The 144,179-nt window shown below is 46.4% G+C and overlaps 3 protein-coding genes and 1 pseudogene across 4 annotated transcripts; all 4 read left to right on the forward strand.

Moving 5' to 3' along the window:
• The first annotated feature begins 6,881 nt into the window (after positions 1-6,881).
• On the forward strand, positions 6,882-9,194 carry LOC125122516 (protein SDA1 homolog; annotated as a pseudogene).
• Positions 9,195-10,248: 1,054 nt separating this feature from the next.
• On the forward strand, positions 10,249-85,698 carry SLC13A3 (solute carrier family 13 member 3). 2 transcript variants are annotated; one of them, XM_047770953.1, is made up of 13 exons: positions 10,249-10,411; positions 41,604-41,869; positions 44,941-45,104; positions 56,006-56,072; positions 59,561-59,746; positions 62,658-62,783; positions 63,949-64,044; positions 64,734-64,838; positions 69,571-69,668; positions 72,728-72,840; positions 79,718-79,879; positions 82,356-82,493; positions 83,995-85,698. In XM_047770953.1, the coding sequence occupies exons 1-13, from the start codon at positions 10,301-10,303 to the stop codon at positions 84,169-84,171; spliced, it is 1,809 nt and encodes a 602-aa protein (XP_047626909.1). In that variant the 5' UTR covers positions 10,249-10,300; the 3' UTR covers positions 84,172-85,698. The 2 variants fall into 2 exon arrangements, with proteins under 2 accessions (XP_047626909.1, XP_047626910.1); XM_047770954.1 differs by lacking the exons at positions 41,604-41,869; positions 56,006-56,072.
• Positions 85,699-90,562: 4,864 nt separating this feature from the next.
• Positions 90,563-98,773, forward strand: OCSTAMP (osteoclast stimulatory transmembrane protein). Its single transcript, XM_047770169.1, is given in 5 exon segments — positions 90,563-90,693; positions 93,412-94,414; positions 98,098-98,449; positions 98,452-98,507; positions 98,509-98,773. Coding segments are annotated over 5 exon segments (1,713 nt in total). The 3' UTR covers positions 98,680-98,773.
• Positions 98,774-112,889: 14,116 nt separating this feature from the next.
• On the forward strand, positions 112,890-117,660 carry LOC125122038 (thyrotropin-releasing hormone receptor-like). Its single transcript, XM_047770293.1, has 2 exons — positions 112,890-113,893; positions 116,685-117,660. The coding sequence occupies exons 1-2, from the start codon at positions 113,102-113,104 to the stop codon at positions 117,078-117,080; spliced, it is 1,188 nt and encodes a 395-aa protein (XP_047626249.1). The 5' UTR covers positions 112,890-113,101; the 3' UTR covers positions 117,081-117,660.
• The last annotated feature ends 26,519 nt before the right edge of the window (positions 117,661-144,179 follow it).

The raw sequence follows: 144,179 nt of genomic DNA on the forward strand, positions 1-144,179 counted from the left end.
TGCGGCAAGATGTCATCAAAATCTCCCTGGCTGTTACAGAGGGCGTTACTAAGTGTTGGGGCAGGGGGTTTTAAAGAGATACTGCCACCTAGCCAAGGCTCTCTCCATGGGGCAATGAAGAGTTAAAGAAAACTGACACAGGGAATAATGTTCCCCCATGAGATAAAATGCTATTTAAATACTGTCTAGTGGAACATAAAATGATCGTATTTACTCACGTGTTGAGAAATATTCCACCATCTAATTTGACCTCAACAACAGCTCCTTCCTCTCCTTTCCTCAGAGATTTGAAAACACATCCACACCAAAAACTTGTACACAAACATTTATAGCAGCATTATTCATAATAACCAAAAAGTGGAGACAACTCAAATGTCCATTAAGTGATGAATGGATAAATAAAATGTGGTATATTCATACAACAGAATATGATTTGGCCATAAAAAGGGAGAAGTAACCGATACATGCTACAACATGGATGAACCTTGTCAAAATCACACTAAGTGACACAGAAGCCAGACATAAAGGACCACATATTGTATGACTCCATTTATACAAAATGTCAAAAACAGGCAACTCTATAGAGACAGAAAGCAGAATAGTGGTTATGTATGGCTTTGGACGTTAGAGGGAAATTGGGAGTGACTGTCATTGGGTGTGGGGTTTCTTTTTAGGATGATGAAAAATTTCTAAAATCAGCTATAGAAATGATTGCACTGTTGACCTGTTCACATTCACTGGATGAATTGTATGCTATGTGAATTATATCCAAGTGAATTTGTTATTAAAATAATGAAAGCAGAATTGTCATGCCGCTTAACCCCCAGCAACAACTGCCTTGTCATTCAGTGTAGAATACTAAGTCCCTGCCCAGCCTTTCAAGACCCTGTGTCCTCTAGTCGCTGGCTGTCCTTCTGATCTCACCTCTGCACCCCAGTTCCTCAATGACTCTAAGCCACATGTTGCTTGCTCATGCCTATGAGCCTTTGCACTTGGCTTTTCCCTCCTCTTAGAATGCTTCCTTCATATACCCAGAGGATCCACTCTCTCACTGTCCTTGGGTCTCTGCTTAATGTAGGGTATTTGGTCACCTGATCATCCAGGGCTTCCCTGACCACCTTATCTGAAATGGGACTCCCACCCCATCACTCTCCATCTCCCTCTCCTGCTTCATTTTCCTCCTAGCACCTGTCATCTTCTCATCTTTATACTATAATACATTTTATCCATTTGCTTATTATTTGTCTCTTCCAACTCCACCACCCGCCCCCAGCACCCATCCAACCAAACGTTAAGTTCCAGTAGGCAGAGATTTTAATTTTTTGGTCTTATTCATTATTGTATTCATAGCCTGGTATATAGCCACCATGCAGTCAATATTTATTGACTAAATGGAATGATGAAGGGTGTACACGGTTAACCCCAAGTTTACTGACGAGGAAAACCAAATCTAGTATTCAGATATTAATTGACTGAACCTTGACAGAGCATCTACCACATACCATGCCCAGGCCCTGGAGATGTTAAGTAGCAAAGTTTGGTAGAACTCAAGAGGGCTATGAGAAACTGGATTGAAGTCTCTAGACGTGAAGTGAGAGAAGCCAACTCAGATTTTACGTCAGGGAAATGATTCCACCAGAATCTAATAAAAGATGGATTTGATTTTAGGATTGTGAGAAGTTGGGAAGCAGTTATTCCAGAAGTGGCTCTCAACCCCTGCTGCATATCAGAATCTGCTACGAACTCTTAAAAATCCTGATGGTCAGGCCATATCCCAGACAATTAAAACAGCCTTTCTAGGGGCAGGGCCTGGGCATAAGCATTTTAAAGTTTCCCAGGTGATTGCAAGTGAAACTAGGGTTGAGAACCACTGCGTTGCAATGGTTAGAGGTGTGTAGGTGGCCCTTGTTATCTGATGGTACTAAGTGCTGGGAAACAGCTTCTTAAGTGAATACACTCAAATTGTTGACAACTCTCATAGTCTTTGAGGGGATTGGGTGCTATTTTACTTTGTTTAATGTTTAGTATAAAAAGTCAAATTTCTCGTGTTTAATAAACATGTAATGAAACATATCTAATAAAACATCCACTGTGAGTCGTTACTATGTAGTGATTAGGCATGGGGACTCTGGAGCTAGACTGCAGGTATCTGAATCCCCCCTTAATAACTGTGTGTCCTTGGATGAGTAATTAAGCTTTCTGTACCTCAGTTTCCTTCTTTGCAAAATGGGAATATATTAGGATCTACTTCATAAGGTCATTTTTGTATTCAATGAGATAGATCATATAAAGCTCTTAGAACAGGCTCTGGCACAGAGTAAGCGCCCAGTGAATGTTGGCTGTTATTATCCATTAATAAATAAGATAGAAAGCCAACATTCCTTGAGCATTTGACATAGATCACCAATTTGATTAAATTCTCTTGTACAATATAAACTGCAATTATAATTTTTGGTAAAGCTGATCCTTTTGAATGGTTCAAGCACATTAAGCAGTAGACCAAAAGTATACAAATTCATCGTGGATGAAGCTTGAGCCCAGGTACAAAGGTGCTGACTCCTTGGAATTTACTTTATTTCTTGTTCATATTTTTTTAAAATTATAGTTTAAAAATTCAGAGAGAACAATAAAAATTATATAATCTGGACACCAGAGAGAAAATATACTGAAAAAATGAACAGAGCCTCAAGAATCCGTGGGATTGTAACAAATGGCCTAACATTTGTGTCATTGGAGTTCTGAAAAGAGAAGAAAAAGAGGAAGGAGCATCAGAGTATTCAAAGAAATAATGGCTGAAAACTTCTCAAATTTGGCAAAAGACTATACCTGCAGACTCGAGAAGCTGAGTTAATTTCAAACAAGATAATTAAACAAAATATACACCAAGGCATATTATAGTCAAACTTCTGAAAACTGAAGACAAAGAAAAACAACATGAAAGCGGTGACAGAGAAATGACATCTTACCTGTAGAGGAAAAACAATTCAAATGATGATGGTGGATTTCTCACCAAAATTCATGAAGCCCAGAAAAAAGTGGTGTAACATTTTTCAAGTGTGGAAAGAAAAGAACTGTCAACTCAGACTCCTATATCCTGTGAATATAGGATATTAGGAATAAAAGGAAAATCATAGGAAATAAAAGGAATAAATAAAAGGAATAAAATAAAAAATAAAAGGAAAAGACTGTCTCAAATGAAGAAAAGCTAAGAGAATTTATTGTCATTGTCAAAAAAAAAAAAAAAAAGCTAGACAGGGAATCAGCAAGGATATAAAAGAACTCAACAATACCAACAACAGAATCTAGTTGACATTTATAGACCAGTCCACCCAGCAACAGCAGAATGCATATTCTTTCAGATGACTAATAAAAAGATAGTTATGCTGGGTCATAATACAAACCTCAACAAAGATAAAAGAATTGAAATCATACAGGGTTATGGTTATGTAATCATAGTAAAATCAAATTAGAAATCAATAAGAGATAGATAATAGGAAAATCTCCAAATACTTAGAAAGTAAACAGCTGATTTCTAACAATCTATGAATCAAAGAAGTCTCAAGGGAAAATAAAAAATACATTAAACTGAATGATAATTAAAATACACCATTTAAAATTTGTAGGACACAGCTAAGCTACTGTGGGGGGGATTTTATCATTAAATGTATGCATTAGAAAAGAGGGAGGGAAAAAAATCTCAAATCAATAATCTAAGCTCTCACCTTGATGTCCTAGAATAAGAAGAGTTAGAAGAAGGATAGAAAAAAGAAAGACCAGGAATCAATGAAATTGAAAAAAAAAAAAATCTTCCGCAAATTGGTTTTTTTAATTCAATGAATTTTATTATATTTATAATTGTACAACCATCATCACAATCTAATTTTAGGACATTTCCTACCCAAACCCCTAGTCCATTCCTCCCCCGAACCTGTGCCCTTTGGTAACTATAAGTTTTTCAAAGTCTGTGAGTCTGTTTCTGTTTTGCAAATAAGTTCAAGAATTGGTTCTTTGAAAAGAGGATTAAATTTTAAAATCTCTAGTAAGACCTCAAAGAAAAATAGAGAAAAGATGTTAAGTTACCAAATGAATGAATCAGGAATGGATGATTGAATTAGGGATATCAGTATAGAAATTGCAGGCATCAAAAGGGAATGCTGTAAATTTCACAGCAGAAATTTGATAATTTAGATGAAGTAGAACAACTCCTCAAAAATACAAGCTACCACAATGAACTCAATGTGAAGTAGACAATTCAAATAGCCCTCTTAACTATTAAGAAAACTGAATTTAAAACCTTCCAAAAAAGAAATCTCCAGTCCTTATGGATTTACCCGGAACACTGCCAAATACTTGAAACAGGAATTAACACCAATTCCAGGCAATCTCTTGTAGAAAATGGAAGAGAAGGGAACAATTTCCAATTCACTTATGAGGCTAGTGTTATCCAGAAATGAAAACCAGGCAAAGGTAATTTAAAAAAGAAAATACTACAGACAACATCCCTCATGATTATAGATATAAATGTTCTTAATAAAATATTGGCAAATAGAATTTAACAAAATACAAAAATAATTATGCATCATGACCAAGTGGCATATTCCCCAGAGATACAAGGCTGGCTCATTATTTGAACACCAGTCAATATAATCCATTATATTAATAGGCTAAAGAAGAAAAATCACTTAATCATTTCAATTGATGCCCCTTAAAAAACGCTTAACAAAATTCAGTACCCATCCACGATAAAAACTCTCAGAAAAATAGAAATAGATGGGAACTTTCTTAATTTGATAAGGTACATTTACAAAACATCTCCAATAAACATTAAAGTTAATGGTGAAAGACTGAATGCTTTCTTCCTGAGACCGTGACCCATTAAGAATGTTCGTTCTCAAAACTCTTATTCGAGCATAATGTTTGAAGTTCTAGCCAGTACAGTAAGGTAGGAAAAGTAAATAAAAGACACATTGATCAGAAAGGAAGAAATAAACCAGTCCTTATTTGTAGATGACATGATTGTCTATGGAGAGATTTTGTCAAGATTTGATAAAATCCTCCTAGAACTAATAAATGAATTGAGCAAGATTGCAAGATATAAGATAAACATACAAAATTCAGCTTTATTTCTATATATTAGCAGTGAACATGTATGCATATTGAAAAAATAGAATTCCATTTCATTGCTCAAAAATGCAATTCTTATATATAAATCTAACAAAACATGTACAGGACTTTTAGGTTGAAAACTATAAAATGTAGGAAGTTCACTGGTGACTTAATTGTTAAGGATCTGGCATTGTCACTGCTGTGGCTCAGGTCACTGCTCTGGGGCTAGTTCAATCCCTGGCTTGGGAACTTCTGAATGCCACAGGAGGCATGGCCAAAAAACAAACAAACAAAACTATGAAATGCTGATGAAAAAGAAAATCTAAACAAATGGAGAGACGAGTTCTTGTTGTGGCGCAGGGGAAATGAATCTGACTAGGAATCATGAGGTTGCGGGCTGGATCCCTGGCCTCGCTCAGTGGGTTAAGGATCCGGCATTGCTGTGAGCTCTTGTATAGGTTACAGACGCGGCTCGGATCAGGTGTTGCTGTGGCTCTGATTAGACCCCTAGCCTGGGAACCTCCATATGCCGCGGGAGCAGCCCTAAAAAGACAAAAAAAAAAAAAAAGGAGAGACACATCATATTCATGGATTAGAAAAGCCAACAGAGTAAAGATATGTTACCTCCAAACTGACACACGGGTTTAATGCAATTCCTACCAAAATCCCAGCAAGAATTTTTGTAAGTATAGACAAGATTATTCTACAAAATTACATAGAATAGCTGAAACAGTTTTAAAAAAGAAGAATAAAGTGGGAGGAATCAGTCTCCCTAGTTTCAAAACGTATATGTACAGTCATCAAGACATGTGGTATTGGAGTTCCCATCATGGCTCAGTGGTTAACAAATCTGACTAGGAACCATGAGGTTGCAGGTTTGATCCCTGGCCTTGCTCAGTGGGTTAAGGATCCAGTGTTGCCATGACCTGTGGTGTAGGTCGCAGACGCAGCTTGGATCCCGCGTTGCTGTGGCTCTGGTGTAGGGCGGAGGCTACAGCTCCAATTAGACCCCTAGCCTGGGAACCTCCATATGCCGCGGGAGCAGCCCTAGAAAAGGCAAAAAGACAAAAAAAAAAAAGACATATGGTATTGGTAGAGGTATAGACAATTTGATCATTGGAAAAGAATAGAGAACCCAGAAATATACCAAATTGATTTTTTACAAAAGTGCAAAAACAATTCAATGGAGTAAAGATTACTTTTTTTTTAAATGGCAACACCTGACATGGAAGTTCCTGGGCCAGGAATTAAATACAAGCTGCGGCTGGTACAACACCAGATCTTTTAACCCACTGTGCTGGTCAGGGGATCCAACCCTTACCTCCGCAGCGACCCTAACTGCTGCAGTCAGCTTCTTAACCCATTGTGCCTCAGAGGGAATGCCAGGGATTACTTTTTTAAAAAATTAATTAATTTATTTATTTTTGGTCTTTTTGGGGCCACACCGGGCATGTGGAGGTTCCCAGGCTAAGAGTCAAATCCAAGCTGTAGCTGCCAGCCTACACCACAGCTTAGGCAACACCAGATCTTTAACCCACCAAGCAAGGTCAGGGATTGAATCCACATCCTCATGGATACTAGTCGGGTTCTCACCACTGAGCTATGATGGGAACGCCAAAGATTACTTTTATAACAAATGATACTGCAACAATTGGTCAATGATGGGGGAATAAAAGGAGAAAGAAAAAAATCTCAATCTAAGCCTTGTACCTTATATAAAAATTAACTCAATGTGCTGTTTCTGATCAGCAGTAGCTGAGGCGGTAGGTGGTTGCCAGCCATTTTGGTTTTCTTAAAATTGCTCACCACGTAGCCAGCAGCAGCGAACACATCTAGCTGAAACAATAACAAGCTACCCAGCAACCTGCCGCAGTTACAGTATCTGATCAAGCTGGACCAGCCGGCCTACATCAAGGAGTTTCTGCAGCATGTAATCCCTGCAGATCCAATGTGGAGGTTTTCAAGTCACAACCAAATAAACCCAGCAAAGAACTGGCAGAGCTGGTGATGTTTATGGCACAGATTGGTCACTGTTATCCAGAACATCGATGTAACTTTCCTCAAGAACTGAAAGATCTTCTCTCCTACAGCCACACTGCCCTGAATCCAGATCCCCAAATGATATTTTGCAAAGCTCTGATCTTGTTGAGAAATAAGAATCTCATCAATCCATCAAGTTTGCTAGAACTCTTCTTTGAACTTCTGTGTTGCCATGATAAGCTCCTGCAAAACACTTTATTACTCACATTGTGACATAGCAAAAATACAAATGCAAAACACAAGAACAATAAGGTGAATGTAGTATTACAGAATTTCACGTATACCATATTACGAAACAGCAATGCAACTGCAGCCACGATATCTTTAGATGTGATGATTGAACTCTACAGAAGAAACATCTGGAATGATGCCAAAACTGTCAATGTGCTCACAACAGCATATTTCTCTAAGGTCATTGGTTGTTGCTTTAACATTTTTCTTGGGAAAGATGAAGAGGAGAAACAGGGCAGTGACTCAGAATCTGAGGATGACACACCAACAGCAAGAGACCTGCTAGTGCAGTATGCCATAGGGAAGGAAAGCTCCAAAAACAGGACAAAGTTGGAAAAGGCTGTGAAAGTGCTCTAGAAACAAAAGAAGAAGTTAAAAAACAGAAGTGTTCAACTTTTCAGCCATTCATTTGATTCATGATCCCCAAGATTTTGCAGAAAAGCTACTGAAGCAGCTAGAGAGCTCTAAGGAGAGGTTCTAAGTGAAGATGATGCTCTTGAACCTCACCTCCAGATTGGTAGGAATTCGCAAGCTTTTTCTCTTCAACTTCTACCCTTTTGTGTAGAGGCTTCTGCAGGCCCACCAAAGAGAAGTAACGAAGATCCTTCTGTTTGCTTCACAAGCACCTCATCACTTAGTACCCCCAGAGATCATCCAGTCATTGCTCATGACTCTGGCCAACAATGTCGTTACCGACACGAACTCTGAGGAAGTCATGACAGTAGGAATCAATGCTATAAAAGAGATGACAGCTGGATGTCCTCTGGCTATGACTGAAGAACTTCTCCAAGACCTGGCTCAATATAAAACACATAAAGATAAGACTGTGATGATGTCTGCTAGAACTTTGATTCAGCTCTTCCCAACACTGAATCCTCAGATGTTGCAGAAGAAATTCCAGGGTAAGCCTACAGAGGCATCCTTAGAAGCAAGACTGCAAGAATATGGAGAACTAGAGGCTAAAGATTACATTCAAGGAGCAAATATCCTGGGAGTTGAAAAAGAAGAAAATGCTGAAGAGGATGAAAATGGGTGGGAGAGTACCAGTCTCAGTAATGAAGCTGACTCCAACAGTGAGTGGGTTGACGGTGAGTGGCTTGACACACACCATTCTTCCAGTGAAGAACAGAAATTTCCAAGAAGCTGAACAGCGTGCCTTTGGAGGAGTGGAAAGCCAAAGCTGCAACTGTCAGCACCAGCTGAGTTTTAAGTGAGGAAGGCTTCTTTGAGAAAAGAACTCGACGCTGCCCCTGGGAAAGCCCAAAAGAGGAAGTACGTCCAAATAGACAGTGATGAGGAGCCCAGGGGTGAATTACTTTCTCTTTGGGCCATTGAACGCCTTCATAGAAAGCCAAAGTCTGACAAGGAGACAAGACTAGCGACTGCAATGGCTGGAAAGACAGACCGAAAAGAATTTGTGAGGAAGAAGACCAAAATGAATCCATTTTCCAATTCCACAAATAAAAAGAAAAAACTGAAGAACTTTATGATGATGCGGCAGTCATTGTGTCCGGTCCAGAAATAAGCGTTCTTTCCAAGAAAAGCAGCTGACACTACGAGGTGCACTTTTGAATAAGAGAAAAAGAATGAAGTAACTTCCAAGGAAGTTTTCCATTCCAAGGAGAATGCTGAACTTGAGTCATTACTCTGAAAATTAGTAAATTAAGTGTTTATTGTAAATAATTAACTCATGGACTTAAATATAAAACATAAAACTATAAACTGTCAAACTTCTAAAAAAAAGTGTGAGAAAATCTTCAGGATCTAGGGCTATGCAAAAACTTGGACACCAAAAGCATGATCTAGAAAAAAGAAATTTTGATAAATTTGACTCCACCCAAATTACAAATATTTACTGTGTGAAAGGACTGTCAAGAGGATGAAAAGCCAACCTATAGACTGGAAGAAAATTTTTGCAAACAACATATCTGACAAAGGACTGGCATCTAGAATATATAAAGTACTCTCAAAACTCAACATCAGAAAACAAACCGTCCAATTAGAAAATAGGCCAACAACAGGAAGAGGTAATTTCCCCCAATGAGAATATACTGATGGCAAATAAGCACATGAAAGGGTGTTAAATATTGTTAGCTATTAAGAAAATGCAAATTAAAGGCCCCAATGAGATATTTCTGTACACCTATCAGAATGGCTAAAATAAAAAATAGTGACAACCCCAGTGGTGACAAGGATGTGGAGAAACTGGATCATTTATACATTGCTAACAGAAATGTAAAGTAGTGCAAACACTTTGGAAAATCACTTGGTGGTGTCGTTAAAAACCAAGGAAGCAAATACTACACAACGCAGGGTTGTGCTCCTGTGCATTCCCCCAGGCTCCCACCTTCAGATAACTCAACCATCACAGAAGAAAAGAAGAAAAACAGTTATCAACAGCAGTAACTCCCAACAGAACTTTTGTCTAGTAGAGACCATTATTATCATCTCCCCACTTTGTGGATGAGAAAACTGAGGCTCAGAAGCCTTTGTCAAGGCCACACAGCTAGTATGTGGCAAGCCAGTATCTGAACCTAGTAACCTACTCGTAAGTGATTGTCAGCACGGCCCTTTTCACAGGTGAAGAAGGAAAAGCTAAGCCATTTGCTCCAGACCACAGAGCTGGAAAGTCAGGTTTAAACCCCAGGCCACTCTGCCTCGGGGCTGGAGTGCAGCTCTCTGCCTTCAGGGCGAGAGTCCAATTCTTTAGTTCTTGTGTGTCTAACTTTTCCCAACGTTCCCGCACTTCTTTCGCCCTGTCCCAGGGGAGCGGGCGCACCACCCTTTTCTTCCCGGACGCATAGGGAGAGGGCGGGACCCCAAGCGCAGTCCCCTCCCTAGGCCCTCCCCCAGGCTATAAGCCGGAGCCGGGTCCAGGCGCGGACAGTCCCAGGCTGGCCCGCTCCGCGGGGCGATCGCACAGATGGCGGCGCTGGCGACAATAGCCAAGAAGGTGTGGAGCGCGCGGCGGCTGCTGGTGCTGCTGTTCACGCCGCTCGCGCTGCTGCCGGTGGTCTTCGCCCTCCCGCCCAAGGTAACGCCTCCTCTGCCTGTGCGCCCCCACATTCCGCCCTCTGGGCGGGTCGCGCCACAGGCAGGACCCTCTCCGCCTCCGAGGTCCCAGTCTAGAGAGACTTCACCAGACCTCCCTCGACCCTCTCTCCTCGGACTGCTGTGAATACCCCTAACCTAACCTCAATCCCCCTTTCTCAGCTGCTCCTTGGAGCCTGGGTCCCACCTAGCCTTCTGCATCCTCTCACTTTTACAGCAATGATTTCTCCTTATTGAGCTACAACTATGTGCTTGGCTCTGTGTTGCACATTTCGTTTGAAAAATCACAAGGAACGCTTGATGAATGCCAAGCAGTGTGACCTGGGGCAAGTCACTTAACCTCTCTGAACTTCAGTTTACTAGTTTGTAAACATGGAGGAAATGATAATGCCAACCCACTGGGTTGTAGCGAATATTAAAGGAGGAAATATATGCAGATCTCTTAAAACTGAGCCTGGTACACAGTTAGTGCTTGAGAATACACTGGCTGGTCTTATTCTAGGCACCTTACATGATAGGGACAGCCAACATTTCATAAACGCTTCCTGGGGCTTACAAGGAGCAGTGCTAAACTTTGCCTTAGGTGCATCATTTTATTTAATCCAGATTGAAAGTACCCTTCAAATGGGGAGGATTATTTACCCCCTCTTCCAGAGCAGAAAAGTGAGGCTCAGGGAGAAGGGACTTGCTGGAAACACAGCTGAGTGGGGAGTCAATCCGTGGTTTATCAGGATCCAGAATCTGAGCTGTTTCTAGACTCAAAGAAAGTAATCCCTAGATGATCAAAGGCTGCAGGCTGAGGTCAGGAGTGTCATGACAAAAATCACCACCAATGGGAGCGGGAAGGAGATGGTACTGCCGGTCCCTATTGGGGTCCCTCACCTGTGCTCAGCCCAGCCGAGGCATCGTGGAAGGGCAACTCGTTAGACAAAGCTTCAGGAGTGGCTTCACTATCCCTAAATGAGATCTTAAATGTTCGTAAAAATAAAAGCGAAGAGGGTATAATTTAGTGGCAGATTACCCAGCACCACCAGCAGAGAGCAAGGGAGCTGGAAGAAGTGTGCTAAAGGGCTGCCTGAAGGAAGGAGCCTTCCTTGGGCCCCAGGAGGGAAGAAGTAATACTGAGAAGATGGTGTCAAGGAGATCCAGGGCAAGTTCTTTGGTGTGGAGTTATCCGAGCAATTAGACTTTCTTGACATGCAAGAGAAAAACAGCAAATGCTGATAAAAGGATTATGTTGCTTAGTCAAAAACTAGCCCACCCTGGGCCACTTGCTGACTTGAGGACCTTGGACTGATCTTTCTTCTTTGGGTCTCACTTTCCTTGTCCATAAGATGAGGCAATTGCCATACTAGCTTCTGAGACGTGCTGTCAGGGGGTGAGTGAGGAAGTTGCCTCACTTTGTGAAGCATCACTGGTGGAAGGCTGGATGGGTCTGTGAGGTCCCAGGCGGAGCTCTGGGGAAGAAGTGATGAAACACAGAGGATCTCTCTCCTCAGCAAGGGTTTCTGGAAGCTTCTCTCCACTCTGCCTTTTAGAAAGATCTGTGAATCCAGGGGCAAGTCCAAGTGCTTTGGGGCCTAAAGCATGTCCTATCCAAGAGGCTCTCTGTAAGAAAAAGCACAGAGATTTACAAATACAAAATTCAGTACAGGTCACTGTGCTGTATAGGAGAAATTGATACAATGCTGAAAATCAACTGTACCCTAATTTTTTAAAAATTCAGTACAGGGCTTGGGAGTGGCTCTGAAGCTTAAATTACATTAGCTTCACAGCAAATCTGTTTCCATATGAACCCCAATGTGCACAGGTAACAGTGAAAGCCTGTGACCTCCTCTGATGGTGGTAAGCCTGATAAGGTGTTTTATTGATTGCTTAACTCTTATTATGTGCCGGGCACCACGCTAAGAGTTTCTCAGGCGTTGTCTTATAAAATGTCCACAGAGGAGTTCCCATCATGGCCCAGCGGAAATGAATCCAACTAGGAACCACGAGGTTGCAGATTTGATTCCTGGCCTCGTTCAGTGGGTTAAGGATCTGGCATTGCCATGAGCTGCGGTGTAAGTCGCAGACGCGGCTTGGATCTGGCGTTACTGTGGCTGTGGTGTAGGCTGGCGGCTACAGCTCCGATTCGACCCCTAGCCTGGGAACCTCCATACACCACAAGTGTGTCCCAAAACAAAACAAAACAAAACTCATTTAGAAGTAAAATAAAATAAAATGTCCACATAACCAGGGAGGTTGTTGCTGTTAGCATCCTTATAGAACAGGTGAGGAAATGGATGCTCAGCAAGGTTAGATGACTTGCCTAAGGTCACACAGCCTGTACAAAGCCAGAATGCAGCTTCTGTACTTCTAATACTGCATTCTCTTTCTTTCCTTAGTTATAATTAAGAACCTCTTTTGTTTCCCCTGGTGGGGACTCTTTGTGTGGCCCTAGATGTCACGGCCTTTTAAAGTGGCTGATAAGCCAGGGCCTCCTCCTAGGAGGCAGGTCTGGCTTCCTGGAGGATCTTAACCTCCTTCAAAATCTCTAGCTTCACACTCAAAACCCTCTCCCCCATGTAATATTTATGTATAATTATCATTTCATATTTATTATATCATAGTTCTTATTAATAATTGACTTGTTTCTTAATGTGCAGTGTGAATAAAAGCATCCCTAGAGAATATTAAGCAGAGAAAGTAGCTGTTTTTATTGATCTGTGGCATACATTTAAAGCAAACAGAGTGAATGTGCTGTGTGTGCAAATGTATTTTCAAGACAATTCTTGTCATCTTAACCAATTTTAATTCTATAATAACCTCTCCAAACTAAAGCTGGTCCTCTAGAAAACACTGTGTTTTCTGTGCAAATGTAGCTTCAAGGCAAGTGTCCTCAGTGTTCAGCCCCACCCCCAACATCAGATTGCTGCTTCTAAGCCTCTTCTCACCTAGTGATTCTGGACCCGCCCATGCAGGTCATAGTGTACAAATGGGTTTCCCAAAACTTTTGCAAAGTTGCAGGTATCAGATCAGGAAAGAAGTGCGAGATGCTCGGGCGTTTGTCCTTTGCCTCCTATTGGGTCCTGGTTTTCCAGCTTGATAATGTCTCCAGGCCATTGCTACTCGGATGTTCTAGAAGTCTGTGTGAAAGAAAGGGTTGGTTCTCATGCACCTGTCCCCTGGCCACTGGTGAGCTGGTCTGCAGGGAGGCTGGAGTTAATCTGAAGGGTAGGGGTGGGGGGAGGAACAATTCTTACATTATGTCTTCCTGGCTTAGAAGGCTGTCAGCAGGGGTGAAAAGGAGTGGGATGCCCTTCTGGAATGCAGTAGCTGCAATTTCCAGGGCCACTGGGGATCACAGCCACACAGAGTGCTGGAGACTGAAGAAGTCAGGACACTGCTGGAGGGACCACCTCAAAGTGTTCCAAGAATGGCCATCCTGGAAGTTGGATGTTAGAGGACTGGCCTGGGCCAGCTAGTGGGGACAGGATGAGACTGTTAACTCTGACTTGCAAATGAGCATCAGCCCTGGGCGTTTGCAGAGAAATCTTTCTCCTTGCCCGCCTTACACCCAACTGAAACCACCTGGCCAAGATGCGTTCTGAGAGTGGATGCTCACAGGTGACTCTAAGGATGCTCTGAGGAGGGGGAGTTCGGGGGAGGGGGTGCTCTGGGCAGGACTGCCATGGAGTGTTGTGCAGGAGACTTGGAGAGGCAAAATGAGACTAAACTAGTCTGCATGCCACGTGCCCAACCAGACAGCCTGGTGCAGTGCCAGATCCACCTGAGGAAGCGCCCCTTTCCCAGTTTGCACAAAGGTGTCAAGGCTGGCCATCAGCAGACTTGTTCTGGGGTGGTACATCTCTAAGATCAGAGGCCCACGTTTTTTGTATTGGCCTATTTCTTGAGTGGTGGAAGTTTAGGTGGGTGACCAGGAAAATGGTCATTTCATTCCCAGTTTCAAGTCTTTGGAATTAAAACACTAGATTCTCATTCCACACACTTGCTTTGTGACCTTGGGCAAGTCATTTGACTCCTCTGGGCCTCGGCTTCTTCATTTATAACATACTCATAATATCACCTTCGTCCCTGGTTGTTATTGGAGCCCAATGAAATCGTATATTGTATACACCATAACTTCTTTTTGTTCGGTGCTCAGGGTATATTTTAACTCCCCCAGTTTGCAGATGAGGAACCTGAGACTCAGAAGTTAGACCGTGGAAAGAGCATGGGCCTGAGAGTTGGGAAGACCTGGGTTTGGGTCTTGGCTCTGAAACTATGAGATGGGGAGCTCAGTTTCCTCACATGTGAAGTGGGGAGGACTCAGGTGCTCCCGGAGGGCGACTCTGAGACTCTGTGAGGAGAAGAACCAGAAACTGTCATGATCCGTGTCAAACGTGCTGGGCTTTTATAATAATGATGCCCGCTCAGAATGGTTCCCCTTTGCCCGACTCTCTTTTACAGGCCTTTCGCATTTTAGTTCATTTACCCCTCAAATCAGCCTTCAGAAGTAGGAATAAGAATTATCCCCATTTTTATGGACAAGGAAGGTGAGGCCCAGAGAAGGAAGTGAGTTGCCCGAGGCTTCACAGTGAGCTGTGAGTGACAGGAAACTGAGCACCGCCGTCTCCCTCTTCTTGTCCAGTGATTCCCCTGTCTCAGGCTCCCAGTCATCAATGTTTTATTCCTTTTTTTTTTTTATGTCTTTTGTCCTCTTAGGGCTGCACCCTTGGCATATGGAGGGTTCCAGGCTAGGGGTCTAATTGAAGCTGTTGCTGCTGGCCTACACCACAGCCACAGCAACGCCAGATCCTTAACCCACTGAGCGAGGCCAGGGATCAAACCCGCAACCTCGTGGTTCCTAGTTGGATTGGTTTCTGCTCCGCCACGATGGGAGCTCCTCAATGTTTTATTCTTAATTTAGTCTCTGAAGCCGAACTTCTAGAGAAGGGGTAAAGGGAATCAGAGGTCAGGCTCCCTTATTTCTGCTCAGATTATGATAAGCCCTCAAGAAAGCATAAGAACAGCTAATATTTATTGATTACTTACTAGAGGTTCTGGCCCCCTCTCCCTCTGCACCAGCCACACTGGTGCTTCTTGGTGTTCTTTAAATATCCCAAGATTGCTCTCACCCCAGGGCCTTTGCACTTCTTGTTTTCTCTGTCCGAACTGCTTTTCCCCCAGATGTCTGCAAGCCTTGTTCCCTCACTTCATCCATCTGAGTTCAGAGGTGAACCTCCTCAAAGGCCTCCCCTGACCACCGTGTCCAACCTAGAAAAGGAAAGAGCCTTTACCCTCTCTCCCCTGCCTTGTCTTGCTTCATGGTTTTCATCACTGTTTGGCAATCTCTTATGTATTTAAGGAAAGGGCAAGTCAGGGTGAGCAGGCTTAGGATTGGCTAGTTCAAATAATTTCAGCGGGCTCTGGGGCCTAGAGACTGTCCCTAGTGTCTGTTACCGGGCCCTGGGGTGACTGAGGCAGGTAGATAGCGGCCTGGAGTGAGAGAGCTCAGTAAAGGAGGTGGTCGGGGTATGGGCTCTGGATTGGCTGGTTTTGAAAAGCACATGCAAGGGCGAGTTGTTTCCTATCTCCAGGAATTAGCTAGCTCTGGGAGGGGCTAAGCCTGCAGGGTTAGCAAAGTCCTAAGATGCCAGAGCATCAGATTCAGAATCTAGAAAACAGGGTTGTTACAATCCCCACACCCTTCTCTTCTTTCACTGTGGTCGAGCCACACAGGTCTTCTTTTGGTGCCTCGAACCTGCCAAGCTTGTTCCTGCCCCCAGGGCCTTTGCACTTACTATTCTCTCTGCCTGAGATGCTCTTGCCCCTGATCTTCCGCAGCCGGATCCTTCCGGTCTTTCAGGTCTTAGCTTCAAAGCACCGCCTCTGAGGCGTCCTCCTCGATTACCCCTTCTCAAGAACACTTGGCCTCCTTATCCCACAAAACACTCTTGAAAACAGCCTCCTCTTTTATTGCTTTGGGGCATTCATCCCAGTCTGGAATGATGTGTTCACCGTCTGCCTCCCCCACTAGGCTGTGAGTGATGTCAAGGCAAGGCCCACGTCTGTCTTACTCCTTGCGGCATCCCCAGTGCCTGCGACAGTGTCTGACACATAGTAGGTACTCAGTCAGTGTAAGTGAATGAGTGAATTTGCATTTGAACTCAGGGATCTGTGCTTTCTAAAACCGCAGACTGCTGCTAATCAGTGTTTCCAGCCCACTGATTTTTTTCAGCTGGGAAGACTGAGGCCCAGAGGGGCCATGGAGGGACTCTCCAAGCCCCTCCCAGCCAGGTGGTCCCAGCACCCTCATTTGTGCCCCCTCCATGCTCTCCCGCCAGGTTTGACCTGTGGCCCACATAGACCCTTGGCCTCGGAACCACTCCTCTGAGGCCCAGCCAACTTTCCACTTTCCCGGAGATCCTGCCAGGTGTATAAACAGGCTGATGCGATTCTTGTGATGCGGTGGGGAGCAAGATCATGTTTCCTGACCCAACTTGGTAGGACAATGCCCTCTGGACTGATGAGCAGGATTTTCAGACACCCCCAGACCTCGAAGACACAAAGTCAGCACCTTAGCTGGGCTGGACCTGGCCAGGGCCTGGAACCAGTGACACAAGTGCTTGCTAGGTTGGACCTGGCCAGGCCTGGAACAAGTGACACAGGTGTGCCCCAGCCACTGTCTTCAGCTGTGATGCATCAGGGGAGATCGAGATGCACAAGGCCACACCATCTCTGGCAAGTCATTTCCCTCCCCCAAGCCTCGATTTCCTTATCTGAAAACTGAGCGTAATGAAACCTGCCTTCTGGGAAAACTTGAAAGTGCCTGACACATAGTAGGAAATTGATAAAGAATTTCATCTGTTACTATTATCTGCAAAATAGTAGTACCAGGTTCTCAGCTCTGTCTACTTGTCTCTGAAATTCACAGGGGAAGGAGCCATCAGTGAGAAGTAGCCTGTGCTGGGGGGACAGGGGAACCGATACACAGGACAGAAGAGTGACCCCCAGCTAAACAAAGACATTAGGAAAGGACAGCGGAGGCCAGCAGGCCCCTGCCGGCCAGCCCAGTGGTGCCTGTACCAGTCCCTTTGGCTCTGCTCTCCTGCGGGGGTCCTCTCTCCATCTGAGCTGAGCGAGGGATTTGATTTCAGCCATATTAAGCTCTCCTTCAGGAGTGTGCTGATCCCTGGGCTCCTGCAGGAAGTGAATTCAAGTTTGTTGATGTCCTGGGTCACATGCCTCATTCGTGCCCTCTCCCTTATCCCCCCAAGAGGCCTCCTAAAGAGCCATAGCCAACACCTCTCTAGCATTTAGGAAGTGCTAGGCACGGCTCAAAGCACTCAAGATATGCTTTCTGGCTCATTTGTGCTCGCCCCGGCTCTGTGGCGCAGGGGTTGTTATTATCCACACTCACAGATGAGGCAACAGGCACAGGGTGAGCTCCCGCAGCTTGGAAATAGCAGAGCTGGGATTCAGACTCTGGCATTCTAGCTCCAGAGCCTGTGCTCTTAGCCGCTGCATGACGAAAGGTGATAGATCCATTTTACAGATGAGAAGGCTGGCTCAGAGAGGTAAGGACACCTGCCCAGTACCTCACAGCCTTTGAATGAGTAGTGAGGCTGGCATTCCAGCCTATGTCTGCCACTTGACAGCCCACACCCCTTCATGGTTCAGAGGAGGCAAGGGGGAAGGGAGTGGTCGTGCTGGGTGGTGTGGGGGACATTAAGAACAACTTCCCAAAGGAGAGACGGGTCATTCTGACACTGGAGTAGGAATTTGGAGGTCTCAGGGGATTCTGAAGATAGGAACTGTCATGGCTGGTCAAACATCGTGGGTAGGAACATGAGTTTGGGTGCTTGAGTACAAATTCTGGCTTTTTACTATGCTGTGTGACCTTGGGCCAGTTAGTCAACTTCTCTGGGCTCTGTTTCCTCATCTGTGAATGGGTGTGATAATAATCACTGATGCTTGTAAAGGGCTCAACAAATGTTGGCTGCCTTCATGGACAAATCGCTTCTTGTGTTCTAGGCTCTGGGAAATCCTTTGAATCAGAGGTCTCAAGTGTTTTGCTCCCCAGGAGACATTTGGCAATGCCTGGAGACATTTCTGATTGTCACAACTCAAGGGAGGTGCTACTGGCATATGGGGATGATGCTAACCATTCTGCAATGCACAGGGTGGCCCCCACAGCAAAGAATTCACAGGCCCCAAATGTCAGTGGTACTGAGGTTGGGAAGCCCTGCTCTAAAAGCATTCGTTTGATCCCCCAGCAGGTGTGTGAGGCAGGCGTGGTCAAGTCACATTTTCTGTCAGGGACCCTGAGGCCCAGAGAGGGGAAGCGCTTGCCTGTGGCCTCACAGCCTGGCCACAGAAGCCTGGTGCAGGGGGTTTGGAAATGGAGGGCATTCCAGGCAAGATACCCCCCCACCGCACCCCATCGCCTGCGGCCCCCGTCCCAACCCTGGGCTCTGCTGAGCTGACGCATCCCCTCTGTCCTCTGGGCTCTCAGCAGGCATGGACAGCCTTCCTTCCCTTGGTTGGAAGAAACAACAAGAGAGGCCCTTGTTTGCTGCCACCCACAGCCCTGATTGTCCCTCCCCATTTCACATGCCGCTCGCACCTTTCTCTCATGACAAGCCATTTTGCCGGCTGGCTCGGGAGGCCTGGAGGAGGGGGGAGAAGGAAGGAAGAGTCGTCCTGCTCCTTTTAGCGTCCCCTGCCCATGACTGGCCCCCTTGGATTTCTCTGGAAAGGGCTGGGACTCAGCAAAACACGTGATGCCCCGGCAGGGCATTTTACAACAGAGCCCCCAAAACCTGAAATGTAGGACAGTGTCATTTTGAGCCCTGGGGATGTGGTCTGCTGTGCCTACATGTGGGACAAGAACATGGGGTGTCAGGCCTGGGGGAGCCCAGCAGGGCCTGATGCAGTGCCCTGCCCATGGCCCAGCTCCCAGCTCTTGGTGGGGAAACCGAGGCTGTACCGAGAGGCCCTTCTCTACCCGCACCAAACTGGCCATCAGTCCAGGAGACTGGCTCCCTTTCCTGTTCCTGATCTGGTTCTTCTGTGGGATATTAACTTCTTCCAGACCTCAGCTTTCCTCCTCTGGATAGGGGTCCGCCTGGAACCACTGGGCTGCTTTGTCCCCAAGGATCACTTTCTGAGAAGAGGGGGCAACATCATGAGAGTATGAGCTCTAGCGCAAGATTTCCTGGACTCCAGGCTGTGTGACCTTGGGCAAGTTCCTTGGCCTCTTTGTGCCTTAGTTTCCTTCTCTGTAAAATGAGGACCCTAAGAGGACCTACTTCAGAGGGGTGTTATGGAGATTGGTTCTCTTACCTAAATACTCTGGGCTCCATGTAGTCATAAGAGGTTCTGGGTAGGTGTCTGCTGTTACTGTGGTTATTAGCATTGGTAGTATTGTTATGTGCATTACGAATGAGCCTGTGGAGCCAGGTGTCTGGAAGGGCTTTCCAGGGGATGAGACTTGCTTCTGCATCCTCCTGGCCTCTTCCCTTTACTCTCTGTGTAGGTTCTTGGGTTCTCTAAGCCTCCATTTCCTCTTCTGTAAAATGGACTCAATCTCATCTCCTAGGAGCTGCTGGGAAGATTAAATGAGATAGCGCTTATTCAGAGAAAAATCCCAGCGAAAGTTCCCTTGCCATTCTTATTCTCGGCCTGAAGCCTAGACTCCCAGAGGCCTGGAAAGTGAGGGATTGTAGGTAGTAGAGGGTCACTGTCTAGAGGGGCTTGGCCTGACTCCTCAGCAGCAGAGGTCAGCTTTCCCATCACCCATTTCATCAGCACCCAGGATGCCTGGGGCAGGGCCAGCTGGACCAGAGTAGTGGTGAGATGGTGCTAAACGGTAGGGAATTGAAAATGTCAGGGGCAGGGACGACCTCTGTGCCAGAGAGAAGTTAGGCTCAGCAGTGGGCACACAGGACGTGGCCTCAGATGATCTAGGATGTATCCCAGCCAAGAACTTGCTCTGTGGGTGGGACAGGCACTTCCTCTGCCAGCCTCAGTTTCCTCATCTTCTCATGCACATGCTTGCCTCATGGGGCTGGGGGAGGAGTCAGGGAAACCCAGCACTTTACAAACAGTGAAGTACCCTGCCAGCAGTAAAGCACAATAGAGATCCTGCCTGCCTTGATCACCAGTGTACCCCCAGCCCTTGGCAAACAGGGTGCTTAATAGATATGTCCAAAATAAATATGATATTAAAAAAGCAAACAGATATGTAGGTAAGATCTATAGTATGTCAGATGATGATAAGAGCTGCGGAAAATAAAATCAGAGAAGGCAGAGAGCTGGGAATGGGAGTTAGGGCAATTTTAGAGTCAAGAAGATGGTGAGAAAGGAACATTTGAACAAATACCTGAAGGAGATGCCACTGGAATAAAGACTTGAAGGAAGTGAAGGAACCGCCCCTGAGCAAATATATAGGGAACAGCAAGTGCAAAGGTCCTGAGGTGGGAGCATGGCAAGTGTTCCAGAAATATCAAATGGTCCTCCTGGGTCCTCATGACAGCCCTTCCAGGAGACTGGTCTCTGACCCCCTGATCACAGAGAAGTGAAGTCGAAGAGCTTAGATGGGATTTAAAGAGAGATCCCACCCCAGTGCCTTCAGACTGGATTTCACTTTGAGCAGAGAAAAGCCTCCTGTTAATACAGGCCTCCAAAGTGTAGGACAGGCTGTCCGGAGCAACTAGAGAGCCCTTTGGACACGTGGGGACACTGAGGCCCAGAGAGAGGAAGAAGCTGCCCAAGGTCACACAGTCAGCTGGTCTGTTTCGGGGAAGAACTTGTTCTCTCCTCCTTGAGCTGAGCTGCCTCCCTGCCCCTGCCTGCCTGTCTGACTCATGAATGATTAATGAGGCCTGGGCAGCAGTGGGGTGCGAGCTGCTCCAGGAACGATTTTTTTGTTTGTTTGTTTTTTGTTTTTTGTCTTTTTGCCATTTCTAGGGCCACTCCTGCGGCATATGGAAGTTCCCAGGCTAGGGGTCCAATCAGAGCTGTAGCCACTGACCTACGCCAAAGCCACGGCAACACGGGATCTGAGCCGTGTCTGCGACCTACATCACAGCTCATGGCAATGCCAGATCCTTAACCCACTGAGCAAGGCCAGGGATCGAACCTGCAACCTCATGGTTCCTAGTCGGATTCATTAACCACTGTGCCGCGACAGGAACTCCTCCAGAACACTTTTAACGCCTGGCTCCAAGATCTTAAACTTGTGACAACATCTGCTAATAAGTTTCAGGCTCTAACACAGTCCATTCCAGAAGAAGGGGTAGGATAGGGTGGCTGGCCTCAGAGGTCCCCGGGTAAGTCACCCCTCCACTTTCTCCTCTTTCCCCCATTGCATCTTGGGCCCAATGAACACAAGTGGCTCCTGACTGCTTTCTCAGATTGGGTTCAGGTTTAGGACGGGGCAGGAGGGAGCCCTGGCTGGACATCAGAGACCAGACCTCTGTTGCAGCTGTTTCCCTTTGGGTCCCCGGGCTAGTTTCGGGCTTAACCCTCCATGCCTGAGTCTCCTCCTCCGGAGGGTGGGCACTCTGAGATCAGCTGGACTTATCTTGGAGACTGAACAGACCCAGAGGGGATGTGAAAGGGCCTGTAAAGTGCTTTCTGTTGAATATTTGCCCTTCCATTTCCTTTAAAAGAAACTACCAGACAGGAGCAAAAGTCACACCAAGTGTAAAGGGCTTAGCCCAGCACCTGCACGTAGTGAGTCTGAGTAAATGCTGGCAGTTACCATCACTGTTACTCTCCTCACTGAGCCCAGGACCAGGGCCCAGGGGATCGGGACCAGGGTCCTGGGCTCAGACCACATGGTGAAATATGGCTTCATCCCTTACTAGAGATGCGCATGTGGATGAAGAAGTTGCTACACCTCTCTGTGCCCCACTTTTCTCATTTCCAAACAGGGTTGTGTGATGAGCAGTTGAGCTAATGCCTGTCAAGGGCAAGACTTGGTGCCTGGCCAGAGTAAGCCCTCAATGAACAGTGGCTTTATTATTCTCATCTGCCATTCACACTGAGGCAGTGCGAACCTGGGCCAGTCACACGTAACCTGGGGGCAGCAGTCATAGCTGCCTCTTGGGCCCTGCGAAGAGTTGAATGAGGGAATGCGTAGGCTCCTGGCACATGCTCAGTGCAGGCCACCGTCTCCAGTAGCAGTGCTGCTGCTGGAAAGCCACAAGGGACAGTTGCTCAGGAGACGGTGGAGAGAGATGCTGGTGGCATTGCAGGGCTTCCAGAGAACGGCCACTTCCACCCGTGTTCCCTTTGATCTCCCTCCCCGCTCTCTCAGGATGACATAAAACACACCCCGATTTATGGATGAAGACGGGAAGGCTCAAAAAGACCACCGGTCAGCCCAGAGTTGTAGGTAGGAGACCAGGATGTGCACTCAGGACTCTGACTCCTGGTGTCCTTGTCACCTCAGGCCTCAGCGGGTCTTACTTAACTCCCTCTTTTCAAGAGGAAGCTCGTGCCTTGGTGCCCCTTGGCCTCAGTAGAGAGGAATTCTCCCAGGTTGTCTTTCCTTGCTGGCTCCTTTGCCTGGGCTGCTGCGTGTGCTCCAGACTTCTTTCCCTTCAGGGTCGATATCTGTGTACGACCAGCATCATTGCCTTCATCCTCACGCGGCCAACTCAAAGAGCCTCAGGGATCATTGAGGTGCTACTTCTAACACAAGGAGGACAAGAAGCACGAAAGTAACAGACTCTGGGGCCTTCCTGTTGTGGCACAGCAGAAACAAATCCAACTAGTATCATGAGGATGCAGATTCAATCCCTGGCCTCACTCAGTGGGTCAGGGATCCAGTATTGCTGTGAGCTGTGGTGTAGGTCGAAGATGCGGCTCAGATCCCGCGTTGCTGTGACTGTGGTGTAGGCCGGCAGCTGTAGCTCTGACTCAGCCCCTAGCCTGGAAAATTCCATATGCTATGGGTGAGGCCCTAAAAAGCAAAAAAAAAAAAAAAAAAAGTGCGGGTGGGGGGAGTAACAGACTCTGTCAGTAGGAGGTACCATTCTATATATTACTTACTCTGCCATGCATTACTCCCAACCCTCAACCTACATTAACTTTATTTAATCTTCATAGAGCAATAACTCTATGAGATTGAAATTCTTAATATCATTATCATCATCCCCATTTTACAGATGAGGAAACTGAGGCACGGAGTTAAGTCACTTGTTCTAGCAAGCAATAGAGGTAGGATTCGAACCCAGGCACTCTGACTCATAGGCTGCTCAGTTTCTTAGCATCAGGTCCTGATTTCAGCCCTCGTCTCCTAGCTCTCTGTCCACTGCCCTCTCTACTGATCCCAATGACTCCTGCTTCTCAGGGACTGGCCATTTTCCAGGTGAGCAAACTGAGATCTGATCCTGCCCAAGGCCACTTGTAACAGTTCTGGATGCCTGAGTTGCCGTGTTTCAAGCCCTGAGAGGCTCCATGGGTTTTGACATTGTGTGGACCCAGCCTGGGGGTGATGAGGGGACACTGAGAGGTTTACAGCATGGCTTCGGGCTTTCTAAAGTTCAATGCTCAGGGCTTCCCACAGCCCTGGCCCTGGACCCTCCTGAGGAATGGGCCTCTAGTGGGTAGCAGGAGGACACCCCTGTGGGCAGCTGGCCCTGGTCCTGCTCCCCAAAGGGCCTGGCATGGAGCCTCTGGTGCCTGTTGAGAGCCTGGTCATAGCCCAGTGCTTTCACAGAAATGCCCACTGCAAGGGAGTATGGGGCACAGGAGGGAGGGGCAATGGACGTGGTCCCTGGACAGTTCCTGCCCCGGGATCAAACACACCACATTTTTCTTTTCCTAAGAAAGGGGGGCTGGTTTGAGGGAAATGGGGGAAGGCTGCCTGGAAATCATTCCCCAGCTCAAAAATTAACCACCTGACATAGCATTTTCTTCTTTCTCCACTGTCACCTCTGTGTGTTCTGCCTGCAGGCTTTAATCCCTGTGGTTATGGATTGGCTGAGCCCAAGAAGCTGAGATTTCTTTGGCAAGGGGATTATAAGGCTTCCTGTAAGAAATGTCTGGGTTGGGTTGGCATGAATCAGGCTGGTCAAGGGACTGTGGGGGGCCCCCTGCCCAATTCTTGCTCCCAGCCAGGGCCAGGTCGAGGGTGAACCAGGCAAAGCACCCAGGGAGCAAAGTTTAAGGAGGCACCCACTGTCAGGGTCATGCGCCTGCCTCACCCTGATCCCAGCCCAGCTCTCAGCTCTTGCTGCCTGATGGACCTCAGGGAGCAATGGCCTTTCCATGAAAGAAGATGAAACACTTTCTTGCCTCTGACTCGCTGTATGACCTCAGGCAAGCTGCTTTCCTTTTCTGGGCAACCATTGTATCAGGGATTAAATTGGACCAAAGTTTCTCAATTGATCCTATTGGGAACAAATAATTTTCTGTTGCAGGGCTGTTCTGGGCACTGCAGGATGTTTAGCAGCATCTCTGGCCTCTATCCACTAAATGCCACTAGCATCATCCCCTCTGATCACCCAGAAATGTCCCCATTGTCCCCTGGAGGTCAAAATCATCCCCTGTTGAGAACCATTAGATTAAGTAATCTCAGGTTCATTCTGGCTCTGATCTTTTAAGATTTACTTAAAGATTTAAGACAGTATATTTGAAGCTCAGCTTTAAGAAATTAAACCTATATTTTTAAGAATAAAGTAACAATATGTAATTATGAATAATTAATACAAGACAACAATAGCTCACATTTATTGAACATTCCCCATGTATCCATCACTGGGTCAGAGGTTATTTTACGTGAGGGAAATCGCTCTCCAAGGTAGTACGTTTACTGTGAACCCACAACATACAAGGAAACCGAAAGTGAGGGCAGTTAAATAACTGGCTCACACAGCTAGAGTGTGAAAGGACTGCATTTAGGATTCAGGCTCATCTGATTCCAAAGCCCATACTGTTCCTACTGTGCATGTTTATCGTAGGAAGGTTAGAAAATACAGATGAGCCAAAGGAAATACGATACTTTCTGATGACCAGGTTCTTAGGTGGAGGTCACTTCTGGTTTAAGTGGATGGAATCCAGATGTTTCTATTCCATTCACCCTTCTGAAGCAGACTTTCTGAAAAGTCTGGAAACAGTAACAAAAAGCAACAAAGAGAGAAGAGGAAAAAATGCCATTGCTGATGAGAGAAGGGCAGAACACAGTCCTACCTCTGGTTTGTAAATAAGAGCTGAATTGCAGCGGGGAACCCAGAGTGGCACATGCTTCTTTCTGCACCTCCTTGGCAAGAGGCAGACTTCTCCTGAGGTATTCTTCAACTCTCTGAGCCCTTCCTCACTCAAGCAAAGCCTGAAGTACGCACAGCAGAAGGGAGAGTCACTGAGATGTGTGTGACAGTTCAGAGGTCAGATGAACTGGATAAGGAGGCTCGAAGACCCTTGGCAAGAAGCAGGATGTTAAAGTGGCAGGTGGAAGGGAAATGATGGTTAACGATCAGCCATGTGGTTCTAAGGGTTCCAGTTTTCTCTCTCAGTGAGTCAGAGAGAATTACTCAAGGAGATGCTGGGGAATGGTGACATTCTTGGGTCTTCACATTTTATCTCCACACTAAGTCTGTTGCTTAGAGTAGAGATATATTTTAGGTGCTGGGGAGGGAGGGTTCTGAGATAATTCACAGGGCACTGCCTAGACACCTGCTGCCCCAGCTTCCTCCCAGCCCCTCTCCCCACCCTTTCCTTTAACGAAGAACTGTGGTAAGTCGCCAGCATGGGACCAGCAAAAAGATGGTGAGAAATAAGAAGAAAGGGAAAGAAAACAAAAGAAGACAAGTGAAAAGTAAACAAAGCATAAGTACCAGAAGAGTTCTGTTACAAAGTAGGAGAAACTACTGAACAGACATTTCTCTGTGAAATACACACAAAAAAATTTAAAGAAATGATGGTCTTCCTAAAAAAAATCTCAAGAAATAAAAGGGTCAAAGAAGAGATGATAAAAAGTAGACAGAGATGAAAAAAAGCAGTGTTCTGGAAGTGGGTGGAAAAGAAAAGTAAAGCTGCTCTATTATAAAAAGCTCTGTAGAAACAACAAACTGGAAGACATTAAAAACATAAGCTGCGTAAGAGACATGTTATACAGGCTAAAGAAGATGCAACAAAATGAATCGGGAAAGAAAGAGTAAGAAAGGATGAAAGAGGAGTTCCTGTCGTGGCGCAGTGGTTAACAAATCTGACGAGGAACCATGGGGTTGCGGGTTCGATCCCTGGCCTCTCTCAGTGAGTTAAGGATCTGGTGTTGCTGTGAGCTGTGGTGTAGGTGGCAGACGCGGCTCAGATCCCGAGTTACTGTGCCTGTGGCATAGGCCAGCAGCTACAGCTCTGATTAGAACCCTAGCCTGGGAACCTCCATATGCTGTGGGTGCAGCCCTAGAAAAGACAAAAAAAAAAAGACAAAAAAAAAGGATGAAAGAAAAATGACCAATAAGGAAAACAAAGGAAATCCAGTTTCTGCATAATGGTGTGTCTAAAGAAGAGAGGAAGAAAGAAATCAAGACAGAAAACAGCATTGGAATCTTTCATAGTAGAAAACATCTCTGAAACCAAACTAACTTAAAACATATGCAAATTATCTGTCTCCTAGAAAAAAAACTTAATAGGAGTTCCTATCGTGGCACAGCAGAAACAAATCCAACCAGGATGAGGATGAGGGTTTGATTCCTGGCCTAGCTCAATGGATCAGAGATCCGACATTGCCATGAGCTGTGGTGTAGGTCGCAGACGCTGCTCAGATCCCACGTTGCTGTGGCTGTAGTGTAGGCCGGCACCTATAGCTCTGATTCGACCCCTAGCTTGAGAACTTGCATAAGCCAAAAGTGTGGCCCTAAACAAACAAACTAACTAACTAACTAACTAACTTATGGAGATTCATCAAAACTGGGCTATATCATGGTAACATTAATGAACTTGAGGATTAAACAAAAAAATCTTATGGATATCCAGGCAAAAAATTCAGTGAGCTCTAAGGAGGAAGTAATCAGGCTGGCCTCAAATTTCTCTTCAATGAAATATCTACTAATTCTCAGAAAACAAAAGTGTAACCCCAAAATTTTATGTATACATTACATGACTAATCAGGAAATGTCTACTTTTTTTAAAAAAAAAAGTACATATTTATTAAAATCGGGAAAAACAGAGCACATAATGAAGAAATGTATTCATAATCTCACTCCCAAAATATTCTGCCTGTCAAGTTCATATTTCAAATTGCTTTTACAAACATTCATTCTAATGGGATCCTCTGTGATGCAGACATTGCAAAATTCTTACTCCCAGCTTGCAGATGAATGAACTCAGGCACAGAGGGTGCAGTGACTTGACACAAGAATTCAGTGGCAAAACCGCTACGCCCAGGCTTCCTGGCTCTCAGGCCTGAATGCTCTAGAGTGGCCTGTAACAGAACTTTGCGCGGCGAAGGGAATGTTCTATATCTGCTCCATCCACAGTGGTCGACCCTCATCTCCTGTAGCTGTGGAGCACTTGAAATGTGGCTCATGCGACTGAGAAACTGGAATTCTAAATCTCCTTTAATTTTAATGAATTCAAATGTACATAACCAAAGGTGGCCTGAAGGTACTATATTTGGCCAGTGCAGTTCTAGAGATTTTTCTTGACATTCTTTTCCCTTCTGAAAAAGAAAGCTGACTCCTTTCCATTTCGGCCATCCTCTAACCACATCCACAACAAATTCTTCCAAAATCTGGCCTCTAGGGCCAGCCTTCCTACTTAGGACCAGCCCTCTGGCTTCTGGCCCCTGTTGGACCATGACTCCTTCAGGCTCATCTCTACCTAGAGGTTTCAGCTGAGTCATGCTAGCTTCTGCTGGCAGAGGGAAAAGCCTGGGGGTTTGAGATCCGATTACCCTTGGCCACCTCAGCAAGATTCCCCTTCCAGAAACAGAGTCTCGGGACAGAACAAAGTGGCAAAGGGGCAAACTGCTGACTCTTGAGATGACCCAGAAAGTGAGCCAGCAAGTTCAGATACCTCCTGCCACCTGTGGACTCCAGAAGTTAAAATTCAAAGGAAAAGGGTATTGGGGTCATGTGACTGTAGCCTCCTACCCTAAGCTGCTCTTGAGGGATCAAGGGAAGATTCCATTCTGCAGACAAGAGACTGAATTTCCATGTGGCCAAGTGGCTGGTCTGAGATCACCAAATAGGGGCCCTGGAGGTAGAGGTGGGCCAGGTATCCAGAGGAAAATCATGGGTTCACCTGGACCCCACTCCTTGCTCCACTCTTTGGACCGGGAACCATGAGATATGCTCTTGGGCTCTGTGTGGTGGTCCTGAAGAGATCACTGCTCCCAGGACCTCAGTTTCTTTAGCTGTAAAATGGGGATATTAAAATGGAGCAGGGGTTTTTCATAGAGCATGCTGTGATTCCTAGTAGCCTGTGAATAACTTGACATTAGATTCAGAATTGTGTATGTGTGAGCACCTTTCTTGGATTTTCCATCAATTAAAGCTATTTAAACGAGAAGTCATTAATTGGTGACCATGGGTCTGATCCCTTTTGCAGATGTGTTTTTTGGCCCACACTTTCTTCTTAATGAGCAAATCATCTGCAACTGAGATTTCATATAAAAGCACAATTTCAAGCTTCTCTTTAAAAAAAAAATCAGTATATCTGGCATCACGGGCTCCATGTTCCCCCGTAGCAACAAGCAGGAGCTGAGCAGCAGTTTTCTAAGGGCCTATATTCCCTACTTTGCCACAGTCCCCACTCCTCCCTATTATACCTCTGACACTACAGCCCAGTGCCAGCTGTAATTTATCATCAAACTTGGGCATTTTTTCCCCTGCTAAAAACAGTGCCTACAGCACTGTCAGAAGCACAAATCAGACGTAATAAAACGATGTGGGAGTTCCCATTGTGGCTCAGTGGTTAACGAATCCAACTAGGACCATGAGGTTGAAGGTTCGATCCCTGGCCTCACTCAGTGGGTTAAGGATCCGGTGTTGCCGTGAGCTGTGGTGTAGGTTGCAGACACAGCTCAGACCTCGCATTGCTGTGGCTCTGGCACAGGCCAGTGGCTACAGCTCCGATTAGACCCCTAACCTGGGAACTTCCACGTGCCATGGGTGCAGCCCTAGTAAAGACAGAAAGACCAAAAAAAAAAAAAAGTGATTTTTCTCATGCCAGCCCACTTCACTCATTAAATTGTCCTTTGCCTTTGGGTTTGTGATGCCTGATTTAGATCACTTAATCGTTCATTTAACAAATGTCCACCGAGGCCCTGAGGATAGAGGTGAACAAATACAAACAAGGGCCCTGTTTGCATGGAGCTTACGGTTTGATGGGGAGAGAGCTAGTGATAAGTGAACAAACAAAAAATACTTTAGCCATTGGTAAGTGCTTGACAAGAATAAGGCTGGACAGTAGAGATCAGACCACAGACAATAGTGTGGTCTGTGAGGAGGTGACCTTTGAGATGAGGCTGAACAAGGAATGAGCTGGGCAGAGATCAAGGTTGAGGGCCAGGCAGAGGAGAGAGCAGGTGCAAAACCTGGAGGTGGGAATGGGCTTGGCTGCTGGATCTCTGAGAGCCCCCTGTTCAGTGTCCACAGGCAAGTCTTCTAGTCCCTGCCTCTATGCCTCCTGGGGCCGTTTTGCTCTCTGGAAGTCAGTTCTGTCCTCAGGGCCCAGCAGGGGAGGCGGGGTGAGGGGCAGCAGTACTTATTAATTCCTCACCAGCCCTCTGGCATCCAGCTGGCAATCCTGAATCTGATTGCCCACAGGATGCTCATCTGGGGCAGGGGTCACCTCGGCGCTGCTCCAATCCCTAACCAGCAAGGTAATGAAACACTCTTGACCCACTCGCTGCCAAAGCCCCGTGAGGGCCAAGGATTGACTTCTCAGCTCCTGCTGTTTCCCTCCAGTCACCTCCCTGGCTGACCTGCACTGTGTGCAGAGTCGTTTCTCCATGAAGGATTGATGCTGACATCCTGGCGAGGGCACCCAGAGAGGGAGGAGACAGCAGGAGTGAGCAAGAGAAACAGAGAGAGAAGAGGGGAGTCCAGGCCTGAGACTTTGAAAGGCAACCCTTGCAGCCAAAATTTAACGACGTATCTACCCCCGCTTTATATAACATGCAGAATTAACACAGTGCACAAAAGGACCAGCAGGATGTCACCCCTGAAGCAGATGTATTCAAATATTTACAGCATCTTCATTCGTAATAATGCCAAACTGGAAACACTCCAGTTTCCACCAGCAAGAAGATGTATGTATAAACAGTGGTGTATTTACAGAATGGAATCCTACTCAACAATAAGAAAGAATGACCTGCTGACACGTGCAACCTCATGGGTGAACTTTACAGGCATTACACTGAGCAGAAAATACAAAAGCCTCTCCTGTATGAGTTCATTTAAGTCGAGTCCAAGAACAGGAGAAAGCAGCCTATAGCAAGGGAAATTGCAGCAGTGTTTGGAGGGGAGTGAGAATTGACCTGAAAGGAGCCAAAAGGAGGTTCCTGGGGGATGGAAATGTTCTCTGTCTTTTGTTGTTGTTGACGTAGAGGTGGTTTACAATGTTGTGCTAGTTTCTGGTATTCAGCAAATATATTCGGTTGTATACTATATATATACATATTCTTTTTCAGATCCTTTTCCATTATAGTTTATTGTGAGATATTGAATATAGTTCCCTGTGCTATACAGGAGGACCTTGTGGTTTACCTGTTTAACATTCAGTAGCGTGTATATGTTAACCCCAGACTCCCAATCCCCTGCCCCCCCTTTCCTCTTTGGTAATCATAAGTTTGTTTTCTAAGTCTGTGAGCCTCCTCCTGTTTTGTAAATAAGTTCATGGATACCGTTTCTTAGATCCCACATACAAGTGATGTCGTATGATGTTTGTCAAGACAGAGAAAGTTTGTCTTCCTTCAGCTGATACGACAGCCTCTAGGTCCATCCATGTTGCCACGAATGGCATTATTTCATTCTTTTTTTATGGCTCATATTCCACTGTATTTTTATGCCACATCTTCTTTGTTGGAAATGTTCTATATCTTGATTGGGATAGTGCTTGTATGGGTACATACATTTGTTGAAATGCAAACTGTGCACTTACAATGGATGCATTTTATTGCATATAAATTATAACTCCTAAAGTTAGTTTTTTAAAAAGTCATGTTTATTTTTCTCTCCAGCTGTTGCTCTAAAATGTATTTAGTAGGGGATGTTCTACTTCTACAACTTGGACTAAACTCCTGCCCCATGACTTTCCCCATCACTCTTGAGAAGCAATTAAAATCCTCCAGTTGCTTGAGTACACAAATGTGGTCTCTATCCAGAAATTAGGATGGGCAGTTCCAGGCAAGGATGGGCATGTGGAACCTGGTTGGAAGTGAAGTCTTTCCCCCTCCTCCAGCTGGGTGCTCCAGGGGCTGGGAGCCAGTGAGGAGACCCTTCTCTCCCCGGCTCCTCCTTAGGTTTCTCCTCTTCCTCATGTTCTAGAGCCAGGTTTCCAACATCCACCGTGAGAGAAGCCAGGGTGGGCAAGAAGGGGCCAGGGAGCAAGTGAGGACTTTCTGACTCCTCTGCTCAGCGGGCTTCCCCTCTGGGGGCCTGGCACATCTTCAGATATGTTCTCTGTGAGCAACATAGGACGTGGGGATTAGAGGGTCCCCACTTCTCGTGAGCATCGTAGGGGGTGGGAGGAACACTTGCCCTACAGGTTACATTTCTCTGGTGGGCTGTGCCCCTCCAGTGCCTGGTTTTTCATTGGTCTGCTGTGAATGGACTTTTGAGGGGCATGCCTATAAAGCAGCAGACCTCTTAGGCAAGACTTAAAGTGGCCCTGGTGACCCACATCCTGGTCTTAAAGGAACACTTGGGATTTTCCTCCTCACATCTTTGGAGTCTTGGTCCAGCTAGGGTTTGCCAGATGAAATAGAGGGTGCCCAGCTCCTTGTGAATTTCAGATGAACAGTGAATAAAAGCTTTTAGTATATATCCCAAATGCTACATGGGATGGGTATACTTATGCTAAAGATTTATTCATTGCTATCCTGATTGGACATTTGGGAGGAGCGTGCTTATCTTCTCCCCATTTCCCGCTTCTATAATGACATACCCTAAGCAGAAGCCCTGGAACCAAGGTACCTGTTTTATCCAGCAGGCTGCTCTTATGACCTTGGTCAGGTTACGTAACCACTCTGTGCTTCAGTTTCCTTATCTGTAAAATGGATATAATCATGGAACCTACTTCCTGAGGATGTTATGACAATCACAGCCAATCTGAGATAAAGCAGGGACAGTAGCTGGAAAGGTGTCTGGCACATAGTACATTGTCAGTGAGCGTTGGTTCTGGGTAGTCTTACTGTGGTGATGGTGGTAGTTGCTACCATATGAAGAGAGGGGGGACTATAGCTTCCAGTTAGATTGTTTTCTGAAGAAAAAGAGCCAACATGGAAGGATGAGGCTCCTGGGATGGGGGAATTAGGAAGGGACATGGTGGTTATTAGATTGAGCCCTTTGGGAATAGTGGGGCACAGATGAGAAATGATGGTGGGACAGAGATGGCAAGGGCAGGCCAGTGAACTTGAGAGGGGTCTTTTTGGCCCAGGAATGGAAGAGATTCCAGGGATGCTAGAGAATTAGAGGATGCAGGAATTTGATAAGGGCAGCCATGGATCATGCAGAGATGTGGAGTGGTACAGAGTGCACATGCTGGAGTCAGACGACCTGCGATCAAATTCTGGCTCTGCCTCAGCAACGCTGGGCAAGTTACCTGACTTACCCTCTTTGCCTCAGTTGTTCCATGAGTAAAATGAAGATAATAGTCCCTGCTTCCAAGCATGGCTGTAGAATCGAATGCATTAATGCATGTAGATTATTAGGGAAAGTACCTGGCCACTTGTAAGCACTTGTTCATTGTTAGCTCTCATCATACTTAGAGTCTTTTAAATGTTTAAGGGAAAAGAGTTTAAAAACTAGAATTTCTGTTTAGATATGCAGTTCATGAACTGCCACACTACACTGGGACCGAATTACCTGAGTCACAGCTTTCTATGCATGATTAAACAATATATTTTATAATCCCTTCTGAAAAATAATAGGACCCCTCATTAAATGAATTAATACATGTAAAATGCCTGGAACTCAATAAATACTCAAAACATGTTGGTGGCTGTGGTTGTCCTTATTACCATAATTATTCTCCTGCATTGTGATGTGAGGCAGAAGAGAAAAGGCAATTCTGAACCGAGCTTCTCGGAGTTCAGATTTTCCAGGAGACTTTTCATGCCACTGACCTCAATCATTATGATATTCTCTTTGCTTGTCATGCCCTTGTCAAGATAACCCAGGTGACAGCGTTACCCTGGCCTCACAACATGAATTGGGAAGTGCTCCTTTATTCTCTGGTAGTGTTTGTACAAGATGGGTATTATTTAGTCCTTAAGTGTTTTGTAGAATTACCATTGAAGCCAGCAAGGCTTTGAGGTTGTTTTTGTTTGTTTGTTTCTTTGTTTGCAGGGAGGTTTTTTTTTTTTTTATTTTTTTTGTCTTTTGTCTCTTTTTTTGTTGTTGTTGTTGTTGTTGTTGCTATTTCTTGGGCCGCTCCCGCGGCATATGGAGGTTCCCAGGCTAGGGGTTGAATCGGAGCTGTAGCCACCGGCCTACGCCAGAGCCACAGCAACGCGGGATCCGAGCCGCATCTGCAACCTACACCACAGCTCACGGCAACGCCGGATCGTTAACCCACTGAGCAAGGGCAGGGACCGAACCCGCAACCTCATGGTTCCTAGTTGGATTCATTAACCACTGCGCCACGACGGGAACTCCCTGCAGGGAGGTTTTAAATGATTGATTCAGTTTTTCTAATAGACTGTGAAATATTCAGCTTTTGTATTTCTTTTTCTGATAGTTGAATAAGTTATGTTTTTCAAGAATTTCTTGTTTCCTTTAAGTTATCAAATTCATTGGTATAAAGTGGTTCATACTGTCCATTTAATATCCTCTTGAAGCTGGAAGGTTAGATAGTTCATGAAGGCAGGGACCCCATGATGGAGTTAGAGCCCTTATGAGAAGAGTGCTTTTCTCTGCATGCCTGACACCAAGGAAGGACCAAGTGAGGACATAGGGAGAAAAGAGCGCTCTGCCAGCCAGGAACAGAGCCCTCCCCAGAACCCATATCTGCTGGCACTTGGATCTTGGCTCTTCCAGCCTCCAGAACTGTGAGAAACGTCTGTTGTTTAAGCCACCCATGCTATGGTCTTTGCTTGCAGCAGCCTGAGCTGATTAAGACAGACGTATATCTTCCAGAGTGAGATACCTATTGGTCTGTCAGATGGCATATAAAACAGGATAGATGGTAGCATGTCTTTCCAAGCCAGCAGCAATATTTGACAGAAAATAACTGTACATTTTTTTTTTAAATGGATGCATTATGGAGCATGATAGCACACACAGGTTGAAGAGTGACAAAGTTGCGCCAGAAAGTGACCCAGGTTCCTTGGGGGGTTTGCATGGATGTTCTGCCTAGAGGCCCACAGCAGTGTCCTGGAGCACATGCACTGGCTCGCAAGATCTGATGGTTAAATTTTCATCCATTTTGCTAGCTAGTTGTTAAACATAGGCAGCAATTGAAATGAAATATGAATTGTGATAATAATTATATTTTTTATAATTTAAAAAATTATATTGAAACAAAGGTAATAGACATTCAAAGCTCATCAATGCGTAGTTATTTTACTATTATCTACAATCTTAAGGTATTTACATCTACGTGTGCGGTGGAAATACTCTACAGTGTCGTAATGCTGTCCGTCTCGTTCCAACTCTGTGCTCATGGGTGTAACTTGGTGGCTTGAAATCAGCCACGTGGGGGTTATTTACACCATAGAAATCGGTAAACACTACAATTTAGGGCTTAGCTTATTGGTTGGTTGCTTGTCTAGACTTAAGAAGGTGATGGAAAAAGTCAGTAATGTAGATCCAACTTAAAATGCGTTGTATCTATAGCTGTCACGTTGTGAGTAGCACAGAAAATGAGGAACGATTCTTCCAGTATTTGAAAATCATCATTCAATTCAATAAAGAAGACACTCACACCATTGGTAAATGAGTGATGTTCTTACATATTTCTTCATTGTTTCTATGTTGTCTTAATAATTAGTGTAAATGAAAATATAACCAATATTCATGGTGGAACTAAACTCATTGTCAATGACCCGAGTTTTGCTTCGCTGAATTGAATAATAATCAAGAACTTTTATACACAAACACACCCAAAGACACAGTTTTTCAGAGAGCAATATATTAAACATTTACCAGTATACTGCTTGAGGGATATTTGGTGGGTAGAGTCTGATAAGGTCTGATAAGGTCTGAGAACTGTCCTATGTTTGGTATAGTCAGATTTGTTGGGAAAAGTGCATTGACCATGTTTCAGTCATTTTCCTAGTTTCAGCTCTCAGTCTAGTGCCTAGCGTATGGTCAGGAATAGTATTTGCTGAATGGATGATAGTTAGCATGTTGGAAGCAATGGCTCTGAGTTGCAGAAGCATGTGTTAGTCATTCAACAAATATTTTGGGAGTTCCCTGGTGGCTCAGTGGCTTAAGGATCTGGCATCACTGCTGTGGCTCTGGTAACAGCTATGGTGCGGGTTTGATCCCTGGCCCAAGAATTTCTACATGCCCTGGGCACAGCCAAAAAAAACAAAAACAAAAAACAAAAAACCCAATTATTTGGGGCCCCTACTATGTGCCAAGCACTGTTCTTGGCTTCAGGGACACAGTCACTGCTCCCCTAGAGCTTACATTCTAGTGGAGGAAAAAATCAATAGGGTATAATAAAATCTATCTTCAGGTTCGTTTTACACGTCAGCTTGACTAGGCTAGAGATGCCTGGTTAGTTGGTGAAACATTATTTGAGTGTGTCTGTGGAAGAGATTGCGTTTGAGGCAGTAGACTGGGATCTGCCCTCACCGACGCAGGTGGCTATCATCCAGTCAGCTGAGGGCTTGAATAGAACAAAAGGGTGGAGGGAGAGCACGTTCCCTCTGCTTGATCTGAACCATCCATTTTCTCCTGCCCTCGGACATCGGTGCTCATGGCTCTTGGGCTTTGGGGCTCAGATTGGGGCTTATGCCACCAGGCTCACATCATCAGCTTTCCTGATTCTCCTGGTCACAGATGGCAGATAGGACTTCTTGGCCTCCATATCTGCATGAGCCAAGTCCTGTCATAAATCTCTCGTATGTATCTAGATATGTCCTATTTGTTCTTTTTCTCTGGAGAACACTGATATAGGTGGCAGCAACTGATTATATGAAGAGAAATGAAGCAGGATAAGGAGATGGAGACAAGGGGTATCAAGCCTCTGCCACCTGAGGTGCCAAGACATGGGCTTCTGCTTCAAACCTGGCTCCAACTCTAGGAAGCTGTGTCTTCAGAAAAGTCACTTGACCTCTCAGAGCTATGGAAACTGTCTCTACCTGTTATTCAGGTTCATTTGTGGACTCTCAGGTTCCCAACCCTATGAAAATCTTAGTGGCCAAATTTGCTTTTTTGTGGTCTGAACTTTTGGATACATCAGCTTCCCAGGTAATCCTTGAAGCTCCCCTGGCAGAACGTGGGCATTCCAGGAGCTCCTGTGGACAGGATGCTGTTTGTTGGGCTGCCACTTTTCTGCATCTTTGTTTGCTGCACTGGGAGTGCCTGGAATGGGCCTGCCCATCCCTCTCTTTCCCTCTGTAGAACGCTGAGATAAGAGCCTTTGGCTCTCAGCACCCATTGAGGCAAAGAAGGCTTTTTCTATAGCTAACCTGGCGCAGGGTCTCAGCTGCCTGGGAACCCCAGTTTGGGGTTCTAGAACCATCTCTGACACCTATCTGCCATCTGAGATTTACCCTCTCTGGTCTCAGTGTTCACATCTTAAAAGCTGGGAAATGCTAGGGGGGTTGGTGATGGTCATGAATTGGGTTCCTGAATCAGGGAGGTATTAGGGTTTTCCCAGGGTGGGTAGAAGGGAGGAAGGGAAGAAGGGAATGGAGGGGCCCAGTAGAGAGCTCCTCATCCCCTTTCACCCAGAAAAACTCCTTTTAAATGGAATTTTACTTTCAGGGCTTGTCTGTTTTATATTGTGGTTTGATGTACAATTTTCCTTAGACAAGGGGCTGAAAGTTAGGAATACTTAAAAATCTGTGATTATCTAAGTTATCTCATCCCTGACATGTAGGGATCCACCTGGTAATTGGACCAAAAGGATGTTAGGAAATCAGAACTGAGGCAAGTTTTCATCATGGGATTTGATTTCATATTATTGCTTTTGCTTTTGCTCTTTAAAGTGTGTGTCCAATAACTTGACTTCTTGGAATATTCATTTCAAGTGGTGTCCTTTTGTTTCATAATTATTCTTCCCTGATCCAACAACTCCAAACTGTTAGAACTGAAAAAAGAATTCAGGAATACAGGATACAAAGTCAACACATAAAAATTGGTTGCATTTCTATACATTAATAATGAACCATCTAAAAAGGAAATTAAGAAAATAATTCATTTATAATAGCATCAAAAAGGATAAAATACAGAGTTCCTGTTGTGGCTCAGCAGTTAATGAACCTGATTGGCATCCAAGAGGATGTGGGGTTCAATCCCTGGCCCTGCTCAGTGGGTTAAGGATCCGGTGTTGCTGTGAGCTGTGGTGTAGGTCATAGATGCCACTCGGATTCTGTGTTGCTGTGGCTGTGGTGTAGGCCAGCAACTGTAGCTCCAATTTGACCCCTAGCCTTGGAACCTCCATATGCCATGGGTGTGGCCCCAAAAAGACAAAAAAAAAAAAGGAAAAAATACTTAGGAATTAACCGAGGAAGCGAAACACATGTACAATGAAAACCACAAAACATTGCCAAAATAAATTAAATAAATAAGTACAGATCTTTCCCATCTTATGTTGGGGTTATGTCTCAATAAACCCATTGTAAGTTGAAAACATCTAAAGTCCAAAATGCTTTTGTAGTTCCCATCATGGCTCGGGGGGTTATGAACCCAACTAGTATCCAAGAGGCCACGGGTTCAATCCCTGGCCTCACTCAGTAGGTTAAGGATATGGTGTTGCTGTGAGCTGTGGTGTAGGTCGCAGATGTGGCTCAGATCCTGAATTGCTGTGCCTGTGACTTAGGCCAGCAGCTGCAGCTCCGATTCAACCCCTAGCCTGGAAACTTCCATATGCTGCAGGTGCAGCTCCCCCCCCCCCCAAAAAAAATGCTTTTAATACACCTAACCTACTCAATATCATAGCTTAGCCTAGCCTACCTTAAATGTGCTCACTCATATTAGCCTACATTTGGGCAAAAGTGTCTAACACAAAGCCTATTTTATAATAAAATGTTGACTATTTCATGTGACTTATTTAATACTGTACTGAAGGTGAAGAATGGAATGGTTGTCCGGGTACAGAATGGTTGTAAGTCTATTGGTTGTTTACCCTCATGATGGTGTGGTTGACTGGGCTGAGCCTTGCTGCCACTGCCCCGCATCAGGAGAGAGGATGGGATGGCGTATCACTAGTCCAGAAAAAGATCAAAATTCAAAATTGTTCTGAAGGTATATCGTAAAGTTAAAAAAATGGTAAGTTTAGCCATCATACATAGGGGACTGACTGTAAATAGAAACATAGCTTGTGTTCATAGATTGGAAACTTAATATTGTTAAGGTACAATCTATCTAAAGTGGTCTAAAGAGTCAGTGCAATCCATTTCAAAATCCCAATTTTTTTTTTTTTTTGCAGAAATAGAAAAACTCATCCTAAAATTCGTGCAGAATCTCAGGGAAGTCCAAATAACCAAAACAATCTTAAAAAAGAACAAATTTGGAGGACTCACACTTCCTGATTTCAGAACTCACTACAAACCTACAGTAATCAAAATAGTGTGGTACTAGCAAAACAAACAAACAAAATAACCCAGATATAGACCAATGGAACAGAATAGAAAGCCCCGAAAGAGACCTTCACATGTATGATCAGATGACTTTTGACAAGCCCTAAGACCACTCAATGGGGAAAGGACAACCTTTTCATCAAGTTGTGCTGGGAAAACTAGATATTCATATGAAAATAATGAGTTTTTTAAGAACCTTATCTAACATCACATACAGCAATTAACTCAAAATGAATCCATGATCTAAATATTAAGACCTAAAAAACTATGAAAATCTAGGAAGAAAACATACGACAGAAACTTCAGGACATTGGATTTGGCAATGATTTCTTGGATATGACCCCAAAAAACAGACAAATGGGAAAAGAGGATTTGTTATGCAAAAAATCCCTCTGCAGAAGACTTTTTGTAGGTCTCTTAAGTTAATGGTACAAAAGCTAAGGCATTTGGGAAATGGAAATTCTCCAACATCAGGTGTGTTAAGCAGAGGCTCAGGATGTGTTTTCAAGGTTTGGAGATGGGTGTGGTGTGTCTCACAGTCTCCTCTCCCAGAAAATGATAGCCTCCTGCTTCCTACTGCTGAGGCCAACAACTGCACTTACTCTTGGCTTCTCTCTTTGCCTTATGCATCATAACAAATCCTTGGCAAAGCCGTCAGGTTGTACCTTAGAAATAGATGCAGAACTTGACCACTTCTCATGACCTACACTGCTCCCATCAGACCCTACCAGTCAGTATTTTTTGTCTGGATTATTGCCAAAGCCATTTCATTGATCTGCCTGGACCATTGATCTACCTTTGTCCCTTTAGATGGATTAACTAATCATAGTGTCTGCACATAGCTTGACGTCCACCCTGTGTAACTAAAGATATGTTCTGTTGGGATGGAATTCATTTCATCAGTTCAGTTGTCCTGTGAATAAAGTTACTGAAAAAAAGTCAATAAAACCTACAATGAGTAAGGAGTAAGAAGAACGAAATGGCACCAGAGAGCACCAAATCCAAGAAATTGGTAGGAAGGTGCAAGATCCCCACAGTGGATTCAAACGGTGACTGTGTGAGTAATAAGACACTAATTATTATGAATCCTGTGGGACACCGATGTATCCCGCACTCTAATTTTTGCCCACTTATTTCACGAGCAGGTGAATCGTTTAACAAGCTTTGGCAGATGTATATACCCATGTAATCACCACCCCAGTTGAGTTCCAGAACATTTCCATCACCTCTAAGTTTTCCCTTGCCCTCCTTTGCAGCGCCCCGCCCCCAAAACACAAACATCCTAACCCCAGCCTCAGCAACCACTGACCAGTTTTGTTTTGAATCTTTGAAATTGCGTTGTCAGCCTGTCATAGGCTCTAGTACTCAATTGAAAACAGCCATAGAGTACTTGGTGAAGAGAATTGCCTTGTTTGCACAACTATTGCCTTGCTAGTGACCTCATTGCATCTCAGTTTCCTCACCCATCAGATGGTCACAATAATTGTATCTACTTCATTAGAATTTTGTGAGGAATAAACGATACATGGTATTTAATGACCCAGTAAATATCAGTCATTATTAGTATTGTGTATAGAGTGTGTTCCAGGTGTTGGATATTGTGCTGTGGATGTGGCAGTTGCTACTGGTGCTCCATCTACATCCCCATTGGCACTTACCATTCTGCACGTGCCAAGAGCTTCTTACTGAACCCAGGATGCTCTGCATGTTCTCTGGCTGCTGCAAGTGCAGGCTGGAAGTGCAGGGGAGTTAATGCTCCCAGGAGCAGCCCTCAACCAGCCATGACCAGCTTCCTTGCCTCCCAGGGGGACTATGCTGAGGCATGATCTACACTTCCTTCTGGGGTCCCCATCAGGATTGAGTCACAGCTGCCCACAGTGGTAGCCTTCTCCTTAACACACTGTCTTGGCTTCCTTCTCTGTATCACTTACTCACTGCTCTTCCAGAGCTTTCTGGGATTCCCTGTCAAGCAAACTACTTTCACTCCCATGCTCATGTCCATTCTAAGACAATGGGTATTCCATTTGATCCTCAAACAGACCTATAAAATGAACAGATACAACTTCCTTATTTTGTGGTTGAGTAAAATGAGGCTCAGGTAGGTGGCACCACCTGCTCAAGGTCTGAGCCTTGGACGCTTATCCTCTCCACTGCCTCCCCAAGGAACGTGCCCTGATGGGCTCTGGTCCAGGACCTCTGCTCCCTCTGACACCCTGAGCTCTGCTGACCCTCCTGAGCCTGCATCTCCCTCCTGCAGGAAGGCCGCTGCCTATTCGTCATCCTGCTCATGGCAGTGTACTGGTGCACAGAGGCCCTGCCCCTCTCAGTGACAGCCCTGCTGCCCATCATCCTCTTCCCCTTCTTGGGCATCCTGCCTTCCAACAAGGTCTGCTCCCAGTACTTCCTGGACACCAACTTCCTCTTCCTCAGCGGTCTGATCATGGCCAGTGCCATCGAGGAATGGAACCTGCACCGGAGAATTGCCCTCAAGGTCCTGATGTTCATTGGGGTCCAGCCGGCCAGGTAAGGCCAGGTAATGGGTCCAGCCTGGTAGCGGGACGGCAGAGGGGGCCACATCTCTTGGAGCCCAAACTCATTCTTCCCAGTCTTGTCATCCTGGGCAACAAACTCATAGCCCACCATCCACTTACTTATTCATTTCTCAAATATTTAGTTTCCAGATACAGTGCAAGGCTCTTGGGCGGTTCTCAAAAGTGCTTAAGAATCACATGGGAAGCGAGTTGAAATGCTCATTCCCAGACCTCATCTCCACCGGATTCCTGTCCAGTAGTTTGTTTGTTTGTTTGTTTTTGGCTTTTTAGAGCTACACCCACAGCATATGGAAGTTCCCAGGCTAGGGGTCCAATGGAAGCTACAGCTGTTGGCCTACACCACAGCTACAGCAATACTGGATCTGAGCCACGTCTGCGACCTACACCACAGCTCACAGTCACACTGCATCCTTAACCCACTGAGCAAGGACAGGGATCGAACCCACATCCTCATGCATACTTGTCAGATTCATTACTGCTGAGCTATGACAGGAACTCCTTGTGTTCAGTAGTTTTAGAGGGGGCCATATTAGCAGTATGACTCAGACCACTTGGGCAAAATCTCGCCTCTCTTGCCCTGGGTAGTGACTCACCCTGTTCTCTGCCTGTAAAATGACAATGCAGTAGCTGCACAGTAAATGCCAGCTGTTATCATCCTGGTTTGCTATTTACCAACCAAGGTGGCAGGGTGGGTGGGGAGTGGATGAAAAGATGGCTTTTGAGAGATGGAGAGACAGGGCCCATTCCTGTGGGGCCTCAGGATCCCTGGCTCGGATTTAAACTCTTAAGAGAATTGAATGGCCTTTAAAATAGGGTTATCATTGTTCCTTTAGTTTGTTTCAATTTGTTGAATCTTAAGGATTCCTTTCTAGTAATGTTTTTATTTTTTTGTCTTTTTTTTTTTTTTTTTTTTTTTTTGCTATTTCTTTGGGCCACTCCCGCGGCATATGGAGGTTCCCAGGCTAGGGGTCGAATCGGAGCTGTAGCCCCCCCACCACGCCAGAGCCACAGCAATGCAGGATCCGAGCCGCGTCTGCAACCTACACCACAGCCCACGGCAACGCCGGATTGTTAACCCACTGAGCAAGGGCAGGGACCGAACCCGCAACCTCATGGTTCCTAGTCGGATTCATTAACTACTGCACCACCACGGGAACTCCTCTAGTAATGTTTTTAAATGCATAGAGCACAATACGTAGGATTTTAAAAAACAACCACAACAATATTACAGCAAAACGCAATTATCTAAATGATTTTTTTGTGTGTGTCTTTTTAGGGTTGCACCGTGGCATATGAATGTTCCCAGTCTAAGGGTTGAATTAGAGCTACAGCTGCCAGCCTACACCACAACCACAGCAAGGCAGGATCTGAGCCGCATCTGTGTCCTACACCACAGCTCACAGCAACACCAGATCCTTAACCCACTGAGTGAGGCCAGAAATCGAACCCACATTCTCATGGATCCTAGTCGAGTTCATTAACCACTGAGCCACAACAGGAACTCCAAAACAATTTTTTAAAAACACACAAATCTGTGATAAAATACTATATGTACTGCTTTATGAACACAATAAATGATGAGATCTAGTGACAAACCTAATAACTATAATTTCGAGGCAGTTTTGAGTGTCTCTGGTATTTTAAGATGTTATGAAAGTTTTTGTGATCTTAGTTGATGACCAACTCCTTTGCTAATACTAATGAATGCTGTTGCCTATGTTTATCACTGAAGGCAATATTTAATTTCTATTAGATGTTAATAAAATAAAGATGCACTTCCCCCAATCATTTCCATTCTGAATTATATCCATGGCCTCCATAGTTATGAATCTCTGCTTTAAAACATTCTAAGCTGGGGAGTGACACGACCAGATTTAGATTTTTAAAAAATTCCTCTTGGCTGCCATCTGGGGGAGCAGATGAGGGTGAGAAGCTGGATGCAGCCTAGATGAGATAGAGTGACACCTTGGAGTAGGGTGGTGGCAGTGGAGATGGACAGGATGGACAGGTTTGAGAACTCTTTCTGTGATGGGAATGGGAGTAGTAATGAGGGAGAAGAAAGCTCTGGATAACTCAGAGTTTTCTAGCACTTTCTCTGGTCCAAGCACTCTGCTGGGCTTTGTAGCTGTTTCCTCAGGAGGGGGCTGTCAATCCCGCGGGAGAGGGTCCTTCCATAGAACTGATCCCAATGCAAAGCAGAATGTGATACCCAAGGGCACTGGATGCTCTAGGAGCCCACACGACTTCTTTCTGGAGGAGATTACATTTGACCTTGAAGAACTGGTGAGGCTGCTATCAAACATTTTTTAAAATTTCAACAATGAGAACAACATGACACTAGTTCAGAAATAGGTTTTTAAAACACAGGATAAATAATCCAGAAGAAACCTAAGTCCATGGGGAGGGGAAGGAGTCAATAAATGGTGGGTATTAGAATCATTGGTTTATTCTTCAGAAAAAAAAAATCTGCTTAGATGTGAATTTGTTCTGCACATCTAAACACATTCCAGGTGGATTAAGAGTGCAATGTAAAGGAAAAAAAATCATTTAGATTTAGAAACTTAGATTCCTTTTGGTGGGAGGGAACAAGCAATGTCAGGCATCAAGGCATGTTTGGAAGCTGTCGAGAAATTCAGCAGCGGCTGAGCAGGGGTGCCTGGGAGAAGAGGGAAGGGAACTGGGAGAGGAGGCTGAGAAGGTCATTTAGAGTGAAATAGTGGAGAGTCTTGATGCCAAACCAAGGCAACTTTCTTCTGCAATGGGAGCTGTCAAGGATTTGGGGGCAAAGGAGGGTACATTTCAGGGTTGGTTTGTCACTGGAACTATTTTACCTTGGGCATCCGAGGTCAGTTCCCTGACATACACTGAGTCAGTAGTTTCCTTAGATATAGAATAGCATGGTGAGTGGATCTGGTTTCCACTTGGTCACTAGTTTGTCCTCTCTGGCCCTTAACTTTCCATCCGTAAGAAGTTGGGGGGGGGGGTGCAGCTGGGACCAGAGGCCTCAGTTCTGGATCTGCTTCTGGCTCCCTCTGTTCCCAGACTCATCCTGGGGATGATGGTGACCACCTCCTTTCTGTCCATGTGGCTGAGCAACACCGCCTCCACCGCCATGATGCTGCCCATCGCCAACGCCATCCTGAAGAGCCTCTTTGGCCAGAAGGAGGCTCGGAAGGACCTCAGCTGGGACAGCGAAGAGAATGCAGGTGAGGCTGTGGAAGGGGTCCAGAAGCAACTCTGCAAGGTAGCAGAATGGGGGAGCGGATGTCCAAAGGATGCCTGGGAAGGCAAAAAGAGGCACTGATTAGCACCTACTGTATGCCGAGTGTTTTCATAATATTAATACCTGAGAATTAACTAAGTCAAACCATGGTACCTTTAAAATGTTTTGTATTTATTGAGCATTTACTATGTACTTACCAATGAGTCAAACACTTTACGTACATTATCTCCTTGGCCTCTCAAAACAGCCTTAGAAAGTAGGTACTGTGCAAGTTGAGACAACAATGGGATTAACCTCACAGAGATTGGCAGAAATAAGGAAGCTGGAGAGTGCCCAGTGTTGGCAGCAAGACAGCCATTGGAACCCTGTGCACTGCTAGACATTGCGGACCATCAGCTCCTCTTGAGGGCTTCCTGCCAATACTTAATCAAATTAAGTGTGCATGTAGCCTGGAACCCAGCAGTTTGGATCCTGAATGCAAGTGCTGAAGGCATCTGACAAAGATCCACAGGGAGACACATATGACTATGTCTAGAGCAGCTTGCCCTGTGGTGTGACGTTGGGAGCTATGGGAACATCCTCGCCGGTAAAGAAAATAGAGCAAGGTGGGTACACACCACTGAGCACTGTGTTGCTTTTAGGAGCAAAGAATTAGAGGAACATGTAGTTTTATAAATAAATTTCATGAAACACCACAGTGTTTGGGAAAAAAAGCCAGGATGAGACCTAGAACACAATACCATTATGAAAAGTAAAAGCACAAATGACAAAACATTTTGCAAGAACATAAACAAAGGAAAAGCTACACATTAAATACAGTGGTTGCTCTGGGAAGGTAAATGGAGATAAAGGGAGCTAAATAAATTTAAATAAATAAGGCAAAAGAGGGCCTTTAAGCAACAGATAGGGAGAATGTGCCATGAACTAAGGGACTGGATTCATTCAAACCTCCGAAATTGTGTTCTAAATAAAACAAAACACAAGTAGCTGCCATGTTTTAAGATCACTGAATGAGCGCTCAGAGAAAGGAAGCGACTTCCCCAAGCCACACAGCGTCCAAATGGCTGAGCCTGACTTTGCACCCAAGCAGTCTGGCTGCAGAGCCCACTCTTTTACCCATGAAATCAGCTGCACCAGTGAGAATTCTTTTGGCTGCAAGTAAAAGGATACCTGTCTGCAAATGACATAAAGAACAAGAGTTTATTTTCCTCAAATGTCAAGAAGTCAGAGAAGGGCAGTTCCAGGAGCATTTCAGGGGCACAAGGATCAGGACTGTTCACAGGCATCTCTATGACTCCCTTGGGCTTTCCCTCATGGTTGCAAAAGGGCTGCCACATCCCGTCTACTATAAAACATCTTTCTTTTTATTTAGATACATGTATTTCCAAAGGCAGTTTTAAACTGGTATATATATGGATGGAGATTGTGGCATTGATTCTTCCTTTTTTCTTTCAGTAATAGAACCCTCACTTGGGCACATGGCTGTGCAGAGAAGTGTCTGAATGTCTCAGCTTCCTTTGCAGTTAGACTTGGTCATGTGGCCAAGATTAGCTAATGGGATGTGAGTGGGAACAATGTGTGAAACTTCAGGGTCCTGGCCTTCCTGCTTCCTACTCCTGCTCGTTGGGATGTGAATAGGAGGATGGGGATGAGAGATGCTACTTAGGACCCAAAGATGGAAGATGTAGCATGAGAAACGGGTGATAGATCTGCCCCAGGAGCTTTAAGTCATTTACCCCAACCAACACAACAAACCTTCTCCATGAAACCATGGGCTTTGTGTGCTGGTTATGTATTTTTTTGAATACGCAGTGAAACAAATATATACCTTTAAAAAAATCTAAATATCGACCCATGTACCATCTAAGTTCATCTCAATTACTGAGTATGGGCATTTCCCCATCATGCAATAAGGGGTCTTGCTTATTTTATTTCCATGAACAACCTTGAAAGCTAGAAATGATTATAGATATTTTATAGGTGAGGTTCGGAGAGGTGAAGTGATATGTCCAGGATCAATCATGTTGTTGGTAAAGTAGGAGAGCCAGGATCTATACAAAACCGAAGTCTTTCAGGTGGAAGGGAGAGGTGTTCTATAGTAGGGGATGAAAAACTTTTTCTGTGATGACCTCACAGTAAAGATTTTAGGCTTTTCTGGCCCCTCTGTCACAACCACTCAAATTCTGCCCTTGCCAGGAGAAAGCATTCCCCCAGAGACAATGTGTAAATTAGTGGGCATGGCTGTGTTCCGATGAAATTTTACTTGTGGGTGCTGAAATTCAAATTTTATTTTTTTTAATTTGGTTTTTTGTTTGTTTGTTTGTCTAGGGCCATACCCATGGCATATGGAAGTTCCCAGGCTAGGGGTCGAATCGGAGCTACAGCTGCCAGCCTACACCACAGCCACAGCAACATGGGATCCAAGCTTCATCTGAGACCTGCACCACAGCTCATGGCAATGCCGGATCCTAAACCTATTGAGCGAGACCAGGGATCAAACCCACGTCCTCATGGATACTAGTTGGATACTAGTTGGGTTTGTCACCTCTGAGCCACATGGGAACTATTAAATTTTACATAATTTTTACATCACAAAATATTATTCTTCTACTGATTTTTTCCACCATTTAAAAATGTTAAAACTTTAGCTGGCAGGCAGTGGACCAGATTCAGCCCAAGGGCCATAGTCTGCAGATCTCTAGTATTCCCTAGTAGAAGCCTAGTATTGGCCTTGTTGGTTTTCAGACTGTTTCCCCTGAGTCTTGGGACTCCAAGAGAATGCCTCTGGTCACCTTGAGGTGACAGCAAGCAGTTAACTCTGCCTCTGCTTCCATTTCAACTCACCTGCCCCCATTTTATCTACTTTATACCCTGAGCTTCAGAGTAATAATTACTGGTGTTTATTGAGCACTTACTTTATGCAAAGTCTTGTCTTAGGGCCTGACATTTAGAGGAATGGAAATGAAGGAAGAAATTTTTTTTTGTCTTTTTTTTTTTTTTTTTTTGCTATTTCTTGGGCCACTCCCGTGGCATATGGAGGTTCCCAGGCTAGGGGTTGAATCGGAGCTGTAGCCACCGGCCTACGCCAGAGCCACAGCAACGAGGGATCCGAGCCGCATCTGCAACCTACACCACAGCTCAGGGCAACGCTGGATCGTTAACCCACTGAGCAAGGGCAGGGACTGAACCCGCACCCTCATGGTTCCTAGTCGGATTCGTTAACCACTGCGCCACGACAGGAACTCCGGAAGAAATTTTAAAAGAGATTAAAGGAGTTCCCATTGTCACTCAGCAGATTAAGAACTCAACATTGTATCCATAAGGATTCAGGTTTCATCCCTGGCCTCTCAACTCAGTAGGTTAAGGATCTGGTGTTGCCACAAACTGAAGCATAGGCAGCAGGTGTGTCTCAGATCTGGCATTGCTGTGGCATAGACCACAGCTGCTGCTCAGATTTGAGCCCTAGCCTGGGAACTTCCACTGCCACAGGTGCAGCCTTAAAAAGAAAAAAAAAAGAAAGAAAAAAAGGAAAAAAAAGAGGTTAAAGTAACCCCAAGCTCACAGTTTCAAAACAGCTCTGGTATTTCAAACCCAGGTTGGTTGACTTTAAAGCTTCTACTCTTAACCTCTATTGTTCTACCTCCCGCACAAGATTTTTTTTTCTAAGAGTTTAGTGGCTAAGATGAAAAAAAAAATGTTTGAAAGCCAATTCCTTCATTATATGAAAGAAATGAAAGAAGATGGAAAAACCTGAGATGCGGGAAGGGAAAGGACCTTGCCCGAGGTCACACGCAGCGCCGGGTGCATAGGCAAAGTCTGGAGCCTTTCCACCTGCGCTGCAGGCTGTTAGGAGGCAGGAGCCCCAGGGGGGCTGGGGCAGACACCTGATTTCATAGTGGTGGGATCAGAGAACAAGGCTTGGTTAATGATCAGCCCAAGACCTAAATTGGGTAAATCCAGTGCAAAGAGACATGTTCCCTTTCATCCAGTTTCTGTGCTCTGTCCTAGAGGCAGGAGATGAGGACAGGGGGTGGAGGCAGTGGAGACTATTCATGAGGCTGGACCCGGGTGAAGAGGCTCCTGGAGGCTTTAAGTCCCTGAGGGACACCCGGAGCAACAACAGTAATGCTGACGTGAGCCGTCGTTTTCTGAAGACCCACCCTATGCCAGACACTGTGCTAAATTTTTCATGACCATTAGCTCACTTGATCTTCATAGCAGTACTGAGTAGATGACCCTCATTTGACTGATGAAGAAACTGAGGGTCAGAGAAGCAAACCGATTTGCCCAAAGCACTGTGGAGAGTTAGTTGTTGGAATGTGTGCTGACAAGCATGTACCGGAGTGAGATAGAACGTGGGGCAGCCCTGGCCTCTCTGGACAAGACCCCGGGGGTGGGGGGGCGGTCCTTGGCCTTGGAGGGCAGCCCTGCTGCTTCTTTTCCATTCTTTTATACACTCTTCTCCTTGCACTGCCTGGGCGGCCAAAGCCAGGTGAGCTGTGACTTCTCTAGCATCCTTCTCTCATGAGATCCTCCACTTCGGCCCTGCAGAGGTGGCCTTATCATCATGCCCATTTCTCAGAGGAGGATACTGATGGGCACAATGAAGTATTTGCCCCAAACACCTCAGCCCTAAGGGGTCAACCTGGCTTCTGTATCTAAACTCTACCACTCTTTCCCCTCCTTTTCTCTGCCCAAAGAAGGCTGGCTTGGCACCAGCCTTGGTACCAGCCTTGGCACCATGTCTTTCCTTTAGGAATGCCCAAGATGCGTCCTTCCACAAGCAGTCTTCTAGGCTTGGTTGAGCATTGCCCTCCTCTTCCCTCATGAGGCTGGGAGGGGGCGTCCTCCTGAGGGTCTTCTCTCATCTCTAAAATGAGGGCAAAACCTCCCATTTCATATATATGATTGTGAAGCTTGCATGAGAAATGAGAGACAGCACATAGAAGTGGTTAATGTGTGGCAGTTATACAACTGCTATCATATAAAAACTTCTAGGGTATGAAACCATTATAAGAATTCCAGGAATTGGAAAGAATGAGTAATAAGACCCTACCCCTTGATTCAGTTTTCAAAGACTCCTGGTTGCGAGGGCTTTATTTGTTTACTAACCATCTCTTCCACAAGCTCCACGTTCCATGGACGCTTATGTCAATCCTCCTCACTGCGTGAACCATAGTGTTGTTCCCCCCGAACAGTTTGGCGTGGTGTTCAATAACTGTGTGGAATCAATAGACAGACAGGTCAATGAACCAGTTTCTGAGCAGTTGTAAGCCTCCACCTCCTCATACATAAAGTGGGGATATTAATACATACTGCCTAGGTGGTCATGAGTGCTAAACGAATTAAGGATGTAAACCTGCCTCATGTGGGGAACTTTGACTTTCCCTGGGTGCTTTCTACCTGATTTTGCCCAATAGCTCTTTCCCAAGAGCCTTCTATGTGCCAAACATCAAGAACATTTCAGTCATATCAGGGGGCGGGGCGGGGGCTTAGACGAGAGTTAGAAGTTCCAGGTCAGACCTTCTAAGAGCCAGGTGGGTGCCTTTGGAGATGGGCTGAGATTCAAGGGGTGGGGAGTCAAAGAGCTCCCTGGTGGCTCAGTGGGTTAAGGATCTGATGTTATCACTGCTATGGCTCAGGTTGCTGCTGAGTTCGATCCCTCGCCTGAGAAGTTCTGCATGCCATGGGCTCTGCCAAAAAAAAGAGGGGTGAGATGGGGAATCAGTAGTCCTGGAACATGCCCGACTCTGCCACTAACCCACTGGGTCATCTTGATCCCAACCTTAACCCATCTCTCCAGGCCTTAGTGTCCCCAGGTATAAAGAGGAAGGTAGGAGTTCCCTTTGTGGTTCAGTGTGGCTTACAAACCTGACTAGTATCCATGAGGATGCAGGTTTGATCCCTGACCTCTCTCAGCGGGTTAAGGATCCGGCATTGCCATGAGCTGTGGTATATAAGTTGCAGATGCGGCTCAAATCTGGCGTTGCTGTGACTGTGGTGTAGGCTGGCAGCTACAACTCCGATTTGACCCCTAGCCTGGGACCCTCCATATGCCACAAGTGCAGGCCTAAAAAGCAAAAAATGAAAATAAATAATTTTTTTTTTTTTTAAAAAGGAGGAAAGTAATAACCCTTGCCAGCTCTCCCGGGCTGTTCTGAGGCTGCCAGAAGATTACAACTATGAAAGTCCTCAGTTTCCCGACCTGGTACAAACTCAGAGATTGTTATTATTTAAATAAGACCTTACATAAGCACCAAGTTCCTAACCAGCCAGTGATTTCTGGACCCAGGGAAGTCAGAACCTTTGGAGACTTTGGTCTGTTTTCATGTGGTCACTTGGGTCACCGCAGTCATAGGAAACAGTGATGAACTGAGTGATTGGTTAAGAGTAGCTGAGTTGCTCGGAGCTAATTAGCTCCTTGGTTTTCCTTTTTTTTTTTCTTTTTTCCCAACTTCATCTTCACTGGTTTTATTACCATCATTATTAGGACAAAATATTGCTTGGTATATAGTTCTTTCACATTACTAACCCGCATAAAGAAAAGGTGAAACTCCCTCCCTCCTAATCTTACGTGTTCCAGAAATTGCTGTTTACAGTCGCGTGTGTGTGTGAATGGCACACAGTTTTACACCAGAGCTCTCCTATGGATGCTGGCAGCAACCAGGTTCCATGGATAAGAAAAGGGGCCAGGTGGGGGCTGTGGCAACCGGTAAGCACAACCCCCCCCCCCCACGCCAAGGTCAGGGCCAGCCACTGGAAGCTTCAGTTCCCCCTTCGTAACTTCAGGGGAGCCTTCTCAACCCTGGCTGCACAAAGGGATCACCTGCAGAGCTTTTAAAAATACTGAGGCCCCAGCCCTGTACTAGAGTCACTAAACCAGAACCTCCAGGCATCCCCAGGAAATGCTAACATTTATCCAGGCCTGAGGAGGACAGCCTGTTATACCCGAGATGCTGGTGCGCTCTGTGGACATCTGATGCCACGTGGCAGCCATGGTCTTGACCCAGCTGGGAAAGGTACAGAGTTAGCTAGAGATGGACGGGGGCTAGGGAGTCACTGGGTCAGAGTTCTTTCTGTTTGGCCATCCCCTGGGGAGCGACTTTGCCCACTGGCATCGGTGTCCTATTAACAGCCCTTCACTTCCTGCTTCAGTGCCCTGGCCTCTGGCCTCGTGAGTTGCATACGGACATGTGTTCCCAACACGGGAGCCCTGAGGCCCTCATGTCCATGGCCCAGGGTGAGATGATCTGAATTTAGTCTTCACACCCCTGCTGGTGGTCAGCAGGGCCAGCCAGCCTCAGGTGCAATAAAAATGACACAATCAGCCACCGTGGAAACCTTGCTCTTTCATGGTACCAGCAGGGAAAGAACAGCCCAGGATGGAGAAGGGAAGAGACTTCCCCAAGCCCCCCGTGAGACAGGGAAAGAGCAGAGGCTGGACTCTAGACCTTTCCTCCCAGTCCCTGTGGCCAAAGACCCCTAGGATTGCATCTGTAGTTAAACAGGTTGAATCTGTGATTGCTGCAGTGAGGGGACAGGTACAGCGCGGGCAGCCAGCATCAGCTCAGTAAGAGGGTGTCAGAAAGCACCTCTCATGGGATTCAGGCTTTGGTTGGAGCATGTGGGGTAGGGTCAGGGGTAAGGAAGCAGGGTTTGCTCTAGATGGGGTGCTGTCAGAAACTGGGGACAATTCTGTGATTAGGTACGAAGTATTTTTTGGAATTAGGTAAGAAGACATTTATCAAGAAATAGGGATGCTTGGTATTTTGTGGGTGGCATGTGGCTTTGCACTTAAATAAGATTATGAAGAGTCCTTGCTCTGGCTTATTTTATCAGTCTCAGAGTGACTTTGTCTGAAGTCGGTGATGTGTAAGATTACTTAGGTCCAACAAGAGAACGAGCTATCGTATCTGGGTCAGACCAGTTCCAGACGTCAGGGGCCACTTTTTTATTCTTTCTTAACAGTAACCCACTTTTACTAAATCCAAACTTACTGCTCAGATTCCTATTAAATTTTTTTAAATCAGGGTCTTGCAAACTTGGGCCCACCAAATCTAGACTGCCACCTGTTGTTGTCGTCATTGCTGTTTTACACAGCCTGTGAGCTAAGCACAGTCCTAATGTTTTCAAATGGTTGGATACATCAAAAGAAAAATATTTTATAATATGTAAAGACTATACGAAATTCAAATTTCATTGTCCCAAAAATAAAGGTTTAAGAGTTCCCTGGTGGCTCAGCAGGTTAAGGATTCAGTATTGTCACTGCTATGGTGTGGGTTTGATCCCTGGCCTGGGAACTTCCACATGCCATGGGCCTGTGCCCCTCCCCGCCCCCCCCCCCCCCCAAAAAAGAAAGAAAACTTTTCAGACAATTGGTGATTGCTGATCTTAGTACATACATACATATATAAAGGTTTAGCCATACTTACTCATTTCTATATTGTCTATAGCTGCTTTAATTACCATGGCAGATTTGAGTGCTTACAACACAAATTATATGGCTTCCAAAGCCTAAAATATTTACTGTCTGGCCTTTTATAGAAGTTTGCTATCTCTGCTTTAAATGATGGGTTTTTTTTTGTTTTGTTTTGTTTTTGTCTTTTGCCTTTTTACAGCTATACCCGCGGCATATGGAGGTTCCCAGGCTAGGGGTCAAATTGGAGCTGTATCCACTGGCCTACACCACAGCCACAGCAACACAGGATCCAAGCCACATCTGCCACCTACACCACAGCTCATGGTGAAGCTGGATCCTTAACCAACTGAGGGAGGCCAAGGATCCAACTGGCATCCTCATGGATGCTAATTGGGTTCATTAACTGCTGAGCCAAGATGGGAACTCCTAAATTATGTTTTAGTTGTTCAGGCTACTTGACAAAACTACTGACTGAAGACTGGGTTTGGAGCTTTTTTGTTTTTGTTTTTTCTTTTGTCTTTTTAGGGCCGCAACCACGGCACATGGAGGTTCCCGGGCTAGGGGTCCAACGCAGGATTTGAGCCGCATCTGCGACCTACACCACAGCTCGTGGCAACACCCGGATCCTTAACCCACTGAGCGAGGCCAGGGATCAATCCCGAGTCCTCAAGCTTGCTAGTCGGGTTCGTTAACCACTGAGCCATGACAGGAACTTTAAGACTGGGTATTTATTTCTCCCATTTCTGGAGGCTGCAAAGTCCAAGGTCAAGGCGCCTGCAGATTCAGCGTCTGTTGAGGGCCTGTTTCGTGGCTCATAGACAGCCATCTTCTCACTGCGTCCTCACGTGGTGGAAGGGGCAGAGCAGCTCTGCGGGGTCTCTTTTATAAGGGTGCTAATCCCATTCATGAGGGCTCCCCCCATGACCTAATCACCTCCCCCAAACTCCACCGCTTAATACCATCACATTGGGAATTAGGTTTCAGGGTACGAATCTGGAGGAGATGAAAACATTCCATCTATAGCAAATGAATCAGCTCTAATCCCCTTGATAACCTTAAGGGAATTATTACTTCCATTTTATGAATTAAAGAGGTTCAAGGAGATCAAGGGATTTATTTAAGCCAGAGCTTCTCAACGTCAAGACATCATTGACATTTTGGGTGGGCTAATTCTTGTGGGAGCTGACTTATATACTGTAAGATGTTTAGCAGCACCCTTGACCTCTGACCACTAGATACCAATACACCCCTACCACCCCCATCCCAGTTGGGACAACCAAAAATGCTTGTCCTCCAGACATTATCCAGTGTCCCTTGGAGGCAGAATCAGCCCCAGCTGAGAACCGTACTGATCTGAGGAGCTAGGATTTGAACCCAGAACCCCTGTGATCAGTGCCCTGGGATGGATTCTTTTGCCCGGGGTGATGGCTTCAGCTGCAGGAACTTTTAATCCCTTTAATTGTCTCCAAGACGCATCTAAGGCTCCTGCGGGGGGAGACCGACCTATCAAGCAAGGGATACTTGTAAAACAAAGTCGGGTCCTGTCCTGACTCTCCTCGGCTCAAACATCCCCTGGCTCCACTCCCATCTGACTCCGAGGAGAAGCTAAAGTCCTTACTGTGAGCCCTAAGATCTCTGTGTGCCCGGCTCACTTCCCCAACCCCACCCGTACCACTTCCCCCACCTCACCTCTGTGTCTCCCTCTTCCTCACGCCCCTCTCCTGCCCACTTATCTCCCTTCTGCTCCCCAGCACACCAGAGACACTCTCACCTCAGGGCCTTTGCACTTGCTGTTCCTATTGCCCTCTTCCCACAGCTCTGCATGTGATTGGTTCCTTTCTACCCTGGAGGTCTCGGCTTAAATGCCATCAGCACATATATCTTCTCTGTTGACCTGATCACACTCTGCCATCACTTTCCATCACATGGCCCAGTTTTATTCCCTCTATCACCTTTGTCATAGTCTGAATTTTCTTTTATTTGGTAATTGTCTGGCTCCCTTTCAAAAATGTAACTTTCAGTGGGAGCAAGGACATTGTCTTATATTATTCACTTTGTACTCCAAGCTCATAGTCAGTAGTACATAGTAGGTGCTCAATAAATGCTTTTTGAATGAATGAATCATTCATTGGGATCACCTGTCCCATTGTTGATCCATTACCACTCACAGATAGTCTTTCCCAAACATCCCTTTGACAATGACAGGTTAGCCCACGCTTGAGTTATGGGTTGTCAAGCAGCCTTGCAGGTAACTTCTTTCTGCCCACAGGCCTGAAGCCATCTCCAAATAGGGATGGGTGGAAGAGGAGGATGGAATTTTGAGTGCCTTTTTTTTTTTTTTTTTAAATGCAATGACTAGTATAGGCCGGGACTTGAAGAAGCATTCTTGATTGACTGCACAAGAATGGGACACTCCTGTCCCATTTACTACATCACACTAAAGACATCCCACTCTTTCCTCCTAGCTGCTGTGCGAAAAAACGGCCTGCACACTGTGCCCACGGAGATGCAATTTATTGCCGGCACAGAAGAGTGAGTTCCTGGTGAAATTCATAGAGGAGCCAGTGCTTGATCCAAGGAGATGATGAACCCGAATTCAATGCTGCAAGCAATCCCCTGCCCCTGCCCCACCCCCACCCTCTCTTGTCCTCTAAGTGGCCTAATGCCCAGGTTTTCCCCACTTATCCATGGCTTCGGCGTGGACCTCCACAGCCTCCTAGGAAACAGTGAAAGTGGAAAGGGCAGGGGAGCGCAGTAAATCCCCAGAGGTCTGCTGAGGCGGAGGGTCTGGAAAGAGGGGCCAGCAGAGCAGGAGGCAAGACCAGATGACAATCAGTGAGGAGGGGGTGTACAGGTCAGGTGGTTCTAAAGACAAAAATATCCCAAGACAATAACCACCCTTCATGCTGTGTGACTTAGGAAGTATCTTGGCACTGACGGCACATTCGGTCTTTGGTGCCTTTTGTACCTGGCAGCATGGTTAAGATGCAGGGGTTTGGGCCACACAGACCTGACTTTGAAACCTGGCTTTGCCTCATACTGGCTCTGTGATTTGGACAAGTCACTAAACCTCTCCGAGCCTCAGTTAGTTTCATGTACCAACTGGACACGGTATCAGAGCGGACCTTACAGGACTGTTTTGAGACTAAATGAGATCATGTAGATAAAGCAGGTTGCTGGGCCTTCCATGCAGGATGGTAACGCTTATTATTAATGATATTTTTATTTTCATTTGATGGTGATGAAATAAGGAACTTGCTCAAGGCACTGCTGGGCATCAGTTGGCTCTGTCCCATTCATTCAACAAATATTTATAGAGAGCTTACAGCGAGCCAGGTACTGTCGGGGATACAGCAACAAATAGACAAAAACCCTGCCCTGTGGAGCTAACATCCCAGTGATAAGAAACAAATACACAAGTCAAATCCACAGTGTGTCAGAAGGTTAGTGAGTGCTGTGCAGGAGAGCACAGCAGGAAAGAGGACTAGGGAGGGGGCCAGGGGTGCAATTCTAAAATGGGCAGTCAGGGAAGGTCTCACAAAAAGATCATCCTTGAGTAAACATCTGTAGAAGGTGAAATGTCATGTGGGATCTGGGAAAAGAGTGTTCTCAGCAGGGAGACCAGCAGGTACAAAGGTCCTGAGACCTCAGAGCCAGCCAGGAAGCCATTGTGGCTGGAGCTGGGTCAGTAGAAGTAGGAGGTGGGTCAGAAAGATTGCTTGTGTGGCCAGAGGACAATGGTAGAGGGACAAAGAGGACCTCAGAGACCACTGATGTGGCTTTGACTTTGAGTGAGCTGGGAGCTGATGGAGGGTTCTAGCAGAGAAGGGATATGATTTTATGTCAGTTTGTTTTATACCACAGCCCATGTGCCTTCCTGGCACCATATCTGGGGGCTTTGAATCCAGCTTTTGAGATATGGGTTCTGCGATTGGCCCAGCCACTCTCTACTCTGCAGCCTGGGAATTCATTGTAAGCATCTACCCATACAGAGCTTGTGCTGAGTCTGCTGCCAAAGACTGATGCCCACTCTCTGGAACCCCATACCCATTGGCTCCCCACTCTGGGCCTCAGTTTCCCGTCCAAAGAAGGAAAGCATTGCAAAGATGCGCCTTAGGGCTTTTTCTGCTCCCGTTCTCCTGTGAGGCTCATTCTGGTTGGGGCCCGGGTCTGTGGGGGTCCACAGGTTCCTGACCAGGCCTTCCACCCTGAAAAGTCAGGCTCTGGCATCTGTCTCAGCTGCTTCCAGTCCTTGTCTTCCTTTAAGACCCCAGATCCATCCCCACTGCCCTCTGGAGAAGGGCCCTCTCATGAGAAGATAATTGAAGGCCAGAAGATAATTGAAGTATCTTTCATTCTTTAAAGAAAATGTGATTTGTTACACAAGACAATTCTTGATTTCATTCACTTATAAATACATTATAATTGCATATTACATATGACTATATATAGGTTTTTAAAAACCTCTTAAACAAAAAGAAAAATGTACTCAATGTCTTGCTCCCAAAGATAGATGAAAACAGCTGGGTGAATACCATTCTAGAACATTTCTTGATATCTCTCTATATCCACAAGTGCATATCGTTAATAAAAAATTAATCATGCTACATATATCATTTTATAACTTACCATCTCACTTAATGGAGTATAGTGGACATCTTTTCGCTTCAATAAATTTGTGTCAACATGGTTATCTTTTAATTATAAAAATCAACAATTCTTAATTTTATTTTTTCCCCAAATTCCTCAACTGTACCAAGAAAATAACCCAGAAAATACAAATCAAAAGTGAAAGAGGAGTTCCCATTGTGGCTCAGTGGAAACAAACCTGACTAGTATCCTTGAGGATGCAGGTTCAATCCCTGGCCTCACTCATTGAGTTAAGGATACAGGGTTGCTGTGAGTTGTGGTATAGGTCACCGACATAGTTCAGATCTGGCATTGATGTGGTTGTGGTGTAGCCCGGCAGCTGCAGCTCCAGTTCAAGCCCTAGTCTGGGAACTTGCATATACTGCACCTGCAGCCCTTAAAAAAAAAAAAGAAAAAAAAAACCTAATTCCATCCCCAAGAAAGACACCAAAACAACTTTGTGTATACCATTCTAGACTTTTCTTAATACTCATATATTCATGAATTATGTGAATATTTTTAAAATGAACAAAGTAGTTCTGTCACCTACCTTTTCACATTATATAGTGGACAGCTTTCATCTTAACAAACACCCATCTAAATCATCATTTTTAGTAGTTGCGTTGGTGTTCCATCCAGAAAGATCATCTTTATTTGGTCAATCCCTTTTTGATGGATATTTAGGTTGTTTTCAATTTATTTCTTTTTTTTTTGTCTTTTGTCTTTTTTTTGTTGTTGTTGTTGTTGTTGCTATTTCTTGGGCCGCTCCCGCGGCATATGGAGGTTCCCAGGCTAGGGGTTGAATCGGAGCTGTAGCCACCGGCCTACTCCAGAGCCACAGCAACACGGGATCCGAGCCGCATCTGCAACCTACACCACAGCTCACGGCAACGCCGGATCATTAACCCACTGAGCAAGGGCAGGGACTGAACCCGCAACCTCATGGTTCCTAGTCGGATTCGTTAACCACTGCGCCACGACGGGAACTCCTCAATTTATTTCTTATGAATCTTTTTATTACCATGTTAATATGTGCAGGATATATAACATTCACTTTTTTTGGCCATGCCCGCAGCATGCAAAATTCCCTGGCCAGGGATGGAACCTGTGTCACAGCTGTGACGATGCCAGATCTTTAATCGGCTGAGCCACCAGGGAACTCCAGGTTGTTTACAATTTAAATTATATTTAATACAAATTATTTCTTTATGACAAATTCTTAGTGTAGATCACCTGAGCCGAAGGGTTGCTCATTTTTGGAGATGTTTGGTGCCTATGCCACTTTCCTTCTAGAAAGGTCACTTAGCTCTTCTGACCTGAGCAGTGCAATTCCGCACAAGGTCTGGAATTCCGATGTGTTCTGAATGGCTTCTCTTTGGGTTTGTTTAAAGCAAAGACTGTCCTGAGGAGGCGGAGGCTCCAATGGATCTTCAGGCCAACTCCAGGAAGGAGGAGGAATATCGCAGGAATATCTGGAAGGGGTTCCTCATCTCCATTCCTTACTCGGCCAGCATCGGGGGCACTGCCACCCTCACGGGCACAGCCCCCAACCTCATCCTGCTTGGCCAGCTCAAGAGGTAAAAGCAGGGGTTTTACTCCCTGGCTGGGGTTTCTGCTCCTCCTACTCCTCTCCTTCCTCATTCAAAACTCAGGGCTGTGGATTGAGTGTCTCCTATCGGCAGGGCTCTGGGGACCCAACGATGCGCAAATCCCAGAGAAGTCCCTGCTCTGAGGAACTTCCATTCTGGTGGAAGAGATGAGCGATATGGGGAAAAGTTAGAGAATATATAATATGTTGGTGTGATAAGTTAGGAAATAAAGCAGGATCAGGGGTAGAGGTGACACGAGTGGGTGCTGTTTCATGTAGGTTGGTCAGGGCTGTGCCATCCTCTGGTATGGTGACATTTCGGCAGAGACCTAGAAGTGAGGGGTGAACTTTGTGGACACAGAAGGGACGAGCATCCCAGAAAGAAGAAATAGCCTGTGCGAATGTGGGAACCATCCCGGGGACAGCACAAAGAAGGGGACAACATAAGAAGAAGCCAGATGCAGGCAACCGCTTTAAGGGCCGGCTCTTCTTTCATGTGAGCTGGGGAGTCAGTGGAGGGCTGAGAGCAGAGGGCTGACATGATGTGACAGCTGTTCCTAAAACTAACCCCAGTGGGAGGCGTTGGTCTGAGGCTGTGATGTCCCATGAGAAGCTTTGCAGCCAGGCACCCGGGCCAGCAGTGGAGTGGACTCTGCCAACAGATAAAATCTCCCCGTCACTGAAACTGTTCAAACAGTCATTGGGTGGTTGTCTGTCCGGGTGTGAGAATCAAAGAGATTCTCATGCATGACATCAACTCCATTATTCCAAACCTCTAAGTTTGAAGATTAATGAAATTCTTGTATTTCAAGATTCAGAGATTTTCATATTCTAGGATTCTGAGAGGTAGAGTTTCTAAGACTTCACTGCAGTGGAGGTGTATCATATATTCATTTAATCTATGTCAATCCAAATGGAAGCATTTGGCAAACAGACAGCAACAAAAGTACTTGATATTCAGCATGGCCCCCGTGCTGGCCAACTTTTTTTTTTTTAATCTTTTTTTTTTTTTTTTTTAAGGGCGGTGCCCACAGCATATGGAGGTTCCCAGGCTAGGGGTCAAATAAGAGCTGTAGTTGCCAGCCTACACCACAGCCACAGCAATGCCAGATCCAAGCCACATCTGTAACTTACACCACAGCTCATGGCAATGCGGGATCTTTAACCCACTGAATGAGGCCAGGGATCGAACCTGTGTCTTCATGGATGCTAGTCAGATTCGTCTCTGCTGGGCCACAATGGGAACTCCTGGCCAATTTCTTTATCTGGTATTCAACCAGAGAATCCAGGACTTACCTGACTGATAGAGGGAAAGCTGGCTGGGGTAGTCTTCCTGAGAGTGGGCTTAGTGTACTTAAATCAGTACTATACTTGCGGGTAGTCACAGTTATTTTCATGAGAAAATTTAAGCACACCCATGTCTTACCTCATGAGCATATTTTATTTTATTTTATTTTATTTTTTGTCTTTTTGCCATTTCTTGGGCCGCTCCCGCAGCATGTGGAGGTTCCCAGGCTAGGGGTCTAACCGGAGCTGTAGCCGCCAGCCTACACCAGAGCCACAGCAATGCCAGATCCAAGCCGCATCTGTGACCTACACCACAGCTCACGGCAACGCCGGATCCTTAACCCACTGAGCAAGGCCAGGGATCGAACCCGCAACCTCATGGTTCCTAGTCAGATTCGTTAACCACTGAGCCACAACGGGAATTCCATGAGCAGATTTTAAAATCTTAACTCTCCACCATATGCTCAGGGTCCCAAATCCTTGAATTTTAAGATTATAATTTAAAATAAAATAAAATAAACAGTGATTCTCAGCCATGGGTGCATTTTAGAATGCCCAAGGAAGGTGAAAAAAATATGCCTGGGTCTCAGTTGCAGAGATTCTGATTCAAGAAGTATGGAATGGGGGCCAGGCGTTTTCCCAATTGATTTAAGCCCACTGCAAACCCTTGCTGTTTTTTCAGCTCCAGCCTTTGAGCAAGACCTGGCTGTGTGACTGAAAAACCAGAAGCCAAGATGGTCCAGCTTCAGAAATGGGGACAATCTGAGTGGACCTCTTAGTGTCCTCAAGTGAGCAGGAAGTGGCAGCAAAGGGGCAGTTGACTGGGAGGATAGAGCAGGGTGTTCGGTACCAGTTCTGGCTGGAACACGTCCTCAGGGCTGGAGAGGAAAGATGTGGGCTCTGGGGGCTTGGGGACTGGTCCTGAGTTGGGGAAGGGGGAGAATGGGGGAGGGACAGCTGCTCTCAGGCTGCCTGCCTGCTCTGATGTGAGCAGGTCTTTGTTCCAACTTGAAAAAAAAAAAAAAAACTAGGGGGAAAGTGCTGGAAGGAGGGGATTTGAAAAGAATGCCAAGTAATGGGGGTTCTGACTCTCCAGCGGGGAACCTGGGGAGACAGGGAAATGGCTGCCCCGAGTGTGCTCCTTGGCCTTGGCTCCCCAAATACGTTTCATTAGTTTATTCTGATTATACATGATATAGGCACATTAGAGAACACTCAGAAAATACAGAGAAAGGGAGTTCCCATTGTGGCTTAGCAGGTTAAGAACTCGACTAGCACCCATGAGGACACAGGTTCAGTTCCTGGCCTTGCTCAGTGGATTAAGGATCTGGCATTGCCATGAGCTGTGGTGTAGGTCACAGATGTGGCTCGGATCTGGCATTGCTGTGGCTGCGGTGTAGGCCAGCAGCTATAGCTCTGATTCGACCCCTAGCCTTGGAACTTCCATATGCCGCAAGTGTGGCCCTAAAAAAGCAAAAAATAAATAAATAAAACCGTTGAGTACTTTCAATCCCACTGCTAATATTTAGCGGCCTTCCCTGACTTTTCCTCTGCATGTACATGCCTGTCCCTCGCGCGGCGCCCTCGGGATCTGACCTCCCTCTTTTCTCCAGTTTCTTCCCACAGTGCGACGTAGTGAATTTCGGCTCCTGGTTCATCTTCGCCTTCCCTCTCATGCTGCTGTTCCTGTTGGTGGGCTGGCTCTGGATCTCCTTCCTGTATGGCGGGATAACCCTGAGGTACTCTGGTGTTGAACTTGAACTTTGAGCAGGGTGAACTGTGCTGGGGTCCCAGCTGCCTGCCCACTTCCTAAGTCATCAGGACCTCATGTTGGCTGTGGCACCCATAGTCACCCTCACCTCCCAGGGATGTGGGGGTCACAGGTGGTGTAGGAACTTGCCTGCCAAGCCCAGGCCCTCCGTGAATGTCACCCTCCATCAATAATTACTAATCATATTGTTCCTTAAGTAAGGGATACCCTTATCCCAGAGGAGCAGCACAGTGTTTCCCGTTTTAAGGGGCCACAGTACAGGAGATAATTTGGGGCACCAGGAGGACAAGTCACACTGACCCAGAGAGTGAGAAAAATATTCCTTTATCAACTCATAGAATTGACCTGCTTGTGCTAGGAAGACAGTTTCAGCAGGCTGAGGAGAAACTAAGGGTACACAGGGAGAATTCTTCTTCCCACCTGTGCCTCCCCTCACCCATCACCCTGTACATCCCCCTAAAAGGGTATCCATTTGTATTGGTTTCTTGGGTAATCACAGACTGAATCTATTTCTGGACTGAATCTATTTCTGGACTTTCTCTTTCATTTTCTTTGTCTGTTTATTCATGAGTCTGTTGACCCCCCACCCCACCCCCATCCCACCCCCACCCCACCAAAGGATTTTAAGCCTGGGAGTCATATGATCAGATTCACACTTTTAAAAGAGCATCCAGGCTCTTTTAAAAGTGGGGAGGGCAGATTTTAGAAACAGAGCACAGAGGCAGGGAGGCTGCTTAGCAGACTGGTATGGCCTCCAGAACAGAGAGATTACAAGGCCTGACCAGCTGGTGGTGGGGTTGGTGAGAGGTTAGTTATAGCTGCAGTGGCCACTCCTAACCTCCCCACTTTCTTTTTTTTTTTCTTTCTTTCTTTTTTTTTTCTTTTTGTCTTTTTAGGGCTACATCCGTAGCATATGGAGGTACCTAGGCTAGGGGTCCAATCAGAGCTGCAGCCACTGGTGTACACCACAGCCACAGCAACACAGGATCCAAGCCTCATCTGTGACCAACACCATAGCTCACGGCAACGCCCACTGAGCAAGGCCAGGGATCAAACCTGCATCCTCATGAATGCTAGTCGGGTTTGTTAACCACTGAGCCATGACGGGAACTCCTCCCCACTTTCTGTTTCAGAAGCTGGAGAAAAAAGAAATCTGAGCTCAGAACTGATGCAGAAAATAGGGCTCGAGCCCTGATTCAAGAGGAATTCCAGAACCTGGGGCCCATCAGGTATGTAGCACAGGGGTTCTCTAGGTTGGGAGTGAGCTGGGTTCTAGACTTCCAGGAGACCTACCTCTTGGCTTAACCTCTGATCCCCCTGGGGACTGAATCCCAAGGGAATTTCCAGACCAATAGCCTGGGAGCCTGCATCTTGGCCTGGCGCGGGTGGATACCCCGAGGACCAGAAAACCCCTCAGGCTGTCCTTGGGATGGGGCCTGCCACAGTCCCGCCTAGTGCATGCTTTCCCTCCTGGTTGACTCCCTCCAAGGATGCTGCCTTGGGCTTCCAGGACCCATGTGGTGAAAATAACTAAGAGTCAGCAGGCCTACACCCAAGGTCTGACTCTGCCACTAACTTCTTGAGTGGCCTTGGGCAGGGAACTAACCCTCTCTGGGCCCTGCTCCTCCATCTGTGAAATAAGGACATGGGGTAGATATTTGTTCCAATACTGGAGAATTCTCTCTGCCTCTGTCCACCCCTGTGTGTATGATTGTCGGTCCCCTCTGTGTGTAGGACTGGTCCTCTCTCTTTGCCTATCTCTCTTGGGACCGCCTGGGAAGTGAATTACTTCTTTCAGAAGCTCTCAGAGGCAGGGCCAGGCCCAGTCACACCCAGGGGGCCCCTGCCTGAGGCCTTCCCATGCTTCAGTCCTCCCAAAGGCCATGGTCACCAGGGTGTTTGCATCTCTGTGCCACAGGTTTGCTGAACAGGCCGTGTTCATCCTTTTCTGCATGTTCGCCATCCTCCTCTTCTCTCGGGACCCGAAGTTCATCCCTGGCTGGGCCAGCCTCTTCACCCCCGGGTGAGACTTTGGGGACCCGTGGGATGGAGTAGACTCTGGGATGGGCCGCCTGGAGCTGAGGAGGCAGTGCAGCTGGGGAGAACTGGGCTGGGTGTCCACCTCTTGTCCTGTGTCATTATTAACAGTTACTTCTTCTGATCTCAAAAGATGTTAGGTTTGGATGATAAAACATTTGGGTTCTTACGTTAAAGGCTTTGCCTTTGGAATCAGACAAGCCTGGATTCGAACGCCAGCTCCTCTACTTACAAACTGTGTAACCCTGAGCACATCATTCATTCATTCAATCGTTCTTTGTCAGTCAGCATTTATTGAGCACCTATCTTGTGCTCAGTAAACATTACGCTAGATGCTAAGGGCACATAGAAACAAACAGATTATTGAGGAGTGCTGTGAAAGAAAGAGCAACAAGGTTTCTTATTTTAAAAATAGGGGGCAGCAGCATTGACTTTGGATAGTTCTGGGAATAGTGAAAACTATAGACATACTAGGAACATCTCCTAAAACCCTAAAGTGGGAACCAACTTAGTACATTTGAAAAACTCAAGGAAACCAATGTAGCCAAGGCCTGGCAAGAAGGGGGGAGAATTGGCTGACACTTGGCTTGAAGATCAGGTCTTGTTGGACATGCTAGGCATTTTGGTCTCTCTCTCTCTCTCTCTCTCTCTCTTTTTTTTTTTTTTTTTTAAAGAGAGCAGTGGCAAGTTATTGGAAGGTTTCAAGCTACTTAACTTTAAACTTCTCTGTGCCTCAGCTTCCTCATCTATCAAATGGTATTGTAATAATCTACTTCTCATTGAATTGTCCTGAGGATCAGTGGGTTAATGCATGTCAAATGATTACGATGTCGCATAGAAAGAACTCAATCAAATGTTAGCGGCATTTATTAGGGGATGGATAGTGGGGCAAAATACTGTTGGGAAGAAGAGTTAGGAGCTGTATCACCACCTAAATGACAAGGACAGGTGTCAGCAAACCAAGGCGCATAGCCAAATCTGGTCTACTGCTTGTTTTTCATATTTTTTAAAATGTTTTTCAGTGGCTAGAGAAAAATCAAAAGACAAATAATATTTTGTGGCATATGAACATTATATGAAGTTCAAATTTCAGTATCTACAAATAAAGTTTTATTGGAACACAGCCACACCAATTCATTTACATATTATCTGTGGCTATTTTCAAGCTACGATGTCAAAATTGAATTGTGACAGAGACTGTATGGCCTGCAAAGCCAAAAATATTTATTATAATGTGCCCTTTATAGGAGAGGTTTACTGACCCCTACTCGAGGGAGAAGGCTTGCATGGCTTGGATGAAAGTAGTAGCTGGGAGTTCCCTGGTGGCCTAGTGGTTAAGGACTTGGTATTGTCACTGCTGTGGCTCAGGTTCAGTCCCTGGCCTGGGAACTTGCACATGCCACAGGCATGGCAAAAAAAAAAAAAAAAAAAAGTAGTAGCAGTGGAGACAGAGCAGTCATGATATATGTCAAAGCTAGAAATGATAGGACTTTCTACTGGGTTGGGTTTGGGAGCAAGAGGGTTAATTGAAGAAGAGCATTTCTTTAGGGGGTCAGGGGTGGCTTATCAATAATTCCGTCTGGGACTTAGTTTAGATGTGTCAAGTCTAATATGCCTTTCAAATCCTGTAAAGGGTGGTTGGATTTGCAAGCCTGGAGCTTAGAGGAGGTGTTAGGCTGCCGATATAAATCTGGGGGTTACCATGTAAGTTTCAAATTTAAATCCATAGGAATTGATGGGCTCTGCTAGGGAGAGAGGAGAGGAGAGGAGAGGAGAGAAGCCTCTGAGGAACCCCAGCGTTTAGGAGCTGGGTCATGAATGGTCTCATTAGGGGACTGAAGAAGCAGACAGTGAGGTAGACGGAAACCTTGGAGCAACAGACAAGCACAGGCCAAGAGAGAGGAGTGTTCAAGAAAAAATGAATGGGCAGCTGTGTCCAATTCTGGTGTGAGTCAGAACACGATTTGGTGAGATCCAATGATTTTGATCAGCAGCATCTAATAGAGATTAATGAGAACCCCATAGGTCATTTAAAATTTTTTTAGTACACATTTTAGAAAGTCCAAAAAAATTCCAGATGAAAGTAATTTTAATGTTTTATTTAACACTATATTATTTCAACATGTGATCAAAATAATAAATTATTGTTGAGGGATTTTTTCATCCTTTTTTTCCACTGCATTTTCAAATCTGGTGTATGTGACACCTGCCACATTTCACGTCCACTAGGCGCTTGTGGCTCGTGGCTACCATGTTGGATAGAGCAGTTCTACACCCTTCACCCCCTGAGCCCCAGACCACTGCCCCCACCCCTGGTAAAATAGGCGATTACTCCAATCTCATGAGGACTAGATAACATAATCTCATGGAGCCAAAAGAAGTGGCTCCTATCACCATTCTTTTATTTTTCCAAAATGTAGGTACTGTGTTGTTTTTTTCCAAATGAAAACTGGTGTTGTAAACATTCCAACAATGCAAAGAAAGTGAAAATCACCTAGAACCTCAGTCTCCAGATCTGATCTCCATCTTTTCTGACTTAAAAAATGCCTGTCTGGGAACTCTTCTACTTACAGAACCGTATGCATTACTCAGAACTCATTGAACTATATCCTTAAAATGGGTGCATTTTGTTGCATGGTAATTAAACTAATTTTATAATATATGCACCCTAACTAAAAAGTAACCTCTCTAAACACAAGAATTTTTTCAACAGGAATATGATTACAGTAAACCTAGTGTGTGTGATTTGCTTTTTTCTTTGTCATTTAGTTACAAAGGTTGTGCATACTCACTATAAAAAACTCAAACAATGCTAAATTGAAAAAGTAAAAGTTAGTTGCCCTTCATCTGCCCTCTGGTGCATTCCCCAGAGATTTTCATGATCTACAGTCTGGTGTGTAACATTTCAGGTGCACACCCATAACCCATATTAATATACACACACATACAGATATGCATACGAATAACCAAAAAGGAAAATACAATAATATGATGGACAGTTTGCCATTCCTGACCTACTTCATTCTTTTTTTTTTTTTTTTTGTCTTTTGTTGTTGTTGTTGCTATTTCTTGGGCCGCTCCCGCGGCATATGGAGGTTCCCAGGCTAGGGGTTGAATCGGAGCTGTAGCCACCGGCCTACGCCAGAGCCACAGCAACGCAGGATCCGAGCCGCGTCTGCAACCTACACCTCAGCTCACGGCAACGCCGGATCGTTAACCCACTGAGCAAGGGCAGGGACCGAACCCGCAACCTCATGGTTCCTAGTCGGATTCGTTAACCACTGCGCCACGACGGGAACTCCTACTTCATTCTCTTTAAACACTGCATCGTATTCTATAGAATGGAAGCATCTGTATTTAACCAATTCCTTTTTGGATTGTGTCCAATACTGCAAATAAAAACTTGCTTTTTAAAAAAAATTTACAAGGTATCTTGGTTGTATTTCCATGCCAGACATAACAATTGATATTATTTTTTTATCTTTTTTTTTAAACAGATGAGGGATATTTCATTATATATATATAGAGAGAGGTATATATTATAATTGTATATTATAACCTACAATTTATATATATAATAATTATATAATTGTATATTATGACATACAGTTTATTTAAACACGTCCCTACTAAAGTCGTCCATTTTTTACTCTCCTCAGTAATGAACATCCCTGTACATAGTCTGTGTACAAGAGCCCAATTATTTCCTGAGGAGAAATTCTTAGATGTACAACGGGATCAAGAGGTATTCACACGTAAAGTTTTGAAACATATTGCCAGCTGCCCTTCAGAAAGCTTATTTTCCCAACACCGGTATTTGTTTCTCAACATCCTGATTAGACGTTATGCCCCTTTTCAAGTTTTGCTGTCTGTTAGCCGACAAGTAAGCACTCTGTCCGTGTTTCGGTGGCATTGCTTTGTTACAGGGACCCTGACCGTCTTTTCCACTTCCTTGGCCATTTGAACACTCTTCTTCCCAAACCTGTGGGCTGAAGGCGCTTTTGTTGGCCGTTGGCTCTGCACTTCATTGAACTTGGAGCTAGACTATCTGAGTTCAAGGCCCTCTCCTCCACAGACCAGGGTCTGTCTGGCCCTGAGCAAGTTGCTGTTGCTCTTTGAGCCTCAGATTCCTCATCTGAAGTGGAAGACGCCTGCCCTGGAGGGCCGTTCCAGACTTCTGTGGGCTTCATGTCTCCACAGGACACGTGTGGGTCCTTGGAAGGTGATAGTGGGGCTTTTGAGGGGCTATGAGGTGGGCTCCGTCTGGGCTCTGCCAGTGTGAATGGGCTGCATCTCCAAGTACTCAGCTGCCCATCCCAGGAGGAATGCAAGCAGGAGCTGAACAAATACATACGGGATTGTTACAGGAGCCCTGGTACAGTGATGTGTGGGGGCTCCACAGACCCCGGCCTTCCGTGGCTCTCAGATTCTTCCCTCTTTGATCAAATCTCTCTTCCTAAGGCCCTGGAATGGGAGGATAAACATTTGTTTGGCTCAAGCAGAGTCTAAACGGCCCAGGGAGCTGTGGATAAAGAGCTTTTGCATCCATGGGCGGCTGCGTCCCCGCTGAGTGCAGTGCAGGACAGAATCCGGTGGTGCCAACAATGTCCCCTTCACGGGGGCCTAATTCCCCTCCACAAATCCTCATTTGCAAATCTGCCAAACCTTGGCCTGCTGAGATGCCTGGGGTCACATGCTTTCGGGCCTTGTCATTGTAGGTTTATTTCTGATGCTGTCACCGGAGTGTCCATTGTCACCATCTTGTTCTTCTTCCCGTGCCAAAGGCCATCTCTCAAGTGGTGGTTGGACTTTAAAGGTAAGGTGGGCAAGGTGAGGGTGTGGGGGGCCTGGAGCAAGGTCATCAGGGGGCTTGTGGCCCTGACCACGTGGTCCCGCTCCTTCCCCTTCCCTGTCGGGGCACTCACCCTGTCTGGGTACTCGGGGCTGCCAGAGGTGACAGTCCAGGGCGGGGGGTAGCAATTATAGTCCGTGGGCCCAATCCTGCTGGCTGGCTGGTTTTGTACCGCCGTGAGCTAAGAAGAACGGCTTTCACATTTTTAAAATGATTGAAAGAATCAAAGGAAAACTGTTTCATGGCTCATGAACATGACCTGAAATTCAAATTTCAGTGTCCACAAACAAAGTCTTTGATTTCTTCAGTAAGAAATTTGTGGACATGTATTTCCTTTAGTCCTATAAGAACCTACCCAAGAGCATTCGATTTTGCCTCTTGGCTCACAAAGCCCAAGATATTTACGTTCTGACCCGTTATAGAAAAACTCTGGGATCAGAGCGGGAGTTGCAAGTCAGTTGCCTCAGGGGCCAGGGATGAAAATCTCAATCTGGGTTTGAAAAGATACGAAGTGGTGGGGACTGAGGCTATGAGGTGACGAGGTAGGAAAAGATCTGCCACCCGACAAGCTCTTCCTCCAGGTGTCTGCGTGGCTCTCTCCATCACTTTAGTCAGACTGTCCTGATGTCACCTCCTCAGAGAAGCCTTCTAGGTCTTTGTCACTCTCTGTCTCTTTACTGTATTTTCTTTTCCTTCATAGCACATAAAATTTCCCAACATTGTACACTTTTGGTTTACACCGGACTGGAATGTAAGTTTTCCAATGGGAGGAATTTCTCTGTTTTGGCCACTTCCATATCCCCAGTGTCCAGAAGAGAACTTGGCCCGTCGTAGGTCCCCAGTGTACACTTGTTAAATGAGTGACCGAGGACTTGCTCCAGGCCAAAAAACCCTGTGCCAGGCTCTTTACACATATGAGCCCCAGTCATCTTCCCAAGTGGTCTCCAAGAAGGGACTATTGCTCCCTTTTGCAGATGAGGACATTGAGGCTCAGAGAGGTCGAGTCGCTGGCTCAAGTCACACAGCCAGGATGAAATTCTAGTTCCACCTCAAAGCCCGTGCTTTCAGCCACTGCTCTAGACAGCAGCCAGCATAAAGTAGAGTTGGGAGTGAGAAATTCAGACAGAAGCTATGTTTGTAAGAAATAGTGGCAAGAGCATGGCCGGATGGGAAAATAGTAAAGGCAATAAGGTTAATTAGCTAACGTTAATGGACATTACCATGTGGTGACCGGTCTTATAAGCACTCACCAATTAACTCCACCTGCATTATGTTTGTTTTTTGTTTTTTCAGGGCCACACCCACGGCATATGGAGGATCCCAGGCTAGGGGTTAAATTGGAGCTGTAGCCACTGGCCACAGCCATAGCCACAGCCACGCCAGATCCAAGCCATGTCTGCAACCTACACCACAGCTCATGGCAACGCCAGATCCATAACCCATTGAGCAAGGCCAGGGATCGAACCTGCATCCTCATGAATACTAGTCAGATTCGTTTCCGCTGAGCCCTGATGGGAACTCCTCACCTGCACAGTGGTAAACTCCCCTCAGGGCCTTCTTCCTCTCCCTGTCCAACCCCTACCTTCGAGGTGGGGCAAGTCACTTTCTCAGACCTTGGCTGCCTCTTTAATGGAATGCCTCTTAGCACCTGAAGGCAGAGGGCTGGGCCATCTGACATCCCCAGCTGCCTCTGCCAGTCCTGGGCTTAGTCCTACATTGAGTTTGGCCCAAGAATCGCCTGGCGGCGTGTGACATCAGAGTCGCACGGGCACACCCATGGTCTTTGTCCATCCGTCTAGTGGAGGGACTTGATTAAGGAGCTTTGATTGTCTTTATTTCCCAGTTATAAACTTTTGTTTTAGATAACCATGCTGTAAATTTTGAAAAAAAGCTGAAAAGGGGAAACAAAATATCAATGGGGGCATAATCAGGAACTGACCCGGGGGGGCGGGGAGCGGGGAAACCACAGTGATGGGCCAGACCCATCCTCTTCCTGGGAGGATGCTGGCAGCTGGCAGTGGAAGGTTCCAGCTCAGGAGCGCTTACCCTGCACCAGGCACTGGGCTACGTGTGCCGTAGGTATTATTTGACAAATATTTATGGGGTGACTACCAGGTGCCAGACAGGGACAGTGGGATGCAGCTGAGAACTAAACAGAAATGGCCCTCTCCACCTACAGCCTCCCCACTGCCTCGCTGCCCCCCTCCCCCGGGTGCGTCTATTGTGTTGGCTGAGGAGATGGGGGCTCAGAGAGGCAAGGTCACGTTTCAAGGGCACCCAGTGAGCGAAGGGCCCAGAGGCTCCATCCCCAGGACTGTGCTCTCAGTGCAGGGATGACAAACTACAGCCCCACGGGCCAAATCGGGCTGCCACCTACAAATTCTATTTGTAAATAGAATTTCATGGAAACACTGCCATACCCACGCATGTCTGTTTTTTCTATGGCTGCTCTCATGCTCCTGTGGCGGCTTCGCTGTGACAGAGACCCACGAAGCCTAAATTAGCCAACCCTTTACAGAAGACATTCGCCGACCCGCTGTTCTAACCACAGCAGACATGCTGCTTTTGAGGAAATGCAAATCCCGGCCAAGATATCCCCTCGGTTTCTATTTCTCCTGAATCTCCTTCCTCTTTTTTTCCTGTCTGTACACACTCAGTTACACAGAAGGCCTCTTCTCTGGTGAATGAGGGTTAGAGTAGCCCTTACCCAGAAGGGCTGTTAGGAGATTTAAAGGGTTTTCTGTGTGTAGAGGTGCGGAGTGCCCAGTTCCAGAAGATTCTCAAGTCTGAGCAGAGCAGAGGCCCCATCATGATGCTTGTGGGGTTTTTCCCTCAAACTTCCAAATCAGATGCTGGAGCAAGCTTGTGTCTTCCTGGAGACCCCTGAGTGTCCCCTCCAAGATGGGGCCGCAGGGGCTGGTGGCCCCTCCTCGGGCTGAGTGTCCTCGGTGCCTGTCAGGTCCCCTCCCTGCCCCACGGGAACAGGCGTCCCCTCCCAGGCTGAGTGCCTTCTCTCTGCCCAGCTCCCAACACAGAGACAGCGCCCTTGCTGACGTGGAAGAAGGCTCAGGACATGGTGCCCTGGAACATCATCCTCCTCCTGGGAGGGGGCTTCGCCATGGCCAAAGGCTGCGAGGTGAGAGCGGCCCCGCGAGGTGAGCGCAAGCCCCAGTCCACCCGCAGGCTCGGGAGCAGACGGAGCAGGCAGCACAGGCCCCCGCGGGTACCCCGCATTTCCCCACCTGCCCTATGGGAAGATCAGAGGTCCTCCCTCACAGCGCTGAGGTACTGTGCCTGACGCTGCCCGGGAAGAGAGGGAAAAATTGTGCTGTGGGCCCTGCAGGGGCTCTCGCAGTGAGCCTCCTACTGCCAGTGCTGCTGCTGCTACGGCCATGACTAGAGGGTTCTGTGAGCACGGAGGGCTAACACCCAAGCAGACTCACCCTGTGCCAGCCTGTTCAACAGGCTTTACACGTGTTAATGCATCTAAACGTCCTGAGAAGTCTATGAGATGGATGCCGTCATTATCCCTACTCTATAGGTTGGGAAACTGAGTCACTGGCACTGAGAAGTCAAGTAACTTGCCTGAGGTCACACAGCTATGTACTCAGTATTAAAATCCAAGGCGTTTGGCTCTAGAGCCTATGCACTTGACCCCTGTATATTATTATGAATATTAGCTCCTGGGTGTTACTATTCCTGTTACTCTAGAGGGCTCCGTGAGCTCCGAGGCAGAGCCGGGACGAGAGAGAGGCGTGCGAGGCGCTGACAGAGCAGAGTTTCCGGAGGCACACATACATTCTCAGGATCATGCTGTCCACAGACGTCATGATGTATCATCTCACTGAATCCTCACTCTGACCCTCCAGGCGAGGGAGTATTTTTATCCCCATTTTACAGGTGGGAAAACTGAGGCCTAGAAAAATGAAGCAGCTCTCTTAAGGTCAGGCAGTTGCCCTCTGCCCAGGAGCTGGGGTTCAAACTCCAGTCCATCTGGTTTCAGAGTCCAGTCCATGAATGGCTCGCTTTTGAGAGGTTCCCAAGCGCCAGACACTGCAGGAAGCACTTTGCAATATTGATTCCGCTAATCCTCAAAGATGCCACTCAAGCAGATGCTGTTGCTGTCCTCCTTTCAAAGATGAGGAAAGGGGGGCAAATGGAGGCAACCCGAGGCTAAATAAGTTGCCAGCCAAAGACGGCAGAGCCGGGAGCTGCACCCACAGCTCATGAGGCTGGGCCCCATCCCACCCCTGAATTTCTCCATGTAAGCTCACGTGCTCAAAACCCAGCCAGTTGAGGGGCAATAGGAAGTGTAAGGTAAAGGAAACCTGAAATTACTTTTCAGATTGCTTACTTTTAAAAATTCAACTCTAGGAGTTCCCGTCATGGTGCAGCAGAAACGAATCTGACCAGGAATCATGAGGTTGCAGGTTCGATCCCTGGCCTTACTCAGTGGGTTAAGGATCCAGCGTTGCTGTGAGCTGTGGTGTAGGCTGCAGAGGCGGCTCGGATCTGGCGTTGCTGTGGCTCTGGCTTGGGCTGGCAGCTACAGCTCCGATTCGACCCCTAACCTAGCCTGGTAACCTCCATATGCCGCGGATATGGCCCTAAAAGGCAAAAAAAATTTTTTTAATTCAACTCTAATGATCAGTTTCAAATAGTGTTACAGTGTAAGACACCTGTGAAGGTCAGTATTGGTCAGAAGCCCAGACTTTGGGCTCCGAATACCCGGATTCAAATCCCAGCTCTCCACTCCTTGCTGGGACCCTTTGGGCAAATTCCTTAACCTCTCTGGGCACAAGTTTTCTTGTTTCTGAACGGACTCGAAGTTCTTACTCTGTGGAGTTGTTGGGAGTAATTAAAAAGAGAGAGAATACACAGCAAATAGGAAGTACCAAGAGCTCCTGTGCAGTCTCTCTAAACCCTCTCTCCATGGTTACTGCGGGTTCTGCTTCCAGAAGGCAGACTCTGACATGGAGATTAGCCGCAGGCATTGCTTGTGCCCTGTGGAAGGGGGAGGAGGGAAGGGGGACGGGCAGGAAGATGCAGAGCCGTGAGGCAGACCCCACAAAGCCCCCACCAACCCTACAGGGAGCGCAGAGCTGAGATGGCCCTTCAGAGACACCCTGGATGACCCGAGATGGCCAGGCCTTTATATCCCCACATCCCTCCATCGGCCTATGGATGTGAGCTGGCCCAGGAGTGGTGTGACCTTGAGCAGAACAGCTCTCGGGTCGGAGAGAGCCCCTCAGGGACTGACCGTGAAGGCATCTGCTGCCTGCACTCCCTGCACCAGGGCACGAGGCCTTCAGAGCCCATCACGCTCTGGACCCAACCCCAAGGCCACCCTGAAGGGGGACTGGGGGCACAATCAGCTTCCCTACACAGCTACTCTTTCTGCGTGATGCCTTTTCATTTTATTAATCTTTTTCAATAAGTAACACCTACAAAAAGTATAGACTTCAAAAGAAACACAAGGATGGATGAGCAAAAGTACTGGGGGTTTTTTGTCTCCATTATAGGAATCCTAAGGACCAGAGAGGTTAAGTGACTGATGCTGGGGAACACAGCTCACAGGGATTTGTGAACTGGTGCCTGTCTGACTCTTCTCATTACTGCCTCCTACTGGAGGCATATCAGGGAAGGCTTCTGGGAGGCAGTGACATGTTAACGGGTCCTGAGGAGGCCATGCACTGCAATGGTAGAAAGCATGGGCAGTGGAACCAGATCATCTGGGTTGGAGTCTATCTTCCACCTCTGAGCTGTGTGCCTCTATTTCCTAATCTGCAAAATGGGGATAATAATGGCACCCATCCCATAGAGTTGTTACAGTTATTAAGTGAGTTGATACATGTGGAAACGTAGAACATGGCCAGATGTAATTGTTTATTATTATTAGATGTCATGGAAAAGGGACAATGAGAATCGAGGGTGACACGGAGGTGCTTGCCCTGAGCAGCTCAGTGGAAATGGTGCTGTTTATCAAGATGATATGAACCTTGCCTGACCCTGAGCTTGACCCACTCCCCTCAGCTTCTCTGAGCTCAGGGAGTGATGGGCAAAGCCCATCTTGGGGAGGGGGCTGGGCTGCAGGACCGCTGAGCATGCCAGGAGGCCAGCCTGGCTCCTGGCCCAGCCTTGGGCAGCCACTGGGGTTTCTATTCAACAAAGACTTTGTGTGACAGCTGCCCCCTCCCCCAGCCGCTGCCGGTACCATCCCCTCCCCCGGCGGCTTGCCGCAGGAGGGACCAGAGTGCTCATGGCACGTCCTACTTCCTAGCCTCTCCCCAGTGCCCTTGCCAGGTCACAGCCAGGCCTCCTATGGCTTAGAGGTCCTCAGACAGGGCCCAGGGTGAGCCGAGATATGTGGACCCCCACCCGCTGGCTCTGAAGGGCCGGAAGCCATCGCAGTGCCCACCCTGAGCTTGAGTGACTTGCCGAAACCCAGTTGAGGTCCTCACCGCAGTTTTCTCCCTCTGCAGAACAGCCCGTGACTCCCCATAGATTTAGACCCTAGTCTGAGGCTGGCCTTGGCCGACACACAAGGCCCAGAACAGCCGCTGCCCACCTCGCTGAGGTCAGCTCTTACCTCTGTCCATTCCTTGGTTCCCCTCCAGTCCCACTAGCCCCTTAATGTTCCTCAGCCACACTGGACTCATGGATAACAAATGGGTCTTATTCTAGCACCTTCATGTAGATCTCATTTAATCTCTATCCACAATAAACTTATCTACAAATATATTCAGGTAACACAAGCTTCATATTAAGCCAGGGTGGAATAAACTCCATAGGCAAATGGAAACCAGTGAATTCTCCCAAATCCCTCGTTTCCTGCTGGAGAGTTATCTTCATTGTCGTCATCACCATCATCATCACCATCGTTTTGTTCTAATGAAGTAAGAGCCAGATTCCAAAATTCCAAACCAGAACATCCTCCTTTAAGATATGGAGTTCCCGTCGTGGCTCAGTGGTTAACGAATCCGACTAGGAACCATGAGGTTGCGGGTTCGAACCCTGGCCTCACTCAGTGGGTTAAGGATCTGGCGTTGCTGTGAGCTGTGGTGTAGGTCGTAGTCAAGGCTCGAATACTGCATTGCTGTGGCTGTGGTGTAGGCCGGCGGCTAGAGCTCTGATTTGACCCCTAGCCTGGGAACCTCCATATGCCGCCGCGGGCGCGGCCCTAGAAGAGACAAAAAGACAAAATTAATAAATAAATAAAAATTAAAATTAAAAAAGATGTGCCCCCCACCCTATGTCAAAGAGATGGAGAAGAGAGGACCAGGGCGAAAGAGGAAAGGAGGAGGGAGAGGGGGCATCCTCCTCCGGCTCGGCCCCACCCCCATCCTGCAGCCAGGCCTCAGGCAGCTCTTGGCGGCTTTGGGGGCCATAAGGAACACAACCACAGCATGGAGTGACTTCTGAGGGTTCCACTGCCTTGTGACTTGATGCTGCCAATGACAGTTGGTGTGTTTGGGGCACTGACCTGTGCCCACGCACTTTTCTAAGTGCTTTACAGATTCGCTCCTTTTCTCCCAACAATAACCCTTTGGAACAGGCTCGATCACATCTCAGTTTACAGATAAAGAAATGAGGCACAGAGAGGTTAAGTCACTTGGCCAGGATGACACAGCTAGAATGGATTAAGGTAGGGGGACAAACTTAATGTGATTCCAGAGCCCTTTCTCCTCACCCCCTGGGCCTGCCGCCTCTGACCTTGCCTGTTGCTGGTCCTGGAATCCCTGGGAACACCATGTGGCTGTGTGGTTTCAAGGAAACAGGGCTTCTGATTCCTAAGGGACTCGACAAGGGCAGGTGAAGCTCGATAGAATCCCCTTGAGAGCAGCTGAGGGTGGGGGAGTCTCCTCTCCCATGAAGCCGCCAGACCTCCCTCTGGCTGTGGAAGCTGAGCCAAGGCCCTGATTGGCTGCTGGCATGTTGGCTGGAAGCCTGGCACCCAGAGGCCCAGCGACAGGGAAGCGCTTGGCTCCTCATTCATCCAAGTCATTAATATTCCCTCTCTCCAGCCCCTCTCCATTTAATGGCACACACTGCGGTCGGTCTCTTTGCCAGAGCGGTGGCCCCATTTTTCCCTGCAAGGCTCCCTGGGCCAGAGGAGAGGCTGGGCCATAATTTCTAGACCATCAGAGACACAGTGTAGATGTGAAAGAAGCATCTTAATGTTACAAGGTCTCTTCTAGGGAAAACCATTTTAAGCATTTATTATTCATTCCTGGAAGGTAACTTTTAAGTCATATTGTAGGAACAGGTGTATTACTTTATTTATGTAAAACCAGTATACTGTATTTTAGAATCTACTATGAACGTTTTTAAGTTCTGGATAAGCAGCACATTTTCTGTTAAACACAAAAGAAATGTGTGAGTTTTTTCTGATAAACTGAAATGTATTGGTACCAAAGGATAGTGGGTTGATAAAAGGGCTATGGTAGACCTGCCCTTGATTCTAAACGCTAGAGGTCTGACCTGACTCTGCCCTTGATCAACTCCCAAGCCTATGTGGCTGTTACCTTTGCTAAGAAAACGACCTGCAGGCGGCGCCCTTGTAGCTTTATTGTGCTATTGCTGCGTGGCACCACCAGGGGTAGCATCGAGCACATCAGCTTTTCGGTGTCGGGGTCATAAGAAAGGTGCACGGCCTTCCAGGTTATTAAGGAGACATTTGAATTGGGGAGGGCAAAGGTGGGGGAGAGTATTGAAGTAGAATAATTCCCAGAGGAGTCAGCAGAGACAGCGCGTGGAGATAAGGGCAGCGTGAAATGGCAAGTGGTGTCTGGAACCAGGGAGGGGACAGTCTTACCTTGTCTTTTCTCTGTCCGGGAGGGCTGTGGTCAGTTCTGGTCACTACTCTTCATTAAGAGGTGCAGTGACAGTCTGGTGTATCCAGCGGAGGGTGCCCCGTGACAGGGAACTTGGTGGGAGCATGTTAATTTACCGATGTACATGGTCCTGAGTGCAAAATACATCGTAGTCATCGCTTTGGGGGACCTTGGACAAGTCACAAAAACTTTGTCATGTTAAGATCCCTTCTCTGTAACATGAGGAGGAATGTTTACTTTGCTGGATGGTTGGGAGGAGTCAGAGAGGTAAAGCAGCAGGTGCCTGGCCCCCTGTAAGGCCTCAATAATGGTGATTCTTATGATGATGAATATGATACAGTGTTAACAATGATAGCATTTGTGTTATCATCATTGTAACATTCATCCATATGATTGACCAGAAATATCTTTTTTTTTTCTTTTTAGGGCCGCACCCATGGCATATGGAGGTTCCCAGGCTAGGGGTCGAATCCGAGCTACAGCTGCCAACCTACACCACAGCCACAGCAACGCCAGATCTGAGCCAAGTCTTCGACCTACACCACAGCTCATGACAAGGCCAGGGGTCAAACCCACAACCTCATGGTTCCTAGTCGGATTCGTTTCTGCTGTGCCACCATGGGAACCAGAAATATCTTCATTATTGATCATTCTATTCATCGTATTATGTTTGCTATATATTGATACATGGTATATAGAATATCTTGTATATATTATATATTCAACATGTATTGATATGTAATATTATAAATATATTTTATTATTTATAATTAATAAATATACTTATATAAATATATATGAATTATAAGCTAATTGCAAATATATTTTGTAAATAATTATACAATTAATAACAAATATTTTATATAAATATGTTAGCTCAATGAATTATTATGAGAACCAAATGGATTATTTGCAGGCCAGGGGTTTGGTCCCTGGGCCCGTAGAGTAAGGAGTAGAGAGCAGCGCAGGAAGCAGAGAAACTGATTGAAGTCCAGGCTCCAATGTGTGACCTTGGATAGGTCACTTCCCTCTCCGAGCTCCAGTCAGCCTGTATGTGAAAGGCTGCCATGGTCGTGGTTCTGACCAGTTATAACCCCCGGCCCAGGCCCAGCCCTCGGGGCGGCAGCTGGAGGTGGGCTGGGGTGTGAAGAGGTGCTCCCTGCTTCCTCCCCTCCGCAGGAGTCCGGGCTGTCCGCGTGGATTGGCAGGCAGTTGCACCCCCTGGAGAACGTGCCGCCGGTGCTGGCCGTGCTGCTCATCACTGTGGTCGTCGCCTTCTTCACCGAGTTTGCCAGCAACACGGCCACCATCATCATCTTTCTCCCTGTCCTGGCGGAGCTGGTGAGGGTCCTGGGGTATTGGGTGCACTTTGTATTGGGGTGGGAGGGAAACACCCCTCCCCAACACAGGTTCAGAAATCCCTTCCTGGCTCCTGGGAGCTGCACTGGGGGCCACAGTGGTCATTTGCTTTCGTCCAAAACGGATGAAATTGTCAGAACCATGTTTGTTTGTTTTTTTTAAAATACTATTTCTTTTTCTTTAAGAAATGTATAAACAGTACAAGTTTTCAAAGTGCACCAAATTCTCTCCTTTGGGAAAAATTAGCCATGGTGACATGGAGAGCTTTCTAGGAAAATAGAAATTGCCAAATATGGATTAAGAAGAAGTAGAAAATCTGAGTAGACAGATGACCAGAGGAGAAATTCTAATGGCAAGCAAAGCCCTAGCCTCTTCTAAAGCAGGGTTTCTCAGCACCGTTGCTGTTTGGGACCAGAGACTTCAGTTATGGGAGCCGTCCTGTGCATTGGAGGATATTTAGCAGCATCCCTGACCACCACCTACTAGATGCCAAAAGCATCCCCCTAAATTGTGACAATCCAAAATGTCTCTAGACATTGCCAGCTGTCCCCTGGGGAGACGAATTATCCCCAGTTGAGAATCACTGCTCCAAAAATCACCAGCCCCCTGAGGGATGTCTAAGTGGAGACATTCCTTGCTAGGTCTTCAAGGAACAGAGTCCCCACTTACCCAGAGTGTTTCAGACTGGGAAGCCATTCAACCCGGTGTGAAGCTCGCAAAACCCTGACACCAACACCAGAGAAGGAGAGCAAAGGAAAAGAGAGTCAAACTCCATCTCACATGTAAACAAAGGTGCAAATAGCAAAATGGATCTAGGATCATATGAAAAGAACAGGATATCAAGATTAAATTTCTACTACAAATTTCAAAACTGATTGACAGAAACTATCAATATAGTTGTATATTTAAATACACTAAAGGAGACCAAACCATTTAATTATCTCTATCTAATCCCAAATGATCAAATTAAATCGGTGTTGCCTGCATCTTGTATGCAAACAGTGATATCCCAGGCACACTAGCTTTTGCTGTCTGTTTACTTGTAGATGCATCGATTTATAAGGCCCATCACGCTGCATTAGCTCACACAGTTACACTGTATTCTTTCTCAGTGACTGAAGACTTTTCCCTTATGAATCCATCCTGGTCAATTTATTGAAGCCGTCTTCTACTGATGAACACAGAGGTTGTTTGCAGCCTCTGCTGTTTCCCGGCAACGCTGCCTTGTGTCTGAGCACCTTTGCTATATTTAGCATCTGGATCCGGGGAACTGAGATCCCCCAGGTGAAAGCCCACCTGCTTTTACAGTTTGGTTAGAGATGCACCAAGTGCCCTTCCAAGTGTGGGCGTGCCATTTACACTCCCACCAGCAGTGGGGGGGTGGGCAGGAGTCCCCACAGCCTTGCTAAGTGTGATTGGATTTAATCACACCCTTCCCCAGGATCTGATGGATCAGGCAGTTGAGAGAGATGGGGTTGCTCTGAGATGGTCTCGGGGGGCGGGGGAGAGCAGACCCAGCTAGGTCTACAGGGGCAGATTTTGCTGGAGAAGATACTAGCAAACGATGCCTTCTTCTAAATGTGGCTTATCATCAAAATCAACACATTTTACCTGCAAGGGGGCAATCCTAGTGCCTTTTGAGAAAATGTTACAAAAATTCCCCAGAAGGGCCAAAAATGCTCATCTTTAAGATGCTGGTGAAGTGATCAACATGAGTTAGAGGTGGACATGCCATTTGGGAGAGGTGACGAGCTAGTGGCCCGCTGAGGCCAACCCACTGATTCCTTTGATCCACACAGTCTTAGAAATGTGAAAATGCTGCCAACAGATGCTATCATGAGCTCTCTTTCTCCTGGAAACCCAGTGAGCCCCCAACAGAAGGTACCCAGAGGCCAGCTTGTTCAGCTGAGAGGACCAGGCAGGCAACTTGATACTTTCTAGCCATGATTCTCAAGATGTGGACCATCTTGGAATCAGCATCACCAGCATCACCAGCATCACCCGGGACTTGTTAGAAATGCGCATTCTTGGGGCTTCCCCAAACCTGCTGACTCAGCAACTCTGGCAAAGGCAGGGCCACAGCCACCTCTGGCTTAACAAGCCCTCCAGGGATTCGGATACACCCTCAAGTCTGATAGATAGCCAAGTGTTCTAGAGTAATCTCCCCAGCCCATCTTCCCTGGTGAACTTGTATGTGGCCTCACAACGTTGCTAACCTAGGAATGTTCTCTGTCTCCCTTGGTGTGGTTCTCTTCTTGCCTGTCTGTACTTCTGCCTGTGTGTCTGTATTTGTGGCCACACTTCTGTATATCTTAAAATGCATCTTTCCGTTTCTCTCCTGCTCTCTCACTCTGCCGATCCTCTCTGTGCGTATCTCTGTCTCTCTTCCTGTCTCCATCTCCCATGTGTTTTCTCCGTATTTCTCTGTCTTGGTCTCTCCCGCCCCCGCCGGGCCCAGGCCATCCGTCTGAGGGTGCACCCCCTGTATCTGATGATCCCTGCCACCGTCGGCTGCTCCTACGCCTTCATGCTCCCGGTCTCAACGCCCCCCAACTCAATCGCCTTCGCCTCTGGACACTTGCTAGTCAGAGACATGGTGAGTCTTTGGGCATTTTCTAGCAGAGGCCCAGAGAGGTGGGTGGTCCCCTGGGGGTGGGCAAGGCATCGGGGCAGGGCTCCCACCCCACCCCCAAACATCTTCCAGTTTCCGAATAGGTCATTCTGGGTGGGAGCCCAGACAAGAAAAAGAAATATATCTTTTAGCAAACACTCTGGGACGTTTCTTACACTTCGGCAATTTCAGGAAACCCTGCGTTAGCGACCACATGCCAGAGTTGGCTTCAGAGAGAAGGGACTCCCCATCTCTCTGGGCAGTGCTCTTTCTTGTGACTTGTTTGGCCAAGCGCTCCGTGCCTGACGTCTTTAGGAGAGGAGCAGTGGACCACAGCTGGCACTGAGGGCTGCTGGGCCTCAGTGCCCAGCCAGCTGGAGAAGGAGACAGAAGCTGAGGGTCGTGGCAGTGGGGGGACCACCCAGCTTTCAGCAGGGCTCTCCCCCTACCTCTCCTGCTGCCCTTACCCTCCACAGGCTGCCTGGGCTGTTTGCACCCTTAGGGCCCTTAGGGACTGCAAATCCTAAACTGGTTCCACCCAGAAAGGCGATCCCTTTAACCAGTCCTCTACCGGTGTAGGCTCTCCAGGCACAGAGACCCCAACAGGATAAACAGAGAGAAGACAAGAGCGAGAGGCAGAAAGAGATCACAGGGCAAAGAATGCAGGGACCCAGAAGAAAGACCCCCATTCATCTGCTGGTTCATTCATTGTACGCGTATTTGCCGAGCACATTCCACGTTCTGGGTACTGGGGGGCCCAGGTCCGCCTCCCCAGAGGTGGACTGTGAGGGAGACGGTAAACAAAAAGCAGAAGTGATGTTTAATGAGCAAAGATTATTTCCGAGTTTGTGACCCTGGGTAAGCCAACTTCTCTGAGCCACATTTTCCTCTTCTGTAAAATGAGAATAATAATAGCAGCAACCCTCAGAGGGTTGCTTTTGGGGTAAATGGCACATCCCTATGACAACTGCATGGCCCAGGACCTGGCACCTAGGAACTCAGTGAATGGGGACGTTTCCAGCTCTCTGAGGGCCAGCCTAGGGTGTGTAAGGATGGAAGGGTCAGAGTTCCCATCGTTGCTCAGTGGTTAATGAACCCAACTAGTATCCATGAGGACGCAGGTTCAATCCCTGGACTTGCTCAGTGGGTTAACGATCCGGCATTGCTGTGAGCTGTGGTGTAGGCACAGATGTGGCTCCAATCCTACGTTGCTCTGCCTGTGGCATAGGCCGGCAGCTGTAGCTCCGATTTGACCCCCAGCCTAGGCACCTCCATATGCCGCGGGTGCGGCCCTAAAAAGACGAAAAAGACCAAAAAAAAAGATGTAAGGGTCTTGGGCATCAACCAACCTGGGTTTGTGTCTCAGCTCCATCACTTCCCAGCTGTGCAATCTTGGGGGAACAGCTTTGCGACTCTGATCCTGGGCTTCTCCATCTGCGTAATGGGCATCCAGCAGACCCATCCCTCACTGTGGGCTCCATTGCAGGTGCGGACAGGACTCCTGATGAACCTGATGGGTGTCCTGCTGCTCAGCCTGGCCATGAATACTTGGGCACAATCCATCTTCCAGCTGGGCACCTTCCCGGACTGGGCCGACATCCACTTAGCCAACGTCACAGCGTTGCCACCCACCTCGGCCAATGACACATCTCAGACCCTCTGAGTCCCCCTCAGGGACTCTCTTGGGGCTGGGCCCTCCCAGAAGGTTTCACTCTCATCTGCTGCTAGGACCCTACAGGGCGATCAGGCAGTTGTTCTCTGTGACCCAGGATACAGCAAGCAAGGCTGACCTCCAGTGGTCCACTTGGGTCCGCAGTCTCGTTATCTAGGATACCTTCTCTTTTCTCATGCAGTTCAGGGCCCAGCTACCTCCCGGATCTGCTGCCTGAGAAACAGGCTCCTTTATCTCTGAGCTGTGCTGTGGTTAGGATGCAAGAAAGCCTGCTTTCAGCAGCAATAAGCACATCTGGAAGGGCATTTGTCTTGGAGAGTCAGGATGGGAGGCACAGCTAACACGGACAAGCTAGGTTACACTCTGGAGAGACCATCGTGCCTTGGGGAATCCTCTTCCTTCAAGAGACTTTGGGCTGCAGTGTCCGAGCCCAGCTCCCAGCTCTTCACAGCCGGTGTGTTCTGCTTGGGGTGGGGGTGGGGGGTCGTTCTGTGCCAGTCATTTGAATATCACCCCTCTGATACCCAGCAGCCAGGGTTCGTGTCAATCCCTGGAGGGACGCATGACTCCCAAGGACACAGAGACCACACAAAGCCTCCTTGCTGCTTCTCTGGGCTTCTGAGCACACAAGGGGCGTTCTATTCCTTTCTACCCAAACTCGTTAGGACTTTCCTATTTAATCTGATCCAGTGTGGTCACAATTCTGGGGTCAAGCCAGGTCTGGGCCCTGCTCTCTCACAGGTGACCTATGGCCCCTCCACCCAGGCTTCTCCTGCATGTGGCCCGCAGGTCCTTTGTGGCTGCCGGCTTCTTCTTGTTCCGGGAGCTGGTCTTTACTTCCCCGCCCCACTCCACCTGGAAGCATGTTTGATTAGCAAAGGCCAAGAAAGAAAGAGAAGTCAAAAGATAAACTGGGGCCTTATGAAAGGCCAGGTCAAACATCTCAGGCAGGGATAGGCCATAATCCTCTTTGACAGGTGAGGACGAGTTCTCCTGAGCCAGTGGCTGGCCGGGCCTGTCCTAAAGGACTGGATCCCTCCTTGTTTCAAGCAGGAACATCGCAGCATCCCCAGTGCCTAGCCCAGTTTGGATCCAACGGGTGCTCAGGAAATGTCTGTGGGATCAGTGGCCAGGCATTAGCCCAGCATCAGAAAAGGTGCCAGTTGAGGCCCAGGACCCTCACTTCCCCCCTTCTCACCCCTCTGAGGGCTGAGGTTCCCCCTGCAGCTCAGGCTGGGAGGGCAGCTCCAGGGACTGATCTTGTTCTTGGAACAGCACAGGTGAGTTGTGGGTGTTTCCCTGGGAGCATCAGGGAAGAGAGGGGGTAGCTCCCCATCCTTCCTATGGGGGCACTTCAACGTTTAGTCACAGTTATGCCCATGGGGCGGGGGTGCATTCCTGTAGGATGGGGGCACGGAGTTCACTCACAGGGAGACCCAAGGAGCTTGTAACTAGATGAATCATGGTTTCAAATACTTCTGATTGAAAACTGCTATAAAATAAAGAATGTTAAATCCACACTGGGCCTAGAGATTATTTGCCTTTTTGGCCATAAAAGAGCTTCAAAGCCCCAAATTCTAGAACTGGGGGTTGCACAGAGTTGGCCTTCCTGACCTCACTTCCTCGCTCCTCTCCTCTCCACTCTGCTCCAGCCACACAGGCAAACTCTCTGGCCTCGGGGCCTTTGCATGTGCTCTTCCCTTTGCTAGAACACTTTGCAACCACATATATAGCCTGCTTCCTCACTCTATTCAGGTCTCTCTCTGCTCAAATGTCACCTCCCCAGAGAAGGTTCCCTGACCACCTCCTCTAAAACATCACCTCATTACTCTCTAGTCCCTTACCCTGCTGTGTTTTTTTCTTCTTAGTATTTAGTCAGGATACTCTATTAGTTATTTTCTTGTTTATTAACTTTCTCTCCCTCTCAAATATAAACGTATGAGAATACAAACTCTGTTTTGTTCAGTGCAGTAACTCCAGTACCTAGGGCAGTTTCTGGCACATAGTAGGTGCTCAGTAAGTGAATATAGATCAATGAATTGATATGAGAAGTTATGAGACCACAATCTCTTCAATCTGGGGTCTGTTTGGCTCATTTCTTTGTTCATTCATCCTTCCAGTTATTCATTCAACAATATTTGTTTAGAGCCCATTATGTGCTAGGTCACTGCCCTTACCCACGTGGAACTTAGCCAAGGAGACCGACATTAGGCAGGTAAACAAAGAAAATGATTTTTGGTCATAATATGGGCTAAGAAGAAAATGAAGCTGGCCAACGTGACAAAGCTACTCAGAGGCTCCACTAAAGGGTGTGGTCAGGGAGGCCTTCTCTGAGGAGGCGACACCAAACTGAGACCAGGAGGAGTCGGCCATGTGCTCACGGGGGTGTGGGCGGAACAGGGGTGAAGGGGTGGTACACAGTCATTAGACATATGCTAGAGACTTGTCTGGAATATACAGGAAATACTCCAAAGTCAGAAGAGACAAATACAAAACACCGAGCTACCTGTGGCTGCATGACAAATCACCTCAAAGCTCTGGGCCTTAAAACGCCACGTATTGGCTCCCATATCTGCATTTGGTCAGAGTTCCGAAGTGTGGTTTTGTCTCCGCTATGCATGGTGTGGCTGGGGCCACTCTGCTGGGGGTTTGACTGGAGGTGGAATGTCCAGGATGCCTGTGGACCATCCAGGGTCATATGGCCTCTCCAGGAGTCTACCCTGGACCTCTGCACATGACAGTGGGCTTCTCAGAAGACAAAGGCAGAAGCTACCAGCCCCTTGAGTCCTGGGCTTGGGAGTCTTACGAACAACAATTCTGCTACATTCTATTGTAGAATCAAAGCTGACCACAGGGTCAGCCTGGTTCCAGGGGAGGGAATAACTCTGCTCCTTGATGGGAGGAGTGGCAGCCATGTACCAAGGAGAAGATGACTGACCGTCAACTTTGGAAGCCTTCCACCTTGACACCAGAGAGAAAACTGAGTGAAAATTATGAATATACCATTCTGAAAAGGGATTTGTAAGTGGCCAGCAGGAGTATAAAGAGATGCTCAAACCACTTGTAATCAGATGGATGCAGGTTGAACCAAGACTCAACAATATGCCAATCAGACTGGCAAAAATTAGAGAAATGAATAATAAGTGACAGTGAAATGGCGAACCAGAAACCCTCGTTTTCTGCTGGCAGGACAACAAACTATTACCATCAGCCTGGCAAGCAACTTGGCAGTAATTAGGGAGATTGATTCTCTGTGTTCCCTATGGGCCATCCTAGTCTTGGGTTTATATCCCAGCAAACTTATCACATGGGTCCCTAAGAAGACACTGTAGAAGGATATTCATGTTGCTGTTGCTTGAGGTCCCAAGGAGCTGGAGGCCACTGAGATGACCATCACTGGGGAAGCAGGGCATTTAAATAAAATATGGAGGAAGTACACTGGGAATATGGCAACATGTGTAAGTGATGAAACAGAGTGATAGGGTGGACATGGACGTATTCCAGCATGTACGTCAAATAGCAGTGCAGCATGCTTCCATTCCTCTCCCCATTCCTCTCATGTGGGGAGAGGAATGGAAGCCATGATGGCAAATGAGGGGGAAAAAAGATGAATAAAAGTCATTGACCGAGGAGGTCAATAAGCCATGTTGGATGCCTGGCTCCATTCATAACATCTATATAACCTTATCAGGTCCTTTACTGTTTGGACCTTGTTTTCCCCATCTGAGAAACAAGAGTCATAGTTAAGGTCTTGAAAGGAGATGGTGAGCACATAAACTAGCAGAGGGTCTAGTTACAAGGTGTGGGCTTGTCTGGTCACTTATAGAAACAACAAGAGAAAGTGGAGACCCTGGAGGTGGGAGGGCCAGTCATGGAGACGCACCTCCCAGCCCGGGGTCTGAGGGACAGCTACTGACCTGGAGCTGGCATATTTAGTCCAAGGACACATCCAGCCCTTGATGACTCCAGAGGGAGGCAGCTGACCTGGACCTTCCTCCCCTCCCTTCCTCAGCCCTCCTGCTGGGGCTCCCCAGTGGCCAAACCCAGTTATATTGGTCAGGGTTCTCCAGAGAAACAGAACCAACAAGATGTGTATATGTGGAAAGAGTTACAGTTCAAAGTCCAAAGGCAGCCAGCTGGCAGAACTCCCTCTTGCTCAGGGGGAATCAGCCTTTTGTTCTATTCAGGCCTTCAACTGATTAAATGAGGCCCACCACATTATGGAGAGCAATCTGCTTTATTCCTACTCCATTGATGTAAATGTAAATCTCATCTGGAAACACCTTCACAGAAAGATCTGGAATAATGTCGGACCAACTATCTGGATACTGTGGCCCAATGAAGTTAACACATAAAATTCACCATCACATCAACAGAAGCCAGAATGCAAGGGAGTCCTTTGATGCAGCCTATCCAGACCCTCCTTAATATTTTCAAATATTGATTACATGTTGCAAGGATAATATTTTGGATGTATAAGATTGAATAAAATATTTTATTAACATTCACTTCACTTTTGTATGTGGCTACCAGAAAAGTTTAAATTATGTATGTAATTCACATAGTTTCTATTAGATAGCACTGCCTGGTTAATAAGGTTCTAGCCCCCTCTCTCCTCATTCTCAAGCCACTGGATGGTGGCAGCAGTCACACCCACTAGCTGTAAAATCCAGTGACTCTAGCATTCTGTGGACCTCTGATTATGATTCTAGATCTGAAGACTTACACTTCCTCTTCCTGTTCTGTCTTATGGCTCTGAATCCTCTACCCACAAATTCCCCTCAACAAGGCTCATTCTATTTTTGATGATTCAGGAGCCCCTTCCGGATGTTGTGGGCCTGGGCACAGGCCAGCCTGATATAAGCAGAAGTGACTACCTACATGTACTGAAAAAAGCCAAAAATAGCTTCTGCCCCTTCCCTCCCTATACTTCCATCCTCCCGAATCTTTCACATCCCCTAGAGGCGCTTGGGAAATGACCAACACGGACCTTAATCAATCAGCTCCCTGGTGTCAGTGTAGAAACTAGGTCAGTGCTGGTTCTTCCAGGACCCTCTCTCGGACCAGCACAATGCCCTGAGGTTTCCTATGGAATGGGACCCAGGCCAGGAGTCCTGTCCACGGGTCATTGCAGAGGTCTGTTCAGTCTGCTCTGAGAAGACTGGGGCTCACTCGGGCCAATCTGACAGCCCAGTCATCAGAGGGAGCAGGGCTGGAGCATTTATCTATTTACTGAACACTGTATATATATTATCTCCTTGAATTCTCCACTCTAAGAAGTAAGTGCTACTATTCGCATTATAGCAGAGTACCTACAAGCTCAGAGAGGGACTGTCTTTCCCAAGGTCGCACAGCACAGTAAGTAGCACAGCGGTGGTTGATGCAGGTCTGCTGCCTCCAGCCCAGGGCCCCCGCAGGTCAGAGGAACAGCTAGACGGCTCCCTGCATCAGCCCTGCTGAGGCCGCCTACAGAGCTTTAAACTGCCAGGCCTCATGCTGGCTTTGGCCCACAGACCTGCCAAGATTAGCCTGCACAACCGCCTTTCATTTTTTTAAATATGCTGGCTTTTAACACTTGGAGACCTTTACATAAAATTGGGAGTGACTGGCATCTCTGGAAAGACTGGACATCCTGTGATGTCTGGTCTCATTTTCAAGGGGCTTCAACTCCCAGCTGGAGCAGAGTAGAAGCTGACCTTTTCCGTGGTTGTTTTGGCCACGTCCATGGCATGCAGAAGTTCCCCGGGCAGCGATCAAACCCACACCACAGCAGCAACCTGAGCTGCTGCAGTGACAATGCTGGATCCTTAACCACTGCGCCCCAGGGGAACTCCAAAAGCTGCCCTTTCTGAAGGAACCTCACGTATCAGTTCACCACTCTCCCCCCAACCCCACCCAACCCCTGCTGCTCTTACCTCAGGCGGCCCCTGCAGGTGCCTGAGTTTCCTGTTCTTGATCTACTCTGTGTGCCCACTTCTTCCCAGACTAGGCAGCTGGCCTGGCTTCCTGGGGGGAGCTGTGATCCGGGGAGGGTGTTAGGCCTTCCAAGGGCTACAGGTGTCTCATCCAACTGTGTGACTATGAGAATGCCACTTCCCTTATCTGGGCCGTGGGACACCCCCCATCAGGCCTGAAGAAGTGACCCAGGCAATGCCCTTAGAAAGGAAAACGACCAGGAACTTGGAATACCACCCAAGTGTGCCCCCTCCCCCTGCCCCACACCAATCCATCCTGTAGGGGCTCAGGTGAGGCCTCCCGGAGCGGGTAGTCCCACAGGCAGTGCTCCCGCAGGCAGTGCTGGGCAGAGACACAGGGCAGGGGGGGAAGGTGGTGAGGGGGGAGGATTTGCTGTCCAGGGATTGGTTTTCAGAAGAGCCTGAACATGAACCTGAGGGCAGTGACTGAGATGGAGCCCACAGATAGGGAATTCACGCGGATTGAGCACCTGCTCTCAACACTGTCAGATGCAGCCCAGCATCGTCATGAACCTCGTGAAGTCTTTCCTCCCCGCCAGTAGGGCCCAGCCGCTGATGCTCAGCAGAACGGCTGACCAGAAATCCTGGCTCCACCGTTATTAGCTGAGCAGCCTGGTTAAGGGACTTCACCCTCTGGGTCTGTTTTCTGAGAAGACGAATAGAAATCAGTCCCTACCACAAAGGGTTGTTGGAAGAAAAGATTCAGAGAATTTGAATAAAAGCTATTTAGAAGCCCCCCCCCCCGCGCCCCAATACTGAGCAAATGCTCCCTAAATGTTAACTGTTCTTATCGTCTCTTTCTTCCTTTCCAGTTTTTTGTTTGTTTGTTTGTTTGTTTGGCTTCATCCACGGCATATGGAAGTTCCTGGGCCAGGGACTGAATCTGAGCTGCAGCTGTAACCTTCGCCACAGAGATGGCAACTCAGGATCCTTAACCCACTGTGCTGGGCCAGGGATCGAACCAATGCCTGTAATCAGATCCTTAACCCCATGCACCACAGCAGGAAGTCCTCATTACTCTCTTTTAAGAGGAGGAAACAGAAAGAATGACAGAGAGAGAGAGAGAGAGATGAGGTCCTGTGCCCAGGGTCACACAGCTAGGGAGGGACAGAGCTGTGGTTCAAAGCCAGATCCACACTGGGCTATAAAGACAGGAAGGGAGCTAGCTGTGGGGGAGACCAGAGCCACTGAGGATTGAGGGAGTCGTAGCCGAGTCTAGTGGTCTCCTATGGGTCCCCACGCCCTGAGAGTTAGGGATCAGGCTCCTCTTGGGGCACATAACTGTGCAGGGGGAGGGAAAGGGGAAGTCAAGCTGAGCTCCAGGCCCAGCACTACCCCTAATGAGCTGTAATGGCTTTTCGGAGCCTCAATTTCCTCCTCTGTAAAATGGGACTAATTCTGCCTTCCTGCTATCAGGATTAGAGATGTTGCTTGAAAAAGGCCTTTTCTCTCCTCCCACACCTTCTACCATTCCTGTGTGCCTCCTTCCTTTGCCCAACCCCCTGAGAGGTGGGCCTAGCCTGGGCAGGGCAGGGCCACCAGAAGCACTTAATTAAAGGCAGAAAAACAGAAGTGACAGGGTTTCCCAAGTCCTAGAAGACACAATTCCCCCCACTTCCTCTCCACGTGCCGTCACTGCCTGAACCAGCCTGCCTGGATCCACTGCTGTTCAGAGAGCATGAGGACCCCCTGGGAGACAGCAGAGCCCCTCATCAGGACCGGGTAGGTCTGGGGACTTGGGACAATGGGGGGCCACAGGCAAGGAAACGGTCAGCGGTCAGGTCTGATGGGTATGGACCTAGGTCACAAGCTCTGCCATTCCCTGGCTGCGTGACCTCGGGTAAATCCTCATTGATTTGAGCCTCAGTTTCCCCATCGGTGAAATGGGAGTAATAATAATGACTAAGAGGCTGTTGTGAGGATTAAATGAGAAATGCCATCCTGCTCAGCCCAGAGGAAGCACCCAACGTGTGGCAGCTGGCTCCTTATTATTTACAACTTTCAGCACAGGCTCGGCCGCCAATATGACTTAGAACGGGTTTTCCATTCCAATATCGTACATGGTATCAGCTATTATTTTAACAGCTACCATGTTCCGAATACAAATTATATATACAGGAGGAGGGGGTTTGCTCCCGAATTAAAGTGCCATCAGGGGCTGGGAACATCACGGTGCATCACCCCTAACCACATGTGGGCCCCCAGCACATGTAGAACTTCCCTAGTTCATTCATTCTCCTGCTTTCCCAGACAACTGTTTCATACCTTCTTCTTCATCTTCCAGTTTCCATCACCTCCTCAGCATCTTCAGTGCTTTCAGCTGCTCAGGCACAAAACCTCATTGTCATCCTGACTGCTCCCTTTTCTCTCTCACATCCACAGCCAATCAGTCCACAAATCGTGTTGGCTCTTCCAACAAAATGTATCCAGAAACCAACCTCTTCTTACTGTCCCTCTGCCATCACTCTTCCGCAGGAAGTCTCTGTTTTAATCATTCCTGTTTCTCCAGTGGCTAGCACATAGTAGTTGCTTAATAAATATCTGTTGGATGAATAAATATAAGGCCAGTGGAGGAGAAAATTTCCTCAGAGGTCAGCAGGTCCACTCTCCCCATCCTCCAAATTATAGAGAAGACACGATGCTCCACAAAGAAGGAAAGTCCAGAGTCACACAGTGAGCTGCTCAAGGCCACACATTCAAATGAAATAGAGTCCCTTCCCTTTTCTCTTTCTCATTCTCTCTCTGTCATCTGTGCTTCTCTCTCTGTGACTCTTTCGTTCCCTTGGGCCCGTTGCCCTCACCAGACACAAGCAGCCCAGACATTCCTCCTCACATCCTCAGGAACTGCATGGAAACTGCTTGGAAACTGCATTCTTGGGGGGTGGGGGGATGTGCCTGGGCTGTGGGATGGAAATCCTGTGAAATCAGATTGTTATGATCATTATACAACTACAGATGTGATAAATTCATTTGAGTAATAAAAAAAATGGAAAAAAAAAAAAGAGAGAGAGAGACTGCGTTCTTCCCTGACAATTCAGTGAGAACAATCCCAGGGAAGGCTCTGATTGGCTCAGCGTGGGTCATGTGGGTTTGGGGTGGGTTGCTCTGATTGGCCCACCTGAAAACAGTGCCCACCCCTGTGGCTAAAGGGGTGGAGGCTGTTAGCAGTTGAAGAGTCTGTAGGGCAGGGGCATTGGGTGGACATGGATCTCCCAAACCCCTCTGATAGAGGTCCCTCCAATTTCCTTGTGTGCAGGTGGAGATTCTGGTCCCAGGGGCTCTGCAAGGCCCTTGCCCCGCTGCAAGCTGCCTGGATTGCCTTCTCCCAGCCTGTCCCAAGCAGCTGTGGCCAGCTGCTCACCCAGCTCCTCCTGTGCGGTTGCCTGGCCATTGCCGCCACAGGTCTGACCTACCAATGGCTGGCATCCTTGCTGCTTTATCCTCTAGGACCCTCAGCCATGGTGGCCACTGTCTGTGGCCTCCTGGTCTTCCTGGGCCTGAGCCTGGTGCCTCCTGCCCGCTGCGTGTTTGCACTCAGTGTGCCCACCCTGGGCACAGAGCAGGGCCGTAGCCTACTCCTCTCCTGGAGTACTGCCACCCTGGCCATTGCTGTGGTGCCCAACGTCTTGGCCAACATGCACGCAGCTGGGCAGGTGCTGAGGTGTGTCACTGAGGGCTCTCTGGAGAGTCTGCTCAACACCACTCACCAGCTGCATGCAGCATCCCAGGCTCTGCGCCCTGCTGGCCAAGTGGGCAGCCAAGGCCTGACACTCCAGGCCCAAGGCAATGGCTCTGCCTTCAGGCTCCACATGCTCAAGGTCACTCAGCAGGTCCTGGATGACTTCTCTGGCCTGGAGTCCTTGGCCCGTGTGGCAGTGCTGGGGACCCAGCGGGCGGTCACGGGGCTCTTTACGCTGGGTCTCCTGGTGGACTCGGCCTGGTACCTCCACCGCTACCTGACCAACCTGCAGTTTGATAACGTCTATGCTACCCGGCAGCTGGCTCAGCAACTGGCAGAGGTCGGGGCCACACACTTGGTGGCCTCCCCGCCAGCCTGGCTGCTCTGGGCGACCCGGCCGAGGCTGTCCCAGAGGGAGCTGCTGAATTGTCCCCTAAAGCTGGGGATGCTCACCCTGCTTCTGATGGCCACAGCTGTGACAGTGGCCATGGACCATGTGGCTTTTCTCCTGGCACAGGCAGCTGTGGACTGGGCTCAGAAGCTGCCCACCGTGCCCATCACACTCACCATCAAGTATGACGTAAGTGTAGTGATGGGAAGGTGGGCAAAGAGTCATTTCCCTGAGGGAAAGGATAGAGTTTTTTAAACCCTGATTCAAAATTGAATTTTACTTGCCTTCAAGTTGTGGTCCTTGGACAAGCAATGGGATCCAGAGGCCTCTGCAGGTGAACTCATTTAATTCCTACAACAGCCCAATGCAGTGGGTTGGCCTCACCCCTGATTGCAGGTGTGGATAATGATACTCAGGCATTAAAATAATTTGCCCACCAAAATTACTCTTCACGTGTGGCAGCATGTCCCAGCCTCATTTTTCTCACTTGTACAAATTGGATCAATCATCGCCACTCAAGTCTTAAAAGGCTGTAGTCTCTAGAAGTACCTAGTAGGCTCTGTGCTGCATAGGAGATATGAGACAAATCGTGGTTATTATTAAGAGTTCACATCTGTATATAACGGACTGGAGGAGGCCTTAGGAATATTCTAGATCAGGAGTCTAAAACAACAGCCCAAGGGCCAATCTTGCTAGCTTCCTGTTTTTGCAAATTGAGTTTATTGGTCTCAGATCAGCCATGCCATCTGCTTATGTGTTGTCTGTGGCTGCTTACAAAGGCCAAGTTGAATAATTGCCAAAGGATTGTATGGCTGGCAAAGCCTAAAATATTGGCTATTTTAATAGTAACATATACAATATTTACTATCTATTTGCTATTGGAAAAACTTACTATCTCATCCATTTTTGTGGTGTTTATTCTTTTCTTTGGGCACAAATCTTTCTTTTTTCTTCTTCTTTTTTGCTTTTTATGGTCACACTTGGCAAATGGAAGTTCCCAGGCCAGGGGTTGAATCAGAGCTGCAGCTGCTGGCCTCTGCCACAGCCACACCAGATCCAAGCCATGTCTGTGACCTACACCACAGCTCATGGCAGCACTGGATCCTTATTCCACTGAACAAGGCCAGGGATCAAACCTGCATCCTAATGGATCCTGGGTCAGATTCTTAACCCACTGAGCCACAATGGGAACTCCAAATCTTTTTATTTTTATTAGTGAGATCTCACACAAAAGTCATACCAAAATGTCAGACCCTGAGCTAATCATATTAATAGCCAATATTTACTGAGCACTTATTATGTACTGGGCAAGTGTCTTTCAAACTGCGTGGAACCAATTTGATCAATTTAATCACTTTAGGGGGTCGGGGTCACTGGGGTTTTTTTTATACATGAAGTAGTATAGACTAGAAGTAGAAATTTATTAGAGTATATTGCAGGTGATAGAAGGATGTATTGTTCTATGAAAATTTTCTTCATAAGGTGCATTTCTTAACATCAGTCACAGTAAATAAACATGTCAGGCAATGTGCTATGTTACCTGATCTTTATTTCAGCAAATCTATGATGCCATTGATTGCAAGTCATGTCATCATTTTATGCAGCATCAGATAAGAAAATGCTGTCAATTAACCCGTGACACAATGCCTTCTTATCATTTACAATTGTATTTGTAGTTGTATAAAGTCGTTGACTGATTACTTAAGCTAGATTTATTTTATCCTCTTTCTCATGAGTAGTTAACAAGAAAAATAGTGAAGTAATTTTGGGAAGGTTTTCCTGACATACCCTTTTATTCAAGCCTAACTCTTCATGACTCTGGCTGAGTTGTCAGTGTCTTCGGCTTTTCAGCTAATCCTGTTTCTTCTCCGTGCCTTCAAGAGCACTGGTGATGCTCCAGTATGGCTTCCAGCATTTTCTTCCATATTGTGGACACCTACCCTGCAAGTTTTGCTGTTGGCACCCTCTGACTCGAAAGCATGTGTTGGCACAACTGCTCAAATCAGTAATGAGTCATATCACTCTGAAGACACACTTTGAGCTCAAAGATATTAAAATATGGGGGGGGGAAAATGAATCCCAGAACTGATGAAAATAAAACAGCTCATTTAATCACCACTTTGAGTCTATAAGACAGGAACTACTATCACTGTCATTTTACTGATGATGACATTGAGGCTCAGAGAAGTTAGTGAATTTGCCCAAATTCATCCAAACTGTAAGTGCAGAAACCAGGGCTGTTCTGAGACATTGGTGGGCCCTACTCTCATGGACTCCTTTCACCATAAAAATATTAATGACTGTTGATATCATGATAAATATATTACTATTATATTGTGAAACATATTCTTCAATTTGAAAGTTGTTTTTTTTTTTAAGGCCACACCTGTGGCACATGGGAAGTTGAATCAGGGCTTCAGATGCAGGCCTATGCCACAGCCACAGCAACATGGGATCCAAGCCACATCTGCAACCTGTGCCACAGCCTGCAGCAATACTGGATTATTAAGCCACTGAGGGAGGCCAGGGATCAAACCTGCATCCTCATCAACACTATGTTGGGTTCTTAACCCACTGAGCCACTGAGCCACAACAGGAACTCCTAAAAGTTCATTTTTATTTTTTAATTTTTTTTGCTTTTTAGGGCCGCACTTGCAGCATATGGAAGTTCCCAGGCTAGGGTTCGAATCAGAGCTACAGCTGCTGGCCTGTGCCACAGCCACAACAACGCCAGATCTGCGCTGTGTCTGTGACCTACATCACAGCTCATGGCAATGCTGGATCCTTAACCCACTGAGTGAGGCCAGGGATGGAACCCACATCCTCATGGATACTAGTGGGGTTCCTTTCCACAAGCCATGATGGGAACTCCCTAAAAGTTCATTTTTAAATTCTGATTTCAAAAGAAAATAAAACAGTTTCATAGGCTCCTAAAAGTACTATGGGTCCCCAGCACTGTGCTTAATGGGGAAGTTATCTTTGGTTAAAACCAGGATCCAAACCAAGAAGTCAGGCTCCAAATTTCAAAAGCTTAACCTCTGACCTCCCTGCCTCTGTGGACACCATCCTTCTTGCTCCAACATGCCCCATGGAAATTGTAGGGCCTGGAGTTCCCATTGTGACTCAGTGGTAACGAACCCAACTAGTATTCATCAGGATGTGGGTTCAATCCCTGGCCTTGCTCAGTGGGTTAAGGATCCGGCATTGCCATTAGCTGTGGTGTATGTAGGTCACAGACATGGCTTGGATCCTGTGTTGCTGTGGCTGTGGTCTAGACCAACAGCTGTAGCTCTGATTCCACCCCTAGCCTGAGAACTTCTATATGCCTCAGGTGTGGCCCTACAAAGCAAAGAAAGAAAGAAAGAAAGAAAGAAAAGAAATTGTAGGGCCGATGCTTATTTATGAGCAGGAAACTAAGGGCCACCTTGGCTGGGACTGACGCCTGGGTGGGCCACATGTAACCCACAGTATGACCTTAAGTTAAATGATGCTCCTGATGGCATCAACCTCATAAAATTGTGCTTATTCCATGGACTAGAACATCTGATGTATTCACTAAGGGCTCAGCAAAGAGTAAGTGCTGATAAGCATGAGCTGGTTTTCTCAAAAATATTCTCCGCAAAGAGTAACAATAATAAAAATAGCTTTGTATGGTACTTTTTTTTTTTTCTCAAAAAGCCTGTTTCAGATTTCTGATCTTGTTTGACCCTCCTCAAACCCCAGGAGGCAGGAGTTCCTTTTGCACCCATTTTGCAGATGATGTCAGGGAAAGTTGGCCCCCTCCAGTCCCATGAGCATCTATCTGTCTCTGGTGGGAGAAAGGGAGTGGCTGGGGTATGTTTGCTGACTCGGCCTTTTCCTCCTTTTTGAAGGCTGCATACACTGTCCTGGGCTTCATCCCCTTCCTCTTCAACCAGCTGCCTCCAGAGAGCCCCTTCCTCTCTTCCCACCACTCCTTCCAGTGGGAGCTGCGCTTTACCGCCCCCGGCTGCCCGCTGCTGCCCGCCCAGCGCCCACATACAGCTGCCCCACTGGCTGCTGGCGCCCTGCAGCTTGTGGCTTGCTCCACGGTCCTCCTGGAGACCTATGCCCGCCGCCTGCGGCACAGCATCGCTGCCTCCTTCTTCAAGACCCAGGAGGCAAGGAGGGTCCGCCACCTTCAGGCCAGGCTCCAGCGAAGATACAACAGGCACCAAGCCCAGCAGCTGGCCAGGGGAACTCCATCCTGACCTTGACACCCAGCAAGCAGCCAGCATGGCTAGACAGGCCCCTAGACACCTGGACAAAGAGAGAGCAGTGGGGCCGAGGGGAAAGAGCTTTGGAGTTGCCCAGCCCTGAGTTGTAACCTTGGCCCTTCTGCTCTTTCTCTGTGTGACCTCTCTGAGCCTCTGTTTCTACATCTGCATAACAACTGCGTAATAACTACTGATGAGACTTTCCACGCGGCAATGTGATAGGACGGGATGTGATGTTGGACATCAAAGTCTTTGATAAACAGAATCAAGCTATGCAAAGTGAAGACAAAGTTCCTCCGGCCTGTGGGGGATGGGCGGGGTGGGGGCTTTGTCCAAGCTCCCATCTGCATCTACTGCTTTACCTGGCAGATGGCGACTTTGCACCCTGACCATATTGAAATTGGACTTATTTATGTCTCCCTGAATCCTCTGAACCTATTTATAGTAATTAAAATTTTCTTGGAGTTCCCATCCTGGCTCAGTGGAAACAAATCTGACTAGTATTCATGAGGAAGCAGGTTCGATCCCTGGCCTTGCTCAGTGGGTTAAGGATCCGCCATTGCCATGAGCTGTGGTGTAGGTTGCAGACGCAGCTCAGATCTGGTGTTGCTGTGGCTGTGGTGTAGGCCAGCAGCTATAGCGCTGATTCAACCCATAGCCTAGAAATCTCCATATGCGGGAGATTTCCATATGCGGGTGCGGCCCTAAAAAGACAAAAACATTTTTTTTTTCTTGATTGTATCAAAACATGTATTTTTTAAACTCTAAATTAGAGTGAATGAAGATTACTTCAAATTCCTTCAGGGGTTTCCCTTCTAGGCTCGCCAGGTTTAGCAAAAAAATATATATACAGGACAACTGGTTCAATGTGAATTTCAGCTAAACAACAAATGCAGATTTCATATAAGTATCCCCAGAGCCATCTGAAAGAGACCTGGATTCCTGTTTAGCTGAAGTTCAAATTGATAGGTAATCCGGAGTTCCCATCGTGGCTCAGTGGTTCGATCCCTGGCCTTGCTCAGTGGGTTAAAGATCCATCGTTGCCGTGAGCTGTGGTGTAGGTGGCAGGCTCGGATCCTGCGTTGCTGTGGCTCTGGTGTAGGCTGGCGGCTACAGCTCTGATTCGACCCCTAGCCTGGGAACATCCATATGCCGCGGAAGCGGCCCAGGAAATGGCAAAGAGACAAAAAAAAAAAAAAATTGATAGGTAATCCATATTTGATGGCAACTCCATTCCCATTGAAGTTATCATAAAATCGCAGCTCCTTCCCCTGTGGGCTTGGTGTTCCCCGCTTTTCCCTCGAGGTCATTCCCCGCCCTTCTCTCACCTGCTCGCTTTCGCAGGAGTCTGACCTCTGACTCCATCACCCTGGCTCCTTGACCTCTGACTCCTGGTTGGGCTCAGCCAATGGGAGGCATGGGTGGGCGGTCCAAAGTGGGCGGGGAGAGAGAGGCCCGGATGTTCAGTCCTGTGGTTACTTGGCCGGGGCCGAGTTCCCCGGTGTGGGGGACCTTGTGCTCCGGAGGGACTCAGCGTTCTTCTACCAGGTACAAGCCTGTGCGGGTGTCGTCATCTTTCCCTTAGTGAAGTCCTCGCTCTACCTTCATGAAACGCTCTTTAGTTTTCCCTGTGAGTCTGCGCTCTCATTCCTGCCTGGGTCACAAAGCCTCGACTGACCAGCCTCTTCCTCCCTCACTAGTTCCCCGCCGCAGGGGCTTTAGCGCCTGGGAGGCACGAGGCTGATTTGCACCTCAGGGCAACACCATTGCTGTTCCCACATCCGGAAACTCTCTTCCTTCAAGCCTCCGCGTGGCCGGCTTCTTGGCGTTATTTTGAGCATTAGCTCAAATGGCACCTCCTTGGAGAAGCCTTCCCTGACTTTTCTGCCTAATAGTGTCCCATCCCACTTAGTTCCACTCCATCACAGGAGGCAGCAAGCTCCAGTCTGTGGGCCGAATCCGGCCTGCTTTTGTGAGTAGGTTTGTTGGACCCTTGCCGCAGATGTTGGTTCGAGTATTGTCTCTGACTTCTTTGGCTGTAATGGGAAATTTGAGTAGTTGAGACAGAGACTACATGGTCTAGAAAATCTGAAATATGTACCCTGTGGCTCTTTAAATGTTTGCTGACCCCTGATCTATCGTATCAAATTGCTTTATCATCTCTATATGCACTCGTATCAATATCCTTTGTTATCTTACATAGGCATTTGTATGTTTCTCCTTCTCTTTATTTGCTGGTGTTTCGTGTCATCCCCACAGCATGTAAACTCCATACTATCTGGTCCTCCAGTTTTTCAAGCATCTAAAGCAGAACCTGAGCAAGTGCTCAGTAAAAATTAGTTGAACGCCCAGGTATTTGGAGGTAAATTCCACTATCTCTGGACTCACTCTCTTTCTGAAGATTTGGGGCTTGTGGTTTGGAAGGGTCGGGCACTGGAAGCAGCCTGCATGGGGCCGAGTTTGTGGCCAAAGGGAAAGATAACAAAGCAAGAAGAAATACATTCCCCAGACAAGTGTTTCAAATTCAACAGCCAGTGCATTTGGGAGAATGACATCAGGCCCAAGCACACCAGCTTTGCCTCCCAAGGCCAACTCCCTCTGGACCACACATGTGGTGGACAGAATAATGCCCCCCAAAGCTGTCCACACCCTAATCCCCAGAACCTGTAAATATGTCCCCTGACATGGCCAAAGGGGCTTTGCAGATGTGATTAAGTCAAGGGTCTAGGGATGGATGGATTATCTGGATTATAGTTTGGAGTAGGAGGTGGGGGAGCCGATATCGCAGTGGTTCTTACAAGCATCAAAAGGAGGGGATGTGGAGATTCTGTTACGGCTCAGCAGGTTGAGAATCCAACTAGTCTACTAGTATTCATGAGGACGTGGGTTTGATCCCTGGCCTTGCTCAGTGGGTTAAGGATCCGGAATTGCTGTGAGCTGCAGTATAGGTCACAGATGTGACTCAGATCCGGTGTAGCTATGGCCATGGTGATTCAGCCCCTAGTCTGGGAACGTCCATGTGCTGCGTATGTGGGCCTAAAAAGAAAAAAAAAAAAAAAAAAAGAGGGTATGTGATGACCAGAGCAGAAGTTGGAGTGACCTCATTTGAGGAAGGGGCCAAGAACCAAGGAATGTGGGCAGCCTGTCCTGAGCTGGTGGAGTAGGAGAAAGTGGGGGCTGTGGAGTCCCAGATCCAAACCCTCCTCCCTCCTCTGATGCCCTCTGCTCCCCTCCAACTGCTGGCTAGAGTGGACCATGAATCCTGATTAATTATTGGAAAACCCTGAGTTGTCTTTTGTTTTTAACAATAAAGATAAGAAAAAACTTAAGTTAGCAAAGTTTTCACTACACATCACCCCTACACTTCTAAAAAAGAAAGTTTTCTTGCTTGTTGGGTAAGCTTCTAGGCCTTTTTGGGTGCCATCTGTGTAATGGGTACATAAGGAAACAAAAAGAAATGTGAGACTTTACACCGACCTAATTTAAAAAGAACTAATGTGGGCTGAATTGGGTGCTGTATCAGTCAGGATTTCATTACAGTTAAAAGAAAGGCTCCAGGTATTTTAAGCCAGGAGATATTTAGTACAGAATATGAGTCCTTACGAATGGGAAGTGGGGAGGTGCTGGAGGAGGGGCCCTCCAGGAAGGAAGGCCCAGAGCTGCCTTGTCCAGGGAGCTCAACTCTGCGATAATCAGGAAGGTAGGAAATCGAGAAGCACCATTCATATAGCAGGCTCTCAGAATGCACTGACTTAGCGTGTCCACGGATGAGAAGGATGCTCAACAGCCCAAGCCAGGCTGCACATGGAGACTTGATCCCGAAAAACACAGACGCCCCATGCTCAGCCTCTCAACTCCCAAAAAGCTAGTCCCCTAATTCTGAGAGCTCCACATCTGCAGCAGGGCTGCGGCAGGGCATGCTTCTAGGGGATAAGGCTCCTGGCACAGTCCATGGTCCGTGTGAATGACACATCCACGGTGGAAGCACTGAGCCTTCCTGCAGCCCACAGGATTGTCCACGGTGATCCGGCTTTCAGGACACTGCTTGTCAGCAGTAATGGAAGCAGCGAAATTCTGCCTCCACTTCCAGCTTCCAAATTTCACACGAGTGGAACCCAAATCTCACAGGAATCCTAGCTGCAAGGGAGTCTGGGAAACATAGTTTTCAGTTTCTCAGTCTCTGTAGTTTGGGAAAACAGGCCCAAATCATGACTTGGAAACTTTTTGGACCTCCAACCACATTAGAAATAGCTGTTTCTTTGCAAACCCCACCCCCACCCATATAAACACACAACTGAAATGAAAGTTTAATGCAAAACACAGTCTATATTCGTGCAGTGCACCTTGGTATTTTCTGTCCTGTCCTAGTCTGTCCTATTCCATTTAGTCATGTCTGATTCAATTTTATTCTAGCCTGTTCTGCTTCATTCTGGTCTAGTCTACCTCATTGAACATTATGGTAAGGACTTACCCAGTGGAAACCCTTGTTGAAAAGGAAGGCTGATTGGGTATTAAAAAAAGGAGAGTGGGAGCTCCTAGTGTGGCCAGTGGGTTAAGAATCTGACATACTGTCCATGAGGATGTGGGTTCGATCCCTGGCCTCACTCAGTGGGTTAAGGATCTGGCGTTGCCACAAGCTGCAGATGCAGCTCAGATCCGGCATTGCTGTGGCTGTGGTGTAGGCTGTCAGCTGCAGCTCTGATTCGACCCCTAGCCCGGGAACTTTCTTATGCCCCAGGTTCAGCCCTAGAAAGAAAAAAAAAAAGAGGGGGAAGGAATTGGGTCTCATACTTGCCCTAAAGATGGATACTTTAGAGATGCGAGGCAGGCAGTTTAGAGATAAGAGGGAAAGAGGGAGTATAGACAGGTTTGCTGCCTGCAATATGAAATGCTGCGGTGCAGAGATGGGGAAAGAGGATCTTTAAACAGCTTTATGGTGCATGACTTCCCTTAGAGTTTTCTTCAGAAACTCCGGTAAAAACAAAATCCCCTTCCCCTTTGGTCTCTGTTGCTGCCAACGTGTTTATTGGAATGCCAGAACTCCAGGGGGACCCAGCAGCCCTGGCTCCCTGCAGTCACATCATTACAAGGGGGAGGACACACAGGTGGAGCTTCAACTCAGGGCATCCCATGGTCCTTCAGTGGCACTGACATCCAAAGGCTGGAGAACAGAGCTGCCACCCCATGCCCCCAGCTCTGAGGTATTTTTAGGCAGTGAGTCACCAGCTGTGCTGAGCTGGGCCACACTCCAGCCACTTTCCCACCCACTCCCCAGAGGTGTTTGTCCTCATCCCCGAGGGACACCGCTGGCTTCCCAGGACACCCAGCCCCCATCACAGCTCCCTTGCCCACAAAGCTGTCTTGTCGTCGGCTTAGGCAGTGACTCATCCACACGTTTTTTTTTTTTTTAATTGCCCAAGTCATATGTGAGCCCTCGTCCTTATGAAAATTAGAGCATTATAGATAAGAATAGCTAGTATTTGCTGGCTTCTGCTCAGGGACGGGGAGTATGCTGGCAAAGGCTTAACAACCGGTTCTAAAACAAAACCAAAAAAACCCTCACTTGTAGTGTTCGTGGTGTAAACACTCCCACCAAGCAATTTCCAGCGACCCTCGTGTTGTCACTGGAGGTGGAATTAGGAAGAGATGCCCACGCTGGGCTCTGTCGGGCCGGGGCGGGCTGGCTTCAGCACGCCCCCGTCACATGGGCCCTAGACTGTGACAACCTTTATGCACATCATCGTATTTAAATCTCACAGATGAGATCGATGGTATTACTGTTCTCCTTTTAGAAGCAAAAAAGTTGAGATTCAGAGAAGTTAACTATGTTCCCCAAATCACACAGCTAATAAACTGCAGAGCCAGGATGTAAACCCAAGCCTAAGATCTTAACTGGCCTCTCATCTTACTGAAAAGCCCCTTTTGACAACTACACTGAAATCTGTCTTTTGCACCCACAGACATAACCACTGTTATCAGTTGGGTGGAAACCGCTCAGAGAGTTTTCTATGTTTATGCATATGTAAATGTAATATAGAATTAGGTAATATTATACGTTGAGTTTTATTTTTTCTTTTTTGGCCGCCCCACGGTATAAGGGGTTCCCAGGCCAGGGATCAGATCCAAGCAATAGTTGTGGCCTACACCTCAGCTCATCTGTCTGCAGCAACAGCAGATCCTTGAGCCCACTGCACCAGGCCAGGGATGAAACCTGTGTCCTGGTGCTGCAGAGACGCTGCCGATCCCGTTGCGTCACAACAGACACTCATATGCGTCGAATTTTAAATGAGATGATGATATGTGTACAGTTCTGCAGCTTGTTTCTTCCTTCACCAGTACGTCTTGGCCCTGCCTCGTTCTTTGTGGTTGATGACTGGCGCTGAGACGTCGTGATTGTTTAGCAGTTCTGTCTTGGTTTCTAATTTTCACTGTTGAACACAGTGCTGCCGTGGACATGTGTGCTCACGTCTCCTTGTGTATGTCAGCAGGTTTCTTTAGAAGTAGACATAGAACTTCCTAAATAATATGGGAATTTTCTTATTGAATTTACGTATTAAATTACTTAGGAGGTTTTAGTTTTTAGGTGCATGTTGGCTGATGTGACAGACAATCGAGGCGGTCCCCCAATAACCCCACATTCTGCAATTTACACCCTTTGTGATTCCCTCCCATTGAATGGGAAGAACCTGACCTTGCTTCTAGGTAATAAAACGCGGTAAAAGTGGCAGGATGTCATTTCCGTGATCCATACGATTGAACTTGTATCTTGCTGATAGGCTCTTTCTCTTGCCTTCTTCTTGGCTTGCAAGCTGCCAGGTTGGTGGGTCCCCATGGAAGGAACTGTGGGAGGGAGGGTCTTTGGCAACAGCCAGCTAGGAACTAAAGCTCTTGGTCCCACAGGTCCCAGTTCTGACAAAAACCATCGAAGTGAGACTGGAAGCAGAGCCTTCCCCAGGTGGGTCTTCAGGTAAGGCCACAGCCATGATCCATATCTTTTTTTTTTAAAGGGCCACACCTGCGGCATATGGAAGTTCCCATGCTAGGGGTCAAATCAGAACTATAGCTTCCAGCCTACACCACAGCAACACTGGATCCAAGCCACATCTGCAACCTACACCACAGCTTGTGGCAATGTCAGATCCTTAATCCACTGAGTGAGGCCAAGGATTGAACCTGCATCCTCACAGACATCATGTCAGGTTCTTAACCTGCTGAGCCACAATGGAAACTCCAGTGACCCATATCTTGATTGCGGCCAGTCAGAGACTTTGAAGCAGAGGACCCAGCTAAGCCATATCCAGACTCCTGACTCACAGAAAATGTGAGATAAGAAACATGTGTTGTGGAGTTCCCATCATAGCTCATTGGAACCGCACCTAACTAGCATCTATGAGGACGCCATAAAAGGAGATCAGGGCCACAAAAGGGGTGGTGAGCCATCTCAGATGGGGCACTGGGGAGGGCCTCTCTGAGGACACAGCATTTGAGTTGAGGCCTGAAGGATGAGCAGGAGCCAGATCTGCAAAGAGACAAGGAAAGAACATTCCAGGCAGGAGAAACTGCAAGTGCAAAGGCACCGAGGTGGAGACAAGCTTGATGTTTTTGAAGCACAGAGACAGGATAGGGAGGTCGTTAGGAACTTGGCTGAGGCCTCAGCTCCTTGCAGAACCCCCATCCGGCTGGGTGCTAGGCCCAGAGGGACGGAGGAAAGTGAAAGCTAATCCCAGCCCTGCTGACGGTCACACACTTGGTCTCAGGAGCCTCTTTCTCTTTGGTCTAGAGATAAAAAAACACACTGCGGCACCTGCTTCTTTCTTTTATCCCAAGAGCCTTTCGATGTAAGCAATGGGACCATTGTCATACCCATTTTACAGATGAGAAACCTGAGGTTCAGACAGGATTATGAAATCTTCCCAGAGTCATAAATGTTAATGTTGACCTTTCTCCTGCCCAAGGAAGATTTCCCAACTTCTTCTTCTGCTTCTGCTTCTGCTTCTTCTTCTGCTGCTGCTGCTTCTTCGTGCCTGCAGCATATGAAAGTTCTCAGGCCAGGGATCAACCCACGCCACAGCAGTGACAACACCAGACCATTAACTGCTAGGCCACCAGGGAACTCCAAGATTTCCCAACTTCAAAGCAAGTGAGATGGGGAAGGGGGTGCTAATTTCCCTTCCCTGAGGGGCAGAGAGAATCCTGGGACCTCCAGCTGGAGATGGTGACTTGTCCCAGGACTTGGAAACTTGGCAGTCCCAGATGCCCCCTGCCGGCTGCCACAGGATCATCCTTGCAATGAGCGTTGCCAGGATAAGGTACCTGGAAAGAAGGCCAAGGCCCCTGCTGCTCTACCTTGCAGCCCACCTGGACAAGCCAAGGGGACCCTAGAAATGAGTTCAAACGCTGGGTTCCAATCCCCAGTCTAGCACTTATTGGTTCTGTGAACTCAAGTTCTTCAAAGCTGTGCTGGGTCTCAGCTTTCCTGAGTGTAAAGTGGGGGTCCTGATGCCTAAGTCCCAGGGCCAACTTGTCCTAGGTCTCATTAAGGGGAAGGAAAGCAAAACAAAATAGCCCTAGATGGGGAGGCAGATAGATTCCTGAATTCTAATACAGACGCACCTCATTGCAGGGTAGGTGTTCTTGGTTGTCTATTGCTATGGAACAAACTACCCCAACATGTAGGGACCTAAAACAATACTTTCATAGCTCGGTGGGTTGGCTGGGCTCAGCTGGTGAAGGCAGAGGCTGGAGTCATTTGAAGGCTTGACTGGGCTGGCATCCGCCACGGCTTTTCCACTCACAGTGTCTGGGGTTCAGTGCTTCTTCACTGGACAGAGCTTCCCGAATGCCTTAAATGGCAGCTTGGGGCTCTGAGGCAGGAAGCAGCCAAGGGCTACCCCTGGCCCTGGTCAGCATGCTTCCAGCAAAGGAGACACAGCCTCCCACCCAGGTTCAAGAAGCGAGAAATTGAGACCGGTAAGGTCACCTTGTGAAAGAGTGGGGGTGCAGGGGGCGCATCCTTGGGGCACCTTGGAAAAATGCAACCTGCTGCAGGGGGCCGGGAGGAGCCAGGTGAAGCTTTCAGCTTTCAAAGGATCAGGAGCCTTGCTGAATTCCACTGGGAAGCATGGGGTGAAGGAGGCAGTCTGTCTGTTCACCTTCTCCAGATGGGGAAGGAGGAATAATAGATGTCACGCAGCCGGAGGGATTCCCATCCCCGCTGGCTCACTGAGGACTGGGGGATTTCACAGCATCCTGTCACCTCTCAGGGACTCTGTCTCTTCACTGTTTATCTGAAGGAAGCCAGGGTGGGAGCAGCTGGGAGCAGCAAATTCTCAGATGAGAGCTTCTCCAAGTGGCAGTAAACAGAGTGAGAGGAAAAGGGCCGCCTTGGTGACACTGTGACCACCACCTGGTCGCCCACGGTCCCTGTGTGTACCTCCAGGGACGCTCCTTGGAGCCAGTCCCCAGGAGCAGCCACAGGGGTAGGCAGTGGCACCAGCTCCTTGGTACCAGACCTAGTTAGCCAACCTGCTTCCTGCTTCCTCTGGAGCTTCAATTAAGTGTTCAGAACAGACTCCATCTGGGAGCCCTTCCCTGAGAGTGACAGCATCCCCACTCAAGGTTGGGAGGAAGGGGAGGTGAGTAAGGCAGGGGGAACACAAAATTTAAGCGGGCGTTTGCCCTCAAGTTGTGATGTATAAACATCTCTGGCTCCCCCTCTCCCCTTCCCTCCCTGTCCTCCTCCCCCAACCCTCTCGCCTTCTCCCTCCCCCTCTAGAGCTGCTTATATAAGAATATAACCTTCCCAGAACCCCCTTTGCAATAGCCTTTCATGATTCACTAACTAAAATTAATCTCTCGTTTATTCTCAGCCCGATCCCCAATAGGGGAAATGCGATTACCCAGGCTGGCTGAGATGTTTTTTCCAAGGATGGGTCACAACTGTGAATCAGGAACCAGACTGATTGCAACCAGTGTTTCTAAAAACTGAAATAGAAACTGCCAGCACACATTGCGCCTAGTAAGCGTAAGCATAGTTTTGTAAAACTTGTTTCAGCTCTGTGTGTATGTGTGCTGAGACACTGTAACATTTACTCTCTGTGGCCCCTGGCAAAAGGAAAACTGGCAGCTGAAGTGAATGGTTTGGGATGGAGCTGACCATGGGCAGAGAGAACGACCACATCCCTGCTGAAATGTCACCTCCTTGGGGATGCAGTCTCCGAATTCCATCCCCCACACTCACCCCAGCCTCGGCATGGCTCTCTAGCACACACTGCCAAAGACTGTCACCACTTGGGACAGTGCAGTTCTCTGTTGCCTTCCTCCTACTGGACCTTACGTGCTGGGAAGCCACGGACCAAGTCTTTAGGGTTCTGGCCCCTTAACTGAAAGGCCTTCACAAGGACAGGGACTGATGGAGGCTTAGAAGGAGAAAGATCTGGTTCCAACACTTCATCCCTTGTTGTCCATGTAACACCAAGTAGATGACGTCATCCCTTAAACCTCAGTTTCCGCCTGTGTAAAATGAGAGCAACCGCGCCTAGTTCAGAGTTGGCTGTTCATCACGGCCACCCAGATCGGTCCCTCACACAGTAGAAGACCATCAGGGACATGAGTTAAATTGTTAAATGGCTTTCCTTTCCCACCTGGATAGTCTTTGCTTCCTGAAAGTTGAGGACCGTCGGATTCCCGTGTGTTCTATTATCTATTGTTTGCCGAACAACCAGCCTGAACTTAGTGGCATAAAACAACCACCCATGTTATAATGCTCATGGATTGTGTATCAGAAATTTGAACAGGGCAGAATGGGGATGCTTGTCTTTGTTCCCTGAGGTCTTAGGCTCAGAAGTCAGGGACTGGCATCCAAAGGCCTCTTCGCTTACTTGTCTGTTGTCCGAATGTCACATCTGGACTGTTGACCTAAGTATCTGTATGTGGCTGTTTATGTAGCCTGGGCTTCTCACAGCCTCTGGGTTCTGAGAAGAGCATCCCCAAAGGAAGCATCCACAGATGAGCATTCCAAGAGAATCCAGTGGAAGCCAGGTGGCCGCTTATGACCTACCCATAGGGTCACACAGCATTGCTTCTCTGCTCTGCTTGTTGAAATGGTCACAAGTTCACCTAGGTTTTGGGGGAGGGGACTCGGGCTTCGCCTCTCACAGGAGGGATGGCAGACAATTTGGACCATTATTAAAAACCTCTACAATGTGTCTAGGCCACGGTAATGTTGTTGAAGGAATGAATATGAGTGAGCAGGTCAAGGACTATCTTACTCATTTCTACAACCCTGGGATCTAGCATGAAGCAGGTGCTCAGTGAATGTTTGTTGAATGACTAAGGGAATGGAGCCTCTGCTTCCCCCAGCCAGGCATCACCCCTACTCTCACCCTAGGAATCACATGCCAGGACTGGAGGTATCTGGGCTGGGCACCGAACTGAGGAAACAGGGGTCTTTGCTGTGACCTGATCTCAAATCCCAGGCTGCTGGCAGCTTCCACCCTACTGTTTCCCCAATCATTAATATTTTACATTAGCATGGTACATTTGTTATAATTCATGAACTAATATGAAAGTGTTATTTATTAAGGTCTATTCTTTATTTAGATTCCTTTACTTTATTTTTTTAATTTTTTTTTATTTTTAGGGCCACACCTGCAGCATATGGAAGTTCCCAGGCTGGGGATCGAATCACAGCTACAGCTTCCACCCTACACCACAGCCACGGCAACATCAGATCCTTTAACGCACTGAGGGAGGCCAGGGATCAAACCTACATCCTTATGGATACTAGTTGGGTTCTTAAGCCACTGAGCCACAACGGGAACTCCCAGATTCCTTTAGTTTTTACCTAAAGTCTTTTTCCGTTACAGGATCCCATCCAAGATATCATGACATTCAGTTGTCATGTCTCCTTAGGCTCCTCTTGGCAGTGACAGTTTCTCAGATCATCCTTGTTTTTGATCACCTAAACAATTTTGAAACATGCTGGTCAGGCAAACATCCCCTCAAGTGAGATTTCCCCCTGGCATTCAGCTAAGAGAAGATTTCATCCAAACAGAAGGCTATGGATGAATGAAAGTGTTGGTAAAGCATGGTGCTGACAGGTGGATTGATTCGAGGTACATTTTAGAAGTAGCGTTGAGGAACTTGCTTAAGTAGTGGATGCCAGTGGTGAGGGAGAGAAAGAAACAATAACCTGGGAATAATTGATTTTAGCAACTGAATGGATATTTTAGCCACTGGTGCCTTTGCTAAGATGAGGAAGACTAGAGATGGATGAGGTGGGTTGTGGGAAATTAAAGAGTTCCACTGTGGACATTTGGTCCACTGCCAAGTACTGCCCCTTGCTGCTGGCAACTCAACAGCTCAGTGAGGCAGGAGAGAGAGCTGGCCAACTTAGAAGGAGAGAAGCCCAAGGAGACAACTTGCAGTTCATATGGCTGAAAATTTTGCTCTGGACCACTCTCGGGAACGACCGCCGTACCCCAGAGCCGGGAGGAAGCATCCTGGACTTGATGGGTGTTTGCTTCCTTAGAAATGGCTGCGGTTGGGGTGGGGGCAGGGAGCATCAAGTTGGGAGTGTTGGGATTCTGCTTCTTCTTGGCCCTGGTTGCCTGACAGTGAAAATCATTCCTCTCTGGACCTAATTTCCTTATCTGTGAAATGGGAATAATAATACGGGCCTAGCGAGGGCTGTGGGGAATAGCAATAATGCTTGTAAGGCACCTGCTATGGCATTTGGCTCCAGGTAGGGTGTTTGGTTACAGGTGAAGAACCCAGGGAATGTTGCAGAAGGGTGGTAGAGCATTACGGGTAAGAGTGGGAACTTCACAGCCAAGTTACTAGGCTCAAATCCTAGTAACCCCCCCCCTTCCCTAACCAATGTATCTTTGAGCATGTTACTTAACTGCTCTGGGACCTGGTTTCTTTGTAAAATGAGGATCTAGTAATACCTTCACTACAGGGTGTTGCGAGTGTAGAATGAAATAACACTTGTAAAGCACATAGAGCGTCACCAGGCAATACTAGGTGCTTCAGATACACCAGACGTCGTTTGTTTTTTAGAAAGACTGACACTGGGGGACAGTGGGACCCTCGTAGTGCCCCCCCAAACACTCCCTTGCCAAGTTCCCTTTCATTTTTTGTCCATTTATCAAACACAGACAGCAAACTGCTCAGACATAAAGAGAGGGGGGCAGAGGGATATATCTATCGCGACTGTAATTGCCAATCCCTTCACCCCTTACCGCAGTCAAGCACAGCTAAACACTTTATATGGATTTTCCCCACATCAATCATATGAGCCTCCCAAGGACACTCCGAAGTGGGCTCTATCATTATTATTCCATTTCACAGATGAAGAAATAATTTTTAGAGCGCATAATGGATAAATCAACAGCACCAAGCAATTTCTCAGCATCTACTGTGTGCAGACACAGAACGAGGCTCCCTGAAAAGCAGTCTTTACGCCTCTATGAAGCTTAGTGGTGTCCCCCCCTCAGGAAGCTTCCTCTAGTGAAGAAACAAGTTTTTTCATTCATCCAGCTACCATCATGCACCTTTTCTGTTGCAGGAACTGAGCTAAAGGTTCCTAACATAACTGTGCCTGTGAGGTGGGGCCGTCTTAGAGAATGGAGGGTGGGGTACACCCTCCAAGAATTTACAAGTCTTTTTCAGGAGGAAGGAAAGAAAACTGGGGAAACGAATCAGGAGAAAGTAAAAAGGTGACAGAGATGAGGAGCTTAGGAAGACAGAACCATCCCATGTCTAGATGGGCAAATACCCTCCCCTCCCCTCAGCTCTGGGCCTTAGCTCCGTGTTTGTCAACAGCAGGGCTGAGGTTTCTGCCAGTGAAAACAGGGTAGGATTCCAGGGTTGTGTTGGGAAGCCAAAGGGTTGCCAGCTCTTCCCCCCACCCCATCCCCCGTGGCCCAGTGGAGCTTCTCCCAGAGAAAGAAGGGAGGGAGCAAGTGCAGAAGCCCAGGGCAAAGGCGCTAGCAGGGCGCCAGAGACCACTGTTCCTATTAGCATCCCTTCCCCACCGCGCCCTGCGTCCCCCACCTGACCCCAAGTGCCCACGGTGCGGAGCCAGGAGCTGGCGGAAAGAACTAGTGCTGGGCTGGGGCAACCAGGATCAGCCAAGCGGCATCAGTGGCAACGACAAGTTACCTCCAGGAAAGGAGCCTGCCTGGGGTGGTCGCGGAGAGCGAAGGAAAAGGTTGGCGGGGCGATCGGTCTCTACGCACCGCGCTTGATCGCTAGGAGTCCTGAGCCTTGCGAACCAGGAGAGGGGCGTCAAGAGCTGACTGGGCTCAAGCAGTCGGTCCGGTAGGAGGCGGCCTTCTGGTGTCGGGCTCACTGCCGCGACCCTACAATTCAGAACGCGCCCCTGCGGTAAACCCCACCCCGGGAAAGATCGCGCCAACTCCGGCTGCAAGTCGTCTTGCAAACTGAGCAGCACGAGCATTATTTCCCAGCGGAGCAGCAGGGAGAGACCCTGCACGGAGCTGGAGAAGCCAGTTCAGCTGGAGGCAGTTGCTGGACCTGCAGCTTCCTGAAGGAAGGTTCCCCGAGGACACCTTTGCAGCCGGGAGTGATTCCCCAACTTGCTGCCGCCTTAGAGGTGCAGCGCGGAGAGGGGCGCATGGAGAAACCCACCGAGCACCCGGAGCGGGTGAACAACCCATCGAGCCTGGGTCCCATGCCCCGCCCTCCATTGGCTGTACAGGCGGTAACCTTGACCCTGGTGCCCCTCGTGTGCGCCGTGGGTGTGGTGGGCAACGCCATGGTAGTCCTGGTGGTGGTCCGGAGCCGCCACATGGTCACATCCACCAACTGTTATCTGGTGAGCCTGGCCACCGCGGACCTGCTGGTGCTCCTGGCCGCCGGAGTGCTCACCGTGGCTGAGGCAGCGTCCACTCGGGTGTGGGTCTTCGGCCACGCAGGCTGCCTGGGCATCACCTATCTGCAGTACGTAGGCATCAACGCGTCCACAGGCTCCATCACCGCCTTCACGGTGGAACGCTACCTCGCTATCTGCCGTCCCCTGCGCGCCCAGGCTCTGTGCACCGTGGCGCGGGCCAAGCGCATCGCGGCGTCGGTGTGGCTGGGCACCGGCGCCTACTGTGTGCTCTGGCTTTTCCTGGTGGACACGCGCGAGACCGCGTACGCCGACGGCGTGCAGGTGCAGTGCGGCTACCGCGTGTCGCGCGCTCTGTACCTGCCCATCTACTTCCTGGACTTCGCGCTGTTCTACGCGCTGCCGCTGGGTCTGGCCACCGTGTTCTACGCGCTCATGGTGCGCGTCCTCTTCGCGGAGCCGCGGCCTGCTGGCGGCGACCTGGGCCGCTCGGGCTCTGCGCACCAGGGCGGCCCTGCTGGTCCAGGGCGCTCCTCCTCCCGGGGCAGGAGAGGTGCCTTCAACTCCCGGAAGCAGGTAGGGACCTCCCTCGTCCTTCAGAGCCTAATACTGAGCCAGCAACACATTGGTGGATGGAAGCTTGGGCCTTCTGGAGTTAAACTCAAGTTCAAATCCCGGCTGGGCCATCTACTAGGCTTGTTTTTGGAGACAGCACTTCTGCCTTTCGGAGCCTCAGTTTCCTCTCCTGCTGTATGAGGTAATGGCAGTGCTGATCACATTAGAAGGTCCACAGAAATGGCATGATTCGTTTAGAGTCAACGTCACTAACTAAATTCGCCTTGGATTAGTATTAAATTTCCTCAGTGAGTACCTACACCATAGCTGTAATTGTCCTGCTGGGGAAACTGAGGCTCAGAGAGGTGAAGTGACTTTCCCAAGACCATACTCCTCCATCTGACTATAAACCTGCCTCAGTGACCGGACAGTCCGAAAGCCCAAGAGGAAGGTGGGTTCTGGGGAGATGGAGAGAAACTCAGCATTTATTGAGCACTGACTGTGTGCCTGAATCTGCAATGGTTCCTGATATCACACCTATTTTTATGGACCAGGAAACAGGCTCAGAGGGACAAGGGAATGACAAAGGTGACATGGCAAGGGAACTGGGTGCAGGAACCCAAGTGCCCAGACTCCTTGTCTCTCCCCACCCCCACTCCAACAGGGTGGCATTTTCCAGGAACTCAGGGGACAGAACTCTCTAGGTTCAGCTGTTCTTTATCTTCAGCTTCCACCCCCACCCACAGCTCATGTGGGAGCCAAGAGGACACCTCATCCTGCATCAGTCCACTCCTGAGCCAGGCAAGGACCATCTGTGCCATCTCGCTGCCTCCCAGGGTAGGCACACTGGGGAGTTGGGGGGGGGGGGTCTTCCCACTGCACCTTTGCTCAAAGCAGTTTTTAGAGGGAAAGCAGCTGGACACAGGCTGAGCTCCTTTCATCCCACTGGCTTATTTGCTACTGTTTTGCCACTTTCAGACTCAAAGGACCGGAATCAAATGCTTCCCTGATCTATGCTTTAGGTGCAACTGCTGGTGGGGAAAAGATTATTCCAGACCTGGGTTCTAGCTCCTAGCTTTGCTAATGTCTTGCTGTGTGGCTTTGGGGAAGTCACTTCACTTTGCTGAGCCTTGATTTCCTCCTCTGTAAAATGAGAATGATCATGGTGCCACCCACCTCAGTAAATATCTGGCATAGAGTACGTGTTCAATATATGGTACCTGTCATTGTTTTGTTGAGGCCTTAATGTCTTTTTTGATGGGGGGGGAGGGTGTCTATGGACCGAGCGTTCCTTTCCTGCCTACAAGAGTCCTTGCAGAAAGCAATGCACAGTTCCAAAAGGGAGGGAGCTTTAAAAGAAAGCAGACCTGTTGCAAGGTAGATAATCAACAACTAGTTCAGAGTTCCCATCGTGGCTCAGTGGTTAACAAACCTGACTAGAATCCATGAGGATGTAGGTTCGATCCCTGGCCTTGCTTAGTGGGTTAAGGATCTGGCGTTGCTGTGAGCTGTGGTGTAGGTCACAGACATGGCTCAGATCCTGTGGCTGTGGTGTAGGCCCTAAAAAGCAAAAAACAAACAAACAAACAAACAAAAAACTAATTCACTCTAGTAAGTGAACTTTTGTCACCCACGTTTTGGTCTCTGATGGGATCACTGAGGACTCCAGGGGTAGGGGCAGGTGTGCTGCACTGTGGCGCTCCAAGGTATTAGGGATGCCCCATCTCCCATCGACAGACGCCCCCTTGTGGCAATTTCATTCTGGAATTTGGAAACTGCATCTTTAGAAATGCCTTTCACCTGTGTACCACTTCGATGTGTCCCACCTCTAGGAGGCTTTATTTAGTCTATGTTGTCAAGGGGGTGCTGGGCAAGATCTGAAGACTTAGGAAGTAAAGAGGAGGGATCGGACAGAGGCATTACAGACAGACAAGGGCAAAGGCAGGAAGAAGTCAGGAGGGAGGGAGCCGAGTGAATGAAAGAGCCAGAGGCGAACATGTGGCTGGGACTGGGACAGCTGGGGAGAGGAAACGGTAGCTGAAGAGAGGCGGACATGTCCAAGGCCAACAGCTGGTTGGTGGTGGGGCCAGGATTCTAACCCAGCTCTGAACCTCAAGCAGTTGCAATAGCAGTAGTATAGAGGTTATGTCAGTAGCAGAAGCAGCAGTAGCAATAACCCACAATGAACACACATAGCATCTATGACACGCCTGGCACTGGTCTACATTTTTTTTTTTTTTTGGCCTTTTTAGGGCTGCACCCATGGCCTATGGAAGTTCCCAGGCTAGGGGTCCAATTGGAGCTGTAGCTGCCACAGCGACAGCCACAGCGACACAGCATCCAAGCCATGCCTGGGACCCACACCACAGCTCACAGCAATGCCAGATCCTTTAACCCACTGAGTGAGGCCAGGGATCGAACCCGCATCCTCATGGATACTAGTCGGATTCTGAACCTACCTGACCCACAACATTCTTTACCTTCACATTAACCCTCAGGTCCTTCAAACCCTCATGTCCTGTGTCTCCATCACATAGAGGAAGGGGCTGAGGCTCCGGGGCTTCCAATACGTGGTAGACCATCCACTGATTGGAGCTGGGAGGTTTCCAACTGCCTTGAGCAGGGCAGGGAAGGCTGCATGGCCGTTTTCTAGGTTGGGATGGAGCAGAAGGGAGGGCATGCATGAGAGCACAGCTGGGCAAGGCCCAGATCCTTTTTCAGGTCACTCCTCTTGCAAGTTCACAGAGAGACCTGGAACCCAGGACTCTCCCTTGACACCCAAGCCTCCCTTTTCTCCTGTCTTACCCGGCAGGTCACCAAGATGCTGGCGGTGGTTGTGGTCCTTTTCGCTCTGCTGTGGCTGCCCTACCGCACCCTGGTGGTGGTGAATTCCTTCCTGAGCCCGCCCTACCTCAACCTCAGCTTCCTTCTCTTCTGCCGCCTTTGCATCTATCTGAACAGCGCCATCAACCCCATCGTCTACGCCCTCATGTCCCAGCGTTTCCGGGAGGCCTTCCACAGACTATTTCAGTGCCGGCTGGCCCAGTCCAAGCTCCCACCCAAGGAGGCCACCCCTGTTTACTACAGTGTCATCAAAGACTGTCCCCAGCACAGACTGGGCTCTTGGAAGGAACCAGGGAGCCTGATGTCCAGACAGGGAGGGGATCCTGGCACCTCAGGACAAGGCCCACCCTCTTACCCCTACTGAGGGGAAGGGGTCTCTGTGCATTGGGGGAAACGTGGCTTCGGAGAGAGTATTGCTGGCCCATGAGTATACTGTCACCTCGTGGCCCCAGTGGGAACTGCGTTATCCAACAGCTGCTTGCGGCTCTGCCTTTTTACTTACGGGGATTTCTACCCTTGCAAGACCCACGTAAGTTGTATTGTTCAAATAACTCAGAAGAGAAATGTCCATACATAAATCAAAGTAAATATGAAGTCACAATTAATTTAATTCTAACAGCTATCAGGAAGATTATAGGATGGTGTTACATTCCCCCAAAAGATGTTAAAGTTTTAACCCCAGTACTTGTCAATATAAACTTCTTTGGAAATAGGGTCTTTTCAGATGATCAAGTTAAAATGTGGTCATCAGGGTGGGCCTTAATCTGATAGGACTGTGTCTTTACTAAGAATAAATGGGAGGAGGGCAGAATTTGGACACAGAGACAGACACAAAGGGAAGACGATGCGAAGATATAGGGAAAATGCAACCTACCAGCCAAGGAACACCCGAGGCTACAAGAAGCTAGGAGAGGAGTTCCCATTGTGGCACAGTGGTTAACGAATCCGACTAGGAACCATGAGGTTGCAGGTTCGATCCCTGGATCCCTGGCCTCGCTCAGGCTCTGGCGTAGGCTGGCGGCTACAGCTCCAATTAGACCCCTTGCCTGGGAACCTCCATATGCCACAGGAGCGGCCCAAGAAAAGACAAAAAAAAAAGAAGAAGAAGAAGCTAGGAGAGGGGCTTGTGACAAATCTCCTCACCTACCTCAGGAGGAATCAACCCTGCTGGCAATTGGATCTCAAACTTTCAGCCGCCAGGACTGTGAGACAATACATTTCTCCTGTTTAAGCCACCCTTAGGCTTCAGGTACCTTGTTTCTGAAGCCCTAGCAACCTAATACAGATGGCAAGATAGCAGAAAGAATGCCTGGAGGACAGGCAGAAGGCACTGAAACACTAAGGAAATTTATTTTTGGCTGTGCCCACAACATACAGAATTTCCTGGGCCAGGGATCGAACCCACACCACAGCAGCGACCCAAGCCACAACAGTAATAATGCTGGATGTCCTTAACCCACTGAGCCACCAGGGAACTCCACAAAAGTTTTTAAGAAGGAAAATACTAAACATCAAAAATAAAATTTACCTATGAACCTGTACCTAAAAGTGATGATTTATGAAATGTATTTACCCTGATCTTGTCTTCAGTGCTTATCTCAATGAGGATCTGTGTGTGTAGTCCATTGTCTCTTCCTCAACACACACACACACACACACACACACACACACACAGATATACATTTGAAAGTCAAATTTAACAAGTATGCTAATGATACCCTTAGAGTCCTCTCATTTTGTGTATCTTTCTTACACCAATTTGAAAACCCATCCATTTTGTTTCTTCATAGAAAAATCACATAGATGCACAAGCAAAAGTTCCCTCTTCCTTTTAAATAATCTCATATCCATGGATTACCATTGTTATATTTTGGAGCATATCTTTCTAAGTTTTTTTTCTTCTTAGGACCACACCTGCAGCATACAGAAGTTCCTAGGCTCAGGGATTGAACGGAAGCTGTAGCTGCCAGCCTACACCAGAGCCACAGCAACGCAGGATCCGAGCTGCATCTGGGACCCACACCAGAGCTCACGGCAATGCTGGATCCTTAACCCACTGAGCGAGGCCAGGGATCAAACACATCTCCTCATGGATGTTAGTCGGGTTCATTACCACTGAGCCACAAGGAGAACTCCCTATCTTTCTAAATTTTATCTAAATGTATACAGTCATGTGTATTTAATGTGCATAACTTTATCCAAACATGTACATGTAAAAGAATTATGCTTAATTTGTTTGCCTTTTGCTTTATTTCATTTACCAATCTATTGTAAGCATTTTTTATGTAAATTTATTCATTCTTACTGACTACACAGTATTCATTTTGTGCATGCACCATAATTTAGCTAGTTATTCCCTACCAATGTATATTGATTTCCCCTTTTTTCTATTTTAAACTATGCTACAATGAACATCCTTCCAAAGGCGTCTTTGAAAATGTAAATGCGATGCTGAAAAAGCACATCTTGAGAAATGATTTTTTAAAAGTAAATTTTAGTCTTCCACTGCTCTTTAAATTTCTTTTGAGGGAGTTCCCATCGTGGCACAGTGGTTAACGAATCCGACTAGGAACCATGAGGTTGCGGGTTCGGTCCCTGCCCTTGCTCAGTGGGTTAACGATCCGGCGTTGCCGTGAGCTGTGGTGTAGGTTGCAGATGCAGCTCGGATCCCGCGTTGCTGTGGCTCTGGCGTAGGCCGGTGGCTACAGCTCCGATTCAACCCCTAGCCTGGGAACCTCCATATGCCGTGGGAGCGGCCCAAGAAATAGCAAAAAAAAAAAAAGACAAAAAAAAACTAAAAATAAAACTTTCATTAAAAAAAATTTTCTTTTGAAAGGAGATCTCTATCCCAACAGAGTCTAAAGTGGAGCAGGAAAGCACAAATTCTGCACGTGGAAGTGATGGTAACTGATGCCAATCCTACCGTCCCTCCTTTGTTCAGTCACTACTGGGGATCCACGTGCGCGCTGGCTACTGATTCAAGGCATGTGCCACATCCTGCTGGACAGCTCCCCAAACTCTCAGGGTATTGTTCCGAAACTCCTACCTGAGCTGAGCCCTTAATAAACCACACCACAGATCTTTCCAGCTGGTTGTTTCAGGCTGATGCCATATACAGGTGGACTAGCGTATCTCATGGTCACGTGCCCGTTGTCACACCTCTTGGGCTGTGAGATGGGTCCCTTGATCTGTAGTGCTAATTATGCAGGGTCCCATCAGTAAATCAGGTGTTTCATAAGTTCTGAAATAGCGACATAAAAGCAAACCCATATCCAAATTCCACGTCAGTTTCGGCAAAGGCAAATCAGTGCTTCAACCAGGGTTAAAGGAGTCTGAGGTAAGCAACTTTCCACCAAGAAGCCAGTTGTTCTTCTCAATGAATGGTACCCTGTCAATGGCTCAGTGTCAATATGTGGGATGAAAAGTCAGGCATTCAGAGGCGGCAGCAGCAGCAGCCAGATCAGCCTTGATGAGAGGCAACCCTGTTCTATGGGCTCCTACATAACTTCTATCCTTGTCCCTGTGCTGTTGGGCTTATCCATGGCCTTGATCTCCATCGTAATGGCTACTCCATGAGTGGGCTTTTTGTTCAATCACTGATTTGGATAAAGACATCCATGGACTAGTACTTTTGTCCACCTGATCGATGTTCTTTGATGAGCATGGAAATGAGACACTGTGGGAAGCAGAATGCTAAGGGACCCACCCCTCAAGAGCCCTGGCCCCTGTGTATACACACACTGTAATCCAGTTATACAATCAAACACTAATCTGGGTACTGCGGTGAAGGGATTCTGCAGGTGGAATTAAGGTCCCAAATGAGATGACCTTCTGATAGGGAGGTTATCCAGATAGGCCTGACTTCATCATCTGTCCTTCGAAGGCAGAATCTTCTCCAGCGGGCCACAAAAAGAGGACTTTAGATATGCTTCTGCTGGCCTGGAAGAAAACAGCACCTAGGCTGTGAACTGCCTGCGGGGCCGTGTGGTAAGGAGCGGAGCAGTGTACCTGCTTGACATGCCAGGTCCTACAACCCCAAGGAAATGAATTCTACCAACAACTGGTGAGCTTGGAAGAGAACCCCAAGGACAAGATGAAAATCATAGCCCAGCTGATACCTTGCTTTCAACCCAGAGCGGAGAACGCAGCCACACCATGCTCAGACTTCCAATTTACAAAAGTGACAAGATCATACATTTGTGTGGTCTTAAGCTACTAAGTTTTTGGTACTTTGTTACACAGTCATAGAAAACTAATACAAACACAAAGATCTTCATAATTTTTGCCTACTGCCATCAGTTCTTTTACACGTCTTTTCCTTGGATATTCTTGCCTCCGCCCAGTCCTCCAATCCTGCTCTTTCCACGCCACTGATAAGCTAGGCAAGTCATGCAGCGCTCCGTAGATTTTCTTTCAATGTGAATTCTTGGATAGAGAATGTTTGAATTCTACATTTTCATATATTCAAAATACTGATACAGATTCAGCAAAACAGGTGAAAGCTTTGCTGGTTGCAACGTTGGTTACATTCTTGTGAGTGCTCCCCTATGAGATCCCAGATATATAGAAGACTTTCTCATTTTTAAAATGTTCATTGGGGGTATTTCCCAGTGTGTTTTCTAATGTTGAATGGGAAAAACAGTGGGAAGAATAGGGGACTATGCACTTTAGGTGTTCCTGAAAGATTCGGATTTTGGAATCAGTCGTCTTTTGATGGACATTTCATAGTCTGTAGTCTTCGCTTCTCATTTACAGTCTTAGGTGAAATCAATATGCACCTTTCCTCCTTGTGTTAATGGTTCCTAGCAATCAACAAATCTGAGTAAAGAAAGCAGCAGCTCACCTAAGGCACCAACTGGGTGGCGGCCGCGGTGCCTTATGGGGAATGTAGTCCGAAGGGCGACGATCGACCCTGGGGAAACCTGGGAAGGGCGGCTGGAGGCCTCTTCTGCGCATGTGCCTTCCGGCTCCCTACTTGGGTGCTCTCTCCGGCTTTCCAGGTTCTTCATGAGGCGGGTTCTGCAGTTTCCAGACCTTTCGTTCCATGGTCACCTGGACCTGGCGAGCTGGGAGCGAAGCGGGTGCACTCACAAGGGCTGGAAGCGAAGGGGCTGGCGGAGCGGCCTCGGTCGGCCAGAAAGCACGCGCGCTCTCCCGGCGTCCCTCTCTAGGGACGTCTGGAGGCTGGTTTCTGATGCTCCGGGAGAGAGGCAGCGAGGGCAGAGCTCCCGACCTGCAGGCCTCGTGGGGGGCGCTCCCTGCAGCCCTTCTTTGCCTGAAGAAGGTGCTCTGTGAAGGTGAAAGGTTTGTACGTCCAAATGCATCTAAAATCCGCTCCCAAAAGTTCTGCTGAGGCACTTGTGAGGCAGCCTGCCGGTCTGGGTCGAAGAGGACTGGAGGACGGCGGGGAAGGGAACGAATAGTTATTACAGAAACAAGTATTAGATTTATCATATTAGTTACTTCATGCTAAGCATGTATTAGAAGAAAAGATGTGGCCTGCATTTGAAGGGAATGGCCAGGGTGCAGGTTTGACTGGGAAAGATTTGGGGGCGGGGCTGGGGGGTGATGTCTACAGCGTTGTGCAAGGTTTGAAGGGCAGGATGTTTGGGTTCAGATCAGGCCCTGCCACAAACAGCCCAGCATCCCAGGACGTGTTATGTAGACGAATCCTCTTTTCTCATCTGTAAAAGGGGCACAGGAATACTCTTTGCCGCATAGGGTTGTTCTGAGGCAAAACGAGATGGCTCTTGTGAAGAGCAAGCCAAGAGGATAATACACCCTCGATATGTATTCCTTGCTATCAGTGTTGGATTTTTAAATATCCTCCTCAATCATCCCAAGCAGGCTGTGAGGTCAGCATTGCCACCCCTGTTGGAGCACATTATAAAACCTCATTTAGAGAGAGCTGAAGTGATTTATCCTCTGGTGAATGAGCTGATTGCAAAATAAGGTCTGTTTTATTCCCAGTCTCATGATCTTTGTAATATACATTCCCCTCTGCCTACACCCAAGCGGGTTTTCTCTGGCATGAAGACTTGCCCTGTGTGTGCCCTAGAAAGCAGTTATTCTTTGTATTTTGATCATCAAACCACTGGACCTGTTTTCCTTGGGTCACAAGGCATAATCAAGGCTTCTAGGGCTTTCTGCCTTCTGTAGTATTGTCTCACTCCTGGGTAGACTTGATTGGATTTTAGAAAAGGTCAGGCTCACCTTGGACTCCCAAGTGCAGATTCCAGCTAATGGAAACGGGGCTGCTAGGCCCAGGTTGACGTGATGCCATCCTAGGGAAGGAAAAAGCAGAAGGTTCCAAGAACAGAAATCACACTCTGGAAGAACATATTCCTGAACTGAAACCTCTCCCTAGGCCATTAAGGCCAAGACAGAATTCTTGAAAGGAACATATTCAAGAGTTACTGGGCCAGAATGTTCCTCTCCAGGGTGAGCAAAATCTAGATGGCCACACCTTCTTCAAAGAACATTGATTATTGTGATTCAGCAAAACCTCAGTTCAACTTTCAGAAGGAAGATGGGAGTTGCAATGGGAGGGAATGGGCAGAGTGCAAATTTGTCAGGAAAAGACACTTCACTGAAGGATTTGTGAGGCCTTGGGTTGGAGGGAAGGGGTGCCAGGCATAGCTAAGGAAATTGTTTCTCATTACCTCTTAAACATGTGCAAATTGTTCCCTACAATCTCCACTCTTTCTGATTATTCTGAGTTGCTCAAACGATGTCCATCACCACACTTGGATTTACTGAATTTCTCCCTTATCACACAACAGCAGTGAAGAGAAGTTTTTATTTTATTTACTTTAATGATTTTTTTCTCCATTACAGCTGGTTTACAGTGTTCTCTCATTTGTCTACTGTACAGCAAGGTGACCCAGTCACACATACATATATACGTTCTTTTTTCTCACATTATCATGCTCCACCCTATGTGCCCAGTGCTGTACAGCAGGATCTCATTGCTTTATCCCTTCCAAAGGCAATAGTTTCCATCTATTAACCCCAAATTCCCAGTCCATCCCACTCCCTCCCTCTCCCTTTGGCAACCACAAGTCTGTTCTCCAAGTCTATGATTTTCTTTTTTATGGAAAGGTTCATTTGTGCTGTATATTAGATCCCAGATATAAGTGATATCATATGACATTTGTCTATCCCTTTCTGACTTCACATAGTATGAGAGTCTCTAATTTCATCCATGTTGCTGCAAATGGCATATTTTGTTCTTTTTTATGGCTGAGTAATATTCCATTGTGTATATATAGCACGTCTTAATCCATTCATGAAGTTTTTAAAAAGATCTAATTTTGCCTTAAAGTTAGGACTTACACGGTAAATATCTTACCCAGTCATGCAGTTTACCAGTGACGAACCAGGAATTGAATTCAGGTCTCTTGACTGCCCAAGTCTGGGTTCTGTGCTTTAACACATTTAAGTTAAAAACAACTTTCTTAGCCAAAGATCCTCTTGTGAAAATGCAACTAAGGGAGACCAAACAAAAAGATAAACACCTTAAAGCACTTGATTCTTTCTTTCTGAGCTTCTGGATTCTCTGATCTCAAGTGGCTAAAAAAATATTAGTAGGAAAAAACAGGTAAATGATATATCAGTATTTTTCTGGGCCAATAAATATTTTAATCCTAATGTCAATTTTGGTGCTGGAATAGTGTTCCAGACTTTGTATATACTAAATTTTATTGACCCAATCTCGTATTATTGGACTCATGGGTTATTTTTAATTTTTTCAAAATCATGAATTGGTAGTAATTCCGTAGAAACCACTGTTTACATTCTCTCAGTGTAAAAAGTTCTGTGTGATCATTTCAGAATTGTAAGTTCTGACAAGTGGGTATTCCCTCAATACGTTGTTTCCTGTACCAGGTTGGTCAAAGGGCCAGTTTCTTGGTGGATGATTCTAAGAACTGCTGTGTTAGCCAGACCTCTTGTGATTCCTTTCCTTTTTCTTTCTTAACTCAGCTCTGGTGTCACCAGCCTTGGCCCTTTCTCAAGACCATCTGAAAAATGAACAAATCCCAGGTAAGTTGTTTAGGGATTTACCTCCCACATTTTACAGTGGATCTTGGGAGGTTTAGCATTCAGATGAAATAGTAGAAGTCTGGAAGACTCAGCACTGGAGAAAAGAGTATCAAATCAACCCTGGAAAAGTTGGCTTAGTTATAGAGAAATCAAATGTTATACCTAGACTTATTAAAGTTGTGCCAGACAGGCCCAGACAATATGAGATAAGCCTCACATTGGTTATTAGTAAAGTTTTCTTTTCTTCTTTCTTTCTTTCTTTCGGCCGCACCCATGGCACGTGGAGGTTCCCAGGCTAGGGGTCTAATTGGAGCTATAGCCACTGGCCTACACCACAGCCACAGCAACCCCAGATCCGAGCCTCATCTGCGACCTACACCACAGCTCAAAGCAACGCCGGATCCTTAACCCACTGTGCCAGGCCAGGGATTAAACCTGTGTCCTCATGGTTACTAGTCAGATTCATTTCTACTGAGCCCCAACGGGAACTCCATAGTTTTCCTTATCTATTATTCTTTCCAGTTCCATTTGTATATGGAAAGAGTCAAAATCCCTAAGGTTCCACTCCAAACCAAATAACAACATACCTTTTATGGACACAATATTGTATTCCAGGAAAATTTCAAAGAACATTGTAAAGATATGTAAAAATACTTTGTGTTCAAATGTCTGCTGGAATAAGGTCATGGGCTTGGGTCATCATAAACAGAGTTTTCATCTCTGTGACTATGGAGGATGTTAGAAAGTTGTACAAGAGGAGTTTCTGTCTTGGCGCAGTGGTTAGAGAATCTGACTAGGAACCATGAGGTTGTGGGTTCGATCCCTGGCCTTGCTCAGAGGGTTAAGGATCCAGTGTTGCCATGAGCTGTGGTGTAGGTCACAGATGCGGCTCGGATCCCGCGTTGCTGTGGCCCTGGTGTAGGCCCATGGCTACAGCTCTGATTAGACCTCTAGCCTGGGAACCTCCATATGCTGCTGGTGCGGCCCTAAAAAAGACAAAAAGACAACCCTCCCCCCCCCAAAAAAAAAAACAAAGTTGTACAAGACCTGGGGCATTTCCCTTTTGAATGGGACTGTCCTGCATATTGTTGCCAGCCCACTGCCATCCCTTGTTCCCTCCCTTCCACAAAATGCCACCAGCATCTCACAGCCAACAGTGTCTCTGCAGACATGCAGCATGGTGGAAGGTGTCATGAGAACCACTGTAGAGCAATGATAATTTGCATTTAGCTTCCTAAACGCACCCTGGCTTGTACACACCCCTTCTTTCCCCCCTTTGGATGGTCCCCCTATCTTCACATTGATCTTCCACATCATGGAAGCCGTTCCTGCCCCTGTACCTTCTTTGTCCGATGGGCTGTGTGCTCACATAGCCTTGCAGGCTGTCTCCACCTCTGCACTGCTTGTAGGGCCTAGGCATTCCTCATGTGCCTTCCTCCCAGGGACCAATGTCAGCCTTTAAAGCTGTAAGTGCACACTACTCATCCTTCGGTCCATATGCTCTCGGCCAACCCTGCTTCTAGTGATGTTCCTCGTTCTTTTACAGGTGGTCTTGTTCTCTATGAACCTGGGAGCTATTCTGCTCTGGATGGGTGACCATCCCACTTACTGAGTCACTTACAGGGTTGACCTGAGTCATCAAGAGAACTGGGCTTCCTTTTCTTTTGTTGCAAACACCATTCAGTCTCTTACAAAATGAACACACTTCACTGCTTCTATATTGGACCTTCCACCATCAAGTGCTACAGAGTCTGCCTTGGTGAGTACACCAGGACCCCTGGTGAAGGCTCTCCACCTGTGTGGCTCTCTCTCCCTGGCCTTTTGCCTCTGATATTTTTACCAGTCATACTTTCTAGCCAGGATGACCTTAGATGCCCAGTGTTATGCATAAAATGATAAGACCCTGCTTATCTTTAGGAAGCATATGACTTCTTTGGAGGAAGGAACTCATGGAGGAAATAATTTGGATAATGTGACAACTTCTAGTTAAAGTATAGGAAAGAGTCGAAAAGGGGAGTGGTTAAATTACCGGATAAGGTATATCTGTATGAAGGTGTATAGCAGGTCTAAGAAAAAAACTGACGTAAAGTGTACAGCAGTCTGGAGGCCGTATGTACTGTGTGAGTATCTGCAGAGTTGGAGAAGGTGCTCCATTTCTTTCTGCTTTCTTTTGAAATAATTTTAGGCTTCCTAAAGAATTAGAAAAATCTAAAGAATGAAATAATGGCATTTGCAGCAACGTGGATGGAACTAGAGATTATCATACTAAGGGAAGTAAGTCAGAAAGAGAAGGTAAATACCATATGATGTCACTTATATGTAGAATCTAAAATACGGCACCTATCTACAGAACAGAAACAAACCCACAGACCTAGAGAACAGGCTTGTGCTTGCCGAGGGGGAGGCAGTGGGATGGACTGGGAGTTTGGGGTTAGTAGATTACATTTAGAATGGATAGTAAGATCCTACTGTATAGTGCAGGGAACTATATCCAGTCTCTTGGGATAGACCATGATGGAAGATAATATAAGAAAGGGAATGTGTGTGTGTGTGTGTGTGTATGTATATGTATACATGAATGAATGGGTCACTTTGCTGTACAGCAGAAATTGGCACAACCTTGTAAATCGGCTATATTCTTTTTTTTTTTTGTCTTTTTGTCCTTTTTAGGGCCATGCCCGCAGCATATGGAGGTTCCCAGGCTAGGGGTCTGATCAGAGCTGTAGCCACCGGCTTATGCCATAGCCACAGTAATGCAGGATCCGAGCCATGTCTGTGACCTCAACCACAACTCATGGCAACGCCAGATCCCCTACCCACTGTGCAAGGCCAGGGATGGAACTCACAACCTCATGGTTCCTAGTCGGATTCGTTAACCACTACACCATGACAGGAACTCTGTAAATCAGCTATATTCTAATAAAAAATTTTAAAAATCAAAAAGAAAAATCATACACAAGGTAGGCTCATACCCTTCACCTCACTTCCCCTGATCTTTGAAAACCACAGTACAGTGATCAAAACCAGGCAGTTAACATTAATATGATGCTGTTAATCTTATTCCAAGTTTTTTTTTCTATTTTTTTTTTTGTTTTTGTTTTCCTCCAAATCAATAGATCTTTGCATTTGATAGTTCCTTAATCCAGAGGAGCTGGGCCTGAAGTCCAGTCCCCTGCAACAAGACATTTATAAAGAATTCTCATTTTGTAGCAAATGTGTCACAGCTCACAAGTTATTGTTAATTGTACTCCTTCCTAGAAGTTGATGATGCCTTAGAGAAGGACAAGGAAATCCAAAGCAAACATTTGAGGTAAATGTTATTCTTCAACAGCAAAACACTGATTACAGAGAGAGCTAATGTATTTGGGAAAACGTTTAATCTGGGCATGAATATCGTTCCCTCAAGAAAAACACCCTGTATATGTCCACATGGAAACAGTTTGAGAACTAATTCAGAAATAACTGTTGCGAAGAAAAGCTATTTTAAAAAGGTTCCTGATGAATATAGTGAATGTGGGGAAACACTGCTCTCTTCTAAGCATGAGAAAACTCATTCCAGAATGAAAGCATACAAATACAACCCAGCTAGGAAATCCAGAAGTCAAAATGAAGATCAAATTCTGCACCAGAACATTCAGACTTTGAAACAACCTTTTGATTGTAATAAATGTGTGAAAATGTTCGGAGGGCAGACCTCTTCACACAGAAGAGGGTGTATTCTGAAAGGAAACCATGTGAATGTAATGAATGTAGGAAAACCTTTCTAAGAAGTCCATCCTCATTGTACACCAGAGAATTCATACAGGGGAGAAATCATGCTTGTAATGACTGTAGGAAAACTTTACGTGTAAAGACAAACCTTACTAGACACCAAAGAATTCACATTGGACAGCAACCCGATGAATACATCAAATGTGGTAAAACCTCCAAATGAGGTTTGAATGAGACAAATGAGCCCTCGTCATACATCAGAAAATTCGCAGAGAGGAGAAATCCTATGAGTGTCACGAATGTGGGAAGACCTTTTTCCGAAAGTCAGCCCTCACTGGACATTTCTGGTCACACACACACACTCACGGAAGAAACCTTATGAATGCAAGGAATGTGGGAACACCTTCAGCAAGAAACCTTATCTCGACGTTCATCAAAGAACTCACAGAGGAGAGAAGCCAAATGAATGTAGAGAATGTGGGAAACCTTCTGTCAGTCAGCCCTTTCTGCGCATCGGAGAATTCACACAGGGGAGAAACCCTACGAATGTGGTGACTGTGCAAAAACCTTTTCCTGTCAGTCAGCCCTCCTTGTTCATCAGAGTTCTCACACAGGAGTGAAACTCTACAAATGCAGTCAGTGTGGAAAATTTTTATGTACTGAAGCAGCCCTCATGGCACATCAGATAACTCATAGAGGAGTGCCGTCTTCCATATGTAACAAATGGAGAAATTTCCACAAGTCAGTACTCACTATACTCACAGAACTCACACTGAAGAGAAATGCAGTGTGTTTAATAAATGTGGTAGAACATTTGCTGTGACATCACGCTACAGTGAACATAAGAGAATGCACATGAAGGAGAATCTTTATGAGTGTAATAGAGGTGGACGCACCATCAACCGAAAGTCATACCTTGAGCATTGAAGAACCGTCTGGGAGAGACTGTATGAATGTCGCGAGTGTGGGAGGGCCTGCTGCCGGAATCTGGCCCTCACTCACCATCAGAGGACACACACAGGAGAGAGCCTGAGAGTGTAATGAATGTGGGAAAACCTTCTGCCAGAAGTTCTTCATGGAGCACCAGTGACCTCACACTGGGAAGAAGGTGTATGCGTATGCTGAATGTGGGAAATCCTTTTGCCACGAGTCAGCCTTCAGAGCACATCGGAGGATTCACACTGGAGAGAAGCCCTATGCGTGTGACATGTGTGGGAAAACCTACTGTCAGCTGTGGACTCTTACTGAATATCAGAAAATACACATAGGGGAGAAACCCTACAAGTGTAACAGATGCAAGAAAAGATTTCACAAGTCAAACTTCCTTTTATATCAGAAAACTCACAAGGAGTGAATGCCAAGAAAGCAATGACTGACAAAGCAATGAATCAAGTAATTTACATAGTGCTAAAACCCTACGGATGTGCACAGGGGTGAAATCTTATAAACACCACTACTGGAGTTCCCATTTGTGGCACTTCGGAAATGAGTCTGGCTAGTATTCATCAGGATGCAGTTCAATCCCTGGCCTCGCTCAGTGGGTTAAGGATCTGGAGTTTACAGTGTGCTGTGGTGTAGGTCACAGACACAGCTTGGATCCCACGTTGTTGTGGCTGTGGCGTAGGCTGGCAGCTTTAGTTCCAATTCAGTCCCTAGCCTGGGAACTTCCATATTCCATGGGTACAGCCCTAAAAAGCCAAAAAAAAAAAATTTTTTTTTTCTTAATAAAAAAAAAGTGCCACTACTGTGAGAAACCTTTCTGCCATAAATCAACTGTCACTCTCACATTAGAGAACTCATACAGGAGAGAAACTGTGAAACTGTGTGTTGTTGCCACTGATTCGACCCCAGCCTGGGAACTTCCATATGCCGCAGATGCAGTCACAAAAAAAAAAAAAAAAAAAAACAGGAAAAAAGAAATAAGTTCATGTGTTGTAACATTCAGTGCGTGCCATGAAAAATGTTCAGCAATTCAAACATTATGCCAAGTGGGCCTCTCTTTTAAAGTAATAAAAGAGGTAATCTTTAAGTTAAATTAAGCTGTTACATTGTTGCTTAACAGTATGAGATCTGAGGCTCTAACTTTTTTTCATTCCACATCAAAATCAGTTGTTCCTATGATAATTGAGTAGTTTATGATTTCCCAATTTATGGCATTTTAAATTCTCAGATTAAAGGAGCTGGGCTTTGTCTTCTTCCTCTGTCTCCATAGCCTTCCAATAATGGACCCCAATCCCTTCATGTGCAGAGGTGGTAATTAAGGGGACTAACCGTGGTACTCCATCCTGGTATCACAGTAAATGTACCACAGAGGAGCATTTAATAAAGCTGAGCCGATGAAACCCCTTCCTAAGACCTTTATTAATGGGAGATGGACGCAGGACAGCTGGTATGTGATCCTGAAGCTTCCAGCAGCCAAGTCTAGAAAATAGCACAGATAAGCAGATTTGAGCAGCAGAGAGAATTATGAATGGTGTGTGAATCTAGAAAGTGTGTCTCCCTGGTGTTAGTATTCTCTAATTTATCATCTATTTATCAGTCATTTGATTATGTCAATTAATAGGTTTTCTTTCTTCTTTCTTGGATTTTTTTCTTATAAACATGTTCATAGAAATGTTCTTTAGAATTCACTTACCAAATTCTGAGGGGGGGGAAACAAGCTTCGGCAATGCCAATTAGAATTACCTTCTAGGTACAGATGCAGTTAAGCAGGACTGCCATTAAGTTAGTAGGACATGTGTTCCTTTCAAATTCTGATTTCCCTAAGTGAGATTTTTCCCTAAACTCATTCCTGGCCTCTCTGCCACTTTATGCAAAAGATGGAGTGTGTTTATTTAGTTGGTACAACTGGCCCATGTATCCGTATATACATAAGTATAAATGTATATGTAAGTATGGGGATGTGTATTACATATAAGAATGTGTACTCACATGTAAATGTACATGTGTGTGTGTGTTCACCAGTCCTGCTCTTTTCCTTCACTTCAAAGGTTTGGTTGCTATTGTGAATGCAATTTTATTATCTTTCACTTTAAAACTATATTCTTTGTCTACTTTTATCCCTCAGTTTTAATACTTTTTTCCTCATGCTTATAAAATTCAGTGTTTGTTATACATGAGACTGGTGGGTTGCTTTGTGTCCTTCAGCCGTTTTTGTGTGTTTAAAGTCTGTATACTAGCTCTCTGTCCAGTTGTGTGTTCTTCTTGCCCACTTGCTTTGGGTGATGTGGCAGAACAGGATTCTGCTCATGACTGCCTCGTTTTCCTTCATTATCATATAGATGGAAAAGCTATGTGTTGGGGAGACGTTTTCTCAAATCTGATGAAACATCTAAATCCACAAATCCAAAGAACTCAATGAACCCCAAGCAGGATAAAAACAAAACCACAAGGCACATCAAAATCAAATTTCAAGATGCGTAAAAATCAGAGCCAATTTATTAAGAGTGGCCAAAGAAAAGACATTACATACAGGGTGTATTCATTTTCTAGGGTTGCCACACAAAGTACCACCAACTGGGTGATTTAGAACAAAACTCCATTGTGTTACAGTTCTGAAGGCTCGAAGTCTGAGAACAAGGTGTTGACAAGGCTGGCTCCCTTTGAAGTTTCTAGGGAAAATCTGTTCCAGGCCTCTCCTACCTTCTGGTAGTTCCATGGCTTGTGACAGCATCACCCCAGACTTCACATGACGTTCTCATTGTGTGCATGTCTGTGTCCACATTTCCCCTTTTTATGAAGGTACTAGTCATATTGGATTAGAGATCAACTCTAGTATGACTCCATGTTAACTCATTACATCTGCAACAACCTGTCTCCAAATAAGGTACTAAGGGTTAGGCATTCAACCTGAATTTTTGAGACAAGCCAACCTGAAACACAGGGTAATTAGTTATCTATTGCTGTGTAACAAATTACCCCCAAACTTAGCAACTCAAAGACATCAGTAGGAGTTCCCGTTGTGGCTCAGTGGGTTAGAAACCCTACTAGTATCCATGTGGGTTCGACCCCTGGCCTCGTTCAGTGGGTTAAGGATTTGGCGTTGCCACAAGCTATGGTGTAGGTTGCAGATGCTGGCTCAGATGTGGCATTGCTGCGGCTGTGCTGCAGGCTGGCAGCTGCAGCTCCAGTTCACCCCTAGCTTGGAAACTTCCATGTGCCACACTTGTGGCCCCCCAGTAAAATAAAGACATCAGGGAGTTCCCGTCGTGGCGCAGTGGTTAACGAATCCGACTAGGAACCATGAGGTTGCGGGTTTGGTCCCTGCCCTTGTGCAGTGGGTTGACGATCCGGCGTTGCCGTGAGCTGTGGTGTAAGTTGCAGACGCGGCTCGGATCCCGCGTTGCTGTGGCTCTGGCGTAGGCCTGTGGCTACAGCTCCGATTCGACCTCTAGCCTGGGAGCCTCCATATGCCGCGGAAGCGGCCCAAAGAAGTGGGGGAAAAAAAAAAAAGACATCAATAAACATATGTCATCTCACTCTGTTTCTGTGGTTCAGAAATCTGGAAATAACTCAGCGGTTGTGGGCTAGGGTCATTCATGAGTGTACACATTCATGAGTGTAATCAAGATGTTGACCAAAGCTACAGTCATTTAAAGGTTTGACTGGGGCTAAAGGACCTGCTTCCACAATGGCGCTCTCACCTAGCTGGTAGCAGGAGGTCTCAGTTCATCAGATGGACGTCTTCATAGTATCCTCACAGTATGGCAGCTGGCATCCCCCAGAGCGAGCGATCCAAGGGACAGAGAGGCAGGAGCCCCCATTTCCCTTGTCACCTAGCACTGAAAGTCATAGCTGTCACAACCCCTGTATTGCATCAGTCACACAGACCAACCTTGATGCCCTGTTGGAGGAGACCACACAAGGGCATGAACACCAGGAGGTGGGAGCTTTTGGGGCCATCTTTGAGGCTAGCTACCTTAGGTAGCTGTAGTAAGAATGAAGTGGTTTTAAGAACTGTGGGAGGAGACACTGTAAATAGTGAATTAAAACAAGTCTTTCAAGGAGTTGTGCTAAAGGTAAAAGAAATGGTGTAGGTAACTCAAGGGAGAAGCGTCCTGGGGAGGTAGAATAGCTGCAGACCTGCCTCCTGACCCACGCCAACAAGGAGAGCCTGCAGAAAAGAATATGTATGAATTATGAAAACCTTTTTTTTTTTTCTTTTTAGGGCCACACCCACAGCTGGAGTTTCCCAGGCTAGGGGTCAAATTGGAGCTGTAGCCGCTGGCCACAGCCACAGCCACAACAACACAGGATCTGAAGCGCACCTGCAGTCTATACCACAGCTCATGGCAATGCCGGATCCTTAACCCACTGAGCAAGGCCAGGGATCGAACCTGCGTCCTCATGGATGCTAGTCAGATACGTTAACCACTGAGCCACAATGGGAACTCCTAAAAACCTTTCTAACATGAGACAGAATAACAGTGGCTTTGGCCTGAATGTGTCCCCTGCCCCCTCCCCAGATTCATATACTGAATATGTGATGATGGGTGATATTCAACCTTCACCAGAAGAAAGTTTCTGCTGAAACTTTTAAAATGATTTTTTTTTCCGTTATAGCTGGTTTACAGAGTTGTCACTTTTCTACTGTACAGCAAGGTGACCCAGTCACACATATATGTATACATTCTCTTGTCTCATATTATCATGCTCCATCATAAGTGACTAGATATAGTTCCCAGTGCAATACAACAGGATCTCATTGCTTATCCATTCCAAAGGCAACAGTTTGCATCTATTAACCCCAGTTCCCAGTCCATCCCACTCCTTCCCCCTCGGCAACCACAAGTCTGTTCTCCATGTTAGTGATTTTCTTTTTTTGTGTAAAGGTTCATTTGTGCCATATACTAGATTCCAGATATAAGTGATATCATATAGTATTTGTCTTTCTCTGACTTACTTAGTATGAGAATCTCTAGTTCCATCCATGTTGCTGCAAATGGCATTATTTTGTTCTTTTTATGGCTGAGTAGTATTCCATTGTGTATACCATATCTTCTTAATCCAGTCATCTTTCAATGGACATTTAGGTTGTTTCCATGTCTTGGCTATTGTGAATAGTGCTGCAATGAACATGCAGGTGCGTGTGTCTTTTTCCAGGAAAGTTTTGTCCAGATATATGCCCAAGAGTGGGATTGCTGGGTCATGTGATAGTTCTATGTATAGTTTTTCTAAGGTACCTCCATACTGTTTTCCATAGTGGTTGTACCAAATTACATTCCCACTAACAGTGCAGAAGGGTTCCCTTTTCTTCACATCCTCTCCAGAATTTGTTATTCGTGAACTTATTAATGATGGCCATTCTGACTGGTGTGAGGTGGTACCTCATGGTAGTTTTGATTTGCATTTCTCTAATAATCAGGGATGTGGAGCATTTTTTTCATGTGCTTGTTGGCCATGCTGAAACTCTCTAATGAGAGTGTCTGAATAGCTTAACTCCTGCATAATGGCTATCCTTTTATCCTTTCTTTTTCATATAACTTGTACAGACTTATGACTTATAATTAGTGGTAGTTCCATTAGTGATAGTTCCCAGGAAATGTGGCAACAAATATAAAAAAAAATGTTAGAAATTTCTTATTGGAATCTAGGTTTCTGTTGAGTCTAGTGACAGAAAATTTGGAATACTAGGCAATCTGTTACGTTCTATTAAGCTTCTTTTTCTTTCTCCTTATAATATAGACTTTAGAATTAAGAGTCATGTTGGAAACTCTTTTAATATATTTGAAATACAAAATAATTCCTGGTTTGTTTGGGGTTTTTTTGTCTTCTTAGGGCCGCATCCGTAGCATGTGGAAGTTCCCAGGCTAGGGGTCAAATCAGAGCTGCAGCTGCCGGCCTGCACCACAGCCACAGCAATGACAGATCTGAGCCACACCTGCAATCTACACCACAGCTCACGGCAATGCCAGATCCTTAACCCACTGAGCAAAGCCAGGGATTGAATCGGTGTTCTCATGGGTACTGGTCAGGTTTTCACTGCTGAGCCATAACGGGAACTTCAAAAATAGTTCCTGTTTAATTTTACTCTAAAGCAGAATTTTAAGGACTAAATTAGGAGTTAGGGGGCCAGTTACCCAATTTTTTTCTTACCCCAATAACCATTTTACATTTTCATAATTGTATTGATAACATTTATTTTGTACTTATTTTCAAACTTACTTCAGTTGCATTTTCAGCTTATATATAATTTAATACGTTATAGTTTTACAGGTTATTTGCAAAAAATGAGCTTATTTACACACCTTTTCTTAGAGACAGAAAGCACATAAGGAATGAGCCTAAGACAAGGGCATATCTGAGGATCACACAAACATTTAGCTCTGTGGCAGCCACTGTAATATCTGGAAAGGCAGAGAGAGCAGAAAGACAAGAATTACCCTCAAAAAAGCAGCCGAATGTTGTCTTTTACAACTTGAGGCCAGTCCTAAAGAGACTTGTTAGACCATACCTGCCCCACGTGGCTCAACAGGGCTAAGCTGCCACAAGCGATCAAAGGAACTGAATCAGGAAAATATAGACTTCTGACACAAGACCGGAATGAATTCAACATTACACACCTGTGTTAGCAGGTACTAGAAAACAGCGTGGGGGGTTGTTTTTGTTTGTTTGGTGAGACATACAGGAAATCAACTTAAAATAACACTACAAGTAATAGATTCTCCAGATCCTGAAGCTAAGTCCTAGAATTGTTGCAATCTCTCCATCTCCTCTTGGTTCTCTAGACCCTTCCAAGAATGGTGCCAGCTCTTCAGGGAGGCTGGATGTCTCCGAGTTCTATCTGTTTAGACAAGGAGCAGAAACCTTATTCTCACTCGTGACCCACAACCTTGGGATTCCTCATGTCTACCCTCTTAACTCTTTGATCCTCTAGTGTTTTGAATCATGATCCACTGGCAAATTTTCTTCTCCTCTGAAGTTCTCGTTCTCGTTCCAAAGAGATGGCTTTTGTTTTCCTTACTTACACTTAGACGAGGGCTGCCTCCTCTGTACCAAAGTTTACACCTTTAGAGAGTAAACTTTATCAAAAATATCTTACTCATCCAGTGAAATTAGATTATAAACCAACAGCAAAATGAGTATGTTCTTTTGACTGCATCCTTTGAACTTCCCCTTAGCCTACTTCCTACCATAGGAACTGCCTTATCCAATGTCGGGTTGTGACAGAACATGTTTTGCTATTTCTGCTCAAAGAATTGAAGTCAGATGTGATTTTGAAAGTACATCTCTGATCATGTCTCCCCATTTCTTCAATATGTACTTAAATTTCTAAAATAGTCCATACAGGATGAGTTCTTGCTTTGGCTAATTCCACAGTGACCTCTTTGGTTTAGATTTTCAGTTTCTAGTAAGAGGTAAGTGATTTCTAGATGCCTTTCTGCATCTTCTGTAGTCTTAGGGTTTCTCCTTATCATGCATTTTCAGATGTCGAGAAAGTTTTGAGTTTAGACTAAAAGCTTTTCCACAGTGATTGCATACAAAGGGTTTCACTCCAGTATGGATTTTCATGTGCTTATGAAGATTTGAACTGTGGTTAAAAAGCTTTTGACATTCACTACATTTATAGGGTTTCTCTTCCGTATGAATTTTTCTATGTTGCTTAAGGCTGGAGTAATCCCAAAAGGTCTTTGCACATACATCACATGCAAAGGACTTCTCTCCAGTATGAGTTTTCTGGTGTTTAGTAGCATTTGACTGATTTTTAAAGGTTTTCTCACAAACATTACACTTGTAGGGTTTTTCTTCAGAATGAGCTCTTTTATGTTGAGTTAGATCTGCGAAACGGATAAAGGTCTTTTTACAAATATCACACATGTAAGGTTTCTCCCCAGTATGGATTTGTTGATGACGGTGAAGATCTATGAGCTGAGTAAAAGTCTTTTCACATTCGCTGCACGCAAAGGGCTTCTTTCCAGTATGAATTTTCTGATGTTTATTAAGATTTGATTGGCTTTTGAAGCATTTTTCACAATGATTACATTTGTAGGGTCTCTCTCCAGTATGAACTCTTTGATGTAAGACAAATTGTGAATACGGATTGAAGTCCTTTTTGCAGTAACTGCATGTGTAATACCTCTTTCTACGGTGGGTTTTTTGGTGTTGATTTTTTTCTGAGAAACTGTGAAAGGCTCTTCCACAAAATGAACAGACAAAGAGCTTTTGTTGTGGTTGAGTCAGATGTGGCCTCTTGCCATGAAACCTCTGATGTGTCATGAGGGATGAGAGAAACCTGAAGGACCTCCGACACAGGCCACATTTGTGTGGTTTTCGCCCGCTGTGCGTGCTCTGGTGTTGAATCAACTTGGAAGCCCTGTGAAAGGTTTTGCCACATTGGTCACATTCAAAGTCTTTCCCCAGAATACAGATTCTTTGGAGCGTCGTAAACGAGATGGGATGCCTAAAGGCCTTTGCATTTTTGTTGTCTCCCAGGGCGTTCTCTACCTGGTGAATCTGCCGATGTCTAGTCAGTTGTGAGCTGTAGGTGAAAGCCATGGTGCAGTCATCACATTCATAGCGCTGAATGAGAGAGCAACGTTTTGGAGGCTCAGTGTGGTGAGAGCTTTGCCTGAAGGTATCCACAAATTCATAAAGGGCATGATAATCCACCCCTGCTGGTTCACATGCTGCTGGGAAAACAGTTGGAGAAAAATAAAGCTAAATCCAGGCATCTCCACCAGTAAGATTATTAGTTAGTGGGGAAGCAGAGAGAGAAGGATTTAGTGACTGGGGACTTTGGAGAGGTAGGAGGAGAAGTGGGGGTTTGTGGGCATGGAGGAGTGAGAGAGATGTGTTCTCCAACTTCGAGAATAATTGACATGATCAACGTGCATCCGGTGAAAAATGTCTTTAAACTTGAAATACTTGTCCCTGTGAAAAATGAATCACTGAAATTGTAATCACCAAAAAATGGAAAAGTTTAAAGAATCTAAAAAGAGGCACATGAAATTCTAAGCAGGGATTAAAGTATTCTTTTCACTAAGGTCCTTTAAAATGTCTCTGTATAGATACAGCAGTTTGTGAGTGACTATACTTTAAATATTTTCCTTTGAACAACAAAACTGGGGATCTCTATATGAGGAAATAGTAACCTGATTTATCAGTTTTACTCAAATATTTTACTATTTGACAGGGTCACTATTGATTGGATCAGTACTCTTTTTGGATATTTGAGTTCTATTTATTTTTGTTATTGCTGAGAACACCAAGAACAGTTGTATATACATATTATACATACACACACACACACACACACACACACACCTTTGTTAACTTGTTGAAATGTATTCTGGCGTGGATTCTTAGAAATGAAAGGGAGCCCTATTTTTTTATGTATACACACACCACACTCAAGTAAGTGCTTATATTGCATGAGTACATTGTTACTCTCTGCTATCTCGATAATCCTAGGTTCTATCAAACCTGTGACCCACAGTTGGACAAAAAGATAAGTTTCTAGCATTTATCTTTTTTGGTAATAAATCTAAGTTAAAAATGGGTTAATTGCAAGGAAATTTTTTTAATTGTAAAGGTTAACTGAGCATTTCTATAGACTATAACAAAATATTATAGATAGGATTTTTTGGGTATTTGCTAACCTATTATTGATACCGTGGAGAATGAGCATAGGTTCCTGTTAACCTTCGTCTTCTGGATTTTGAGATACTACTGAAGTCATTAGAAAGTATATGGACACAGAGCAATAGTTTAAAAATATACAGGAGTATTATTGTCTAAAAGATAAATCATTGCAACATAAGACAGAATCAAGGGGCTGAAAGAACAAAGTGAAAACTGGTTTGAAGATATAATATTTAAAGAAACTTAATAGCTTGTTTATAGAAAATTTGTAAGCCCAAAGACAAAATTATACAGCCAAAGGCAACACAGTAACATGGGAAACTGGTTGGAGAACCCAGACAAAAAGGGACTGAAGAAATGGAATATGTAAAAAACAAAACAGAAAGAAAGAAATGGAATATGTAACTCCCAAGTTAGCACAGTCAAAAGATTTTTAAAAGAGGTTATGACATCCATTAATGTAAGTAACATAATGGGGAAAAAAAAGATTAGAAGATTTACCAACCTGAAATGGCTTTATGTATGAGCACCTGGAATCTCTGAAAGAGGGAAAAGGCGAAGGAAGAACTAGCAAAATAATATTTAAGGAAATAATGTCCAAAGGATTTCCCAACACAATGAACACTATAAATTCACAGATCCAAGAAGCCCAACAAAGCCAAACGGAAGGAACATGAAGAAAATCACACCAAGGCACCTCCTACTCAAATTGCTCAAAGTCAGTGATGAGAAAACTGTAAAATCAACCCGAGGGGAAAAAAAGATGCTTGTATGTGAAGGTAAGAATGACATCAGAGTTCTCGTTAGAACACCCAAGCAAAAAAATAGGAAAATCTTTAATATACTAAAAGAAAAGGAAAACAAAAACCTATCAACTAGAATTCTGTGCCCAGCAAAAGCCCTTTCAACAGTGAAGGCCAAAAGAAAAGACATTTTTCAGACATACCAAATTTGAATTTAACCAAAGGAATGAAAAACTCCAGAAATCATAACTATGTGCTAAGTATATAAATTTATATAAATGATAAAGAAGTCAGTTAAGAGCAGAGCAATCTTAAATGTTTATGCACCTACAGAGCTGTAAAATACACAATACAAAAAAATGTATCAAGGAGAAATAAATTCGAATTTATAGTTGAGATTTCAAAACCCCTCTCTCAGTAATTGATTAAAAACATAGGCAGAGAAGTTCCATGGTGGCTCGCTCAGTGGTTAACGAACCGTACTAGTATCCGTGAGGATTCAGGTTCAATCCCTAGCCTTGCTCAGTAGGTTAAGGATGCAGCATTGCAGTGAGCTGTGGTGTAGGTCCCAGACAAGGATCTGGCGTTGCTGTGGGGGTGGTGTAGGCTGGCAGCTACAGCTCTGATTTGACCCCTAGCCAGGGAACCTCCATATGCCGAGGGCATGGCCGTAAAAAAAAAAAAAAAAAAAAAAAAAAAGACCAAAAAAAGAGGTAGGCAGAATATCATCAAATATAATAGATTTGAACACAATCAACTAGATCTAGTTATTATCTGTGCAACACTCCACTCAACAGGATACACGTTCTTCTCAAGTGAGAAGGGACATTTCCCAAGACACCCCACATTCTAGACACAAAACAAGTCTCAGCAAACTTAAAAAGACTGAAATCATACAACGTATGTTCTTGTACCACAATAGAATTGATTTAGAACTTAGAAAAATCCCTGGAAAATCCTCTAAATACTTTCAAAGTAAATAATATACTTTTGACTAATCAGATTGAGCAAGAAATGAAAAGAGAAAAAGTATTTGGGACTTTCCGTGTGGCTCACAACATAACTACTCGGCGTTGCTTCTACAGTGGCTGTGGCTCAACCCCTAGCCTGGGAACTTCCATATGCCACAGGTGCGGCCACTTGTTTAAAAAAAAAAAAAAAAAAAGTATTTGAAGTAATGAAGACATAAAATTTAAGAATTTGCTGGAGTTCCCGTTATGGTGCAGGGGAAACAAATCTGACTAGGAACCATGAGGTTGCAGGTTCAATCTCTGGCCATGCTAAGTGGGTTAAGGATCCGGTGTTGCCATGAGCTGTGGTGTAGGTCGAAAACGCGGCTTGAAAAAAAAAAAAGAAAGAAAAGAAAACGCGGCTTGGATCTGGCGTTGCCGTGGCTCTGATTAGACCTCTAGCCTGGGAGCCTCCATATGCTGTGGGTGCAGTCCTAGAAAGACAAAAGACAAAAAAAAAAATTGTTGGATGCCACTAAAGCAGTATTTGGGTAAAATTCATAGCACTGTATGCCTATATTAGAAAGAAGAAAGGTGGCAAATCATTGACCTCAACTTCCACCTTAAAATTTAAAAGAGCTAATTAAACCAAAGTAAGAAGAAAGGAAATAATTTTTTAAAAAGTCAAAGCAGAAATCATTGAAATAGAAAAGAAATCAGTACAGGAAAAAAAAAAAAAAACCAATATAAAACAAAGAGCAGCCTCTTTAATATCACTGAAATTGATAACCTAGCCAGACCGATCAGGAAAGCAAAAGAGAAGACACAAAGTACTAATATCAGGAATGAAAGAGGCGACATAACTACAGATTCTACAACCATTAAGAGAGTAGTAAGGGAATATTATGAACACATATATAAACAACTGATTTTTTTTTTTTTTTTTACAAAGATGCCAAAGGCCATGCAGTGTTTTCACTCTAGGTGAAAAGGAGTAATTAAAACTATAAGAAAAGGAGTTCCCATTGTGGTGCAGCAGGAATAAAGGGAATGAACTCAACTAGTATCCACAAGGACTTGGGTTCAATCCCTGGCCAGATCCTGGTAGGTCGCAGACACAGCTCACATCTGGCATTGCTGTGGTGTAGGCCAGCAGCTGCAGCTCCAATTGGACCTCTAGACTGGGAACGTCCATGTGCCACAGGTGCAGCGCTTTAAAAAAAAAAAAAAAAAAAAACACCTACAAGAAAAGATATTCTCCAGATACAAACTGGAGACAACCCAAATGCCTGTGAAAGATGGCATTATGTAAAAAAAAAAAAAATCAGCTACTGATCTAATGACCCTTAGAATAACTATGCTGTGTTAAAGAAGCAGACAAATTAAAAAGTATATACTACATGATCTTTTATGTGAAACTCCAGAAAATGCAATCTAGAGTGACAGACTGCAGACCAGCTCTTGCTTGGAGCCATGAGGATGAGAAGGGACGGTTGAGAGGGAAGGACTAGAAGGGGACAGAAGGGGTGACTCCGGTGTTCACTGTCTTGACTGCCAGATGGCTTCCCAGGTATATACTTAGGTCAAAACTTGTCAAATTGCATACTTTAAATATGTGCAGTTTAAGCCAGTTATACCTCAGCAAAACTTTTAATGAGACTGACACACTGCCAACCATGCTAAGAGGGCAGGCTATACAACTATTTTTAAAAACAAGAAACAACCTAATAAGTTCCCAGAACTAAAATGAAAAGACGGCACATTGAAAAGCCCTGTTGACTACTAAGCAAGATAGAAAAGGAAAACCTAGAGCATGTAAAAATATAGTGAATTCTAAGAATCACAGATATGAAAACTCTAAAAGCTCCTAGAGAAAAAGCACAGATCACCAGTAATGTTAAGAATAAGACTGATGTTAAGATTTTCAGCAGTAGCAATTGGGCAAGAAGATAATGGAGCAATACTTCAAAAGTACGAGCTGAGTATCCTCAAAAATTTTTAAATAGGACTTTCATATGGTCCAGCAGTCCCACTTCTGGGCATATATCTAAAAGACATGAAACCATTATCTGGGAGAGGTAAACACGCCCACGTTCACTGCAGCATTCTTCACGCTAGTCAGGATATGGCAACAGCCTAAGTGGCCGTCGATGGATGAACGCACAAAGAAAATGTTGTGTATATACGCAATGACATGTTATCCAGCCATAAAAAAAGGAGATCCTGCCATTTATAACAGCAACGATGAACCTAGAGGACATTATGCTAAGTGAGATAAGCCAGACAAAAAAAGAGGAATACTGTATCAACTCACATTGTGAAATCATTTAAAAAAAAAAAAAAAAGATTAAGCTCATAGAAACAGAAAAACCATGATTGCCAGGGGGAGCTGGGGGTGGAGGAAATGGAGAGATGTTGGTCCAGGTGTGCAGATTTTAATTTATGACGTGAGTAAATTCTGGGGACCTAATGCACAGCATTGTGACTATAGTTAATAATATACACTTGAAATTTCATGATTTGGACAAGATCTTTGTGTTAAGCATAAATTAATCTAAAATAGAGCCAACACATTTGAGAAAACAAAAAAATGTATTCATGAAAGTAAAACCAACATCTGAAGATAGAGCAGTATTCATCAATAAGGTAAAGGATGGCAATTCTTCCCAAATTAATCTATGTTCAGTGGCATCCTGCCCTCCCTCGTGTGCACCGAAACTTAAGGTGTTTCTCTGAGATCCCTACACGACCTTGCATTCTGGCAGCTTCTACTTTCTATTAATGACGGGTGTGTCATGTCTCTCCAATTTAGACAGTAAATTTGATTGTTTTTCTGGTTTGTTATTCTACATCCAGTCAACGTATAGTCTTAATCTAATGTAGAGAGAAGACAGTTCCCTTTCCATATAACTCTTTCCTGGATAGGGGCAGAAGGTTGGGCAGGGAACTTTTCAGGACCTTCTTCTGAGCAAACCCATCCATTGATTCATTCATTCTAATCACTGATAAGTGATTTAACCTGTTCAACTATTCTTTCTTCTATCCCTTCATTCAGACAACTTAAGTGGCAAAATTTTATCAGCACACCATTTGGTATCCTAAACCTGGAGGTACAACCAAAGGAGTACATGGAGGGGGGGATGAATGTTGGCTAAAGGTAAGACTTCTTTAGAAGCCCATGGGGGAGCTCCTCTCCTGTCCCCTGAGGGGCCCCCGTTACTCTGAGCAGTTGCGGTGTGAGCTGTGACAGCTTATTGCTTGTCAGTTACCTGGGCATGGAGCACTTGTCACCTCCCTCTCCAACATCCAGGGGTCCTTCCCTTGCCTCAAAGAGGACATCCCTTCTCCCTTAAACATCCAGTGTCCTGAAAAAGATAAATAACCTTGACCATGCTGTGGTTATTACAGAATTTAGACCTACACTTCAGGTGATAA

The sequence above is a fragment of the Phacochoerus africanus genome, chromosome 3 (genome assembly GCF_016906955.1).
Source record: "Phacochoerus africanus isolate WHEZ1 chromosome 3, ROS_Pafr_v1, whole genome shotgun sequence".
NCBI lineage: Eukaryota > Metazoa > Chordata > Mammalia > Artiodactyla > Suidae > Phacochoerus > Phacochoerus africanus.

Coding starts and splice junctions, on each gene's coding strand:
- SLC13A3 (XM_047770953.1), top strand. CDS start 10,301: ATGGCGGCGCTGGCGACAATAGCCAAGAAGGTGTGGAGCGCGCGGCGG. Junction 59,747..62,657: donor CTGCTTGGCCAGCTCAAGAG/GTAAAAGCAGGG, acceptor TCTTTTCTCCAG/TTTCTTCCCACAGTGCGACG. Junction 69,669..72,727: donor GTGGTGGTTGGACTTTAAAG/GTAAGGTGGGCA, acceptor CTCTCTGCCCAG/CTCCCAACACAGAGACAGCG.
- LOC125122038 (XM_047770293.1), top strand. CDS start 113,102: ATGGAGAAACCCACCGAGCACCCGGAGCGGGTGAACAACCCATCGAGC. Junction 113,894..116,684: donor CCTTCAACTCCCGGAAGCAG/GTAGGGACCTCC, acceptor CTTACCCGGCAG/GTCACCAAGATGCTGGCGGT.